Raw genomic sequence first — 103,441 nt, 5'->3', positions numbered from 1 at the left:
TTGTGCTTAACCACACAATGTAGCACTTAGTTCACCCAATCTCATGAATTCTCGCTCTCCTCTGCACTATATCCACAACGCCAGGAATGGACAGGCTGGGAAATACAGCAAATCTCGGTGATGTCAAATAACCCCATCACATGGGATCTCAGTATTTATAGTTACACTGGGGCGGTCACCAGCTGGTTTCTCATGATCATTCACATTGCATATGATGCAGAACCCCTGATATGATTCATGGTCATGCATGGAGTTGATTCTGCATAAATATTTATATGCTCCAACAGATCTCGTGGATTCACAATCATCATTAGTGTTCACTCTCAGCCGGCATTTCATAATGTTAAGAACCACTCCTAGATCATCTCAACATGTTAGTTTACAGATGTGCACTTCATTTATATAACCTAAAACTGCATTACATAATAAAAAACGAAATAATTGCATATTTATCAATAATAATAATAATAATAATAATAATAATAATAATATTATCTATTACATATTCATCCACAATAATTATATATTCATCCATAATATTATTATTATTACATATTCTTCCACAATAATGATATATTAATCCATAATTATTATTATTATTATTATGACATATTCATCCATAATAAGCTTGAAACAATGTATTTCTAAGTCACACAGAGACTGACAATGTTGCAGGTTGTTACTCACCCGTGGGCAGGTCATCTTTGGGAAACACAGAGTTTAAAAGGTAATTGTGGATTTTCTGATGATAAATAACTTGAACTGATGACATTGCGCCGGGTGTTTGTTTCTCAGCAGGGACAGGTACTGGATATATTGGGTTGAAGTTCTGTATCAGTTCCTTCAGCTGCAGGATCTCTTTCCCCCACCCCCTTGCAACTCAATGCTGGCAAAATCCAAGAAGCGATCTGTCGCCGCAGCTTCAAAGATGGAAATGTTCACATTGACTTGTGCTCAAGGACTCAGCCACATGACACCGGGGAGGAGCTGGGACTCACACCCACAACCACACGCCCACCCACCAATCAGTGACTAAGTATGGAGCTGCAGGCTTTATACAACCAAAGCATTGAACTTAATAACAAACCTCTGGCTGTTTCAGGGAGTCTGCAGTAACACTGAGAGCAAGCACTTTCCCTGAATGCACTCGGACACAGCTGCCCTTATTTCTCTGTGTGTCTCCCATCCTGCCATTTAGATTGCAAGCTCTTCAGGCAAGGAAATCCTCCTTCCACACTTTTGGCCTGATAAATTGGTTCCGCTGCGGCCCCTCTACTTGTGTAGGATGGGGGGATACTGGCCAGCAAATCATAGGGAAGTCCCACGCTGCTTACCGCACACTAAAAACGTTCTGGGTGCAGGACCCCACAATGTGTAGGGTACCTGATATATAGGGGCGGTTGGGGTTGGGGGGGGAGGGGATGTATATGCTCCGCAGGAGTGGTTTTTATTTATATCCGCTGTCTTTATCCGAGATACAAGTAATTGTCATTCTGCGTCGCTCTGTAGAAGTATATATTCATTGGTCAAAGTGATGGTACTGTATTATTAACCCATTTTCTGCCAGAGGGGGCTGCAAAGAAGAAAGACTTCTCTGGCAACGGCGACAGCAAAGAGTTAACAACCCTACCTTTTTTTTTGTCACAGACTCAGTTGGACATTTTTTTTTTTTAGTATTTAAAGACGAATCCATTTAATTTAACAAAAAAAATAAAAATCTCCCCCGTCTGTTTTTAAAGCTTAAAAGTTGTATAAACCTTTTTTCCAAAACATGCCCCCCCCCCAGCCCCCCGAGAGAACTTTGTTCCATTTGGTTTGGGAAACCAGACGCAGACCCGCTCAGTTTTAAAGGATTCGAGACACTGTAAATGTGACATATACAAACGTAAGCCGCTGTATAAACAACTTATCTTCTTGACCAGACTGACCTCGCATCATGAGTGATGCAGGCCCGAGAGGTCAGTGAGGACAATGGAGATGTAACTCTTCGTGTAAAGGCTCCGGAATAGATATTCCGCGTATTCAGTAGGACTTCAGCTTCCTGGTCGCCTGGCGCTTTATTTGTTTGTCTCTGCTGTGAGTCCATTAGTAAGTTCCAAGCTGAGAGTTTCCATGTCTGTCTCATGTTCTAGATTGTAAGCTGGTGCCTCAGGGCAACCCGACATCTTTTCTGGGGGGCCCAGGACTAGAATTTATACCGCCCCCACCCTCGTGTTGGCGGCCTTGCGAGACCTCCCCTCTTTCTCTTCCACTCCTCCTCTCTCACCACCCTCTATTTCTCCCCCCTTCTCACACTCCCCCCCCATTTATCCTCTCTCTCCCACTATGTATATCTCTTGCATCCTCTGTCTCTCACCGCCCCTCTCACCCCCCCCTCTACACCCCCTACCTCTCCCCCTCCCCCCTCTACACCCCCTACCTCTCCCCCTCCCTCTCTTACACCCCATCTCCCCCTCCCTCTTACACCTCCACCACTCTCCTTCCCCTTCTTACACCTTCACCACTCCCCCTCCCTCCCTTACACCCCTACCTCTCCCCCTCCCTCTCTTACACGCCATCTCCCCCTCTCTCTTACAACCCCCCCTCTTACACCTCCACCACTCCCCCTCCCTCTCTTACACCCCATCTCCCCCTCTCTCTTACAACCCCCACTCTTACACCTCCACCACTCCCCCTCCCTCTCTTACACGCCATCTCCCCCTCTCTCTTACAACCCCCCCTCACACCTCCACCACTCCCCCTCCCTCTTACACCCTCTCCCCCTCTCCCTCTCTTGCTCACTCACTCACTCACTCACTCACTCACTCCCCCTTCCTCCTCACCCTTTCCTCTCACTCTCTTACACCCCTCTCGCTCACTAAATGTCCCCTCCTCACTCACTCATTCACTCACTCCCACTTCCTCTCAAATTCCACCCTCCCCTCACACTCAATTCCCCCCTTCCCCCCTCCACACACTCTATAACCCCCCCCTCACACTGTAACCTCTCCCCATCACACTAAGTAACCCCTCCTCCCGCACTGAATAAACACCCCTCAATAAGACACTCAATAACCCTCTCTCCCCACACTCACTAACTCTGCACCTCCTCACATTCAATACCCCTCCCCCCCTCAGTAACAAACACATACTACTTTGGGGAGAGGGCTCCGGTGCTGCGCACGGATGCAGAAGTTAGGCCTAACTTCCAGGCGGGGCTGGGCCTTCCAGTGAAGGCCGGGCCGCAGCTAGGGGAGAGCTGGGCCCTCAGCCTCTGGGCCTTGGACAGTTGGCAGCCTTGAGGGCCCTCATTACCTTGTAGATCTGTGCATGTTTGTCCTATTTGTATGTAACTCTGTTTATGTAATTATCAAATCTCTGTACCCCATTATACCGTGCTGCGGAATAGGATGACGCCTCACAAATACACAATAATAAGAGTGACAGAAAGTCCAACATTTGGGATATTAATAGGTACACTTTATTTGCTACATCAGTGCGGGATACAGGAGATCTGTAACACATGCTATTTACTATATGCTAATATTATCTTATTAACAAAATGTGTATTTTTATTTATTTGTATATACATATATACATAAACAAGAGAAGTGGCATTAAATCCCTCCTAACCAGCTAATCATCAGATCAGTCGTTAATCTCCCAGTGGCTTTAATTAGCAGAAGGTTCAGCGCTTCACAGAATAGTGACAGAAATAGATACAGAAGGTAGTGCTAAATGTAATAGTTACAGGACATACAAAACAGGTACAGTATCTGCTAAATAGTTACAGGTGGAGGGTGTGGAATGATCTGCTAATTAGAGCAGTTTTAGGTCTAATGACAGTGTATGTATCGGGACATTTTTATACATGACGAGAGATGGAAGACAGGGCACACGGATTTGAAAAAATGAAAATATTTATATAAGCTAATGTTATTGACATTTTTTATACGTACCTAGATGAATGTTATTAGTAGAAGTAATTAATCATCAACAATATAAAATATATAAAGCCGGTGCAAGGGTATTCGGCGCCCAAGGTGCACCCGCCCCTCCCTCAATTACATTTTTTGGGGAAAAATTCTATCTGCCACGATTTCACGCCAACTGAAAAATGTCAATGTTATACCTAATCATTTTTTTTCTTACTTTCTGCGTATGAAACGTCATATATGTACGAGTGACGTATATATCGTGCGTTGTTACACATAATCAGGTTCCCCCAATTTATAGAACCGAGGCAAAACAATCCTGTCAATTGTACCTGTATTTGGGAATATTTTGTATGTTGGTGGGACTTTTCTCCCGGCCCCGAGATAATCCTCTCTCCCTCACACACACTCCCTTCTCTCCCTCACACACACTCCCTTCCCTTGCCCTCACACACACTCCCTTCTCTCCCTCACACACACACACTCCCTCCTCACACACACACTCCCCTCTCTCCCTCATACACACTCCCCACTCACACACCCCACCCTCACATACAGCCCCTTCTCCCCCTCATATACACCACCCCTCCTCATACTCCCCCCTCTCCCTCACATTCACCCCCCCTCTCTCCCTCAGACACTACCCCCTCTCCCCCGTTTTTCTCTCTCCCCATCATCTCTCTCCATCCCCATTCTCTATTTCCCAACCTTCCCCTCATTATCTTTCTCATCCCTTCCCTTTCATTCTCTCTCCCTCAATCCCCCTCTCATTCTATCTTTCTAAACTACCCCTTTCATTCTATCTCTTCCCCCTCTATCTCTTCCCCCTCTAATTCTCTCTGCCACCCTCTCCCATTCTCTCCCCCTCCTCCTCCACCTCCTCCTCCTCCTCACTCCCACCCTTCCTTTCTCCCAGTCCTCATCCTCTCTCTCCCCATCTTCTCCCCCCTTCCCCTCCTCAATTCCTCCCTTCCCCACTCCCCCTCCCTCTCAACCCTCTCCCCTTCCACCATCAACTCTTCCCTTTCCCCCTTTCCCTCCCCCTGTCCCCCCCTCCACCTCTCTACCCCCTCTCCTCTCTACCCCCTCCTACCCCCTCTCCTCTCTACCCCCTCTCCTCATCTCATCTCTCTCTCCGCCCCCTCTTTATATTGTGCCGCATACATGTTTGGAGCAAGGATACAATACATTAACGTAAGTAAGGTTACAAAAAACACACCAATAATAATAATAATAATAAAAATAATAATTGAAGTCACTGAGCATTTTAGAAATTGAGCAGAGCCCTCACAGACCACACAATCAGGACTCTGCTGGAAAGGTTTGTATATCTGTTGCCAAAAGTTAGGGTGCAAACCTTGCTTTTATTTGCAGGGGTATTGCACTGCCCTAGACCCGCAGTCAGTGAGGGGGCTGGGCTTTCAGCACATCCCCCCTGCGATTGGCAGAACTGCCAGTGATATTGCACATAAAATAAACTCGGAAATGTAACACGTTTTCAAACTGTTAGTACAGTGGGCTGTAAAAGTGAGATTATGGTAATGAGTGAATAAGAAACACTACATCGCACCTAATCTGAGAACAACCTCTTCTCCTCAATGCATATTTTCTTCACTTAACTTTTAGCGCTGGAAAAGCCTGCATGAAGAATTTAATACATTTGCTGCCAGCGGCGCCAGATAACCCAAACATTTTATATATAGTAAAAAATACATCGCCAAAATCAAATGACCAGGGGAGGAGACACAGGTAGATGCACCCTCCTGATGAAGGGGCCCTGAAATGGCTCCAAGACATTTGATACCTGTGGATATGGATTAAATACTGTTCTTTTTATCTTCCTGTAGCGCTGAGTCTCCTTCCCTGTTCATTTGATTTTGATGAAGTATCCTTCTAATATACTATTTATGATGCACGCACATGCCAATTGTGAGCTATTTTATTTGTTTATATGGTGTACTTTCTCCTTCCCCTCTCTCTCCCCCTACTCTCTCTCTCCTCTCTCCTCTCTCTCCCATACATCAACCCACCAGAAGTTCTGGATAAGAGAGAGACAGCACACTGGATATCGTGGAAGAATGATTAAATCGTGGTCCAAATATGACATCCAACGTTTTGGTCAACTATGGGACCTTCATCAGGGGTGCAATGGTCGGCAGCAAGCACTCACATGCCATTGGATACATTAAAAAAGGATTCATTCTAAAGTAGAGTGCTTGCTCCCAACCTTTATTTTACATTAAGGATACAATGCACCTGGGTAACCCTCCCTGCCCGGCTTCTAGGGAGGTTATATCGGTGTGTTATATATGGCTACCCGCATGGGTTACCTTGACTCAGGGGCTGGATTCAGGCGGCTGGGCGATGAGGTAGCAAGGTTGTGGAATAATGGACGCCAGGAACTTTTGTCATACAACTGTCTTTTATTCGGGTCCACAGCACGGGGACCGCACACCATATTTTAAACAACAGTAGAAGAACAGAGTTCATCAATAGTGCTCTAAATGACTATGGATAATGGAAATGACAATGTCAATTCAAATATTCTTGATAGAAGATGTCTTGATGCAGGCTATTGATATACAGGTGAGTATTGGGTATATAGGTGAGCGCTGTGTAGAGGACATATATATTGAAGTCCTAGAGGTGTTGTGAATGAAGAGTGTTAAGCTCCATCACATCACTCCTAATGAGGACAATGTCACACACGCTTGGAACCACCCTAGTGTATACCTCCAAAATAGAATAAAGGATAAACTCACATGAAAAGAGCCTGTTTTCTTCTTGTTGGTGGCGTGCATCCGGAAAAGTGGTAGATGGGTGGGTATTCTGCTGGAGGCAGTGTGTCAGAGCACAGCCATAAAAGATCAGGAAAGCAGCTTGTGGTTAAAAGATATTCTTTATTCGGACATCATGGTGCAGTCAGGGAAATGGAGGGAGCTCTTACGCGTTTCACGCCTCGTTGGCGCTTCGTCAGAGAGTGAAAAAGTAATGCTGGGACCCCCTTGATATAGTGCCTCTCATTGCGTTTCAAATTGCTCACAGTCGCGGCTCGATTGGCCGGAAGTGATGATACCGGAAGTCAGGAACCGGATGTGACGCGACGGGCTCCATGCATAGATGGTTTGTTTACTGCTACGGAGTGATGACGCTGCGATCTCCATGACTACAAGCATAGCTTGTAAACAAACCATCTATGCATGGAGCCCGTCGCGTCACATCCGGTTCCTGATTTCCGGTATCATCACTTCCGGCCAATCGAGCCGCGGCTGTGAGCAATTTGAAACGCAATGAGAGGCACTATATCAAGGGGGTCCCAGCATTACTTTTTCACTCTCTGACGAAGCGCCAACGAGGCGTGAAACGCGTAAGAGCTCCCTCCATTTCCCTGACTGCACCATGATGTCCGAATAAAGAATATCTTTTAACCACAAGCTGCTTTCCTGATCTTTTATGGCTGTGCTCTGACACACTGCCTCCAGCAGAATACCCACCCATATTTTAAACAACGTTGTGCTGTTTCTTTATTTTTTAGCAGACCCGGCAGTTGTGTCCCCTTGACCATTTCGCTGCTGGAGAGACCTCAATTGCAATGAAAGAACTATGGCCCATATTCACTAAACGCTGTAAAGCTTTAGCACGTCTAGGGCATGCTAAAGCGTAACACCCGTTAATGTACAGTAGGGCCCCGCGTCTCGGCGATCCGCCAATACGGCGGTACCGAGAAGGGGGCTGACATGTCTGCGCACGCGCAGAAGGGGGACATCCAAGTTAGCGCATGCGCAGAAGGGGGAGCGGCCGAGTTTGCGAATGCGCAGAAGGGTAGGAGATGCCGAAAATCGGCGGATCCGCTTTTTAGCGCTTTGCCGACGGCTCCATAGAACGCAACCCACCGTATGTTTACGGGCTTATGTTTCTCTATGGAGCATGTGACCATAGATTGCTGATTCTCAGGTCTCTGTTCCCTCATCGATGGATCATGTAAAGAATCAGAACTGTATAATATGCAGCATCACCCTATACTGCAACATGCTTATTTTCAGTGAGGGATCCCAATAAACTGTTACTGTAGGTTACCAGTCACAAAGTTCCCCTTCCTTCCGCTCTGTTCATTGCGGGAGAAATACAATGTGGTATCATTGCAGAATAAATGGTGCCTCTTATTCTTCATTCCCCTGGGAAGGTCACTATTCTGTTCCAAAACCGTGTCCTACTTTCTATGAACTGACGGATTGGATCCTGTGGTTCTACTGTTCTACTAACCTCACAAGCTCACTGGTGTTATAGAGAGAACCGTCTTCTCTCATACAGTCCTGTAAATGTGTCACCTCAGTGGGGTGATATCTTAAGCCCTCTGCGTCGCTGGCGCTGCCGGCAGTGAATGGGTTCATATTACCAATATGGTGATTGGAAGATATCTCTTCCGCTGAGAGTGTTGCATCCGTCTGAATGTAAGCTCTTCGGGGCAGGACTCCTCCCTGCCACTATTACATTGGTGACTTGATGCTCTTATGCTACGGGTATGATTATATACCCTGTATTGAATCTGCATTGGATTGGCCAGTTCCTTTGAACCACAGGTTTCCGCAGATTTGGCTGAAAAAGGCAGATCCCTATTTTTTTCCCCTATTACTGAAAATCCGCCTTACGGATTTGGAATCCGAACCAGCAAACTGAATCCGAATCCGGCAGACGGAATTCTAACAGCGGGAGGTGAGTATTAGAAATCCGGGAATCCAAGCCCCATGGGCACATGTGAAAGAATTCGGACGGGGTAAGGTGGAGGAAATCCTACTTCGGATTTCCGCGTGCGAATCGGATTCTGACAGCTTTGCCCACCTGTAATCAAGAGAACGTATTTATTTGCTGAAAGGAGAGTGGATGCACGGAAGTGACCCCCAGGGGGGACTGCTTTGGTCAACGCAGAACAATCATTGAGAAATGTTTAAGTCTCCCAGGTCAGGGCCGGCCCGTCCATTAGTCGAACCTAGGCGGTCGCCTAGGGCACAAAGGTCCTAGGGGCGCATTAATAATAATAATTTTTTCCTCTTATTATTTTTTATTTATCTTTTTTTTTTTTTTTATTATTTTTCTTTTTTTTTTGTCCGGTATTTTGGCGCCCTATTATTTTTATTTTGCGTCACGCTGGGGTGCGGTCGCAGACCCGATAGCTACGCCACTGTTTATTTTATTTTTGGGGCGCAAATTTAAAGTTTCGCCTAGGGCGACCCCCTGCTTCAAACCTGTAATAATGACTTTTTTTTTTTTTAACACAATGCAACCTGTTCTGCTGCTTTAAGCATGTACATAGAACACACGAAACTGATGTTTTTGCATGCATGAAAACACCTTTCATGTTGTTTAATCCCCTAGCTGCCACAAGCCTTCTTTCACACCATTATTTTCTTATAGGAGATGCCTGGCAGCAAAAGTGTTAATATCAGAAACCTGTACATGGAATGATTATTCCGTTAAAACAAAAAAAGATTTACCAGGAAGAGAGCAAAACAAGGCCTGGAAAACATGGCTTTCCGATGTTTACATTTGACGTGAGATAGATGTTCCATTGAGTGCAGTGTCGGAAAGAATTCTCAATGACAATTCCAACAAAGACTAATTGTCACATTCCAGGCATTGTCTCTCGGCTCCGAAAAGCTAATGACGCTTTGGAGAAAGGCACCGTGTATCTCATGCCAGATATATCAGAGCACTTGAGATATCTCCAGGCCCCTCACACTCACATTCCTTCCTAATAAAGCAAAAAGCACTACCTACTGTAATCCCCAATCTTATTTTCTTTAGTAAGAACTGGAATAGTATTTTAGTCTTTTCTCAAGACAGTGGTATAGAATCGCCATTTCACTATCTCAGCGGTGCGCAAACTGGGGGGCGCGTCCCTCCCAAGGGGGGCGGGAGAATTTCTAGGGGGGGCGCTGGCGGTTATAGAAGCCCCGCGCTCTTCCCCACGGCATTTAAATTAAATGCCGGGGGGGGCGTGAGGCCTCTTTAACTCACCTGCTGCAGCCGGGTCTTTGGCGACGCGTCGCCATGGCAACGCGGCATCAAATGACGCTGCGGGGTCATGTGACTTCACGAGTCGACATGGCAACGCGCGTCAAATGACGCGGTGGGGTCACGTGACGTCACATGACCCGCGATGTCATTTGACACAGACATTGGGAGAGAGGGGGGGGGGGGCGCGAACGCTGCGGCTCCCAGGAAGGTGGCCGCAGCTCAAAAAGTTTGCGCACCATTGCACTAACAAATGGTCTATTACATCTTTCTAAAATTGTCCCTAATCGCTGCGTCGTTAGAATGGCGGAAGATTTTTTTTTTCTTCGTTGTCTGGTGAGATTTCGGACTAAAATGGCCTGGGGTGGCCGCGCTTTCTGCCAATGATAATGGGTTTAAATGAATGATTGTAACTTCCATTTTTATTTCGGATATCCCTGCTTCAGCACAGGTGGCTCAGTCAAGCCACCTGTGCTGAAGCAGGGATATCCTGGAAACCTGAACGGTTGGTGGCCCTTAAGGACTGAAGTTGCCCACCCCTGCTCTCAACTAAAGTGCAAAACGGGAGGTCCAATGTAATAGTACATTATGCTACGAAATAGAAGATAAAGATATACACTCATATAACGTAAAAACTGCACTAGGGGAATAGCAGAAGTCAAACTGAAATGCTGGGGAGGGGAGCCTCCGTTTTAAGCCACTTCCCCCAATAACGTCACCCCTCATCTTTTCCAAAACCGCGTTTACCCTTGAAAAATGTCTGTCCCTATCAGACGCGTTTCGCGGCAATACAGGCTGCTTCATCAGGGGCATGGAACGGTGGTGTATAGCCCTTTTATAAAGGCTCTAATATGCAAATATGTTCATGTCCATATTATAGAGGGGTAAAATAATAGAAAAAAAGACGATTCTGCATCCACATGGAAGACCGCGAAATGTCATGTGACCTGGACAGGGGGCACTAAGTCTGGCATCTTAGTCCAACTAATTGTCCTAAAAAAAATAATCACGCAACATATAGATTGCATTGAATTTACAGTACATCACATACTTCTTTCATTTGCCCCTACTGTAAGGGGTCATGCATAAGTGAGGTATCAATAAAATGCTGAACCCCCTCTTCCCCCTTCCCGATAAACTTACGGGAGTAGCGAGTGGGGTTTAAACCTCCCTCCAGGGGAAACAAAATGGCTGCCAAACATCTGGCCAATAAAAAGCTGCACCGGTCAGTGAAATCCCATTTAAAAAGCAGAAAGTAATGCCGCGTTCCCATCCTGTAAATAAAAGGGGGTTATTGAGGGGCGATTGCTGCTTTTAGTGTTCCCCACTAAATATATATATTTTTTTTACTTCCTTTTTTTCCTGTATCGTAAACGGCTTGATGCTTGCGCAGAGGAGCATATAACACCACTCTTAAGAGATAGCCTTAAATATTTATGAACCGTTTTAGTGAGGGGGTGTAATGTCCCTCCCACGGCACCTGAGTATTGTGTTGGCTGACGTAAAACCCTGTCTCTTGTTTACCTGTCTGCGTGTTTTCCCCGTGCTCGGAAGGCTAACAATATCTCCTGTAAACCTGTTTACTTGGACAGCACACAGATAACTGCCTAGCGCCGGCTCCACCAAAACAAAGTGGGAATAAATAATCCCCCGGTGTACAAGTGCTGAGATGGCCTCATACCAAAGCTCTTTCAAAGCAAAAACAAAGCTGTGTTATTGCAGTCGGGAGATTTCCTAAGACCTGCTTTTCCAGTGTTTGCGCAAGCAGAGAGCCCATGGATAGTGGTCATTTGTTTTGTTTTTTTTTATCTCTGTTATCGTAAACCCTGTGTTCCTGCTACAAACGAAATACGCGGGGAGGTGTATCTGTTATGTCTTTCACTCGTTTTAACCCTCTGGCAGCAAAAGGGTTGGTGCGGGAGTGGCCTCCAGTCCTCGAGGGCCTGGTCAGGTTTTACGGATACCCTTGCTTCAGCACAGGTGGCTCAATGGGTGGCTTCTCCACAAATACTGGACACAATGGTGAAAGATGCGACGCGCTCAAGACACACACACATACACAGGCTCGGACGAGACACACACACCACTCTCTCCGCTCCATGCTGTTTCCTCCTCTCCGTGGCCCCACCCTCAGAATCCTGACACCACTTCCTGATTGGCTGCTGCTGGGTAATGCAACCAATCAGGATGGAGGTAGCTGCCCAGCCCCCTAGCAACAGCCCTGCTCTCTTCCTGCTCGGGGAAATCCAGTCCCTCCCCCCTTCCTCCTCCCTCCCAAGCTGGTCAGGTCACTATGTCCAGAGAGGTAACACCGGTGGTATACACGTGCATGTCCAGTATTACCTCTAATTCTGTTAGCTCTGTCTCTCTCCCCTGGGGACCCTCTCTTTATAACCTCTCACCCCCCTCCCCCTGTATGGGAGGGGACAAGCAGCCTTCCCCACTCCGAGGGGGAAGGGGGGGGGGGTTAGCCGACCCCCCCAGCTCACGCCAATCAAGACGTCGCAGCCCTTAAGGAGCCTACGAGCCCATGCTGGGGCCTCTGCCTCTTCAGCTCCGTGTTATTGGCAGGAGTTGGCATTGGGGATGGGAAGAAGTACTGTAAGTGGGATGGATTCCTATCCTCATAATGACATACCCTCCTACCTAGTTAGCAGGTACACTACATCAGGGGTTCTCAACTCCAGTCCTCAAGACCCCCCCCCAACAGGTCAGGTTTTCAGGATATCCCTGCTTCAGCACAGGTGGCTCAATCAGTGGCTCAGTCAGATTGAGCCACCTGTGCTGAAGCAGGGATATCCTGAAAACCTGACCTGTCTTGAGGTCTGGAGTTTAGCCCCCCTGTTCTACATGGCTCCTGGAACACCAGGTGTACCTCTTACACAAAACGTTTGTGTGTGTGTGGTAAGCTGCATGGGTTATGGGACGTCCAAAGAGAATGCTGAGAAGAACCTCCATCCAGCATGAGTTGAGGAACGACAGTGGGATCTACTTTATACCCACAAAATATTAGAGGGTCGGGGACACTGACTTGTTTGCTCTTTGAAGATCATGTGACCAGGCAGGCACTACATTCAATTGGTTCACTGCTAGAGAGGGCAGGGCACAAAAATGGTGATGCTGTTTCAGAAGGGAAAGGGGATGTGACTTTGTATATGGTTGCTATAGGAACAAAAATGCTTGTTACATTAAAATAAATTAAAAATGTCTTTACATTTTTTTTTTTTTGTTTTGTAAAATTTTAAACGCTACAAGTATTTTCTCATAGTACAGAACTGATTTATTAATAAAACGCACACGTGTAGGATATTGCTTGAACTGCAGCTTTAAATCCACTTTTAAAACCAGGAAGTAATGCCGGTATCGTCACCAGTAAGTATCTCGGGAAACGATGGTTCCCTTCTGCAAGCAAATTAAAGAAGGGTTATGAATTCTGAGACGATTGAGCTGTCTGTGTCACGGACAGCCAGGCAGAAAATGTGTGAACAACTCTTCCTGGTAAAACAGTCAAAGCAAGATGCATACGGGATTTCTCATTCTGCACAGCTGTATGCATTCAACGTCCTAATATCTGCTCTCCCAATGCATTACAGATACATTGTCAGAATGAGAATTGTTCCGCAAGGGAGAGAGTGAGAAACATGCATATTTTAAGAATACTTGTTAGCGGGACCGGTGCAACTGGTGTAGCGAGGGCGGCAGTTTCTAGGGGGCGGCAAAAATGAAGCAAGTAGGAGGCCGATCCGTTGGGCGGGTGTTTGGGCCAGGAGGGAGGGTGGACAGAACTTTACTTGGGCCAGAAACGTGGGACTTTGATTGGGCCATAATGTTGAGGGGGCTGGGAAGGAGTTTGGGCCGGATGGGACATTTTTGGGGGGGACGGCAGCAGTTGTCGTGGTCGGCTTCCCTGTCTCATAAGGAGAGGGAGGGGCTCAGTGAGTCAGTGCTCACTGACAGGCACTGAGTGTGAAGCAGGGGAACCTGGTTCAATTCCCGGTGTCGGCTCCTTGTGACCTTGGGCAAGTCACTTTATCTCCCTGTGCCTCAGGCACCAACAAACATAGATTGTAAGCTCCACGGGGCAGGGAATGTGCCTGCAAAATGTCTCTGTAAAGCGCTAGGTAAAACTAGCAGCGCTATACAAGAACATGCTATTATTATTATTATAATGTTTACTTTCAGATTTGGTCTGCTAGACCTTTATTCATGACATCAGTAATCCTATTTGCGTATCGGTGAGGTTAGATTGTAAAGCACTGTATACACCAGTGGTAGGCTACATGAAATACTTCAAGGGCCGCACATTAGTGCAAGGACAGAAGGGATGTTGTTCTCCCCCCCCCCCCCCCCCGCTCCCTGTAGTCAGCAGATGAATAGGGTCCCACTCCTCTCCTTACCCTGGGAACTAGTTATTAGCACAGTCATTGGGCAGCTCAGGGAGTGGGATCAAGCTACCAGCAACATCTCCCCTCCCTCTGCACTGGGAGGGAGGGAGAGTGGATCACAGTGGGGGGGACAGGAGGGGGTAAGTGGTTACGGGCGGGCCACTAGGGTAGCCCCCCAGGCTGCCTGCTGATCACCAATGGTATACACAGTGTAGGTAATACATTAGAGATGGAATAAGAAAACTAGAGGTGATTGAAATGTTGATAAGGGCTTCAATTCCCAACTTTGCTCATTGGTGAATTGTAGCAATTCTGCACAAACATGTTTCACCAATCAGCCCTGCATTTCTGTGGCTTGTGCAGATGAATCATCCTCAGCGAGGAATCAGGCAGATCACGACGCTTGCAACGTGTCCCGGTGATTCTGGGTCTGATAAAAAAAATAAGGCAGCAGAGAAGGAAAACATCTTTTGCAATCTCAGTGTTGAAGAGCCTGATAATACAAAACAAATGAAAAGTATCTCTGAGCCCAGACCTCACTCTGTGCCTGATATCAAACCGTTAGCTATAGTTTGGCAAATCTACCATCTAAACATCTGTCAGATTCCAATGGGTCTATGTATCAACGTAGAGAGAAGGGGGTTTAGACGCATTGTTCCACGTTTAGACGCATTGTTCCGTGATGTAGACGCACAGCGCTGTGCTTTGATGAAGAGCTGCGGTATATATAAGAACAGTTTCTTATGTCTGAATATAGATTTACAGCACTTCACATTTGGAGGATTTTAGAAGGAAAATAAAAGGCAGAAAAAATGGGACGCAGAGACGCAGAATGTGATGCATCTCATTATAATCTGTGCACCATGTAACTCCCCCCCAACTCCTCCTACTGACTCTCCCCAAGGTGCAAGCTGGGAGACAGAGACGCAGAATGTGATGCATCTCATTATAATATGTACACCATGTAACTCCCCCCCAACTCCTCCTACTGACTCTCCCCAAGGTGCAAGCTGGGAGACAGAGACGCAGAATGTGATGCATCTCATTATAATCTGTGCACCATGTAACTCCCCCCCAACTCCTCCTACTGACTCTCCCCAAGGTGCAAGCTGGGAGACCGAGACGCAGAATGTGATGCATCTCATTATAATATGTACACCATGTAACTCCCCCCCAACTCCTCCTACTGACTCTCCCCAAGGTGCAAGCTGGGAGACAGAGACGCAGAATGTGATGCATCTCATTATAATCTGTGCACCATGTAACTCCCCCCCAACTCCTCCTACTGACTCTCCCCAAGGTGCAAGCTGGGAGACAGAGACGCAGAATGTGATGCATCTCATTATAATATGTACACCATGTAACTCCCCCCCCAACTCCTCCTACTGACTCCCCCCAAGGTGCAAGCTGGGGCAGAGACGCAGAATGTGATGCATCTCATTATAATATGTACACCATGTAACTCCCCCCCCAACTCCTCCTACTGACTCCCCCCAAGGTGCAAGCTGGGGCAGAGGCGCAGAATGTGATGCATCTCATTATAATCTGTGCACCATGTAACTCCCCCCCAACTCCTCCTACTGACTCTCCCCAAGGTGCAAGCTGGGGCAGAGACGCAGAATGTGATACATCTCATTATAATCTGTGCACCATGTAACTCCCCCCAACTCCTCCTACTGACTCCCCCCAAGGTGCAAGCTGGGGCAGAGACGCAGAATGTGATGCATCTCATTATAATCTGTGCACCATGTAACTCCCTCCAACTCCTCCTACTGACACCCCACAAGGTGCATGCTGGGGCAGAGACGCAGAATGTGATACATCTCATTATAATCTGTGCACCATGTAACTCCCCCAACTCCTCCTACTGACTCCCCCCAAGGTGCAAGCTGGGGCAGAGACGCAGAATGTGATACATCTCATTATAATCTGTGCACCATGTAACTCCCCCCAACTCCTCCTACTGACTCCCCCCAAGGTGCAAGCTGGGGCAGAGACGCAGAATGTGATGCATCTCATTATAATCTGTGCACCATGTAACTCCCCCCAACTCCTCCTACTGACTCCCCCCAAGGTGCAAGCTGGGGCAGAGACGCAGAATGCGATGCATCTCATTATAATCTGTGCACCATGTAACTCCTCCCCAACTCCTCTTACTGACTCTCTCAAAGTCCTAAACTGGGACAGATGGGGCAAAATTGGAGCGAAATGCTTTGATACATTGGGGGCAGGATGAAAATGCCCTGGTTTTGCTCCAAAATTGGCTGGATGAATAGATCTCCATGTTTTAACACATTGCGTGGTTTGTGAAAGGGTTAATATTCTATAACAAGGTTTCCAACAGACTAGTAATGGAAATACAAAACCAGAACTGGATCAGTATCACACAGGTGCCACAGAGCCGGGTATCCGTTATCAGCAGCAGTATTTAAATGTAATAATTATGGGTGCCATTATAAAACTAACGGTAGTGTGTTTGATTGCAAAATGACATAAAAGGCAGCACAATCCTTTCTTTTTTTTTTTTTAATGCTGCTATATTTAAGCTTTAGGATCCTGAAAATTTTCTGGATGTTTCGGTTTGTACATAAAATGTTAGTGGTACTCAACACCACTCAACAACCACTGCATTTCCGCCAATGTTTGCCTATACAAGCGCACTGCCCCAGGGGGGGGGGGGGGGGGGGGGGGGAGCACACATCACAAACAGGACCTTTTCCCCTTCTCCCGGACCCTGCACCAGAGAAACACACACTTGAAGTGTTTGCTTTTCATTACTAAAACATGACTCACAAACATGATTATGCAGACAAAGGTTGCAGTGAAGGGAGAAGTGGAGTGTGGATTCCCAGCGTACACACTCATTTCTCTTTGTAATTCCTTCAATGCTGGAGGGCCCTATGATGCACGGCAGAGTAACTGCGGGTAACTGACGGCGTTAATTATACCCGTGTGAGAGCACTAGGACTAATTCACGTGCGTACTGAAAAAATGAATTAAAAATGCCCTTTCTGGAGCATGCATCACGTGGCTGCTTGGATCCAAGGACCTGTGAGGTATCTGGACTGAAAATTGGACATTTTAATTATGATAATGTTTCTTAGGCAATCGCTGACAGTGTACGCAGAGCTGTACATGCTGTACATTTCTGTAGGCAGAATGAATCGCTGTTCGGAGGAGCTTACATCCTGCTTGTGGCCCCCAGGGAGATAACGTGAGTTGCCCGCTGGGCACCGGCTTCACCCACTTCAAAGGCATTATCTGGAAGTTATTCCGTTAGCTCTTTTTAACCCCTCTGCTGCCAGCTGGCCATGAGACTTGGAGATGAGCCCATTCCGCCTATATGTAATAAGAAACAGGTGTGGGGGGGAACAGAGACACTGACCGAGAAAAAGGAGGCAGTCGCGGTGATAAGGACCATAGGGAACACAGGGACAGAGAAGAAATGGTAATAAAGGGGATGTAGTGTATTACTAAGCTGATCTTTGGTAAGTCTCCAGCTTCAAAGGACATTAACTCTTAGCTTGTTCCATTGGGACTATGGGGTTCATTTTTTTCAGGTAAGGCAATTTAAGGTTGCAAGGTGTCCAGTATTGAACCGGACTGTCCTGTGTTTGGACACTCTGTCCAGTAAAAAAGGAGTTAATACTGGACATGTCTGTGTATACCGGTATTACCTCTCTGGACATAGTGACCTGACCGGCTTTGGGGGGTGCAGGATTTCCCCGAGCAGGGCTGTTGGTAGGGGGCTGGGAAGCTTCCTCCAGCCTGATTGGCTGCTGCTGGGTAATGCAGCCAATCAGGAGGAGGTGTCAGGAGCCTGAGGGTGGGGCCAAGGAGAGGAGGAAACAGCCTGGAATGGAGAGCAGAGAGAGGTGTGTGTCTTTCGAGCGTGTGTGTCTCGAGCACATCGCACCTTTCACCATTGTGTCCAGTGTTTTTGGAGAAGCCACCTGGCAACCCTATCTTTTCTCCATTGTCTACATACTGTACCAAACTATTAACCCCACTAGTACGCAATGGGAGGAGTCTTGTCGGGATTACATTTTAGATGCCGAACATGTATAAAACCACGGCCTTCTAACCGCATGCTTTACCATGTACATGGGCAGAAGATTATCTTCGTGAGTATAGCCATGGGTTAAATCCCAGTGACCGCGCCTTGTAGTGTTCGGCGCGTCTCGCCATCTCCCCGTAACTCAGGGACCATCATTATATTGCAAGCTCAGCGGGGAAGTAACTCACTACGCAGAGCAAACAACACAAATATTACACATAGATGAATTATTATTTTATTCAGTAGAGTTGAGCTTGGCATTTATTTATTGGCGCTATACCGTGGAAGGGTGGGTGTACTTGGCATTCTTGCGGGCACGGATAGGACATTGGTATCCCCAGTACGCAGTGACTGTACACTCATTAAAGGAACTCCGTGTTCTCATTCATTTGATCGTGAAGAGCCAGCCAGGACACACTGAGCCAGAAACCTTCCTATACTTCAGTAAACATTGAAGCAGGCGTTTGTGTTCAGCAAGAAAAGTATCACGTCTCCCCCACTCCGCCGGGATCAACAAAACGCAGCCATCAGGACTGGGCCACCAAGCCATTTTTTGGGGAAAATTCACATGGGTCATTTTACCAGCCCCTGAAGTATTATTATTCAATATCAATATTTCTCAATAATCGAAAGCTGACAAATGGGCGGCTAGGATGCGAGCCTGGGTTAAAGAAACGCATGGTCAGCGAGATACTAAATTAAATGTCCGGCATGGTCAAACCTGCATTAAGGAAGTACAGACTCAACAACCCATGCCAGCACCATGTTTTTTATCCTGATCTCGAGCTCAGTTTGCTGGCAGAGCTCCATATCACACACCATTACATTATTTGGGGTTAAAAAAAAAAGGTGCTTTTCCCGGTATAGACTAAAAACACTCGGGATAGACTGGCGGGTATCATTAGGTAATCCTTGCAGCCTGACGTACGCCTCCATTACTATTCTGGGCCATTACAAAAAGATACTGTGCATGATGTGTGTTGGGAGGCGGGGAGGAAAGGTCACATTATGAAGGGATTTCACGAGCAGAGTCAGGCTGAGCCTGTGTAATTTTTCCCTCTCGGTTGGGGAGAGGAGTGACGTAGAGAGCTGACCCCGTGGATCGCGTGCCGTTTGTTCCTTGTCTTTGCTGCACCTCTCATTTGCCCCGTCAGCCACACAAGACTGTATCTGTGCGTGCGTGCGTCAGCCCTCTCTGTGATGTCAGCGCAGGGGGCCCTCCACGTTGATGGTTACCGTGGAAACAGTCTGAGAGTCGGAGGATGGGAAAAGGCAGTGATTAATGGTAGTAGCTATGGGCAAAGAAAAACAAACACACACATACACGCACAAACCAAACCTTCACTTGACCAAGCATTGAAAGTGACACATTTTCCAAACCTTCAGAAATGGACCTGGTGACATTCTCAATGTTGTCAAACGCAACGCCAATTAAACAAGGTTGTTAGGGAGCGTGTGTATCACCTCAATAAGTTGGGTACCAACATTGATCCTGTCACAGAGAGGTCCATGATAATCAAACATTTATTATGATGGAGAATTAGGGACTACAGTGCTGAAAGCCCAAACACCACCAAATAATCCAGTAAAACCTGGATCATTATACTGTATAAAAGCGGCTGCACTGGGAATTTACATGCATACATTGTATTTAACTCCGTGAGGGAAAAATGTATTATTATAATAGTTTATTGTTACATTGGTGGAGCTATACTGTATATATAAACATACATACAGTACTGTACTTAACAATTTCTCTTGAAAATCTCAGTTTCCCCATCTCATCCCCAAGTATTTTAATGTCACACACATCTTATATTTGTATGCTATGGCCGCGCGTATAGTGGCCGTGACGGCGCCGCGTGATGTCATCCGTCGCTGCTAGCAAACGTTGTATTTCTCTTTGCGGCGGCGTCGCGGGCGACAAGGCCATTGATTGGTTCAGGGGCTGTCACATGAGGCGACAGCCCCATAAAAATCAAATATTCCCGGCTTCAAAAAATCACGTCGCCACGTCGCTTTGTCGCGCTTACTATAAGCGCACGCGGCGGCGACAATGCATTTGTTTTCGGGCGATGTCGCGTCGTCGGAACTATAAGCGCGGCCTAAGACTGCCAAATTCCTGGAAGGCTCCAACAGGGACAGGTTTACACGAACCAGAGAAATATTAGAGAGTAGTGGGCTTCTCTAACAAGGGAATCTGTGATACATTGGAAAGGAAGTGGGGTCGGGTTGGTTTGTCCCAAGAGATCTATCACGTCTACAATTATTCTTGACCTATTTGTGCCTCTCTAGAAGCCTGTGTGCAAACCAGGGCTGTCCTGGGTAAACCAGGAGGATATCAGGAAGCTTTATTTTATGGTGAAAAATAACATTGTTTTTCATTTTTGTGAAAGCAGAGAAAATCCAAAGATTAAACTGACCAACATTACAGGTCCCAAAGCAGTTAACCAGTTAACCAGGGTCAGCATAAAGTCTGCATGGTCTTCAGTCTCTGGGTCACTGGATTAAGGGGACAGTTCCAAGTGAATTCTGCAACTGGTACTTTTATGAACTATCAACATTTATTATGGAGGTACATTTTGGGGGGTTATCTGTGACTACCCATTTTTAAAGCGGTGTATCCCAAGAAACAAATACTCCTGAGAACTGATGTGGTGCGGGGGAGGTTGAACACAGAGGAATGAATGGGATTCCTTTGCAAATAATCCCAAACTTTCTGCAGGGTCTCCCCCGGGGAATCTGTCATTAGTTTTGCCTCTAGGTTGAAGATGCTATTGTTACAACTACTAAGGACATGAAGGGGATTCCACTGAAGGCAGAGGATGTGGGGATGCGGGTGAATGGTTTCTAAAGAAAATGTCACCAGTGCACTGGAGTTGAGTTGACAGGCCCTCTCTGCACGAAGTGTATCTCCCCATTGGAGCTTGCTTCTGATCCTGACCTCCTGGCCTGGGCCACAGTGATTGTTTCCTCTGTTTAATGTTTTCACTGCTCAGGTTCCACCTAGAAAGAGCCAGAATGAAGGGAGATAGATCTGCATTCCAAGCAAAAAAGGTCAAAGCAGTTAAGACATGTAAACAGCTTTTAAGAGACTGAACCAATGGTGTTGAATTCCTTCATGTCTAGGATCATCCGTGCAACCACAGGGAGGCTTGGGTGGGATTTTACCCGATTTATAGACATTTGAAGTAACAATAATTGTATTTTTGTCTGCATACAGCTGCAACGCTGTGGATTTTCTCAGACACAAGTCTCTGTTCCGTAGAGCTTACAATCTAATTTGTGGGTGCTTGGGAGATAGTGACTCACTAGGGGACACTGAGGACACAAGGAGCTGACACTGGGATTTGAACAAAGTTCAACAGTATAAAAAGCAGTGACATTACCAGTGTCCGAGTCCTTTATTTACACACTGAGATTGTAAACTCTTGTTCACGCATCTTCTTAATAATAATACAAAATGTTATCTCATGTAAATATACAGCTCCTTCCATATTCAGAGAACTTTACATTGCAAGTACATTGGAATTAGTATTCATGCAGCCTCCTCTGGGGTGGAATCCCTGCTGCACATTTCTGTTGCTCTGTTTAATATGGCAAACTCCAATGAGATGCAGAGAGGAAAGACCAGTGAGATGGCGATTTTCTACTTACAGGCGAGTTAGTCGAGTCAGGGGGTGGGAGGTAAAGTGATTTACCCAAAAGCAAACGTAACCGGTGCCAAAGCTGAAGTCAGACCTTGAAGTCTATATACAAAGCTGCTGCCCTCTGAAGTGGTTGGGGGGTGGAGGGCTTTAGTTATGAAGACGGCTCTGTGTGCAATATGTCCCCTCTTCTTCAACTAATACACATTACAATGAAAGCTCTTCTGGGTAAAGACTTGTTACTGTAGTCTCTTAGTACCCTGCATAAAAATGATTCATTCAAAACATAAGGGGCGACATCCAATTAAAACGCCTTAAAAATGGTCTTGTGAATGGGAAGAGCGGCCTCAGATGAACCTGTACGAGTTCATATCAATGTCACTTTAAAATGAAAAAGCTGCTGGCTGTCTGGTTCATTGCAGCCTTTTGATGACTGACCCACATGTTTCTGCATTTCAAACACTACAACTTCAGAGAAATGTGGATGCAAAACAACTCTGGCATTGCCCCCCCCCCCCTTTTGTTGCAGGAAATTGCTGAGCACCTGAGGCCAAAAGCAACACAGCAGGTTGTGCAGGGCGCTGCTTGCCGGTTCTGATCCGGGTTTGAATCCTGGTGTTAGGCAGATCTCCTGGTGACATTGGGCCACTCACATTATTGCTATGCGCTCTGGGGCATTCCAATTAGATTGTCAGCTCTTTGTACCGGCAAAATTCATCAGAGAGACCGGAGGAATACCGGACACAGACCACGAGAAGTGGTGTGGCAACGTGGTCAAAGGAAGACAGGAAATCTGAGGTACCTCCAACTGTAGCACCCATATATACCTGGAGAACCTAATACCTGGAGCTCTAGGCAACCATTTGATCCAAATTGAGGGAGACTAATACAGGCGGTCCTCGGTTATCCAACGGAATCCGTTCTGGAAGTAGCGTTGAATAGTGACACCGTTGTAAAGCGAGTCCCATGTTAATCAGTGGCGGTGAGCGTCGGATAACGCATTCAGGCGTTGGATAACATTCCGGCGTCTAAAAACAGCTCATAGAGTTGCATTGTAAAGCGTTGGATATGCCAGTCGTTGTAAAGTGAAACGTTGGATAACGAGGACTACCTGTAACCAGGTTCTGGTACCTACATAACTATAAGTTCCCAATGATATAGATTGGATCACATAGCGATTAAATCCAGGGAAATTGCTCTATAAAGCCATATTGCTTGTGAAGGAGGACGGAAACATTCTCCACCAACTATTACAAAGTCTCCATATAAACCAATTGATCTGGGGAGGAACAATACACCTTTACGGGCTCCTTCCACCTCCGAAATACAAACGTGCACGTTGTTATTTATATATTTTGTTTTTTATTTTTTCTATGTATGTACGTGTTTATAATGGGCTCCTGTAGAACATTATTACAGTTTTACTGGTTTTAATTAATTTGTAAATGTTTGCTTAAACAACTCATTTGTTATCTGAGAACCTATCTTGATTCTGATCACGTTTAAAATTTGGATACAGCGAATTCCGGGCGCCAGTTATTCTCTTTTCACATATTGTCCATCCTGCCTGATCTACAACAGCTTTTCCCAGTTTCGAGGAGGACAAGGACGACATTGATGGGTTCCTGCGAGCCTTCGTGCACCAGTGCTGCCGGCAGCAATTACCAGAGGCCGACTGGGAAAAGTACCTCACTCCACAACTCAGAGGCAAGGCGTCGGCGGCCCACCGATCCAACTGCCCTGTGGCGAGACCCTGCTCGGCTGTGATCTTGGCAAGTACACTTGCGGGTTTCAGAAGCCCACAGCAGCCCCCATTGCAGCTGTAAACCCCCCACTCCATCCCTGTAGAGATTGTCTCTGCTTTGTCTGAGTTCAAGCCCAGACCCAGGATCCCATCCCCAGCCGTACAAGCTGATCCCTAGAGCCTCTCTTCCCGGGTCAGGCTGGGGCTCACCCAGGCCCGCCAGCGATGCCAACAGATCATGGGTGCCATCTGGACCGCCCCTTACCCCAACCCCAGAGGACTTGGACTTTCTGCGGTATTACCACGTATCCTGGGCAAAGGAAGACTCTGGAGCCCCAGTTGGCCTCGATCTTGGGGCTCAATCCTGGATGAGTATTGCCCCAGAGCTCTTGCCTTAGAGGTGGATGTGAGACAGGAAGGGGCCCAGAACCAGTATAATAAAGGTTAAGACCAGTCCCTGGCCCCTGTCCATCCTTCTCTGGAGCTCATTTGGCCACCAGACCCCGGGGCTACTTGGTTTAAATGTACTATGCGGCCCCCTGCATACCCTGTACCGTGATTCTTTTATTCCTGTTGTGTACGTGTAATATAGTATAACAAGGTGTGTGGTGTAACTTTAAAGCAGAGTCAGAGTCTCTGGACATGTAGGGCTGAGAAAACCCTTTGTGCAGCCCGCATGTCCAGAGAAAATGGCTGCTGCTGGGTGTGGAGGGGGAGGAGAGGGACAGGGACAAAGGAAATGGTGTAAATGGGCGGAGATCAGGTCGGGGGAGCATCCTCCCGAAGTCCGGAGCCATTTGCTGCTTCCCCAGCCAGAGCGGCGCTGGCCCAGCGGGAGATATCCTGTCTGCAGGGGGAAGTGGTTGCCGAGTCCCCCATTGGTAGGCGCTGCTCCCATTGGCCCATTTGAATTTCCCTCCACAAACCCCTTTAACTCTGAAAACCAGCCCCCCAGCCCTGATTGGTCCATGGAGATAAGCCTACGCTTCCTGAATCCGCGCTCTGATTGGTCGCCAGCCCCTCTACCATGCTTTCCTTTGGCAGTGGACAATATAGAAAAAGGGGACCCAATCAGCGCTCCACAGCTCACTTGAATCCTGCGTGCGGGAAATCTAAGCAGTGTGCTATGATCCTGTGCCAGTGACCCCAAAGGAGGATCGGAGAACCCTAGGAAGTGGGAAATTTGAACGTGCTTTGTGCTATGGGACTCTAACTTTGCTGGAGAAGCAGAGAGCAGGACTTTCAGCGGGAGATTTAAAAGTGCACTGCCTGCGAATTGCACCAGAGAGGTTTGGACGGTCCCGATCTCATTGGAGACTGGAGGCAAACCTTGGGTAATCCTTGGAAGTGGCGCTTGGCACCCAGGTAGCTAGGATCCCCCTGTATTCCCTGTATTGGCGAGTGTAAGATCTGTTTGTGATTTTGGGCTGTGCTTGCTGGCTCCGGCTAGAATAAATACTGTTTATTGAACTGCTTTGTCCTTTCTGGTGCTTGATCTCTGGCACTAAGAAGGGTTAACCTTTTGGATGCCAGAGGCTTGTATTGCAGAGCAATTCGTTGCAGGCCACTGGAGGAATTTGAAGATGCACCAAGAATAAGGTCAATAGGAGAAAATGAGGACAGCGCAGCTATATAAAGAGACGCCTTTAATTGGCAGAGAATGGGAAAGGGAGTCAGTTATATTAATCCTTATCACAAGTTAGCTGTAATCCTGCGGAGATTGCAGCCTGTCGTGTAAGCAGGTAGGGCTGCAATGCAGAGAAACACACAGGGAAAATTAACCAAGGATGACACCAGTTCTGTGTGGTTAGCACAAGCTGAGATCTGCCTATGGCTAAGAGAGTCACGGGAAGGTGACTAAGCACCTTTTACAGGGTATCACCTCTGAGGCTTCATCCAAGTCTAACCCTCCTTGACCGGTTCCTAACAAGTTTACACTATTTACATGGCTGTGCTCAGTGTCTCGTACCTTTGCAGGGTGCTGGGTCCGGGCAGGCTGGGTGTAGATATGCAGATGGTAGAATGAAGAAGAGCGGCAGGAACTTTTATAGTACAAGCAACGAGCTTTATTCACATCCGTTGGTAATGCTCCACATACAAGGGCAGGCTACACATAGACATTAATAGATGTCAAACAATATACCGTATTTCCTCGATTGTAAGACGCACCATCGATTTGGCCCTTAAAAATCAAGGAAAATTACTTTTTCACTTACCATGTTTCAGGAGATGTCCCATGTCAGCGGAGGATGAAGCAGACGTGGCGGAAGGAGAGTTCCCACGCCTGCAGATGGTTGAAGATGGACAGTGTGCAGCGGGAATGCGGTGGCGGCAGGACAGGTGCCAAGTCTGCAGGTGAATGAAGATAAGACAGCGGGCGTGCGGTGGCGGTAGGATATCATAATAGCAGAAGAGCTGATCAGGAGCAGAGCGGCATGGGGGACCGCCTGGGGAAGAGCGCACTGTAACCGGAAGTCAGACACCGGTCAACTTCCGGTGTTACAGTGTGCACCTCCCCAGCCATTCCCCTATGCCGCTCTGCTTAGCTCTCCTGCTATTATGATCTCCTGCCGCCACTGCCACGCACGCCCGCTGCCTTCTCTTCATTCACCTGCAGACTTGGCACCAGTTCTGCCGCCGCCGCACTCCTGTCGCATAACCGCCAGCTGTCCATCTTCAACCATCTGCAGACGTGGGACCGCTTCAGCCGCCACCGCCTGCTTCATCCTCCGCCAACATGGGACCTCTCCTGAAACATGGTAAGTGAAAGAGGGGGTTAGTGCTGTGGACACTTTTTATTTTGTATTTTCATTTTTTTAATACATCGATTCTAAGACGCACCCCGATTTCAGACATGTGAAAATTGGAAAAAAGGTGCGTCTTAGAATCGAGGAAATAGGGTAGTTACTCTGTGCTTCTTCCCTCTGCAGCTCTCACTCCTACACTAGGGAGGTACTTAGGACAGCGGTGCGCAAACTGGGGGGTGGGAGTTTTGTCTGGGGGGGCGCGGGCCGTTGCAGAGGGCCCGCGCTCTTCCCCCAGGCATTAAATGCTGGGGGATCGCGCGAGGCCTCTGCAACAAGGAAACTTACCTTGTTTCAGATGCATCTCCATGTCAACGCGGCGCCAAATGACGCCACGGGGTCACGTGACTCCGGAGCGTCATTTGATGCATGTGAAAGGTAGGAGAGGGGGCGCGAGACCGGGGGAGGCTTGGCAGGGGGGCGCAGTTTAAAAAGTTTGCGCTCCCCTGACTTAGGATATCATCCCTTGGTAGCTCTCACTCACATGCTGGGAAGGTACTTGCACTTGTGTCCTTTAGTAATGTTATATTGGCAATGTCTTGTATAGCTTCCTCAATGCCCATGTATCTGGTGGACCTAGGTTGGGGGACACACTGTATTATCGGGGATCAGTATCCCTGTACTGTGGTCGGCATTCTTCCTTTATACTTAACAGATCGGGAGGACCTGTCGGTGGGAGTTACTGGGGACCTGTCGGTGGGAGTACTCTATCTTCTGGGGTCAGTATCCCGTCTCTGTGCACCGTCTACCTCGTCCATACCGATTGGATCGGGGCTTCACTAGGGACTCTTTGGTGGACTCAATTCAACTGTGCTCCAGAGTTTCTACTCGGAGAACTCCCTTGCTGAGCACTCGCCTGCTCCTCTTCTGGTCAGAGAACCCTCTCTGTTCATTACTATGGGCTCTATCTATATAGGGCACGTTCCTTAACTGAAAACAATAAAAGGTGACAGGACATCCTAACTACACATAACTATACACTCAAATATATATACATAACTTACAGTGAGGCCCTCTCCCACTGCTACTCATGAAGAACCTGATTCTAGAACACTGGGCGGAGGGGCTTATATATATCCTCCCATCTCCCTATGTTGATCATTAGACCTACTGGGGAGTGGCTATCCTTTCTATAAGTCACCCTGTATCACATGATGGGGGGGGTAAGTAACTGCATGACCCCACACAGTTAACCTTCTAGGGTTGTTAATCCCTTAACTACAAGTAGTCCCTAGCAGAGGTGCTACACAAGGAAAAAATTATCAGAGCACAACGCTTTGGGGTATAGATTAGCCCTTCTTCAGGTCAAATATCATCGCCGAGGCGTCACCCCAAATGCAGAAAGGACACCACAGGTGAATGGGTGATACTTGTAGCTGAAAGAGAGAAAATAAATAAAAATACACTGCGATTCGGAAGGAGAAGGAGGGCGGCAGCAATGAGGAGGCCGCCACATGTAAGTGCCTTCCCAACAAGCCCGGTAGGCCCAAGAGCGCAGCACATGTATATTGGGGGCGGGCATTTTTTGCCACCCCCAAATGTTGCCACCCTAGGCTCGGGCCTAACAGGCCTAATGGGAAATTCGTTACACCTACACCTCCCATGACCCTCTCCCCCCCTGCACCTCATATCACCCTCTCCCCCCTGCACCTCACATCACCCTCTCCCCCCTTGCACCCCCCCTCTCCCCCTGCCCCCTGCACCTCACCCTCACCCTGCACCTCACATCACCCTCTGCCCCCTGCACCTCACATCACCCTCTGCCCCCTCCCCCTCCCCTTCACATCACCCTCCCCCCCTGCATCTCACATCACCTCCCTGCACCTCACATCACCCTCTGCCCCCTGCACCTCACATCACCCTCTACCCCCTGCACCTCACATCACCCTCTGCCCCCTTCCCCTCCCCCCCTGCACCTCACCCTCTCCCTGCCCTTCACATCACCCTCCCCCCCTGCATCTCACATTACCTCCCGCATCTGGCAGATACAATAGATTTGTTCAAAAAAAGGCTGGACATCTTTTTAGATGGGAAAGGTATACAGGGATATACCAAATAAGTATACATGGGAAGGATGTTGATCCAGGGATTAATCCGATTGCCAATTCTTGGAGTCAGGAAGGAATGAATTTTTCCCCTTAATGGGGTTTTTTGTTTGCCTTCCTCTGGATCAATAAGTAAGTATAGATATAGGATAAAGTATCTGTTGTCTAAATTTAGCATAGGTTGAACTTGATGGACGGAAGTCTTTTTTCAACCTCATCTACTATGTAACTACTATGTAACTATGTAACATCTCACATCACCCCCCCCTGCACCTCACATCACCCTCCCACCTGCATCTCACATCACTCCCCCCCTGCCTCTCACATCACCTCCCGCATCTCACATCACTCCCCCCCTGCATCTCACATCACCTCCCGCATCTCACATCACTCCCCCCCCTGCATCTCACACCACCTCCCGCATCTCACATCACTCCCCCCCTGCATCTCACATCACCCTCCCCCCCTGCATCTCACATCACCCTCCCCCCCTGCATCTCACATCACCCTCCCCCCTGCATCTCACATCACCCCCCTGCATCTCACATCACCCCCCCAATTGCTTCTCGCATCACCCCCCTGCATCTCACATCACCCTCCCCACGGTACTGTGCTCCAGAGGGGAGGGGGGGGGATAAGGTGTGTGTGTGAGCAATTCTGCTGCACATGCGCAGAATACAATTCTGTGCATGCGCAGCCAGTCACTTCCGTTATTTTTTTCGTGACAATTTTCAGTTTTTTTTTACCTATCACATTTTTATGGACGGCACTGCCATGAAAGAAGTTTCAATTAAAATATAACTATATATATATATACTGTATATATATACTGTATATATATAGGAAAGATTTTGATGTCTGCCGTGTTTGAGGTAGGCATTCCAAGGCGTGGGGTGCCTCCGTCGCGTCGGCTGTTGGCGGGTAAGTTTGCGTTAAACTTGCCAGCAGGTAATCTATGGTGCAGTAAACCCCTGCGGTGGCTGGGGGTGGTGAGTGGGCAGGGCTCATTTGTGCGTGATTCCCTTGGGCCCAGCTTCGCCGGCGGGCACCCGGCTTGGTGGGTCTTGCAGGGCCATGGTTGGGGATGCCATCGGCCTTTACCCGGGAGGGGAGCACGCTGGCAGGGGCTGGCACTTACCAGGGTTTATTATTGGTGTAAATAAAGCCGTGGCCGTCGCACCTCCAGACCTTCAGTGCGTGTTTATTTATATGTGGGTGGCAGAGAGGGAAGGGGGAGCTTCCTCGCAGGCTCCGAGGTCAAGTATACACAATACCAACGTATTTACATTCCGGTGTTCCAGGGAAGAAATAGGGTTACCCCTCCGGTATCAATCTTAAGGTCTCATGTCCATGGGTGATTCACAAAGCTACACTTAGTAACTTAATGTAACATTTACCTAAGTTGCCGTGTACTGTATCTTCAAAGGCCAATAACATAACGTCAGCCATGTTTTCTTCTGGGAAACAGCACTGCATTCATTATAACGGCCCTAAGTGATAATGAGATGTAATAGAGGCGTCCCCTCTAACAGCGCATGTTCAGTGAACCCCATTAATGTTAAGGCGGTGACTTAACGCTCCGGTAGTTAGGCCATGCAGAAACTTGGCGTAACTCACAACCAGACCCTGAAAAAAGGCTTTTGCAGGGTGTGGGTGGGCGCCACGCTGCACTTAGGTATGATTGAAGGAATATAGCATTATTTCTGGCATTCTTTCCCTCTACTTTACTCTCTTTTTAAGCTTTAGTAAAGAACTGCACCTGGATCAGAGTAACGCCAAGATACACGTAACATTACGTTAGTGGAAATTAACGCCATGTTATTCTGCAACAACTTGGCATTAAGCCTATGCTAGTGGGATGTAGAATGGCCATTGTTTTTGCACATGCTTTGGGGGACTACTAGTTCTGTAAAGGGTTTAATGTCTTAAGGAGTTAACTGGGTGGGATCACTCAGGTTTCGCACCTCCCCTTTCTTCACGGTGACCAGTGATGTCATGATAGAAAGTGCAAAGGGTATATATAGCCACACGCTTTGTTCTAGGAGGCTCTTCAGAGTTCTGACAGGGGTCCTCACTGTGACTACAGGTTTCTGTAGGAGCTCAAATGCTTGGTCCCTTAATGTCCATTTATGTATTCAGAGGTATCCTTGATAGAGTGCCTCACAGCACGAAACGCGTAGGAGTGTTGTACTCTCTACCGCTTTTTAATGCAGCTTGAATAAATATTTTTTTATTGCCACATGACCTGCTTCTTGCCGCTGTGCACCACACACTACATTTTTGGTCCTCACTGTGAGCCCTGTAAATAGGTTTGTGTGTATAGTTATGTGTACTAAGATGTGCCCTGTTACCGTTTGTTGTTTTAGTTAGTAACGTGCCCTTTAACATAGCGCCTGTTCGAGGAATGAGGACCTAAGTTGTGGGAGAGGGCTGCCACTTGTCCTGGTCTAGAAGGGTTGCCCCTACCGCAGCCTGACCGCCACGGTCCTCACCAAGTTGCTGACACTGCAGCCTGTAGTTATATAGGACCCGCCCGACCATCGGGTTCTCACCACATTATCATCACCTCCCTGCTAGCGGTCCCGGCGATATCCTTTACAGTAGGCCCTCAAGTTAAGTATCTCCCCAACGTAGGAGTGAGAGCTACAAGGGGATGAAGGCCAGAATATTATTGTTGACCACGAGTTCTGTCCAGATGCACCATATGTCAATAAAGCACTTTTGTATTTATAAAAGTTCCTGGCGCCCATCTTTTTCCTGTCTGCTTATTCACACCCAACATGCACCCACCCAGGACCCTGCAATTGCCTGATATATTGAGCATTGGCCATTGTATATAACCTATTTGATGTGACCTCTTTTAGAGCCGGGTCAGGAGGGTCACACATACAATTAGCTTTGTGGATACGTGTTAACTTCAAGGGAAATAATGGCCATTTCTGATCTGGCCTTTAGTATCTTATTCAGGGAAGTCAGATAGGGCAAATGCTGTAACCCCTTCCCTGCCAGAGGAGCAATCCACTCATTGCAGTGTCATTTATAACTGCTGACCAATAATGCCAGTACCTGAACAAATTCAGTGACACACAGTGATATACATACGGTACACACACATTAACACTCTGATATACACCGGCACTGATGCAAACCTTGTAAACACAGACGCACTCATATACATAATGGTGTACACGACCTTGGAGACTGTGAAGAAGCTCCCCCTTCTATTCTTGGTGACTCAAACCCCACCATAACTAAATAGATAATCACACAACAAGGTCTGGAGGTACAAGGCCACGGCTTTCTATTAAAACATCAATTAACCTGATAAGTGCCAACCCCCTGACAGAGTGCTCGCTCATTGGGTAAAGGAGAAAGGTACTCAAACCAATAGCCCGTAACACCGCTCCAAGCCGGGCACCGTTTGGCGAGAATGGGCCCCAGGAACGCACGTTTAAATGAGCCACTCCCACTCACCACTCCCAGCCAACAGGCTTTTCCGACCATGGAGTCCCGTCTGGCAAGGTTAACTGCACTTACACCCCCCCTCCCCCAACGTCCGCCAACTACGGGCTATTTAACCCCACTTAAACTAGCCCCATACCGTCAGGACCCTTTCGAGCCAATCCTGAATTGTATAATTAAATACATCAGATCCAAAGTCCGACGGATGCGCCCCATCAGCCGTAAATAACCCACAAGTATCTGAATCGAACTCAGGGTGGTTCAACCCCCAACACTCGAACTGTAACACAAACCTCTCCACCGCCCTATTTATCTTTTTGCGTGCGCTCTACCGTCTGTGCTACTCAGGCCCCTCTCCACACCTCCCTGTGAATGATGTCAGACCAAGCGACCTGCACCTCTCACCACCCTGCACGGATCTGTGCCAGGTCCCTCGTCATAGCCCGAACTGACTCCACAGATCGCTTCCAAGCCATTGCCCCCAACGTGGAGAATCAGGACCTGCCTGGGGGCTTCCTGTCCCTTGTCAAAATCAGCAACTAAGGTCAAAGTTGCACCCGCCACAGAGCCCTGCCGCTCCACGAAAAATCCTCTACATGATCCTTACGAAATCCCAGGTATTTTTCCCTATGGGCGCACGGTCGCTCACTTTTCCGCCCAGTGAATGAGAGAATCCCAGACGACCCATACGTCCCCAGCCACAAAACCTAAAATGGCATCATAAGGATCAGGTCCCGCCCTTTAAACTAGTGCCAGCCAAACGTAGGACCCGATCCTCCGTATTACCTCCGCACCTAGCCCAGCCTGAGCTGCCTCCGTCGCAGCCCCTATGCAGAAGGAATGGACGCCAAACTGAATGCTATCTAAATCGAAATGCCTTAGGCATAACTGAAATACACGCTGGTATTGGAACCTCAATAAAGCTCACTCCCAAGCATGGACCAGGGACAGGGGGCCTAATGTCCAAATACACTCCCAAAGACCCCAACGGGCAAGTTGTACTACCCGCTAAGCCTACAAGCGAGACCCACGACCAATGGCCCAGCTGGTCAGTTTTTGACCGGCGTATGAGCAACCTAATAGATCCCGGCCCCTGTACCACATTCTCAAATCGCAGTCCTCCCATTGCCCGCCGGGTCACCCAGGCCGGCCCCCCCACCCGCAGTGCCACGAAAAAGGCCAAGGTGAACGCAGAGTTAAAAAGTTTGACCTCAAACAGCAAAAAGCACACCTTCCCTGTCACCTAAACCAGCCTGTCGAGTACTAGTGGTGTAACTGACTTCCTGATATCCTGCACCGCCGATCCCCTCTTCAATCCTGCTACTACCTGACAAACCACAAATACTTTCGTAAGATCTTCCCTCCTCAACAGCCTCATGAAAACAGACACTCCCCCTAACTTCCTCTCAAGGGACTTGCGCGCCAAACCCTTTTCCTTCCGGGTAAGCACGTGTGTTAATAGAGCTCCCTACGTCTAGGCCCAGCTCGCCTGCTAGCTCCTGATATTCGCGCTAAGCAGCCGCGTAGGCGCCCCAAGTACCCAGAGCTACCGAAGTTTGTACTAACTCCATCGCGCGACCGTTGCTATGTCCCATATCTCTACTGGGCATCGCGGGCTGATCAGCTGCACATCCGGTGCCGGCCTCCGGAATGCCGCCAGTTGTAAGCGGGAAAAACCATCAGCGATACTGTTAGCAACACCTGGTACAGCCAAATAATGCATGACTCCTGCTGCCTGCACCCACATACGCACTACCCGGTGCTGAATGCTTCGAAATAATAGCATGACAACGAGCAGCCCGTAGGCAGACATAGATTGACAAAGTGGAAGCAATGCGGGTGCACAGGCAACAACCTAAATACAGACTTCTGCCAGCATTGCACCTCGCCCCATTGACTGCACTACCACCCCTGCTGCCAACCTCTGACTGCATGTCTCCACCACCCCCAGCAAAGAAGCCAGTATGGCCGTAGTGGTGACTGCAGCCTTCTCCCTTGCAATAGGGATCTACCTTGCGCCTCAAGGGCTTGCAGCAAACCCCTTAAGATTGCGGCCAGGATCGATGCCCCTACCGCGTTTCCCTCTGCAGGACGCACCCGTTGCTGGGCCTGTGCTGACCCTGTAAGGTCCACCACCTCAGGGGCCACTAGCAGCTGTGACACCACAGCCTGCCCGACCCCTCGACTGTCCTTCTAATCCCCCCCAGGCCCTGATCTGGCCCCTCCACTCCCGATGAGCCCACCTCTTGCAAACCAACCACAGGAGAAGTGGGAAACCTTAAGAAGGCTGGGGGAGACATGGAGGACGAAGCCCTCCTCTTACCCCCAGCCATTCTGAGCTGCTGCACTCCTCCTTAGGTCGTCTGCGATCTTCTGCACATGCCGGCACCCACAAGCAGCTCCCCTCTCTGCTACCCACTACTGCTCCGTGACCCGCACCTCGGACGGCTTCATGTGAGGCCCACCATACCTCCCCTCGTATGCAACATCCAACAGCCACGTTGGTGGCCTCGCTAGCCTGCCCAACCGCCTCACCATCCTCCGCCTGTACCCAGCTGCACAGGTGGTAGCCACTTACAGCTAGTTTCACCGGTGATCTGGTGCTATCGCGATTAAGTGACTCCCCTCCAGCATCAGACTCTGCTGCCCCCCCAGCAGGCCTGAGAGCTGGTGCTGAAGCCACCCCTCTTCATGGGCCAACGCCTCGGCCTGCAGGCAATCCACAAGCTCCTCAACAGACATATTCATTACTGGCAGGGCGCGAACTGCCCCTGGCTAAATATAACTTCCTTGTCCCTCCACACCCCAACCGTATCACCTCCGATGCCAGAGGGGCGGAGAGGGCGTGGGAGAGACCAGGGAGGACCCTGCCCACGCAGCAAGGTAAGGGGAGCTTAGCCCCATTGGTCATGACATCCTGACACTGAGGGCTCAAGGCTGCTCACAGGCCCACACATACTAATACATAGCTATATACTTCCCATGGTAACCTCAGACTGCACTTGTATCTGGGGAAAGCTCCCGGACACTTACTGTCATTTGTCAACTGCTCAAAACTGCTGAACGAAGCATCAGATTTTAAACATAAAAACACCCCCTGAAAGGGCACCAAGATATACTTTAAAATTAAAGAAAGGGGCAAAAAAACGGTGATCAGCGAGGACAGAAAAAAAAGACATTTGGGATAAACGGCTGCTTTACACCAATAGCAACATTTCCGTGATACATAGGCCTGTATTTTCAAAGCTCTGAGTTTGGTGATCCGTGTGATCTGACACAGACAGCCTCAGAGACTCCCTGCCATTTTGTTACCCATACAATGTTTATGGGGCTATTTATCAATGCAAAGCCAAGAAGGAACTGAATACATGGAATAGAGCTGGGGGTCTCTTCCCCTGCGTTAGCCATTGGACTTGGGATGGGTTAAGAAGGTAGGATGGAAACAAAGTTGCGGATCCGGAGCTGGGGGAAGGCTTTAAAGGTTAAGGGGTACCTATGGTCCAGCTTGGTGAGTTTGGAAGAAAGGCCCATCCGCCCTCCCCACCTTTTTCTGTTTTGTTCATTCAATGTTATTGACTGTTACATACGCCCATAACATATATTATCTTTAACTGTTCATGAAATGTCTTTAATATAATGTATAACCCTGACTATTTCATGTAACCATGTATTGTTATCTGAACTGTGCCCAGGGCATACTTGAAAATGAGAGAAAACTCTCAATACATTACCTCCTAGTAAAGCATTTTATAATTAAAATAAACTAGCTGTTCCCGGCGTAACATACGCCAATAAAGGAGATCTGAAAGGTTATTAAACATTACTCTTTGTTTTCAGCCCTCCCTGTAATTTCTTGCTGTTTCTTGACCCCTCTTCCCCACCTTACTCTCTCCCCCATTGCACTCTCCTCCCGTCTTTGAACTCCCTGCCATACTATCTGCTCCTCTCTGTGCACACTACACTCCCTCCTTTCCTACTCACCTCATCTATCTCCTCCTCTCCGTGCTGTCGCTGTTTCCTCCTCCTACTGACCATGCTGTCTTTCCTCCCCTCTCTTTGCACTCTGTGCACACTGCTCACCATTCCCTCCTCGTCATCCTTCTGTCTCCTCTCCTTGCTGTCTCTCTCTGTCTCCTCTCCTTGCGTCTCTCCTTCCTTCCCTCCTCCATCATGCCTTGGTCCTCTGTGCACTCTCTCCTCCCCTCTTTGCACTCTGTACACACTACACTCCATTTTCTCCTACTCACCTGTCTCCTCTCTTTGCTGTCTCTCTATTTCCTCCTCATACTCACCTTGCTGTCTGTCCTCCCCCATGTGCACACTGCTCTCCGCTGTCTCTCTGTCTCCTCCTCCATTATGCCCTGCTCCTTTTTGCACTCTCCTCCCGTCTTTGCACTCCCTGCCTTACTTTGTCTGCACCTCTCTGTGCATACTACACTCCCTCCTCTCCTACTCTCCATGCTGTCTGTACTGCCATTAAAATCCCCTCCCTCAATATTTCCTGGGTGAGCGAGAGGCCGCTCAGCCTATCACAGAGGAGTATGTATGTATATCCTTATTTATATAGCGCTAACAGTGTACTCGGTGCATTACAAAGATAACACAGTACAGGAAATTATAATAATACAGTAAGCACAGCAAAGTTAGACAATAGGAAAGGAAATCCCTGCCCTAGAGAGCTTACAATCTAAGTGGTATGTTGGGAGACTAAGTGTAGTAGATGGCAGTGCTTGGTCACAATGGTTAGTAGGAGTGACTGTGGGTGTGGGACAGTAGCCATGAGTCCAGGCTATTGGGATGCTTCTTTTGAGAGGTGAGTTTTCAGGTTGGGCGGCAGGGAAAGAGGTGGCAGGGATGTGTGGGTGAGAGCAGGTGTGTATATGGCTGAGTCTAGGATTAGGAGAAATATCCCCATTAGCAAGAAGGAGGAGTAGAGAGAGAGAGGGGGAGAGAAGAGGATTTGTGGGGGTGCTTTTTGTTGAGGAAGTTGTTGGGAAAGAGGTGTGTAAATAGTGGTGCAGTATCTGGGCATACAGTAGGTGGAGGGAAGGAGAGAGGAATAGATGTAGGAAGTTGGAGAGAATTGAAAAGTTTACAAAGGAGTGAGGAAACAGCATGGGGTGTAGGAGGTGAAAGAACAGGTGTATAAATCCAGCCTGGGTGGGCAGTGTAGCATTGAAGGTTACACAGCAGTTTTAGAAAGTTAGACTTTACATGTGGATAAAAAAATTCAGAGCATTTAGAAAGCCAAGTTCTCACAGTTGCAAGGTTGATGTTGAAGTGCAGAGTCCAAGTCTTCTTGTATTCTTCACCTCCAATTTGAACTCCAGACACTTCATATGTGACAATTAAGATGTTACACAGCCAATGTGCAGACTCAGTGGCTGTCCATGGGTGAGTGACAGGCCGATTAGTCTATAACAGAGGGGCTGGGATGTGCAACCTCACTGGCTGTCACTGGGTGAGTGACAGGCCGCTCGGCCTATCACAGAGCGGGAGGGATGTGCATCCTCACTGGCTGTGTCTGGGTGGGTTACAGAACGTTCAGCCTATCACAGAGGGATGTGCAGAGATCCTTAGAGAAATATATATATATATATATATATATATATATATATATACTGTATATAGATTCATTTGTTCTTTTGTCACATCTGGTCTTGCTGGATGGATTCGTTCTCGTCGGGGCAGGTTTTTGCCGGTGGAGATATACAATGACACTGGGTTTCCAAGATAGTCTCTGAGACGAATTGTTGAGACGTCTTCCTGGGGGTTTGGGTCCATCCTGGTTGTACAGTCAGGTGACGTCGGCTGAGTTAGAATTATCCTGCAAGGCCGTTCACTTGTATGGTTATCATTATGTTAATAAAGCGGGGTGCTGTTTTCTCCACTTCAGGCGTCAGTGTAGTTTATGGGCTTTGGTAACCGGGGGCGAAGGTTTCCCGCGTCAAGTGAGACCTGACGCACTGACTCATTTCTTGCTTCCATTTATCTCAAAGGTTAGAAACTCGTGAGGCTTATAAAGCGGAAGATTTTTTTCATGCAAAAAAAGGTAAAAAGGGTGTACGAAGACGCAGAATTCGATACATCCCCTTTATAACACGTGTCATGTGACTTCTCCCCTTAACGTTCCTAAAATCGCAAGCTGGACTAGATAAGTCGAAATTGGAGCACAGGACCTTGATACATTGATGTTAAGAGAGACTCGTGCTAAATATATTTGTCTTTGTGTAGTGTTTGCTCCAAAACTGACCTGACCTCTTGTTGTGCTCACAGCCAAACTCTCGCTAAGAAACTCACACACTATTCCATGTGTCTCCACTCCTCTCCTTCTAGACTGTCATTTTCTTGTGCCAGGGATCTCCTTCCTGTCTCAGTTTGCCTTGGGCCGGCTTCGTGGCACTGCCATCGGTGTGCCTAACTGACAGAGGACCCGCGTTCTTCCCCACAACATTTAAACTGTGATTGCCGGGGGGGTGGAGCGGGGCCTTTGTATCCGGAGCCGGCATCACCAGACAACACGACGTCACATGGCGACGCGTCACACTCCCACCGCGCTGGGCCCCACCAAACGCCCAGCCAGCCTTGCATGACACACACATGCTCTTTTGTCATACAATGTTATTATCCTCCCGCCCACATTGTACTGCGCTGCTGATTATGTTGGCACTGTACAAACAAAAGATAATAATAACAGAGAGGTATTATGAATCTGCGTCCTCAGTGAAGGGTTAAACGTTTCTCCGGAGTCTGACGGTGGGGTCCCTGTGTGTAGGCCCGTGTAAATTCTGCCACATTGTTTTGCAACAATTACAATTTATTGTAGAAGTGCCAGAGGAGCCAGAGATGAGTTTCGCTTATGGAATTTAAGGAATGTGATTTACACACAGATCAGCCGGGGAATGAAAGCAAAACATTTCCTGAAAGAGAGGAATAAAATCAACAAGTTTTTTTTCTCTCAGGCCCACACACACTCAGCAACAAAGAATTTGGTGCCAGGGGGAAAAGAACCCCATCCATTTCTTTTAATAAAGCACTTTTACTTCTCTATTTTCATCATATTTTGCATTTGCATCAACCTTTTCACTGGCAGAACAGTTTGGCTTTTTTTTACGGAGGTGCGCGTGCAGGCAACCCTGGGGTGGAATCCTGGCACAGTATCTCCGGTGCTCAGTTCTACGTGGAGACAGGAACCCGGTTAATGCAAGCTCGCGGTAACAATTTCACTGGGTTACTATAACATGGCGCGCCAAGTCCCAGAGCTCTGCAGCTCACCGCTGCAAAACGTGGTAAAAAAAGGTACTCTCAATGCGTCTAAAAAGGGATAAGAGATTGGGATGGTTCCTCAACAGATTTTAGAGCAGTGCATTGTGAGGGGCCCCCCTCCCAACGCTTATGGGGTTAAGCCACAAGACAATAAGTGCAGCCGCCTGAGACAGAAGGGTTTATATTTAAGGTGAGGGGTTAGGCTGGTCACCCCTACACCATGTGATTGTGTTTGACGTCCCAAATGAGGATGTTGCTATAGTTACCGCTGGGGTGACGTACATAGGGTTCTGTCCATTTATCTTACTCCTGTAGGACACAGAGTTATTGAGAGAGACTGTGTGTTTGTGTGTAAGAGAGAATACACAGGCAGCAAGAGGCCTGCAGCCAGCAGTTACCTTTAACTTCTTCATTGCCAGAGAAACCTGCAAAGCATTTCAATGACATGTGCACTGCAGCAGCTATAGGAAATACTCCAAACATCCGGATTTACACGCTACGCCGGTCTGTAGAAAAGCACAAACAGGTCCAGAAGCACTGCAGAAAGCATGTAGGGCTAAACTTCTCCCTCCTCCCCAAAAACATCCCCCCAAAATGGCGGAACCTTGTGTATGTTGGCTGGACTTGCCTCCTGCTCGACACAATCCTCCCTCTCTCTCATCTACACATTTTTATTCCCTCACCCCATTTTTATCCTCACCCTCATTAATCCTCTTTCACCCTCTTCATCACCTCTTTCCCAAAACATCTTCCTGTGCCTGAAGTGACCAGAATAATAAAGGTTAAGCCTGACTCCTGTCCTTCCTTCCCTGGGACTCATCTGGCCACCAGACCCCGGGGCTACTTGGTTTGAATGTACTATGTAGTAAAATGTGAATTGTGCAACAATAAAGCACAGCCGGAGTCTCTGGGCATGTAGGGCTGACAAACCCTTTGTGCAGCCCTAGCTGCTGCTAGGTCTGAAGGGAAAGGGGAGGACTGCAGGGGGGCAAAGGAAATGGTACTCAGGTGTGGAGATCAAGCTGGGGGAGCATCCTCCCCGAAAACCGGAGCCATTTGCGGCCTCCCCAAACAGAGCAGCACCGGCCCAGCGGGAGATCTCCTGTCGGCTGAACCGGAGAAGCAGAGACGTTCAGCAGGAGATGTGAAAGTGATCTGCCGCAAATAGCACCAGAGAGGTCAGGAATAGTCTCTATCCCCACCGGAGTGGGACCCGGGTCGGCCTAGGAAGTGGGGCCTGGCATCTTGGTAGCTAGGATTTCTCCTGCATTCCCTGTGTTGGTGAGTGTAAGCTCTGTGATTTTGTGCTGTGCTTGCTGGCTCCGGCTAGAATAAATACTCTTTATTGAATTGCTTTGTTCTGTCTGCTGCCTTGATCCCGGTGATAAGTTCTGGTCTTCTGTTTCTGGGCCTAAATTTGAACATCTAAATTTGTTAAAAATGGCAACAAACATAAACAGCAGGACTCTTCCACCGGTGAGCCGCATAGGGACTTGACTCCTTCAATACCCTTCGAACAGGCCGTCCAACCCAAATCCCAATAAACGGTCACAGTGTTTATTAACATTTGAAACAGATACGTTCCTTGCCAGCCAATTCACATATTTACAATTTTTAACATATTTCTAACCATGTGCAAACCACTGACAATGCCAAGTGGGCACGTACCCCGTAATACACCAAAGGTTAGAGCAACCCACACCATACAGCTAATGTGGGGCTACTCTCTTCCCAGGCCCCAAGCCAAGCCAAGCCAAGCAAACATGTTCATTGCTTCCATTTTCTAAACAGCTGCCAAGGAATCCCGCCGCTGTGACAATATAATACTGAATACAATACACCATTTCTTTTTTTATAACGGGGATGGGATGAGGAAGGCTTGTCTCTTCAAAGTTTAATACAAAATGGTTGCCCTAACAGCTTCTCACTAGCCCAAATGCCATATAGGCCGCACCCTTATGTTTTAGCTTGACCAATCAGAACATTTTAATAACAAACATTCTATTTCCCCCCTATAACGTGTCAGGAACGCGTAACTAGGGTTGCCAGGTGTCCAGTATTGAACAGGACTGTCCTGTATTTGGACACTGTCCTGTAAAAAAATGAGAGGTAATACTGGACGTGTATGTGTCCGGTATTAGCTCTCTGGACATAGTGACCTGACCGATGTGTGGGGCACACGGAAGAGCAGGGCTGTTGCTAGGGGGCTGAGCAGCGTCCTCCATCCTGATTGACTGCATTACCCAGAAGCAGCTAAGCAGGAGGAGATGTGGGGGTGAGGCCAAGGAGAGGAGGAAACAGCATGGAGTCGCAGGTGCATCGCACCTTTCATCATTGTGTCCAGTATTTTTGGATAAGCGACCTGGCAAGCCTACGCCTAACCTTTGTCATGATGCCCATTCCCAAGAAGTTCATGGGTGTCCTCTTGATGCTGGTGAAAGACCTTACTGATTTCATACGAGTCGCTTAGGCAGCTGAGTGCATTGCACTGAGGCTCACTGCTAAGTTAAAGTAATATCATATATGGTTATGTGGTACACTTGTTATAAATGCTGGCACAATGTTGAAATATAGTATTTTTTAAGTCTTGAAACTTATAAACAATGACATGGCAATAAGTTTGTGGCCCTTCTACTCCTAAATGTTTTCCCATCGGGCCTCTGGAAAACTGGTGGTAGAGACCTGATATAGATCTTCTAAAGAGCGCAGTGCTGTATATTTAGGGTTCAAGTATAGCTGCAAATAGCTCAGCGCTGGGACCTTCGCAGTGACGTAAAGTGGAGTCTAAGTGTTGACAGCTACCCCTTGCCAGCTTTGTCAGGTCTGATCTGCCATGGATCTCCCCTTACCCTGTTCCCATCTCCGTTACATCATCGGCGTCCCAGGAATGTGCAGACAGAGTGAGGGGGGGGGGGGGGGAGGTAGGGCCGGTAAGGGGGTCTGTGTGTATAACTGAAAATGGACAGATAAGAAGAGGGAGGAAGACTCAGCAGATATCCCAGTGCTCAGGCCGGGGCGCACACAAATAGACCATAGCACGCCGCACCTGCCCTGCTCATGCAAACCAACCGTGACCCATTACATAATGGTTATTATTGTCATTTATTGAAATGTCGTGGTCCAAGTGCCTTAAAGCAGCAATCCTGGTTGCATTGCTTGTTTTATTTTATTTATATAAATGTTTTACCAGGAGTAATACATCGAGAGTTACCTCTCGTTTTCAAGTATGTCCTGGGCCAGCGGTGCGCAAACTGGGGGGCGGGAGAATTTGCAGGGGGAGGGGGGGTTGGGGCGCAGGCTGTTACAGAGACCCCGCGCTCTTTCCCCCAGGCATTTAATTTAATGCCGGGGGAGTCGTGAGGCCTCTGTAACCTCACTTACCTACTGGCAGCCGGGTCTTCGGCGACGCGTCGCCTTGGCAACGCGCATCAAATGACGCGGTGGGGTGACGTGACCCGCAACGTCATTTGAAGCCGTACCTTCGGGGGAGGGAGGGGCGCGAACGCTGCGGCTCCCAGGAAGGGGGCCGCAGCTGAAAAAGTTTGCGCAGCGCTGTCCTGGGCACAGAGTTATAACAGTACATGGTTACATTAAAAGAACAGAGGTTATACAGTCAATTCACGGGCATTTCATGCACAGATAGAGTTGGAACATTGGGTACAGGGGATAAAAGGGCTGGTGAGTTTCAGATTGAAATAGAGAAGCTTTAACATCATCAAACATCAGCGACAGGCAGTAAACGGCTCACACCATTGAGCTGCGCCAAAGGCTGTCTGCCTTTGGGGCAACGCAGATGTACACTGGGGTGGTTGAGATTCAATGCAGCTGTGAAATCAAAGTTCTTTGTGTCCTCTTGGCTCATTAACATTCCAGTGGGTGGGGTTGACATTCCACAAAGTACAAGCAAATGTTAACCCTTAGCACGCTGATCCTGTGCAGAGGAGAGCAGCTCTTGGGGTGCCTCATCAGGTTGTTCGCCTTTGGGGCAACGCAGATGCACATATAGGATTGAAGCAGGGAGTCTCTGGAGCTGAACCCCCTTAATTTCAGCTCCAGGGACCCCCTGCTTCCAGAGATACTTACCTCCGTAGGGGGTGCCGGTATTTCTGCAGCCAGGGAACTTGTGTGCCTGACATAATGGCGGCTTTTAAATGTCCAATAGGAAGCTATGTTTCCTATTGGCCAGTGTGATCTGGAGATTTAAACTTCACAGAGATACCAGCGCCCCCTATGGAGGTAAGTATTTCTGGAAGCAGGGGGTCCCCGGAGCTGAATTTAACAGGGTTCAGCGCCAGAGACCCCCTGCTTCAACCCTATAATATAAAAAAAGGAAGGAAGAAATTCAACCAGGGGGGCTGCTTTCTCAAAAGTAGTGGTTCTGTCCCTGATATTCTAAGCCAGTACAACAATAAGGCAGGGTGTCTTGAGTTTCACTTTAGAAAGATGTAGGCAAATGAAGAAGAAAGAAGAACCATATGTTAGTACCACGTCACATCAACTACAGTTTCAAGGACATAGACAATATTGTCCAAATCTCCCTTTTATCTGGAGAGAGGAAGGGGGCAAACCTGATTATTAGCTCCCCAAAAATATTGTTTTACTACTTCTTCCTGATCTACACAGCCCCCGGGGTTGTGGGTCTTTCACAAGCATCAGGGCTGAGCATCTTGTTTTTTTATTTGTGAAATGTGAGACAGTTCTCTGTACTCCATGTGAACACATTTCTCTCTTTCATCTCCCCAGTTGGACACAAAAGCCACAAGCCTGAGAGCTGCAATAAATACTTGTGAGGGTTCCCTGCCTAAAGGCACCCTGCTCGTCTTTATAAGGTATGTTTAGGACAGCAGGGCGGGGCGGGCTGCCTTTATCTTTGCATTTTTGTGGTACTTGTGGAAACCTGAAACTCTCTTTCTCCCCTTTGCAAAGAGCTGGGCAACCCTCCCTCCGAATCCTGGTGTGATTACGTGGGCCCTCTAAAATGTGACTGTGAATGCGTGGTCCCTGTGATGGAGGATGGAGAAGTCAGCCCCGATCAGCTGTATGGAGTTTAACGCACTTACCAGAACTCCCTCCTACTGTCTCTGTACGTTCTCCCTACCTACCAATTAGACTGTAAGCTCCTCGGGGCAGGGACTCCTCTTCCTTAATGTTATGTTTATGTCTAAAGCACTTATTCCCATGATCTGTTATTTATATTATCTGTTATTTATTCGATTACCACATGTATTACTACTGTGAAGCGCTATGTACATTAATGGCGCTATATAAATAAAGACATACAATACAATACAATACAACTCTTTCCCAGTATGGGGAAGACGCCTTTGGGGCATATTTAGTAGGGGATTTCGGGGGTCCCCCGGCTGCAAAACCAATGCAAAAACACGGCACCAGATTTGTCCATCAAGAAATTGGTTTGACTAGGAATGTGTTTCCCTAAGAAATCTGTTTTTCGGCCCATATTTTGCAGCCAGGAGACTTTGATAAATGACAGTCCTTTATTTATCGGAGAGGTTTATACTGTTCTTTGCTCATGGAAGAAGGGTGTTTGTCCTGTTTAGAGATAAGATAGGCTCTCAGGACAATCTGACCCACTGCAGTAATCTAACACTTTTTGTTGCCAGAAAGGTCTCACTGTCCAGCCAGAGATCATATCCACGGGGAACCCGAAAGAACACATTTATCTTTTATTTGTATGGCCCCAACACGTGCTGCAGCGCAGTACAATGCGGAAGAGAGGACAATAACATCGTATGACAAGAGTACATGTAGGTTAAGACAAAGAAAGGAGATCCCTGCCCCAAGCAGCTTGCAATCTAGAACTACTGTGTCTGTGTGTTCTCCCTACTTACCACTAAGGCCGTGTCCATAGATGGACAGGCCGTGCTGAGGCGTGCGGACGCTCCGCGCTGAGCCCCTGCATCCTCAATGAGGATGCCTTGAGAGGGGGCTCACGCGAGCGTCCGCAGGCGTGCGGAGGAGTTGGAGGTTTCCGCCGAGCGCCAAGCTGTTTTTCAGCGCGCTGTCGGCTGAAACCCTCCAATGAGAGTGGTGGCTGCGTCAACGTCACGGCGCCGATTGGCCCAGCGACGTCACTGCCCCGCCTTCCTACAGTCTCCCCCCACCTCCGATCGCGGACGCTGGCTCGCCTGTATGGGCATGAAATCGCCCAGCTTCTGCAGGCGAGCCTCAGCGTCCGCTCGCCTCAGCACGGCTCCCCCCCTCTATGGCCCGGGCCTTAGATTGGACGACAGAGAAGCCCAATGCTACATCCAACATGACAGAAATACACAGTAAAATACTTATATATTCTCTTGAAATAGGGTCATTTAGTTTAACCCTTTGGCCAAAGCGTTGTAAGCTTGCGAGCCACGACAAGGCAGACACCTGTTCGCAAGTCCTAACACTACCAGATAAAATTCTCATTTACCTCTATTAGGAGGGAGAAATATTTTGACACATATACATATATATATATTTTGGGGGGGCTCAGGGGTTTCCAAAAAGAGCTTGCTGGGGTTCTGTGTTTTGTTTACCACTTAGATTGTAAGTTCTTCGGGGCAGGGACAACTTTTCTTAATGTTACTTTCAGATCTAAAGCGCTTATTCCCATTATGTATTATATTATTATGTCCTGTGTGTTAGGCCAGGTCCCCGCGACAGTTTCTCCTGCTCTCAAGAGAATTGAGATCAGGACTAGTGACGGAGCGCTAGGCCACGCCCCCGGCGGTTCAGCCAATAATGGCGAACCTGTCGGGTGACGTCATGGCCACGACCCCGTCACGCCCCCCCCTGTCTTTCCCCCTGCAGCTCACGGCAGACCGGGGGACTTGGCTGCACGCGCCGCCGGCCTCGCAGACGCGCGAGCAGCGCAGGCAGCGGGGCCGTAACCTTACTGCTGTGAAGTGCTATGTACCTGGATGGTGCTATATAAATAAAGATATCCCAGAATCCCTTGCTGCAGTGGAAGCACTGCATGCTAGGTGATAATGGCGAAAAGCAGGGTTGCAGACCTGCCTAAGACATGTGACTGTGCTCACAAGTGCTATTTTTATTTACTAAAGATATACACACATATAATTAATGCGGTAAGTGTTCTTGACGTATAAGGCCCGGGCCATAGAGGGGTGGGGAGAGTGGAGGCGCGCTAACGCTGAGGCTCGCCTGCTTCAGTCAGAGCGATTGCAAGGACTTGCAGGCGAGCCAGCGTGCGCGAAGGGAGCCGGGGGGAGGTGGTTGGAGGCGGGGCAGTGACGTCGCTTTGCCAATCGCCCGCGATGCACTGACGTCAATGTCACGGCGCCGACGTCACGGCGCCGTAACGTTGACGCTGCTGTGCTGTGATTGGAGGTTTTCAGCCGACAGCGCGCTGAAAAACAGCTTGGCGCTCGGCTGAAACCTCCATCTCGTCAGCACGCCTGCGGACGCTCACGTGAGCCCCCTCTCAAGGCATCCTCATTGAGGATGCAGGGGCTCAGCGCGGAGCGTCCGCACGCCTCAGCACGGATTGTCCGTCTATGGACTCGGCCTAAGCCTTGAACATCAGCATAAGTATCTTTAAATAACTGATGTTAACCATCTAATGATCATTTATTTAACCCTGCCAGTGTCCAGCCCTGAGAAAAATGTGTTGCTGGTTCGACTAGGACTTAAGGGGATAACACATATCCCAGCTATGAGTACAATTTGGTTCCACATAGGACTGCACATTTAAAGAACCAACTTGTTGCGAGGGAAGGGGGGGGGGGAACGGGGCCTTGATGTGCATAGAGATACTCAGGATCACTGTGTGGCGGAGTATGTATATTTTTGTAGGGGAATGTAAATAATTGGTGCTCTCCTCACTTTGCTGAGGAGCTCCTGTAGCGGGCCTGTAGAATGGGGGCTCTCTGTGCTAATGGGGACACAGGAGGCTGCATGAGAATGGCTGTAATTTGAGAGCGAGGAATGCATGGAATTCCATTGAAGTGATCCCAAAATGGCCTGCCCTAACCTCACATCCCAGCAGAAGGTAGGAAGGGGGCAGATACACTCCTTGAATATATAACAAGTGCAGAAACTTCTCAACTGGAGCCGTGGTGCAAGAGCAGTAATTATCTATCTAATTATCTCTCACCGTTCTATATCTAATTATCTATCATGTATCAAATTATCTATCATCTATCTATCTCTATATCTATCTATATAATGATCTATATAATCGGGGAAAGCGCGGGCCGCATTATCGTGATCTTGTGGCGTCGTGTGATGTCGTGTTGTCATGGCAATGCGGCGCCGTGTGATGTCATGGCGTCATTTGTCACCGCATTGTCATGGCGACACGTCGTCACAAGGAGAAGATGCTGGAGAGGAGGAGCAGGAAGAGAAGCTAAGGCTAAGGCCCCGATATCTCCGCTGCAACGCGCGCCCGCGAGATTGGCGGCGCGTGCAGCCGATTACCTGGTCTGCAGCTCACTGCAGGAAGAGAGAACGGGGGGAGGGGGGGGCGTGGCGGGGGAGTGACGGGGGCGCGGCCAGGACGTCACCCGGCAGGTTCGCCCTCTTTGGCTGAACCGCCGGGGGGCGTGCTGTATCGCTCGACGCGAGTCCTGCTCTCAATTCTATTGAAAGCAGGAGCAGCTCTCGCCCCAGCACTGCGGCCCCCCCTCGCAGCGGGCCCGGCGCCATTGAGGGGAGGGCTCTCGTCCGTGCAGCGTCCGCCACAGCGGACGCTGTAGTAGGCAGCGGGGTCAAGGCCTAAGAGGCACTTTTCCATCGCATAAAAAGCCCAGTATCTCTCTATCACGTATCTACGTATCTACTTATCTACTTACCTGTCTATCATCTAGCTATGTAATTATCAGTGCTCTGTGCCCCCTAGTACCATCACATACTGAGAACTGTTACCAGGGTGCCCCCCTCCAGAGCAAAAGACTTGCACATTTACCTTGAGACTGGCTGGAAGACTTTTTGTAGCATCAACCTAATGCCAAAAGTAGGAAGCCGATTAATAAACGTGTGATAGCCATTATTAGCAAATTAACCACGTCAGTGCCAGACACTTTGCACAGTCTAGCAAGTCCCTCTAGCACTGAAGGGGTTAGATCTCCTTAGTTCCAAATCTTTGCCGGCAGCCATGTTTTTCTATCCCTGTCACCGGAGAGGTTAACGTGCTGGGGCAGGGTCCATGTTTCTGGTTTGAAACAGGATACCGCCGGGTTATTCTTAGCCACTGTCAGCACAGGTCTGGCGTCGCAGGCTGCCCTCTCACGGGGACACATGTGCTGTTGGTCACAGCTGAAAGCCTAACGCGGGATGGACAGGTGGGAGGGGACACCTGTTCAACCAATTCTGCGCCTCAGGCAAAGGGGAGTGGGAAATTGGCCATGGTGAAGAGGCAGATGGGGGAGAGGGACAGAAATAGGCCTTTTATCTGCAGTAAATTGCAATGTTATTTATACCCAGAATGACCTCATAGGAGTCTGTATAGTAAGGCAATTTTGGAGCAAAGGGGTTAAATCGATGTCCTTTTATCCTGTGTCCCTCTGCATCAATGTGTCAAGTTGCTTTTCACCTGTTGTGTGTATTGCTGGCGTCCGCTGGTGCTTTGGGCTGAGTCAACAGCAGGTGTTAGGGTGGGGTTAGGTGACCCACATATTACAATGAAATGTATAAAATTCTGCATCTGTCTTGCACCCCCGCCCCGCCACACTTTTCTGAGTGTAGCCCCCATCTTTAGGGACTACTATTTCAGTTAAGGGGTTAATGGCCTTAATGGGTTAACCCAGTGGTTTCCAACCTTCTTTTGGTTAAGGAACCCCAGAATTAGATTGTGAAATTCTAGGGCACTCCAACATTCTCATCCCGTCTCTCTTGTCTCCCCCCGTCCCTCGTGTCTCTCCCTGTCTGTCTTTTCTCCCCCATCTTCACACTCCCCCTCTCACTTTTCCCCTTACGCTCACTCTCCCCCTCTTATGCTCACTCTCCCCCACTCTAATATACAAACACACTCCCCCTCTCTCTTCAACACACACACTCTCCCCCTCTCTCTTTGTCTGCAGCTAACTTCAGAGAGAGCGCGCGCTCTTACCTTTGAGCCGGCGGTGCTGCACCGATCCGAAGCTCCCACCTGTCAGCCGGTAGTTGAACGCGGCTTCCGGCAGTGACACGAGCAGAGAGAGGAAAGATCACAGTGACCGGGACGGTGGTGGCCGCTGCTGAGCTGTGGAGCCATCAGGTCACTGCTGCATGGGGCGCGCTGGTCCGTGAACAGCTGGGAGAGTTGTCCTACTTCTCCCCCCTGGAGGCCGCGGGAACCCCTGAGAAGCACTTGTGTAACCCCCGAGTTTCACGGAACCCCAGTTGAAAATAACTGGGTTAACCGATATGACTGGTATATATAGCTCCACCGAATGTTCTAGTGGTAGGTTCTTCAGAGTTCAGATGGGGATCCTCACTGTGAGTCCTGTAAATACGTTTGTGTGTATATAGTCATGTGTATTAAGATGTGTCCTGTCACCGTTTGTTGTTTTCAGTGAGGAAACGTGCCCTGACCCAAGTAAGCGCCAGTAGTAAGGCCCCTCAATAGTTCTCGCAGCATGCTTTTGATAAGAATTCTCAGCATAGGAACTCTGGATTATGTTTGGACCGTCTTAACCGGAAGGTCCCTAGTGCAATCCTGATCATATAGGTATGGAGAAAATATGCAATACATAATAGCCTTAATGCAGGGATGCTCAACTCCAGTCCTCAAGCCCCCCTCCAAACAGGTAAGATTTTCAGGATATCCCAGCTCCACACAGGTGGATCAATCAGTCACTGCTTCAGAACAGGTGGGTCAATCAGAGGCTCAATCAAAGTCTGAGCCTCTGATTGAGCCACCTGTGCTGAAGCAGGGACGGATTGAGCCACCTGTGCTGAAGCTGGGATATTCTGAAAACCTGACCTGTTGGGGGGCTTGAGGACCAGTGTTGGGCACCCCTGCCTTAACGGCCAACTGGAAAAGTGGTGGAGCATTATTAACCCCATGCAAAAGACTGCCACTTTATCCTTGACTAGGGGCAACAAGTATAACCACCTCCCCAGCATAGGAGTGAGAGCTACCCCAGGATGAAGCCTAGAGTAAGGCTGAGTCCATGGAGACTGCAGCCGTGGGAGGCGCGCGGAGGCTGAGGGAAAGCGGATGCCGTCTGGGGGCGGGCCGGTGATGTCACGGAGCTGGTTCGCCCTCATTGGGCGAACCGTTCACGTGACCGGCCCTCCGCGCCGAAACTTAAATTGATCTGTCTCCTCCGCCTCTGCACGCCTGCGGAAGCGTGCGGAAGCGCCCCCTAAAGCCGCCCTCATAAAGGGTGCCGGGAGTAAGTCCGGTGCCTCAGCACTTACCCAAAAAGTTGCCGGACACCCGAACGCTCATGCTTGGAGAGTTGGTGACGTCACCACTCTCAAGCATGAGCGCGGTCAGCAGCACAGGGGTGCAGCCTAAGGTTAGTCCATAGACACCTCGCCGGTGTGGAGGCGCGCTGAGGCTCAGGGAAAGGGGTGCTTTCCCTGGCCTTAGAGCGCGCGCCATCCGTGGGCGTGTCTGGGGGCGGGCCAGTGACGTCACGGAGCTGGTTCGCCCTCATTGGGCGAAACGCTCACGTGACCGGCCCTGCGCTCCGGCGAGCTCTGAAACGTAACATTTGTTAAGACACACGCTTCCGCAGGCGTGCGGAAGCGTGCGCGAGCCCCTGCTAAAGCCGCTCTCATTGCGGCTGCAGGGGCTCAGTGCCGAGCAGCAGCGCGCCTCAGCACGGGTCAGCGCCTAAGCGCTGACCATGCCCGAGGCCTTAGCCTCACAGTCTCAGAATCGCTGTCAAAAGTCTGAAACCTGATTAGCAGGTTCCGCAGAGAGGGAGAGATGCATTGTGGGGAGAGGGGTCACATGTATTCGAGTCCCTTGACTGCAACATTAGGGCAAATAATACCACCAGATTTACCAAAGCAAATGAATGCACCCAACATGCAAAAAAAATCTAATTTATTTTGTGAATCTGGTGCTGTTTCTTTTCTCCATTTCTTCCCCGGTTTAGCAGCCTGGAGATAATAAAACACTCCCCCTAAACATTCTATTGACTTCAACGTGCCACATTCTTTGAAGTCAAAATCAGGCCATTAAAATGTTAATTTATTGGAATAAATTAGAAGCCACAAATCTCCACTTAGGTTCTCTGTCCCTTCTCAGCTGTCTGTATGTTGCTTCAAAGCATATAGAATAAAGGAATTAGTGGTAGAAGAACCAGTCCCTTTTTTCCCAATAAGAAAATAATAATAGCTTTTCCCCCTTGTGTAGCACTATATATATATACACATCTTTGTGCAGACACTGTCCCTGCCAAGCAGGGCTTACAAGCTTCTTTTTTTTTGGCACCTGAGGCACAGGGAAATAAAATAACTTGCCCAAGGAGATGACACCAGGTATTGAACCAGGGTCCCCTGCTTCTAACTCAGTTGCTCGGTGCAAAGTCATCACCTTTACTTAGTGAGCCACTCCTTCCCATTGAAACATGGCTGAGATTAATGTTGTAAATGCAAAAGTGCCTGTAGCCTAATCGTTCCCCTTTGAGTATCTCTCAGACCCAGCCTAAGGCCGGTTCTATAGTGTGCGCGCGCCAGTTTTAATTGGCTCAGGTTAGTCAGCCATTCTATGATGGTGCCGCGCGTGCGCACGGCAGGGAGCGTGGAACCGGCCGACAGGGGGGAAGATGAGAAAAAGAAAGAATTAGCGCCGCTACCACCGCTGAAAATGTGTGTGTGTGTGTATATGTGTGTGTATGTATGTGTGTGTGTATGTTTGTGTATGTATGTGTGTGTATGTGTGTGTGTGTGTATGTACAATGTTATTAAAACAATTATTAAAGGATTTATTTATTTGAAACCGTATTTAAATACACACACACACATATACACACACACACATATACATACACAGTACCTCACTCGCGCACTGTATACACACAAAACGTGTGTGGCACGTGCACGCGCCTTCGCACAGGCACGCACGCGCGCACGAGCACACACAGTTTATATCAGCCCTAACACTATGACCCCATCTATGCCATATCATTGTAAATACGCCAGCCTCCCCACCCAAGGTGTTATATTCAGCTTGCGAGCACCCAGTATATCACACCGCCCGGGGGCCCGTGTGTTCCACATATTCATGACGTGAGAAAGATAAATGTTTCGTACATACTGTCCTCTCATTCTCTGCATTTCATTGTGGTTCAAATGTCAGGGAATAAACACAATGTCACATAATATGCGACTGTTTATCTAATTACGGTGTGATCCAATACACAACCAAATATATCTAAACGTTATCAAAGCATATACTACATTATGCTACAAAAAAACATCCACCTCCACACTGGACAGCATGTCAATGTTTTATAACCTGGGCTAATATCAGTGATATGGGTTAACACAGGGGGGGCTCAACTCCAGTCCTCAAGGCCCCCCAACAGGTCAGGTTTTCAGGATATCCCTACTTCAGCACAGGTGGCTCACTCACAGGCTCAGTCTGTGACTGAGTCTCTGATTGAGCCACCTGTACTGAAGCTGGGATATCCTGAAAACCTGACCTGTTGGGTTGACCTTGATGACTGGAGTTGAGGACCCCTGGTTTAACATGTCAGAATTTGATACATTGATATATGTGTGTAAAGATCAGGCTAAAATAGTACGTGTTAAGCCAGGGGTGCACAAACTTTTGTTGCTGCCCCCCCGCCCCCCTCCTTGTCTCCCCCGGTGCACTCGCCCCCCCCCCTTACCTTAGTATGGTGTCAAATGATGCCGTGGGGCAATGGGACGTCACATCACATGACCCCGTGGTGTCATTTGACGCCACGTTGCCATGGAGAAGCCGGCTGAATCTCGGTCAGTTGAGGTTGCAGAGGCCTCGCGCGGTCCCCCGGCATTTAATTTAAATGCCTCGGGGAAGAGCGCGGGAGCCTCTACAACCGCTGCGCCCCCCCCCCCCAAAAAAAAATTCAGGGGTGGCGCCCCCCCTCCCAGTTCGCACACCCCTGTGTTGAGCAGTGTTGGAAGTCTAATGATAAGTCAGATTTACAGATGTTCATTTCCATTGACACTCATGGGGTTTTCTTGATTGCTAAATCTGGCGCAGTGTCTGTGTGTCAGTTTGGCCCTTGGCCACACCAAGGTCAGTAACATCCATCCCCAAACTCCAGCTTACAATATTTCTTAACATTTACAGGTTAAACCAAACACGATTTAAAACGACTTCTCTGAATTGATTTGGGCATCAGTTACCTATTTATTTATTTGACCTAATTGAGGTTTTGTTAGGCACAAAGGTAAGGGTGCGGAAAGGAAAAGAAGGAAGTGTGAGGAGAGGACATTATTATTGTCAGATCAGCATATGAGTACTAAGTATCCATTTTACAGAGACAACAGGATAACATTTACCAAATAATACAGTGGCCCTGGGACGAAAGATACAGAAAAACAATAAACAAAACATTGACTTGGGGGGTTTGGGGAGTTGTATAATCTTTGTACCAAATCATCTGTGTCCTGAGTGTTGTGCAATAAACTAGCTATTTTTTTTTTCATAACACTAGTCTCTGACATGTTATTATGGTTTGCGAGATAGTGGGAAGGCTTCCAGGAGTTGTGCATTTTTGTGGCGTTTAGAAAATGCATTATTAATGTATCTGTATGCCTGTCCAGGTTGGAGGAAACTGTTATTAAGTAAGGAAAACAATAGGAGAGTGAAACTGGTAACCGGTTTAATAAGGAAGGTACTTGGTTCCACCGAGGTTAAATATTGGGGCAAACCTGCCATAAATGGCACATGGGGCCCTGTATAACAAGGGGGCTCAACTCCAGTGCTCAAGCCCCCTCCCCCCCCCCCCCCAACAGGTCAAGTTTTCAGGATATCCCAGCTTCAGCACAGGGCTCTGATCGAGCCACCTGTGCTGAAGCTGGGAGATTCTGCAAACCTGACCTGTTGGGGGGGTGGGGGGGGGGGGGGGGCTTGAGGACAGGAATTGAGCACGCCTGCCCTACAACATAAGGGTGAATGGGCAGCTGTTACAATGGACAATATTTCTGGGGATAGAGGATAGCTGTGCAGTAGTTTCACCTATTTTTAATCTGTTACACATGCCATAGTTCAGTTTGTGGGACGAACGTTTTAAGAGGAATCACAGTCTACAACACAAAGTGAGGGAATGAGACCAGGGATTATGCAGGATTTATGTTGTGACATAATGTCCGATAATGTAGCCAGACTAGGTGACTCAAGTGGTCCTTATTTGGAATCCACTTCTGTGTATCTATAGAATATTCATCTTGTGGGTTATCCTGGATGGCAAATCCCACATTATTTGGAAATAGCAGAGTGAAAGGGGAATAATGCCGCCTAACTATATGACTGACGCCCATTTTCTTTGCAGGGTGGGAACCTGCCTGTTCCCGAGACACTTACCGGTTTTAAATCGTCCATATCGCGCGAGCAAATAGGAAGTCAGAAAGGATGATGTTGCAGCTTCCTATTGGCCCGCATGAAGCGGTAGATTGAAACTGCCATTTTGTTTCCCCTGAAGGGAATGCAAAGTGGATATATTTACTGGATATATTTACTGGTGAAACCTATTTACTGCTGAAACCAGGGGGTCTCCTGAGCTGAAATTAGTGCATTTCAGATCCAGGGACCCTCAGGTTTTCATCCTGCAAAAAAGGAGGGGTGTTAAAAAAAAACAAGTAAGAGGGATTGCTGCTTTAAAGACATGTTCTATCGTTTATGTACTGTACCCTAAACTCTAAATCTAAAAGACAGAAAGCCAGTATCTGTGTAACATTTCCTACCAACACTTAGGAATTTGCCCACAGGGATAGCTGTAATATAAAGTCCTACAGCAGGGGTGGGTAACTCCAGTCCTCAAGGGCCATCAACAGGTAAGGTTTTCAGCATATCCCTGCTTCAGCACAGGTGGCTCCATGAGAGGCTCAATCTTCGACTGAGCCTCTGTTGGAGCCACCTGTGCTAAATCAGGAATATCCTTAAAACCTGACCTGTTGGTGACCCTTGAGGACTGGAGTTGCCCACCCCTGAACCTAGATGGAAACTAGATTACATTACCTGGGCATGTTTATATAACACATATTATACTTTGCTCCAATTGTTTCATTAACCAGAAAAACAAACACATTCCATTACGTTTACATTTGGCATGTTTGTGAATGGTACATTTCTTGGGTTTCCACTAGACATGACACAGTCATTGAGATCTGAGTAAGATGTCGTCAATATAACGTTCACACCAGAAAATGGTATGTGTGTCTGACCTTTGAACACATTCCTCCTTTCACATTCCAAAACCTAGCACAATAAAATGCCAGGGATCTCCTCGGGGCCCTTCTAAAGAAGCACCAAAACGATGTTACATAGTTACACAGTTACATAGTAGATGAGGTTGAAAAAAGACGTAGGTCCATCAAGTTCAACCAATGCTAAATTTAGACAAAAGATACTTTATCCTATATCTATACTTACTTATTGATCCAGAGGAAGGCAAACAAAAAAAACCATTAAGGGGAAAAATTAATTCCTTCCTGACTCCAAGAATTGGCAATCGGATTAATCCCTGGATCAGCATCCTTCCCATGTATACTTATTTGGTATATCCCTATATACCTTTCCCATATAAAAAGATGTCCAACCTTTTTTTGAACAAATCTATTGTATCTGCCATCACAGTCTCCATGGGTAATGAATCCCACATTTTAACTGACCTTACTGTAAAGAACCCTTTCCTTTGTTGCTGGTGAAATTTCCTTTCCTTCAACCTTAAGGAATGTCCCCGAGTCCTTTGTACTGCCCGTGGGATGAATAGTTCTTTTGAAAGTTCTTTGTATTGTCCCTGAATATATTTGTATATAGTTATCATATCCCCTCTTAGACGCCTCTTTTCTAATGTAAATAAATCTAATTTAGCTAGCCTCTCCTCATAAGTTAGAATGTCCATCCCCTTTATTAATTTTGTGGCTCTTCTCTGCACTCTCTCTAGTTCCATAATGTCTTTTCTTAGGATTGGTGCCCAAAATTGTACTCCATATAGATGTGATAAATGCATGGCTCGGTGCTCCTTAAAAAGAGTCTATCTGACATGAAGAAAAACTTCACTTTATGCAACAGGCTCTAAAAGTAGAAAGAGTCTTTAAAAAAAACAACAAACACTGTTACTGTTGTGCATCCGACCATTGGTTATATCCGATTGGAGAAGGATTGGTCTTCTGGTAACCATGGCTGAAAAACAAGTTTCACTTTTTTAAACAAAAAAAAAAAATCATGTTATCTCCTTATCCCTTGGCCAGTCCCCTAATAAATTGTGAGGTCCCCAAGCACTGATTCGTTAACTTTTTAGCACTGCAAACACGTTATTTAAAGGAGTAAACCAAGCAATATTCTACATGTTTTTTTCTTCAATAATTCAATTTTGTAGTATTGGATAATACTTAAAAAAACTTCAACTCTTAATTCCATTTTTTTTAAATTGGTTTTAATATAACGAGCACCATTTAATTTATTTAGCAGACCCTAGCACACCTTCCAAGATCTTTGCAACACTTTCGTCTTTGTGATAATTTGTTGCAAATGTTCCCAGCAGTTTGAGCTGTAGACTTTAACAATAGTCAACGTTACCTTAGTAATATTAGTATACATTGTAGCTGCTGAGTTACACTGAAGGATTGATTGAATCAGGAAAGCAAGATATTTGCCGATCACAGGAGAACAAATCATCAGCTTAGGTAATTTGTTTTCAATAAAGCTTATCAAAGGCTGTATATATTAATATATATAATTTTAAAGTACCCACTGGACTGCCTCCTTAAATCAGTCTTTTTTTTTTGTTACCGATAAAATATTTGGCATTCCACCTGCACCCCCGGGGTAGCTGGCAATTATAGTGCTAATGTTGGTTTATGTAGCAATGTATTTATGATTGTGATATATTTTATTTGATATTATTAGTAGAGGTTATTATACAGTGTACTGGGTTGGCACACAGATGCTGTAGAAATAATGATGTATAATTCAGTCAATCACAAAGAAGTATTGGGTTCCTTGCAATATTGCCTTATTGAGATATAGTCCCTTAACCACTTTGCTGACAGGCGACAAGAGAAGCTACCCTGTAGAGCAGGCGTGGGCAACTCCAGTCCTCAAGGGCCACCAACAGGTCAGGTTTTAAGGATATCCCTGCTTCAGCACAGGTGGCTCAATCTTCAATTTTTTATTATGATTATTTGTTTCTACACCTATGCTAAGACTACACGTTTGTATGTATATCTTTATTTCTATAGTGCCCACTGTGTGCTCAGCGCTTTACAAAGACAATACAGTACAGGAAATTATAATAATGCAATAAGCACAGCAAAGTCACATAATAGGAAAGGAAATCCCTGCCCCGGAGAGCTTACAATCTTACAAAGTTTAAAGCAGGTAGCCAGATTTTAACATCTACAATTTTGCACTACTTTTAAAATTAGGTTAATGGGCACAATTTGAAAAAAAGCTGTTTAACACATTTTTTTTTCCCGGCACAACGACCAACTCCCAAAGATCTTGGGATCTAAGCTTTTTGCTTGAGGCGCAGGGAGGTGATAACGTTACAGGGCTGAGTGCTTTCTCTTCATTTCAGATCCAATCTGGGGTGTTAAGTGGCACCAGGGTTTAAAAAAAAAAAAAAAAAGCAGTGTGTCAGACTCCCGAATCCCAGAGAGTAATTACAGATACACTGCATGAGGTTTCTTCTAACCACATTCCGCAGTTCTTTCACTACCTGTTCCCATCCTCTCTCTGGCTCACTCCCCCTCTGATAGGTCAGCCTCCTGGGAAAGGTCATCTCTGTGTCAGCTTTGCATTTACCTCCTGGAAAAAAACAACAGGGGATGGGGAGGGTTCTGTAATACAGCTGTTGTCAGCGGATGGATCCATAGTTAGCCACTGTTTCTAAATTTCAGGCAGACGTGACAATGTGTCTCAATAGGGTCACCAGTCCTCCGACAAGGGACAGTTCGTGATTTCCAATATGGAACCACATCTAAATCAGAGGATGATACGGTGATGGCTAATTGTTAGCGCCCCCAAATCCAGGACTTCCCAACTATCGTCATCAGGGCCATGGGTCATTTGGTGTACATTTGGTACCGTTGGTAACGCTATCTCCCACTATCTAAGGCAGTTTTTTTTCAACAGGGGTTCCTAGGAGCCCTTGGGGTCCCCTGATATCCCTAAAGGGTTCCTGTAATTTTCAGGTCATTTGAAAATTGTACCAAATACAGAAGAATTTACAATGCATCTGATCTCAGGCACGCTATTAGAGAGGGTTGGGGTTCCTTACAATGCATCTGATCTCAGACGCGCTATTAGAGAGGGTTGGGGTTCCTTACAATGCATCTGATCTCAGGCACGCTATTAGAGAGGGTTGGGGTTCCTTACAATGCATCTGATCTCAGACTCGCTATTAGAGAGGGTTGGGGTTCCTTACAATGCATCTGATCTCAGACGCGCTATTAGAGAGGGTTGGGGTTCCTTACAATGCATCTGATCTCAGACGCACTATTAGAGAGGGTTGGGGTTCCTTACAATGCATCTGATCTCAGACGCGCTATTAGAGAGGGTTGGGGTTCCTTACAATGCATCTGATCTCAGACGCGCTATTAGAGAGGGTTGGGGTTCCGTACAATACATCTGATCACAGACGCGCTATTTTAGAGGGTTGGGGTTCCTCAGAATTTCACAATATAATTATAGTGTTCCTTAATCAAAAAAAGTTTACAAACACTGATCTAAAGCAAAACTATTCTTATCTAGAAAATATTCTGTCCCTATTAATCCCTGGGGCCCCCCTTTTAGGAAATCCAAACCTTCCACGAAATTCATTTTTAAAACCACGGTCTTACTTAAATTACCCGAAAAAATTTGTCAAACTGCTTTTTCTTTACATATATCACTAAAATCCCCTTGTACGTTCCTGTTTAAAATACAATTTGATATAACATTTATTTTGCTGGTCATCTTTGGTTGTGATATAATATGAATACTGCAGATTAGGAAGGGGTTCTCCATTCATTCTCCAGTCAGCTGCACACTCCTATATGTACCCCAAGGAGAACAGTCTGTATTGCACATTCTGTGACATTTTTATTGTGTTTTGCAAGGCTATACTTTAAGATCTCATTTTAGAAAGCTGTGAAACACGTTTTAAATTACAAAAGACCTGTCATAAATAGTACAGAAGGTGTCACGTGGCTGAGTGCTTTCATTTCATTGCAAGCCTAATATACTGTATGTTGCTGAGTAAGACTGGGATTAAATGCTTGCACTGACAGAGGGTCAGTAGCACATTGCTTCACGTGTCAAAGGGGTAACATTGGCAGGCAGGATACAGAACAGTATTTGGGTGACATTTAAATATCTCTAGATTGAAAACTATCTGGATCTTGGAGACCCTTCCACAGTTTCATATTGCATCTGTAGCAGTTACCCTTGAATTGACCTTGAAATGTCCTTGCACACAGCTTGTTGCGGTTCATTTTGTAAAGCTGTGAATAGTGTCCATGCTATATACCAGTAAATAATAGAAATAATAATACAGTGGCATTCTGATATCATTTATTTGTCTTATAATATAAATTGTGAGTCCAGATAAAAAAAATAAAAAGGATTACCTAATAGTGAAGTATTAATTTACTCTGCACGATAGAATTTATTGAAATATTTATCTTGGTAAATATTGCATTATTTAATGCTATAAGTGACAAAACAGCCACTTGGGTCATTTTCTGCTGAAAATCCCTACAATAATAAGACTTTATTTCATATAGCGCCTTTCTCCCAATGGGACACAAAGTGCGTCACAATCACAGTATATCGCGCGGTACCCAGCACATAGGATTGTTACACACACAGTCCCTGCCCCGTGGAGCTTACAATCTATGATTTTGGAGTCTGAGGCACAGGGAGATAAAGTGACTTCCCCAAGTTCACAAGGAGCCGACGCTGGGAAATTGAACCAGGTTCCCCTGAGTCACACTCAGTGTCATCGCTCACAGAGTCAGTGTCTTCACTCACCGAGCCGCTTCTCATCCAATTACTGCAATGATGAGTTTGGTCCCCAAAAAAAAGGACCGAACAGCTGCCTCAGAGTATTAAGAATTTACCCCCAAGTATGAAGTATGAGGGCTGAAGGAGGAGCTCAGTACTAATGTCACTGCCTTTGAAGTAGGTGAATCCATTTATAATCCCAGTGTCAGCTCACCTTCTGACCTTGGTCAAATCACTTATCTCACTGTGCCTCAAGCATCAACATTAGATTGTAAGCTCTACGGGGCAGGAGTTAATTGCGCTTGCAAAATTCTATGTACGGCGCTGCGTACACTGTCAGCGCTATATCTGGAAATAAATAAATAAAGATAATATCATGTGCTGCAGTAGTCATAGGGTATGTGCCACTGCTTAGGTTACGACATCGCGGTGCCTGGCATGGCAGCATCCCAGGCTCACATTAAAGGGAATGCCCTGTAATTAAATAGTCACACGTCGTGCCCCTTTGTTATTCTGCGTCACCGCTTATTGTTCACAGAAACGGAACGTCTCTGTGCCACGGGGCATCTGAATACCAAATGAAGGATTGGCCCTTTGCTGTAGACCAGTGTGTCCCAACGCCAGTCCACAAGCACCCGCCACAGGCCAGGTTTTAAAGATATCCCGGCTTCAGCACAGGTGGCTCCGTCATTTTGACTCAACCACCTTTGCTGAAGCTGGGGTATCCTTTAATCCGGACCTGTTGAGGGTTTTTGAGGAGTGGAGTTGGGAATTCCTGTCTTACATGAACCCCTTTCATAGCATGGGGGCCAGCGATCCATTGGCAGCAAAGGTTCAACCACTTGAGAGCCATAGAAACTGTGTTGCTGGTTATTCAGGCACCCAAGGGGCTAAAGGGGTAGAGCTATCCTGTGCTGATGTAACCTTCCTTGCCCGGCACCTAAGGGATTTACATCAGATTTATATTGACATGGCTGTAACCAGTCATCGTTACCGTGCCTGCCTGCGGGTTCCGTGCCTGCCTGCGGGTTCCGTGCCTGCCTGCGGGTTCCGTGCCTGGCTGCGGGTTCCGTGCCTGGCTGTGGGTTCCGTGCCTGGCTGCGGGTTCCGTGCAGGCTAGCATTGGAAATGCCATGTTGGGTAACCAGGAACTTTATTCATACAAATAGCTTTATTATCCACCGTGATGAGAAAGGTTCAGTCACAATATAACACTTCACAATATGCACAGTCTTTGATCTCTCCAGTATTTGTTTCTTTTCTCTTCCCCAGCGGCTCCTGATCTCGGCCCGCTAGGCAGGTGCTGGGGCTTCATTGAATCTGTGTTACATAACTTTCCTGTATAGTGCCGGCTCCTGTGGGCCCCTTCTGAGCCTTTCTCTCTTCTCGTATTGTTCTCCGTATCCCCGTCTCGGGTACTGGATTCCACCTTGTGGCCTTCTGGGTTAGAGTTAACTATGAACCCTTCGGTTGGGCTGACCCTCCTATGCCCTTGGGGTTACAGTTCGGGGAACCCCCCCCCTGGTCATAGGCTTCCTCCATGTGATCCGGGAGAGTAGGGATGAGTCATTTCTATGGACACAACATGGCAAGGGTACTGATCCTAACTACAAAACAATTTAAGGGCATACCTGCCCTATTATAGGATTATCTATTTACTAACCTATATACACTATACACAGTTAGGTCCCTCCACAGTGAACTCATCCAGGGACCCAAGCTCTAGAACATTCTCCCCCACTCTATGTACCCTACTGTGATGTCACTGTCACCAAGCAAAACTGAGCGGGCTTACTCTGCGTCAACCCCACACAGTAACCCTTTAAGGCCATAGTAATCCCAAGGGGGTGTTACACTGCTTTTTAAATTGAGGTGGAGAACCAGTTGTAATGAGATGCAGGTCAAATGGGCTAAAATAACTCTATTTTCTAAGGCTTTCTTTAGAGCTACATTTGCAAGCGCATGTAACAACTAGCAGTGCCTTAGGACATCCTTCTACATTTCAACCGTACGCCTGATCTTATGAACTCTCCTCATCTCTAGTGCACTCGGTGATCTGCAGAACTCTGCTGTGTTACTGTGCAAAGGGTATTGAGTAATTGTCAGAGTGGCACTGCTGCTAAGGGTCCATTTTCTGTGGGATTCATCATTAATCAGTTTCTGTGCATAGTAATGGCACCATGTGTGATCTTGAGCTCTTTGAAGAAGGTGCAAACCTTTGAGCCTGAAGACTTGGCAGCAGTTTCACACGGTTACATAGTAACAGGGTCTCGGAGGACGGAATGCTCAGGTGGCTGCAATTCCTCCATTTACTGTGTAATCATTCCCCTAGAATGGAACATTCCCCAGGGAGGACGTCAGGGCACGGAATGGGGAGAAAGATATAATGGCCCATCAATAAATGGAGCCAAATTGGGATGGGGGAGGGGGGAAGTAACACGTTGAACTCCCCCATTATAGAGGCCAAGGCAGCATAGTGGAATTTGAGGAATTTGAGTATTCCCGGAACATCATATGGTTTTATGGATGTGTTCTTTGCTGCTCACAATAGCACTCGCATGAGCCCCTCTGGTCACAGACATTGCGGCAGTGAAGGGGTTAATGAATAAATATCATATAGACTTTTTCAAAAAGGCGGGGAAGGGAGGCTTGCACCTGATTTTTTCTACCCCCCAACTTTTTCTATATTTTGTTTTCCAAGGTTTATATCAAAAGGGTTTGGGGGGTTTGGAAGGGGGAGGGGGGGGGGGGGTCTATCTTCTTTAGTTACAATGGATGAAAGGGATAGTGAGAATGGACAACATGTAGGACCACACGTCCACTGCTGATACTTAGTCCTACTGTACGTACGCTCCCCATTCCTCATATCTCTTTCATCCACGTATTGCCCTGTCTGTTTATTTCCCATCCCCATGCCATTCCTTCTCTACCTCATCTGCCTTAGGCTAAGGACCCGCTGCGGTCGGCGGCGAGCGCGGGCCACCAGCCCCTTTCCTCCAGTCTGGAGGACCCCGCTGGCTCCTTCCGACGTGGCCGACTGCTTGCTGTGACGCGTCAGCCGGCCGGAGCTGCAAGCTCCTGGTGATCACAAGCGCCGACGCGTCACGTGGTACACGAGTGAGCCAATGAGGAGGGGAGCTACGGGAGGGAAGTGTGCCTGTGTGTGCAATCTATCCCTCTCCTCCCTGACCCACAGCCTCCCGGACCCACAACCCCCCCTCCTGCGGACCCACAACCTCTGCATCTTTACCCTTAACCGCCTCCACCCCTCCCCGGGTTCAATGGCCGCGCCCCCCTCCCCCAACCCGTTTTGGCCATGCCACCCCGCGCCGAAAAAAGTCCACTGCAGACCGCAGATCGCGGTGCAGTGACTTGAACGCGCTGGCGGCCGTGCGGTGCAGATCGCGGTGCAGTGACTTGAAGCAAGGCGGCCGTGCGGATGCGTTCAGCGGGTCCTCAGCCTTTTAGGTTGTTCTCTTGGTTTTAACATCTGCATTAAACTCCTGGAATCTCTGTAAATCAGCATCGCCAACCTGAGTACGAGTGAGGACTCTCGAAATCCTGTCTTATAATAATATCTATTGTTAGTCCAAATAAAGATAAAAGGTATCGCCTAATACTGCGGTCCTCATTTACCCGGCACTATCGTCTTTCGAGAACTCAGCAGGGATCTGAGGTTTTTACAGCGTTCGTTATGTGCGTTTCCCGCGTCGTGAGGGCGATGGGGGAAAAAAAAACGAATCCATGAAATTAACACCAGCAGGCAAGGAGGCTGTTAGCTTCGCTTCACCAGTGAAGGAAGAAGGAAGTAAAAAAAAAAAAAAAAAGAGAGAGAATAGAGATCAAAGGTTGGACTGTGAGGGTCAAGAGACACACAGAAAGAACACAGGAGCCTACAGTACATTACTCAATTATCGAGTTTCTTAACTGCCTTTTGCTTGTGGAGTTTGAAATATGCTTTCATCACTTTCCTGCCGGAGGGCTTAGAACACACTGTTACACCAAGCTTTGGAGGGCTCTCCGGCACTGCATGGGTTAATCACAGACAAAAGTATCATTGCCTCCTTTGTACTAATCATATGTTTATTAGAGGGAATCCGCAGTGTTTCTCTTATTTGAAATTTTATTTGGTGTTAAATAGTATTTTGCTGAAGCCTTTCGCATTCTAAACGCATTAACCCGTGACGGTTCGGATCCACGGTTCTGGTAACTCGGTGCTAATAACGGCCGCTGTCAAAATCATTACCGGACATTATTTTCTCTGAGGTTAACGGATACCCGCAAATAATATAATGACAGGTAAAAACATCGGCCGTTCGCGATCTCATTAGCATAGGCGTAAGACCTGTCTTACCTAAGGGGGGCGTTACTCCCATCCAGACCCTGAATAAGTGTTTAACTAAAGTTACAAAAGAGAAAAGAGGGAAATAACCCTGTAAATAACGATATGTTCGTTAGATCAGGGGTGCCACAAAGTGGGGGGCGTGAGATTTTCTAGGGGGGGGGGGGGGGCGCGGTGCTAAAAGAGGCCCCGCGCGTTTCCCGAAGGCATTTTAATCAAATGCCGGGGGAGCGGCGAAGGTCTCTGTAAGGTCCCTTACCTTGGCTCAGAGCTTCTGCCGACGTGTCGTCATGGCAACGTGGCGTCAGATGACGCCGCAGGGTCACTTGATGCCGCGTTGCCATGGCAACATGACGTCACATAACGTCGTGATGTAAGAACCCCGGAGCCAAGGTGAGAGGAGGGCGGGGGGACGCGAGCAGGGGGGGAGAGCCGGCAGGGGGGCGCAGGGGAGAAAGGTTGCGCACCCCGGCGTTGGATCATACCTAACTGTGGTGTTACACTCATTTAGACCCTGTACAAGCCCTATTTCAGGGTCTGGATGTGAGTAACGCCAAGTTTAGCTCTGACCTCACGGTCTCATTAAATCCCTGTGTTAACTGTACCGGAGCTCTGTGGATATGAGTTGTTAGGGGACACACTTCTTTCCCATATCGTTAGCACTAACGGCCGTTATACTAACGCAATCTGTGTTATTGAGCTTTAAAGAAACCTGTTAATGCTTAATGAGCCGAGCGGCTGCTCTGGACTACATTGAAGAAGCCTCTTATGGTAGCTCTTTCATGGTGCACATAACGTGATGCTTGTTATTACAAGAGGACGTTTCGAGGTCCTGGACCCTTTGTCCGACTTAAAGCTGCAGTTAAGTCTTTTTTTTTTTAATAAATTTTTTTACTTCAATAGTTTCATGTGGGCAATCTCTAATTACCTAAAGAACTGCATAGCTGCCGGTCAATTCGTTCTCCATGTATTGATCGGCAAAATTTGGCAAGATCTTTAGAGATGGCATATGTTTTTCTTCTGCTTCTGTCACTCAGTGGAAGCTCATGAATATTCATGAGCACTCCTGCACTGACATGTGCTAGAGGGAGGGCAGGGCTCACAAAGGGGTGTGCCAGGGCTTATGACAGGACATGAAGGGGCAGCGCCTTAGCAAATGGCTGTTAAAATAGAATACAAGAAAATCGGTCTTTCAAAGTTGTTGTTTTTTAAAACAGAAAATGCTAAAAGTATTTTTTCTTACTACAGAACTGATTTATTTAAAAAAAAACACACATGCAGGATATTGACTGAACTGCAGCTTTAAAGGTGGGAACCGTTTAATGACAGACCCTCAGAGATCCCATTGGTGGCAGCCCTTAGGTTAGAAGAACCCTTCCACCAGTGCACGGGAAGGTCACTACACCTGGTTGGGTTCCAGCCAGTGGTTTGGCCCATGAGTCGGCAGAGAGAAATGCTGTAAACATTCCAGCCAAAGGTAACGAACTCTCTTCAAAGGGAATCACTTTTTCTGTTTGTCTGATGTTTTCGCTACTGTCAAGCGTGCCTGTGGCATTAACGCTTTCCTGACTGGCAGGTGTCTTCAGCGATTAAAGCAGCAGTGGGTGTGCAATTGCAAACTATACTACTTGCTACAAATCAGCATGCTGCTCTATATGATGGTACTAGGTATGCCTATGTACTTCCTGCTTCTTAAAGTCTTCTTTTCTATCTCAGATTTTGGAAAACACGTAATTAAGTGTTAGGCCAGGTCCCCGCTGGCTACTGCAGCGCTCGCTATGGCGGGCGCTGCGGGGAAAAGAGCCGCCCCTCAATTGGGCCGGGCCCGCTGTGAGGGGGGGGGGGGGGCGGCCACGCGGGGCGTTTTTCAGACTCACATTAGAATTGTGATTAGACCTAGCGACGGAGCGCTAGGCCACGCCCCCGGCGATTCAGCCAATGAGGGCGAACCTGCCGGGGTGATGTCACGGCCGTGCCCCCGTCACTCCCCCCCCCCTGTCTTTCCCCCTGCAGTTCTTTGCAGACGGGGAATTCGGCTGCACGCGCCGCCAGCCTCGCAGGCAGCGGGGCCGTAGCCTAAGAGCTGAAATACTACAGGGAATGGTCAGCCGGGCCCTAACCCGTGCTCTCCCTGAGTCCCCAACAACGCTTCTCAGCCCCCCCGCCACCATCCGCAGACCCTCCCCCCCCCAGTCCCCAGGCCCCTACTGGCATCCCCTCGGCTCCCCCAGCCAGGCCCTTCCGCCCGGCATCCTTTCCCACCCCTCAGTCCCTACTGGGACCTTTCCCCTCCTCTTCCCCTCCCCCTCTCTACCGGCTTCCACTATCCTCCGCGGCCCGCGGCTCCAGTTCCGGGCAGGCCCACGTGACCTGGGCCTGCGCCCAGCCCCCACCCCAGCCATGCGGCTCCTCAGACCCCCCCACCGGCCGCTGGACCCCGCAGCCACCGGTCCCGACCATCAATTAGACTGTAAGCTCCTCGGGGCAGGGACTCCTCTTCCTTAATGTTACTTTTATGTCTGAAGCACTTATTCCCATGACCTGTTATTTATATTATCTGTTATTTATATGATTACCACGTGTATTACTACTGTGAAGCGCTATGTACATTAATGGCGCTATATAAATAAAGACATACAATACAATACAATCCCCAAGGTATGTCTACTTTTTATATATGTATTGGGGGGGGGGGGGGGGGAAAGGGGGTCTTTTCATATGTATGGGGGGGTCTTTTTATATATATTGGGGGGGGAGTGGGGGTCTTTTATATGTATTTGGGGGAGTGTGGGTCTTGTTATATGTATTGGGGGGAGTGGGGGTCTTGTTATATGTATTGGGGGAGTGGGGGTCTTGTTATATGTATTGGGGGGTCTTTTATATGTATTGGGAGGGAGAGGTGTGCTATGGGTGGGGGCGGGGGTGCGCTATGGGGGGGGGGGGGGCTGCTCCTTGCATTTGTTCTGGGCTTCAAGATTTCTGTTGGCGGCCCTGAGCAGGGCTATACATTATATTCAAGACATTGCATGCACAGATAATATATGTTATAGGCGTATCTTACAGACCAGATAAAAATGTGGCGCAGCTGTAGTTTTGAAAGAACTGAGACTTGTGGCGGCTGTGAGAGTCTCCGGGAGATTGTTCCAGTTGTGGGGTGCTCATTGTTCCTGAGTTTCGAGTTCAGTGGAATAGAAACAGGAACCACTTTGGGTTCCTTTTTTTTTTCTTTGTTATTGGCACCTGTTGCTTTTTTTGGGCGGGGAGTGGGGGGGGTGGGGAGGGTGCATTATATTGCTACATGTGTAATAAACCAGATTGTTCCTTTTCTTGGTAAATGAAACTGCTGGATGAAGGACCAAGAAGCACAGGGCTATATTTTCTAAGCGGTGCTAGGCGGGTCACGAGGTCGGCTTAACACCGCTTAGAAAGAAAAAAAAGGCACCTAGTGTTTGTTAATCCCGTGTCCAGAGCGATTAGTCGGCTTGCACAGCACCACAAACACATCGCAGGCCGCTTACGGGTGAACTGCGCATTCCAACGGATGACTTCATTCCACCATGAACCCAAGGCCATATTTTAAAAGAACTGGAATTCCTGTCTGGGGGTTCCAGTAAAGAAAGACTTGAATAGACATGAAGTGCCGCGTTGCTATCTGCCCTGACGTACGCAAACGGTTTCCGAAGAAGCAAACCACAAGCGGGGAGATAAGGTGGAAAGGCAGAACTGCCTCAGCACGAATTCCAAGCAACACAAATGAGGAAGAATATAAATAAAGTGTAGAAACAGTTTCTCAGAAATGAGGGTTTCGGAGAAGTGTAACGTGCAATCCACAGATCTGCTCCCCCGCCTAATTATGTTCACTGACTTTAATAATAACTTTATTTCATATAGCGCTTTTCTCCCAATGGGACACAAAGCGCGTCACGATTACAATATAGCGCGCGGTACGCAGCACATAGGATTGTTACAGACACAGTCCCTGGCCATTTGAGCTTACAGTCTATGTTTTTGGTGCCTGAGATAAAGTGACTTCCCCAAGGTCACAAGGAGCTGACGCCGGGAATTGAACCTGGTTCTTGATGATTCAAACTCGGCGTCATTGCAGAGTCGCTGTCTTTATTCACTGAGCCGCTCCGTCTCCGACAAGGAAACCTGTCACGCACATAATAAATACTTGTGGCAAGGTGTAATGCAGCGGTGATGTCACTTCCTCAGCCACCAGCATTAAATTGTAAGCTCTGCAGGCCAGGAACCCATTGGGCCTGAAAGCTCTACGTGCTGCGCTGTGTGCAATGTCGGCGCAATAGCGGAGATAATAGTTACTAATGTGTTTAGAATGGGTCAGGGCAGGCGGTCACTTGCGGTGGGGTCCCACTTGGAACCATTTGCCGTAGCTGCAGTGAAGTTAAAGCGCTCGGGCATGCGGCACCTTTTCCGTAAGGCTAAGCAGCGGCCGATATTAACCCATTCCCTGCCAACGTGTTGCTCCGCGCTTTTAAAGATGCTTTCAACGTGCCTCAAATGAATGAATCCCGAATCTGTTATCAAATAAGGCAAAAGATGTTCTAAACTCATTGAGAGGTTTCTATATATTTTTTTGGGATGCTTTAAAAGCAGAAAGGAGGGGGTGGCATTAAAAATGTTTTTTTTACAACTTTTCTCTAAAAATCAAAGTAAAACCCTCAACGTGTAATTAAAAAAAAAAACCCAGCAGTACTGTGGGTTAGTAAATATAAAAACAGTGTTTTTCTATATACTCCTGTACCATAACACTTCACTGCTGTGTGTGAGGCCCAGTTAACAAATGCATTCAATTCCATTCACGGGTTACCCCGCGTCTCGCCATGCTCAGATTCATTACTTTTCCAAACTGTCCAGTTTGGATTTTTTTGTAGTTGAAAGATTAAAAGACATTAAAGCTCCTAATAAAACATAGAACTCCGGGGGGAAGAGATAAATTGAGACATGATGGAGAAATATGGGATTACATAGTGACCTGACGCACCTTTCACCGTTGAGTCCAGTATTTTTTGAGAAGCCACCTGGCAACCCTACCCAGGATCGAGTAGGACGGAGAAAAGGGAGACCCCAGAGGAGGAATAGAAAACAGCTACTGATTAGCGATCATAGAACTGTAAACTCTGGATATAATGGCACCCTCTGGAAATTGTGGGTGCCGTTATATCAAACACAGCTCAACCCCGTTATAACGCGATCCGTTACAGCGCGAATCCGCTTATAACGCGATGTAAGCGTGGCTCCCAATTTACGTATTTATGAATACTTTACAACACGATTATTGGTATCTTAAATACTTTATTGTACAATGCATACAATTGTACATTATTTCTAACGCGATCCGCTTATAGCGCGATGTGATTCTTTGGACCCCAAGCACAGCGTTATAAGACGTTTGAGCTGTACTCTGTTATACAGAGAGTTCATTTTATAAGGGGGGTATAAATAAATATAATATGTAATAAAAAAAATGAACATGTTAGTGCTGCCAGTATAATCAAAATATTGAAAAATAAAGAATAACTTACATACGGAACATAAATAACCCACATTGCACTTACGCACCAAAACATTCCTGCTTACACCTTTTTCTAACTTCTTAACTATTTCAATGTCATCGGCAACGCTTTGTGCAGTTCTCCGGTTCTCTCCAGTCTCCATTTTGTCAATCTCAGGCCTCGGACATAGTAGGCGCGGGCACATGGGACTGAGCGCATGGCGTCGGACACGCCTGTAGCTTGAGCGATCCGTGGCCATTAAGATTTCTATGACGCGTGCGTGGTGGAAGTGGGGTCGTGACGTCACAAGTCTGGTTCGCCCTCATTGACTGAACCGCACCACGTGACCCGTGACCCGTAGCAACAGCGCTGCTCTCTCCCTGCTCAGGGAAATCCCGCGGCCCCCCAAGCCGGTCAGGTCACTATGTCCAGAGAGGTAATAATGATCTACACATACATGTCCAGTATTACCTCTCATTTTTTACTGGACAGAATGTCCAAATACAGTACAGTTCGATTCAATACCGGACACCTGGCAACCCTACATGCAAATGAGTACACAGTGTCACCTTTTGCTTCTATTCCATTTTAACATGGAGCCCTATAATGTTATAGGCCTTCAATAAACATAGGTGGAAAAAAATCAAAATAAAAGCAATGCGTGGAAGGTATATTTGCCTTTTCTTGTCTCTTATTTGATGAGATTGGGTTACAAGGAAGTATGGCCACTGGTCTCCTGCATCCAAAACACATAACCACTAGCTTTTGTCAACGTGCCAGGGAGAACTATGAAAGTGGAGAAGTTGAGTCAAAGCTTCAGTGGGAGAGAGTGATCTGATTCTTTTTTTATTGCAGTGTTTACAATAGATAGTATGCAGGGAGGGGAGGGAGGGGGAGGCTTATGACATTTAAGACGTTTCCACTGAATTAAACACGGAAGGCGTAAGCTCACAATGAAAACACAATGTTCCACCCAGCATTTGCTATTGACCAAGACCTAATTACGCAAAGAGAGGAAGCAAACTCTCTAGCTGATCGGAAACTCCAATTCCCAGTTAGCGGCCTTACTCGTTGGGCAACTCTCACTCTTAAGTCGATCTAAGTTCACGCAGAGTTGCTGATACACACGGAGACATTCTTCCTCAAGGGGCCAGCGTTTACTGGCAGAGATCTTTGTTTAGATAAGCTGTTTCTGGAATCCCCCATAAACACATAACTTTCGTTATCTACATTATTGGAACCGGGTGAAAATGTTAGCGACAGAAGACAATGAAAGTCCGCCCGCTTCCCAGTAAATGTAGACGTGTGTGTATTTTTAGATCGCCCAGCAGGATTGCAGGCGCTTTGCAATGTTTTTTTTTCTTCTTTCTTTACAAACATTACAATAGAGGGAATATAATATAAGTGTGTCAAGACATAAATAAATACACGCAGCATTGGGAGAAAACCATCCCTGCGCTGAAGAGCTTGCAATCTAATTGGCATGGGGTGGAGACTCGCAGAAACAATAGGAGCATATTTTAGTGCACACTGCACTGTGGTTAAGTGAGCAGTGGTCATTCAGGGCTACTTAGGCCCGTTATATAGTTGGCTGTGGTTAGCCAGCCATTGTACGCTAGGGCCGTGCGGGCGCACGGCAGGGAGCGTGGAGCCGGGCGATAGCGGGGAATACTCTGAAAAGTAAGTATTCGCTCCGCTACCGCAATGAATATGTATGTATGTGTGTGTATGTGTGTGTATGTGTGTGTATGTGTGTGTATGTGTGCATAATAATAATAAATAATTTATTCTCACAGCATGTCTTTTTTTAAATTTTTAATACACACACACACACACACACACCTTCCCCAGTGACACACAAACACACAGTGACACACACACACACACACACACACACACACACACACACACACACAGTACTTTCCAAGCCTGTCGCTCACAGCAGCACGGACCGTACACACAGAAAGTGTGCGTCACGTGCACGAGCGTTCGCGCACCCACTATATTACAGGCCTTAAACGCTACTAGGTGTGAGAGAGCTGTAGTGACACTGGGGGTAGAGAGAAGACAGGCCTGAGCAGAGCGGAAATTTGGTCACCGTCGCCGAGGGACCCTACGCTGCAGCCACTCCGTTGTTGGACTCTATTATAATAAAAATAATTGTTTGTTCTTGTATAGCACTGCTAGTTTTATGTAGCACTTTACAGAAGCATTTTGCAGACACAGTCCCTGCCCCGAAGAGCTTACAATCTATGTTTTTGGTGCCTGGGGCACAGGGAGGTAAAGTGACTTGCCCAAGGTCACAAGGAGCTGACACTGGGAATTGAACTAGGCTCCCCTGCTTCAAACTCTCAGTGCCAGTGTCAATGTCTTTACTCTAAGCTAATAAGGTAAGTTAATTTAAGGTTTTTTTAGCGGTTAGGTTGGGGGTTAACGATGGGGGTTTTAGGGTAAGGAGTTTAGATTTTTAGGGTAAGATATTACGGTAAGAGGTTTAGTTTTTTAGGGTAAGGGGTTTCAGGGTAAGGGGTTTCAGGGTAGGGGGATCAGGGTATGGGGTTTAGGATAAAGGGATTAGGGTAAGGGATTTTAGGGTAAGGGGTTCCAGGGTAGAGGATCAAGGTATGGGGCTTAGGATAAAGGGATTAGGGTATGGGATTTTAGGGCAAGGGGTTTATAGGTAAATTGTTAAGGTTTTAGGGTAGTGGGTAGCGTTAGTATTAGGGGGTTTTAGGGTAAGGTTAGGGCTTACCTGAGCGGCTAAGCGGCCGGTGGAGAGATGTCCCAGCGAAGAGGTAAGTTGCGACTAAACGCAAAAAGGCCGCGACTACATGTCCCAGACTGTGAGCTGAGCATAGGGAGTGAGTAGGGATATAACGAGACATTACATCTGAGATATAAGGAGGTCTCAAAACTTAGTTCCTCCGCAAAATAAACCTGAGAGTGCCGGTAACAATCATTTCTATCGTCTATTGATTGTTTTCCTGTGCACCCGGGGGTGTAATCTACCTGGAATCGTGAGTGTACTTTCTACCTGAACTTTCAGGAGATAAGAATGTCAGTTAGAAATAGGAGAGAGCCAACGAACGCGAGAGATGTTCCCGTACTTCTCACTGCAAAGCCATCTTAAATCATTTGCTCCTTGGAAAAGGTAATGGAAGATCTTTCTCCGATTCAAGCGAATGGTCATTATGGCGATGGCTAACGTTTATCACCCTTTAGTGGGTGAGGGCCTGAGAGGCAAAGGAGATCGGAGAACCATGTAAAATTCTATCTGTAACAAAAGTCATCATTCTGGGCCGGATTTCAGAATCAATCAGTGAGTTTTTAATTGGATGAATTCCAAAATAAACTTCATTTTTTTCAGCATCTAATGGTGATTACTATTGTTAAACGGTCTGGGTGGCAGTGCTTGGAAAAGGCACAGACGCTCAGTGGCTTATACCCATTGTCCTGACACCTTTGATGTTCCATTGTTATCTTGTGATGCCAGCGATGCACGTACCAACACTGGTCCTTGGTCACGTTCCTCTGTACACAGGAAAGAGCCTGAGAGTTATGAAAGGGGAATGTGCTCTTTTATAAACTACAGGGAGAGGTACCAGTTTCTGGTCAGTGGTCAGTATCCTGCCCATAAAGTTATATCATGGTGTAGAGGGGGAGTATGGAGTGGTGATTAAGGTGATGGTCTTGAAAACGTCTTCTTGTTGGGTCTTTTCCAACCTCTTCCACTCCCATTCTGGGTACCTTAATTAAATATAAATCAGTAAATAGCAGGTGGTCCACCAAGGAGGCACCTTCATGAATGTCTCTGGAACATAATGTGACATGTTTTAAGGTGGATAGGTGAATACATGGATGGATGGATGGATGGATGGATGGGTGGACATAGTATTTTATTAAATATCATTACAAAGCCCCAAAAGATGTACAACATATCTCCCTCATTTTCATTGGTTCTCCATTCCATCCATGCCTTTTTATTGACCTTTTTACTACTTCTTTTGGCCTTATATATCGCCTAACTCAACGGATATACCTGAATAGTGTTTCACCATTCCGATCCCAAACTGTATTTTTAGACACTGGATAAATATTTAAATTGGCATTTCAATTGTTGAGAGGGAGGTGAAAGATGCACCCCCAGTGTAAGTGATCACAGTGCGCCGTGCAAGGGTTTCACCGGAGAGACCTGTCAGCTGGGGCTGGCGCCGTAAGCTCAGGGTGCAGGAGGGAAGGCGCCTGGTGGATCCCCCAGCTGTGCTGGAGCCGGCCAGATGTGTTGTCATTGTTGCCGTTTCCTAAAGCGTCCATCTTGTCCCGCAGATGAAAAACAGGAAACCCCTCGGCTTCCTGTTGGCGGGAGATGACCTTCTGAAACGCTTCCTCTTGGACACCCGCCATGTGAGATACTGGCCCCCTTACTGGAAATGCACAGTGTTGAGCCACAAGCAAGATGTGTGGAAACTGGCTGACACTTCCATTTAAAGAGAAAAAATAAAGAAGTACGTCTAACCAAAACCACACATTGACGCTTCCACTTCTGCGAAACTCACTGGCGGGAATGAGGCTGCTATGTATAAATAACTGTTTTTAAAAAAAAACTGAAGGGGCATTGTGTAAAAATAATACATTTCTCACTTTAAATCCTTAGCCGCATATGCTAGTATGTTGTTTTCCTGTTTACATTTGATGCACATTTTCTTATTCTTTGTCCACGGTGCGTCCCGTCCTAACATGAATGCCCTCATAATTGTTGGCGTCTATTTGTCTTTGACGCCAAGAAAAAGGCGAGTGATCATTTTGACGCATTTCCTAGCACACAAAAATGGTGCACATTTGCATTTTTCGCGCATGTGCGCCACGGATAGCCTCCAAACTCCGCCTCTAACTCCACCCCTATTATAGATTTTTTTCTTGAAGTTAAAAAAACAAGTTGACACACCGCACATACGGACGCATACATTTGTAACTGTAACGCGTAGCTCACCACAAACTAGGCGCGATCGCGGGGCTGAGGTAGGGAATTATATATAACGCCAACCACAACTGCGAGGGCACGTCTTGAGTGTAGGATAGTCGTGCAGGCCGGATCAGGATTATAGAAGGTAGGGTTAACGTGATACTTGCCAGGTCCAGGAATGTAGAGGAGTGGATCGTTGGGGTACATAGCCAGAGTCGGGGTTGGAGAAGGTAGAGTAGTCGTTATGCCAAAGCCAGGGTCAGGATAGGAGAGAGCAGCGTAGTCGTATTCCAGAGCCAAGGTCAGTATAGGAGAAGGCAGCGTAGTCGCCCAATCCAGGGTCAGCGTTGGAGAAGTCACAAGTAGAGTTCAGGCAGGGTCAGGCAACAAGGAGAGCAGACAGGCACAGAGAGATGAGGTTCAGCGTCACACAAACTGGAGTTATGCTCGGCCATTACTGAGAGCTCTGAAAACATATTTATGTGACCTCCCACCAATGGGAGACAACCAGGAAGTGAAGGTGGGAGTCTGGATTGGCTGCTGGCACACACAGGTGTGTCCAATGACACAGCCCACGGAGACTGCACCTGCGTGCGCGCCCTCCGCGTATAGTGCTGGCGACACGGTCGCACGTCATCACCGCGTGTCACGGCGCCATTGGCAGAGCGGGGGCGGAGACCATAGGCGGGACCGAGTGGCATGGAGGCGGGACCGAGCGGCAGGGAGGCGGGACGTCGCACACGGCTGTGCGAGACACTCCTGACGTCAGAGTGGGGGCGGGACTTCGAGGCGGAGGCTGCAGAGCGGCGGAAGGGTCGCGCACCACGCATGCGTCGTGCATCAAAGGAACGGGAGCGCGCCACGAGCACAGAAGCCACCGGAGAAGGGGGAACCCGCGCGCCGCACGTAAGTGCCCCTGCTTAGTCGCCCCTCCTGGGTACCATGGGGGATCAGGGGTTGTGGAAGGGTTAAGGGGAGAGAAGCCTAAGAATGGCGAATCCTCACAGTAACTCTTCAGTCACGTTTACGACAAAATTACTTATAGTGACTGCATATGGACTTTATAGGAAGCTTCAACACTGACCATATTGGTGTGAAACTTACGCATTGTGCAATTAGACATACGCAATCTTAGCACGCTCAAAACCCGGACCCACAATATTATATATTTATATAGTTGCTTGTGTCAATTGGAATGCCAATGGGAAAGTGACCACAAGTATACCACAATAAACAGAGAAGCCCCGATGATACATCCAATAGTACTCATTATTTAGTACATGACTACAGTATGTATCGGTTATTTAACTCAATCCTTTGGCCAAAACAGTTCCAGCCTGCAACCACTTCCCGGTGAACCCCTTGCAGCAGGCCGCACAGAACCCGCGTTATATTATCAAACTCACTTTGGTTTATTAAAAGGATTCGCAAGCTATGATGAAGCTGAGCGGCTTTGTTAATTTCTGCTACGGGGACGGGTTATGGGTAGAGACGGGCATATTTGTTTTTGTAGATTGGGATCAGCGGGATCACACTGCTAGAGCTGCAGCTTAGAAAAAGGCTGTGGTTGTGGGTTCTAGGCCTGCTTATCAACTCTATATAGTTGGGATGGAAATCCTTTTAGAAAGTGTTGGATGGGACTCATGTAAATATACTTTGCATAGTCATTAGCATATCTCTCAGACAGGTACCTCAGGCATTCTTCTTCTCTCTCTTTCTCTCCCCCCTCTTTCTCCTATCTCCCTCCCTTCTCTATCCCCTTTCTCCCCGCTCTCTCCCCGGTCTCAGCGACGTTCGGAAAGGGTGAGATAAAGGAAAAAAAATAAAGATGCTTATATGCTAAACTGTTTGTCAAAAGTTTCCTCTTAAGAATAATCCACATTTTTCTGTTCCAGTTTCCGTGTTAACCTCTTTGTCGCTGGTGTGCCTGCAACAAATTGCAAAACAAGCGGGTTAGCCCCCCTCGATGCGCGGCTCGGCAGTGAGGGGGTTACAGGTGCTCAAACACCCTCTCTCACTCTGCTGGACTTTGACTGCTCAACACTCCGCATGAAATCATAGAGGAAAACAAGCTGATAATCACCCAGCTCACATGCTGCGGGATTTCTCCTGCTAAGGCTGGTCCTTTCAACCGACATGAGTCATAGCACCTTGATAACACCCTGTTCCCCCCCATCACTTAGCACATCTCCGACGTGTGCATGAAAGGCAGAGGGCTGCTCTTAATTACAACTCTCTCATCGCTCAGGGATGCTGAAAAATATTTGCTTAAGTTCAGAATCTGCTGTGTTGGGGGGTTTTTTTTTCTCCCCTTTCTTCTTTTTTTTTTTTCCACGATGAAAACCGATGTTGTTTGAATCCAACAACGCTATTTTTTTTACAGTTTTAGGCAGGATCGAGGGTGGCGGGGAGGAAGAAAAATAAAATAAAGGTGCGGGGATGTTCCTTATTTGATATATAGAAGGCGGGGGTCCCGTTAAACCCTTTCACGGCAGGGGAGGCCCGCGGCGTCTTTACCGCGCAAGTTCCGCTGCCAGCGAAAGAGACGAGAGAGGATTGTCCCAACACGAGTTCTGTAGAGGCAAAGGAAGTCCGTAAGGATATGTTAATGGAGCGATATTGCCAATTCGCCATCATTGTTTTTCTTATATATTGATCCCAATGGTGTTCTACACGCAGAGCTGTGCTCACTGTTGGCGACACATAATAACACATTATTACCACCTGAGCCAGTTATCGGGCGGTCACTGTGAAACCTTAGATCCTGCCTGGCCTTTACAGGTGCAGTATCTCGGACTATATTTTATACATAGACACAAGAATACGTAGCACTAGAATATATATAGCGTCCCAGGGGGGCTGGAATAAGGGATGCCAGTGCTGCTGCGGACCTCCTGGATCTCAGCATAGTGTTGCTGAGCACCCCTTCTTCTTTGTTGCTTTTCCAAATGGCAAAGTTGTCCGTAGACTTGCAATGGTTTTCCACAGCTGCAGAACACAAATGAGTTTTCCTGTTCATGCCACGTGTGTGAGTGAGTCCTGCAAGGGTCGAAGCCACGGTCCCAAAACGCCACCCTTTTACTATGAAAACCCCAATACTGGTTGTGGTTCCAAAGTACATTCCCCCAGCGCACAATATGGTTCCTGCAGTGTCCTATTTGAAGTTTTATTTTATTTATGTTTTTATCTTAAAACTCCTCTATAAACACTGAATCCCAACTAAACTTGCAAGAAATAATGAACGTTAAAAGGAGAAATCCAACCAATATCCTACGCGTGTGTGTTTTTAAATAAATAAATCAGTTCTGTAGTATTAGATAATACTTACTACATTTAAGTTTTAATATACTGAGCATCCTTTAATTTCTAAAGCAGGTCTTTGCCCACCTTCCCAGCAGTGCAAGAGTGCTGCAACACTTTCCTGTTTGTAATAATTTGTTTGCAATATCTCCAGCAGTTTGAGCTGCAAACTGTAACAATAGATAATGTTACATTAGTAATTTACGAATACATTGTACCTGCTGAGTTACACTGACGGACGGATTGATCGAAACTGAAAGGCCGCCATTTAGTGAACCCTGGGTAGCAGGATTTTGCTGATCGATCACAGGTGAACGAATCGATTGTCAGCTCAGGTAATCCATTTTCAATAAAGGTAATCAAAGGCTGCATATATTAAAACAATGTATATTTTAAAGTGCCGCTTCAACTTTGGTGTCTTCAAAATTATTTGTAAGTGTTTTGAAAGTTCTAATATAAGTTATATAATGCATGGGTAATGTTACCAGGTCAAAGGGCACACATACAGGGCAAGGTTAGAAAATCTTCACACTGAGAACACAAATGAGTTCCTCTTTCCTGTGGCGTGGGGAGATTGTCTTGTGATCGGATTTATACATATACCTGTCAGTCAACAGACACAATCATACACATACATACACTGATACACACACATTATTACAACACATACACTGATACACACATATTATTAACAAACATACACTGATACACACATAATTAAAACACATACACTGATACACACATTATTAACAAACATATACGGATACACACATTATTAACAAACATACACTGATACACACATTATTAACACCCATACACTGATACACACATATTATTAACACACATATAGACACTGATACACATACATTAACACAGACACATCATATGCACATACATTAAGACAATGACACACATACAGACGCATTGATACACACAGATAATCTTAACGCATACAGCAACACTGATACATACACATACAGACACACTGACACATACAGATATACAGAAGCACTGATACACACAGACTCAGCAATACACACATACAGACACAGACACTGATGCACACACAGATACACTGACACACAAACATACATTATTATCACACATACAGACACACTGATTCACACACAGACAAACTGACACACACACACACACACACACACACACACACAGTGACACACATCCATACAGACACACAAAAACATACATTATCAGCACACACAGTACACCCACATCAACACAATAGTACTGATTTAGAGCATAAACACAGACACACCAATATGAACAATGATACACACAAATTTGCACATGCACACAGATACTCACAGCCAACACATGCTGATATTCTGTACGCAAAGTCTAGGCCTTTGCATTTTGCTTATATAGCTTTAAAAGCTTGAACCTGACACACACATACTGTAGCGCTGCTTTTAGTTCACTACGTGCGTCTGAACCTCTAGCAAACTCAGCACGTGCTACAATTACAGAGCGGCAGCTTTCGGATCTGCCTTTGTCCTCAGCTGGCCCAGGCTGAGGAGGGGAACACCACTTATTGTTTCTATTCTCTCTGCTACAATACAGAGCAGAGGAAAAGTGCACAGGATGCTGCTATCAGAGCGCTGCACTGCACACTCCCCTGCAGATAAAGGGCCTCTAATTACAAGCGGAAGCCGCTGGTTTAACCTCAGATTCCCTGGCCCTAAACTCACAACAAACAGCCCACGCTTTCACAGAAACATTGCCAAGTTCCTAGACTAGGGGTGGCCAACTAGTCGAAGACGGAGCCACTGATTGAGCCACCTGTGCTGAAGCAGGGATATCCCGAAAACCTGACCTGTTGGTGGCACTTGAGGACTGGAGTTGGCCTCCCCTGGTCTAATACCTAATACACACTAAGCTTGTCCCCAGAGAGGAGAAGGACTGTCCCTCCCTGACTCCCCATGCTGCGTTGTGTCCCGTCTCAGACGTGAGTCACTAAGCGACCATGCAAGCTAATCGCCCCCCCAAACGGTATTCAGCACAGTTGGCTCAGTCAGTGACTGAGCCACTGATTGAGCCACCTGTGCTGAAGCAGAGATATCAGTAAACCCTTATTTATCTGTTGGTGCCCTTGAGGACTGGAGTTGGCCAGTCGAAGACTGAGCCACCTGTGCTGAAGCAGGGATATCCAGAAAAGCTGACCTGTTGGTGGCCCTTGAGGACTGGAGTCGGCCGCCCACATTCTAGACTGTTACTATGTTATTAAAGCAGCAATTCTCCCCAGAATCATGTATAATATTAGTATCTTGTCCCCGGAGCACGCCTTGCTCCTTTCTTTAAATAAACAGCATTATTTTCTTATCCTCTCTAGCATCTGAGGTTACCATGGTAACATTTGCCCTGCACCGGGCTCTGGGGAGAGCTTCATTTTAAACTCCCGGTACATAATGCCGATATCTGCTGAACGGAGCATCCGATGTAAAAAAAATAAAAACGGCGCCGGGAATGACAAGAAGAGATCTCTGCAGGTATGTACAAAAAGGTGACCACACTCTCAGGCGTCTCTTTATTATAAATATGGCAAAAATTCGGTTGAAAAAGATTCAAGACTTTGAATACCAGTTTTTGCAGCAGCTTTGAATCCAGGAGACTTTATTAATGAAAACCCCGGCTCCTGATGCATGCAAACAAATGCGAGTCCCCCTTGGGCCATCATCATACACATGAAAGGAGGAGGAACAAGGACTGTTTGCTTATCACTGTGTCACAGATAGTAAACATAGAGGAGCCCAGCCTGTGCCTTGCCCCAGGGCCGCTGACAGAAGGCTGGTCTTTGATGTGGTCTGTCGTGCTTTCACTCACGTCTCCTGCTCCCCAGCTCCCGACGCCCCACCTGCAGATTGTTCTGCATCGGGGAGGCAATCGTCCAAAGACGTTTCACCTCCGCCGGCGATCCAATGCCAACACGAACGCTTCATGGCATCGTGTACACTTTCTTCCTTGCTGTAGGAAGCCTGACGTCTCACCATTGTGTGTCAGGCAGTATCGCTCATTTCCAGCACCCACGGCTGCATAGCAACTGTATGAAACCTGTACGTACTTCCTACCTACCAATTAGATTGTAAGCTCTTCGGAGCAGGGACTCCTCTTCCGAAATGTCACTTTTATGTCTGAAGCGCTTATTCCCATAATCTGTTCTTATTTTGTATTATTTGTTATTTATAATTCAGGGGTGAGCAAACTTTTTATGCCGAGCCCCCCTTTTTATCCATGAAATTTCTCGGGCCCCCCCTGCCTGATGTAATCAAAATCACATGAAAAAAAAAAAACCTTTATTAAACGGTATGCAATGTAAATACAAATGTCTAAGGCCGCGCATATCGTGCCCGTGATGGCTAGCGAAAGTTGTATTTCGCTTTGCGACGGCGGCGTGGGCGACCAGGCCATTGATTGGTTCAGGGGCTGTCACATGAGGCGACAGCCCCTGAAAAATCAAATATTGCTGGCTTCAAAAAATCGCGTCGCCACGTCACGCTTACTATAAGCACACGCGGCGGCGGCGGCGACAATGCATTTGATTTCGGGCGACGTCGCGTCGCCGGCACTATAAGCGCAGCCTAAATACTTACATACTTCAACAGCTCGCTCTTGCAAAATTAGGCGGAGTCCATAGCAGGGGAGGCCATGCTGAGCCGTGCGGACACTCCGCGCTGAGCCCCTGCATCCTCCATGAGGATGTCTTTAGAGGGGGCTCACGCGAGCGTCCGCAGGCGTGCTGAGGCGCTGGATTTTTCAGCCGACAGCCAAACTGTTTTTCAGAGCGCTGTCGGCTGAAAACATCCAATCAGCGCGGAGCAGCGTCAACGTCACGGCGCCGTGACGTCGGTGCGTCGCGGGCGATTGGCCCAGCGACGTCACTGCCCCGCCTCCCTCAGTCTCCCGATCGCACCCGCTGGCTCGCCTGCATGGGCATGAAATCGCGCAGATTTCAGCAGGCGAGCCTCAGCCCTGCTACCCCCCCTATGGCCCCAGCCTTAGGCTGCGTCCACGCTGCCGCTGATAGCATGTATGATGTCACATCACCAACTCTCCAAGCATGAGCGCAGGGTGTCCTGCATAATTTTGCAAGCACGAGCGGGGAAGTGTTTACACTTTTATTTTAATTATTTCTGCACATTCATAGAATGAGTGATATAGTGGCAGCCTACCCTTTCACTTGCACAGGATCACAGCGAAGCAGGTTGCCAGCGGAGGAGAGCAGGAACACAGCGCTATTGCAGGGCAGTCACTGGAATGAGGGGCGTTTGACATCACAGCGCTGGGGCGTGCTCCTCCCCGTACCTCCGAATCACGTGGCCGCCACCTGCACTATTCTGTTTGGCCGCCCGTGCGCACACATCTTTTTTGCCTGCGCACCCAGGTTTTGCCGCAAGCTCTCCGCCTAAATAATCTTGCGTCTGGGGCGCCCCCTCCCCCCCCCCCCCCCCCCATTTGTGCACCGCTGCATTCAATCACAACACCCACACAATCACAACCAACACACACACACAGACAACCAACAGGCACAGCACAGACACACAACATCCACTCAATCACAACCAACACAGCACACACAATCACAACACACACACACAGTCACAACACACACACACATAATCACAACCAACACTCAATCACAACACCCACACACACTCAATCACAACACACAGACAGACAGACAACCAACATGCACAGCACACACACACAATCACAACCAACACACACTGCAGTCCCTATATACACACACACACACACACACACACACACACACACACACATATACACACACACACACATATATACACACACACACACACACATATATATATTATATATATATATATACAAACACACATATATACACACACACACACACACACACACACACACACACACACACACACACACACACACACACACACACACGGTGGGTGGGGGGAGTTACTAAGCCTGATCAGGTCCCCCCATGTGCTGCAGAAAACGGGCGGGTAACAGACAGGAGGAGGAGGGCTTGTCTGTGTGCAGGGAAGGCCACTCTGCAAGGCCCCGCCCCCTCGGCAGGCAGACACAGCAGGGAACTGGAAGCAGCCTCAGCACGGAGCTTCTGGCCCCGCCCCCTCGGCAGGCAGACACAGCAGGGAACTGGAAGCAGCCTCAGCACGGAGCTTCTGGCCCCGCCCCCTCTGCAAGGCCCCGCCCCCTCTGCAGGCAGACACAGCAGGGAACTGGAAGCAGCCTCAGCACGGAGCTTCTGGCCCCGCCCCCTCTGCAAGGCCCCGCCCCCTCGGCAGGCAGACACAGCAGGGAACTGGAAGCAGCCTCAGCACGGAGCTTCTGGCCGCCCGTGCACAGCTCTGCCCGCCCCCAGGTTTCCCCGCACGCAGCCCGCGCCCCCCTACATAATCTTGCGCGCCCCCCAGTTTGCGCACCGCTGATTTATATGATTGTCACGTGTATTACTGCGGTGAAACGCTGTGTACATTAATGGCGCTATATAAATAAAGCCATACACACAAACCTGACGCGTGTTCCTGGTGCACCCCTCCGACTTTATGTGTGTTAAAGAAAGGTCTCCAGTGGCAGATGTTCCATTAGGCCTGGGCCTAGGGTGGTAAAATTTGGGGGCGGCAAAAATGTCCGCCCCCCATATGCTTTTGCCACGCTCTCTGGCCTATCGGGCCTGTTGGGAAGGCACTCGCCTGTGTCGGGCCGCCTCCTTGCTGCCGCCCTCCACCTCCTTTGGAATCCCAGCGTCAAATGACGCCGCGCGACGTCACCAGCCCTGGCGTCACGCGGCGTCTCGTGACGTCGCAACTTCAAATGATGTCATGACATCGCGTTTCGATGGCAAGGCGCCGCCATGCGCCGTCACGTTGGTGACGTCGCAGGCGTCCTTCGATGCTGGGAGTCCAAAGGAGGTGGAGGGCAGCAGGAAGGAGGCGGCCTGACACAGGCGAGTGCCTTCCCAACAGGCCCGATAGGCAGAGAGCGCCTCAAAAGCATATGGGGGCGGACATTTTTGCAGCCCCAAATTTTGCCACCCTTGACCCAACACATAACATTGGGCAGGGACTACCTCTTATTGTTTCTATTTATGTTAGTAGCTCTGACCCTCATATTAACCTTGTATGGTTTTGTGCATCTCATTTTGTACAGCGCTGCGCACACATTCAGCGCTATATGGGAGTAGAGAATAAACCCTTTGTGTGGCCTAATGTCCGAGGCACCCACGGATATCCTGGCTCTCAGACCATGTGATCTCTAGCGCAAATCTACATGAGACTATCTCACATTCCAACCAGGACGTGTCTTCATCTCAACAACTCATCCCAGAACTGACCCCCTCCTGGGTTTATGGCTCACGCCTCCACACATGATGTTTAAATGTACCTTACCCTGTACTCACTGCATGGACCTTGAACTCTGAAGCACTCTGTTCCAGTAAACTCCTTCTGCGGGAAAACATCCCTTGAAACGCGGCCTTGTAGGTAGTCACTGATACACTGCTGGCCAGGTCCAGCGAGAGTCGGGCACTGAACGGGTTAACAGTGGTCAGGGTGGGACCTCGTTGAACAACTAATAATGGTAATTTGTGCCATAGATGAACACTATGTAATTAACTAATGTTTTGTTGTTGTTGTTTGTTTAAGTATTAAATAATTTTTTAATAATAATGTAATAATAACTAGAATTTAACAACTATTTGTAATTAATTTTAAATGCTGCAAAATTTCCCTGTAGCAATGTGGACTGAATGGGAGTATCAATTTGGTTTAATCCACCCAGTGAAATTCATTTGAGCAAAGAGCGCAAGATCAACGCACATCCAAATTCACAAAAACCCACCATATCCTCATTACTAACCCTGTCTTATTCCAGAGATACGTGCCGTGAACGCTGACGCCGGTAATTCCTGGTTATTTAAATCGCCCGTGTCAGGCGGGCCAATGGGAAGCGGCAACAGATGACATTGCGACTTCTTATTAGCTCTCGTGATGCGGGAGATTGAAACTGCCATTTTGTTTCCCCTGGACCAGCGTTCACATTGACAGGTATGTATCGCGGGAACCAGGGGATCCCCCGGGGGTGCAAGTAACGCGGTTCAGCTGCAGAGACCCCCCTGCTTTCCCCCAAAAGAGGGGGGGGGGTTAAAGGAAAGATGTTGGGGAACTTCTGCTTTATACTTGTTATTTGGCCACCCCACTTGCCCACCCCACCAAGGGAGCCCAAGATTAGGGAACCCCTAACTTCTAATGTAATTATTTTTGTCGTTGTCCTCTGCAATGAATTGCTCCTGCTTCTCTCTTCAGTTTTCATGGAGGAAGACTCTCTGACTAATTAATATATTTTATACCTCGCGCTTAGCAGACCCTCTGGAACTCTTAGTGAACTTAAAGCAGCAATACTACACCCCCTCCCTTTTCCCCCTTTTATTATTTGTATATATAAAGCATGTAACAATGTATAATTCTACATTCTTACCTAAGCTGGCAATCGTTTGGTGCTCTTGTTATAAATCTGTCAAAATCCTGATTGTGTGCCTAACATAATGGCTGCTTCAGTCAGTGTAACTCAGCAACTACAATGTATCCTTATATTACTAAGGTAACATCTATTGTTACAGTTTACATCTCAAACTGCTGGGAATATTGGCAACAATTTATCACAAACAGGAAAGTATTGCAAAAATCTTGCACTGCTTGGGAGGGGGTTAAAGCCTGCTATAGAAATCAAAGGACGCTTAAAGCTGCAGACCAAGCAATATCCTACATGAGTTTTTTTTAAAATAATTTAGTTCTGTACTATGAGAAAATACTTGTAGCATTTATAAAACAAACAAAAAAACAACTCTGAATGACATTTTTAATGTATTATAATGTAACAAGCCTTTTATTGTTTCTATAGCAACCATTTACAAAGTCACATCCCCTTCCTCTTCTGAAACAGGCTCTGGCACACCACTTTTCGAGCCCTGCCCCCTCTCTAGCAGTGCACCAATTGTATCTAGTGACTGCCTGATCACATGATCTTCCCCACAGAACTTGTATCTTTGGTCCTCTTCTGCTGCACTAACAGCCATTTAGTGAACCCCCGAGCCGAATCTTCGCCAATCGATCACACGATCACAGGAGAATGGATCTTAGCTAATTGCTTATCGTTGTGGGGATTGTATTAATGCACATATTAAATAGTAGAAAAAAAATAAAATTAAAAAAAAAAATTAAATTAAAAAAAAAAATTAAATTAAAAAAAAAAATACGCAGCTTGGACTGCTGCTTTAAAACTAGAGCTGAATAATAATAATTACAATAAAAATACAGTAAGTAGTATCTAAAAATACAGAACTGATTTATTTAAAAAAAAAACCCATATAACATTTAAAGTTTTGTTGCTTTAAATGTGTTCCTCGTGTGTTTTTCTCTCTCTGAATGAGAAACATATAAGGGAGTTAGAATAACAGAGAGATAAATTAGAGGCAATCACCGGGGACCCCCTGCTTCGGAGATACTTACCTCCGCAGGGGGAGGGGGGGGGCAGTAGCTGCCCTCTTCAGCTAGCAGGTATCACATAAGGCTAAGGCCCCGGTAACGCCGCTGTAACGCGCCCGCGATATTGGTGGCGCGTTCAGCCGATTCCCCGGTCTGCAGCTCACTGCAGGAAGAGAGACCGGGGGGGATTCTATTGAGAGCAGGAGCAACTCTCGCCCGAGCGCTGCGGCCCCCCCTCGCAGCAGGCCCGGCGCCATTGAGGGGAGGGCTCTCGTCCGTGCAGCGTCCGCCACAGCGGGCGCTGTAGTAGGCAGCGGGGGCAAGGCCTAATGCGGGCCAATAGGAAGCCGTGATGTCATCGGGGAGGCTTCCTCTTGGCCCATGTGACACGGGAGCTTTAAACCTTGTTGTGGTATGTATCTCTGGAAGAAGGGGTTCCCCAAAGTTGAAATGGCTTTTAGCTCCAGAGACCTCTTGCTTCAAACCCATGTTAAATATATAATAAATATAAAAAGGGCATGAATTACTCCTTTAAGGGATAATGGCAGTAAAAAAACACACTAAACTTACAAACATTTTGGGAAAAGGTTTAAAAGTCAGCAGCCATGTAGCACCGACCCCTTAGGCTGCGGTTCCAGTGTGCACTGTAGTACGCACGCCCGGCGGGGGGGGGGGGCGGCGCGTGCACAGCGCTTCACCGCGATCTGCGTTCTTGGGAGAGAGAGATTGCGATGGGAGGGGGCGTGTTGGCGGGTTTTGCAGGGGCGTGGCCATGACCTCACATGGCTGATTCGCCCTCATTGGCTGAACCGCCGGCGGGGGCGTGGCCACGCCTCCGTCGCGAGTTCCACATACAATTTTTTTTGTATTTGGAAAAACCTATCATACAGCGCGGCTGCTAAATGCGCGCCGAGGTAGGTACTGGGCCTGGTCTGATTGCGGGGCGGTGCTTGTAGAACGCAGTGGGACGGCAGCCTTATCCAGAACGGTAATGACACTCTTATCCAATTACAAGTTTGTAAACGGAGGTACGGGGGGGGGGGGGGGAGTTTGCCCAATAATAGCGTTGAAACCCCCTTTTCTCCCAAAGGCTTATTATAGGGAAAAGATGAGGTCAGATTCTGGGACTCAGGTAAGGCTGTTTTCCATTTATATTCTTCTAGACATGAATAGAACCAGCTGTTTTTCTCTTTAGTCTCCCACAGAGTGTCTTCTTCATTGCCAGTAAAGGGAATGACATCAGCCCCAGACAGACCTTGTCCATTCATGTTACTGAATGTGGGTAACATCTGGACCAATGTATAAACCACAGAAAGAAGAGCTACATTTAAATGAAAGCGCTCACACTGTATATTAACCTGTGCAGTGCTCAGATAGGCAGAGTAACGTAGCAGATCAGGAATAATACACAAGTCCATCATGTTCAACCTTTGTTAAATTCTACGTGGGTGACACGCTCACCCTATATTTATACTTTAATATATATATATATATTGTGATCCAGAGGAAATGAAAGCTTCTGAGGAAACGTGTGTCAATTATGTCTCATAGGCATACTTTCTGGGCAAGCTATCCGTCTACCTGAACAAGCTCCTCACCCCTACCACACGCAGCACTTATCATCTGAGATCAGACTCCAAAAGACTGTCCATGGTCCAAAGGTTCAGCAAAGTATCCTGCCGCTCCTCCTCTTACCGTGTACCCCAAAACTGGAACAACCTACCGGAGACTCTCACAGCCGCCACCAGTCTAAGTTTTTTCAAAATTAAAGCTGTCTCACATTTTAATCTGGTCTGTAATTGTTACATACGCCTATAATATATATTATCTCTAACTGTGCCTGCAATGTCTTGTATATAATGTATAACCCTGTTCACTTAATGTAACGATGTATTTGTAACCATGTATTATTTGTCATCATAACTCTGTGCCCAGGACATACCTGAAAAACGAGAGGTAACTCTCAATGTATTACTTCCTGGTAAAACATGTTATAAATAAATAAATAAAAGCAAATCCTCCCAGTAATTTCAGATCTCCCCCTGGATCAATGCTTATTTGTAATTATTTTTTAAAAAACTTATTTGGTATATCCCTGTATACCTTTCCTTTCTAAAAAGATGTCCAACCTTTTCTTAAACATAACTGCTGTATCTGCCATCACAATCTGGTTGTTATTTTTGGTGCAGGGGAAGTTCTTTTCAAATTACGCTTGTGAGCGCCTCTGCACTAACATGAAATGTGCGCTAGGGGCGTCAGAAATATAAAAATATGCTGTCTTTTGTTTGCACACAGAATTTCCCAGCGTTGAACATATGGATGGTAATGGGATGTACTAAACAGAATTTGTGAGCTCCAAAAAAAACAGAGAAAGTGCATTAAAATCATCTGCCAAGTTCAACTTGATATAAATCTTAAATAGACAGTTTATAGCATTAGCGCAGAATGAAGTTGCTATGTATGAGCCTGGAACTGTAATTGACACAAAGAGGATGTGTCATTATATAGGTTAACAACATGTATTTAATTCACAGTATGGTTATTGCAAATAAAACGACCCTAATAATGGTTATTTACGAAGACTAGTTACAAATAAATAGAAAAATACACGGAATTCTGTTTTAATTTATATTGTGCCACTCAGGTAATTTAAAACAACAAACTACGCATCCTATGTTTGATGTTTTCACACATATAACAAACATTGTATGAAGGTTTGTATGACTTTTTATCGCTGCCATTTTGACGCACAAAACAAAATGGAGTACAGGGAGTGTCGGGGCTGAAGCAGCGGCTCGGTGAGTAAAGACACTGACTCTGTTAACAATGACACTGAGTGTGAAGCAGGGGAGTCTGGTTCAATTCCTGGTATCGGCTCCTTGTGACCTTGGGCAAGTCACTTTATCTCCCTGTGCCCCAGGCGCCAAAAACATAGATTGTAAGCTCATCTGGGCAGGGACTGTGTATGTAACAATCTTATGTGCTGCGAACCGCACGCTATACTGTGATTGTGACGCGCTTTGAATAAGGTGCTATATGAAATAAAGTTATTATTATTAATACATAGGCCTCAGTGAGTAAATTCATGCAAGTGTGCAGGCCATTAACAATTATTAAGGGCTGTGAATCTTCCCCTATATTGTAGCAGCACTGAACTGGCAGGATTAAAAAAAAACATAACTCTAGTTACAGTAGCACACGGTGTGTGGGCACACAGCAGACGTATCATTCCCCTGGCGAGTTTTCGTTACTACCAAGCAATGCTGACTTCTCTCCCCCCCCCTACCCCCCGAGGATTCTCTGTATACTTAGTGCTCCCCAACCTTCTCCCTTCAAACGAGAAATACCCGGGGGGCAGCATCAGGGGACACTTGTCCTTTCATATCTCGCCCAGCTGCTTTTCCCACTAAGCAGACATGAATGATGTGGTCCACAGAAAAAGCAGGTGGGAACCTTAAAAATGTGCATTGTCTGTACAATGCGGTGTCACTGGTGGGGGTGGGGGGGGGGCTTTTAAAACTTCTCCGTCGTCACACGGACTCGCAACGGGGTAATGATCGTAGGCAACAGCATCAGGTTTCTTATACCAACAGTCCCGAATTATTGGGGACAGATTCACCGCATTCAATTTCACATCGCAACAGATTTGCAGAGGGGGGGAGCCTGTCCCTCATAAATCGGGAGCAGGTGGTCACCCCATCTGACTCCGGGTATCAAAGTCTTCCAGGGTACTTGTCTTCCCCGTGGCTCCAGGGTTGGGTTAAGGGTCTAAAAGGCAGCTGCCCCCCCCCCCCCCCTCTGGCTGCTTTAACTCTTTCAGTGTCAGAAGGGAGCACTGAAAGAGCGGCAGTGTTTATAACGATAGTTATCTTTGATGTGTATAGCACCAACATATGCCGCAGCGCAGTACAATGTGGGATAGCACTGTAAGACAAAAGAGTACAAATATGTCAAGACAATAGGAAGGAAGTTCCTGCCCCAAGGAGCTTACAATCTAGAAGGAGGGGAGTGCAGACGCAAGGAGCAGTGAGTGTGAGTACCTTAGCGAGGGTTTGGCTACCAACACAGCAGTCTGCGCTGTTCCCTGTGATTTTTCATGGTATTACTTTACCAGATCTCTTCTGGCCTGCTGTTTTTAATTTGTTTACTTCTGATGCTCTGTTCAGGAGATACAGTATAAGCATCTGAAACATTAAGTGACCGAGAGGTTAAAATGAAGCTCCACCCCCAGCGCAGGCTAAAGGTTACCATGCTAACCCCAGACGCTAGAGCTAAAAAGCAAGAGCAGGACATGCGCAGGTGGCAGGTAGTACCAGTATATGAGTTAAACTCATTTAGGTTTCGGGGGGGAGGGCAGGGAGAGGGTGTCTGCAGCGTTATAATACAAAAGGGGCATCATTATAGTGAAGCAACCGGAGGCCCCTTTACTGTATATGTGTGTGAAGCTGGAGCATGGGCGATAAGAGGAGAACGCTTCCCTTCCCAATAATCTCAATTCCTTCTAATAATATTTTCTTATGTATCCCTGACAGCGTATGCAGCACTGCACAATGAATTTTTGTAGGCACAGTGACTTCCTGCCCGGTGAGCTTCCGATCTAATTTTGATGCCCGAGGCTCAGGGAGAAGCGGTTTGAACCAGACTCTCCTGTTCCAAAGTAAGAGTTACGGAACCTTCAACCCCATCATATATTGATATTGCTGTGTCTATCTGGTTGTGTTTTGCTTTCTCCAAAGCGGATCTAACTCTCTCAGTGTCAGACTCCTCTGGCACTGATTTGCAGGCTCTCTAGCACTGAAAGGGGAGGGGGGGGGCGTTAAAGGTACGGATGAACACAACATTTGCACACCTGGGCCAAACTGGCGGAAGGCAGCGAAAAGGGCTGTCTGCCAATAGTCACTCAGTGCCACTATATAACTCGGCGAAACAAAGTTACCTGCAGCGTTTTCATGCGCACACTCATTTTCTCATGCCGATTTTCTGGAAAACCTGCAAAACCTGGAAATCAGCTTTGCACATCGTTAGTTACAGCCTCTCCGGGAAGAAAAAAAGAGTGCCCACCTTCCCCTAAAGATCTGGTAACCCCTACAAAGCAGTTGGTTTGCCTCTAGGACACCCATTACGTGTACAAAGCAAAATTACCAAGGTTTAAATCCCACCCCCCCCCCCCCCCCCCCATTAAAAGAATGATTACATACCTGAAAACGAGAGGTAATTCTCAATGTATGACTTCCTGGTAAAACATTTTATAAATACATTTAGTGAAATATATTTGAAGGGTTATTGATGCAGGGAAACTGCCTTCTTTCTCTGGGACTCTCTGACCCACTTTGGACCTCTTTTTAACCCTCTACAACAGGGGTGGGCAACTCCAGTCCTCATGGGCCACCAACAAGTCAGGTTCTCAGGATATCCCTGCTTCAGCACAGGTGGCTCAATCAGACTCAAAGACTGAGCCACTGATTGAGCCAGCTGTGCTGAAGCAGTGATATCCATAAACCCTGATCTGTTGGTTGCCCTTGAGGCCTAGAGTTGGCCAGTCAAAGACTGAGCCACTGATTGACCCACCTGTGCTGAAGCAGGGATATCCAGAAAACCGGAAACCTGACTTGTTGGTAGCCCTTGAGGACTGGAGTTGCCCACCCCTGCTCTACGCCCACCCTCGTCTTTGCCCCGTTCAGTATTTGCCATCATGTTTGTCCCTCCTATCTCTCACATCTAAGCCTCTTGGGCTCCACAGGCTGGGAAACACTGGCCTAGCTAGAGGTGTACCCATCACCCCTCTCTAGCAGGCCTCGATGTGCCACTACCCCACTGTGCAAGGCGTATTTCCCAACCCATGAACCAGCCATGCAAAGTCCCACAATGCAATAGTTTCATCATTATTTGCATGTCACGGCTCCGGGAGCGGTTGCATCATTTTGTTTTGTATTGCGGATGAGGGCAGCCACGTGCCGAGCCAGATCAGCGTTCATTTCTTCTTCTTTCTTCAGTTTGTATCATAACCGGGGATTATTCATCAAGCATCTCCCAGGGAATCCGGTCCAGCTGTGCGCAGACGTGAAGCTTCACTGTGACGCACCTCACAGGCTGTCTGATGTTACAAGATGTTACAAGATGTATGCAAGATAAGATAACAAAGGGCGTTGCTAAAATAGGGGAGATTATTATATAAACACATCTGCTTCTTCATGTTAGCTGCTCGGGATCGATTTCAGACGAGCGGAAAAACATCGCGTTTTCATCATCAGATAGATCAGCCCCCTCAACTCTCTCGGAGAGGCTGTGCTTGATAATGTCGCCTCTGATTGTCTCTCTATCACGGCCCAACTCAATATGCCGCGAGGCTGCTTTTCCCGCGCTGGGGTAGAGTTTAGACCCATTAATCCAAATGGAACTCATCTCTCACCAATGATCTATAAAGGGGCATCATTGAGGACTGGAGTTGAGCCCCCCTGAGATAGCAGGGTGATTTCTCATCGTGGTACGGCCTGGGATTCATTGCACAGCTGATGTGTCTGCGGCCCTGGAAATGTCCTGCACGCAAGTTTATTCACCGGATTATACTGCAGGGCCCCTTTACTGCACATTCTGCGGGGACAGGAATCAGCAGGGGATTTGTCTTATACTGCAGGGCCAACTCCAGTCCCCAAGGGCCACCAACAAGTCAGGTTTCTAAGGATATCCCTGCGTCACCACAGGTGGCTCAGTCATTGTGCTGAAGCAGGGATATCCTTAAAACCTGACCTGTTGGTGGCCCTTGAGGACTGGAGTTGGCCTCCCCTGGTCTAATACCTAATACACACTAAGCTTGTCCCCAGAGAGGAGGACTGTTCGTCCCAGAGTCCCCATGCTGCGTTGCGTCCCGTCTTAGACGTGTGTCGCCAAGCGACCACGCAAGGTTAACCTCGCCCCCCCCCAAGGTATTAACTGTCATTCAAGTCAATGGGCGTTAACGATGGATTGGGGGTGATACTCCACAGCAGAGCCCAGGAAATCCCACGCGAAGTATGTTCGTCTCCATGTTGTGTTCGGGAAAGGGGGCTTTCTTTTCTTTGAGTGACTGAGCCACCTGTGCTGAAGCAGGGTAATCCTGAAACCCGGACCTGTGGGTAGCCCTCGAGGACTGGAGTTGGCCTCCCCTGATATATTAGATTGTAGACTGCAAGCTCTCTGGGATCGGGACTCCTTTTCCTAATGCTCGTAGCACTTATTCCAATGATGCGTCCTATTATGATATCCCGTGTATTACTGCTGCGAAGCGCTATACAAATAGATATACACATCCACACATGATATGATAATAATGTGTGTCCCCAAAAGCAAGAAACATTCAGTGTCATCGGCCCCCTCCCCCTTCTCGACCATTCAGAATAGTCGAGGTTTCTTCGTGACAGCTTTGTCTTAACTGTTCCCTGTTATGACATTAATAAATCTGAGTGTTGGTGGTAAGGAAACACTTCTCCTTCCAAATCCGTGCACCTGGCACAGAGCAGGAACACAGAGAACCTTTGGCTTTCAGCGCTCCGTTTCGCACGGGAGCAACGCGAACTGGTGACAGCGATATGTTCTCTCGGTTTAATCTCGGAGACAGAGGGACGCTAAGAAGAATGGAACAAATACGCATAAATCATTTCTGAAAGGCGCCTCTGTAAACTATTTAAATTGAGGAAATTTTGAGTCACTTAGATTGTAAGCTCCCTGGGGCAGGGGTTCCTTTTCCCAATGTTACTTTAATGTCTGAAGCGCTTATTACCATTATGTGTTATATTATTATTATTCACTTTTTTTAAAAAAAAATCGTTTTCAGGTTTTCAACAGATATACAATACACCAAAATACAATGTACACTATTTCCAATGCCGGGTGTTATATTATTATGTCACGTGTATTACGGCTGTGACGCGCTATGTACATGCAGGGACGCAAACAACTTTCCTGGGACCCCGGACTAGCGTGTCTACTGCCCCCTCCCAGTGCTGGCGGCCTTGCGAGATCCTCCCCCCCACTCTCGCCCCCACCTCTCTCTCCCTCTTGCCCTCACCTCTCTCTATCCTCTCAATCCCCCCTCCTCCAACACAATACCCCTACAACGGAGGGCAGGCTTGGCGCAGAGAAGGAGAGAGAGTGGCTCGCTGCGGCCCCCCCCCCGGTGCCACCGGGCCTGGGACAGCTGTCCCGGCTCTCCCCCCCTGTCTGCGCTCTGTGTACATAGATGGTGCTATATAAATAAAGATATACATCATACATACATTTACGTTTCCCAACCTTCTAGTATCTATTAACTTGCTGCGGGCTAAGTACCCTGTCCTCATCTTCCCCTTTTCTGGTTGGTTTCAACACAAACCGTAAATCAACATAAACCTGATTTTGTAGATGAACAATAACATTCTCTCCCCCCCCCCCTTTCCCCGCCTCCGCCAGAGTCACAAGCATAGACGGAAACATTGCAACAAACCCCCCTACTCACTTCTTGTTGTTACAGAATCCGAATCAGGGGACCCTGAACTGCCTGAACCCCCTGAACCCAAGATACTTACCTTTCTGTTTTATTTTCTCCCCCATTTGGGAATTCAAAATGGCCGCCAAATCCAAAAGTATGAAGCTGCAATGTCACTCCTCCCCCTCCCGATGACTATCGGGAGAACCATCTTTGAATGTCATGGAAGAAAACTGACAACTAAAATGGTTCGTATTTGGGGAACTGATTCAGTAAGAAGATAAATGTTACTAATTGGGGTGGGGGGGTTCTGCTTTAAATATGGATTATTATTTACTATTATACCGCACTAAACATCTACAATATAGGTTTAACCAAAATCTACCAGTTAAAAAAACACCCCGGCAAAGGTAAGCGTAGATAGTTGGTAAGCACAGAGATAGTAGGTAAGCACAGAGATAGTAGGTAAGCACAGAGATAATAGGTAAGCACAGAGATAGTAGATAAGCACAGAGATAGTAGGTAAGCACAGAGATAGTAGGTAAGCACAGAGATAGTAGGTAAGCACAGAGATAGTAGGTAAGCACAGAGTTAGTAGGTAAGCACAGAGATAGCAGGTAAGCACAGAGATAGCAGGTAAGCACAGAGATAGCAGGTAAGCACAGAGATAGCAGGTAAGCACAGAGATAGCAGGTAAGCACAGAGATAGCAGGTAAGCACAGAGATAGCAGGTAAGCACAGAGATAGCAGGTAAGCACAGAGATAGCAGGTAAGCACAGAGATAGCAGGTAAGCACAGAGATAGCAGGTAAGCACAGAGATAGCAGGTAAGCACAGAGATAGCAGGTAAGCACAGAGATAGCAGGTAAGCACAGAGATAGCAGGTAAGCACAGAGATAGCAGGTAAGCACAGAGATAGCAGGTAAGCACAGAGATACTAGGTAAGCACAGGGATAGTAGGTAAGCACAGAGATAGGTAAGCACAGAGATAGGCAAGCACAGAGATAGGCAAGCACAGAGATAGTAGGTAAGCACAGAGATAGTAGGTAAGCACAGAGATAGTAGGTAAGCACAGAGATAGTAGGTAAGCACAGAGATAGCATGTAAGCACAGAGATAGTAGGTAAGCACAGAGAATGGAAATAATGTGAGAAGGAGCCTGAATTATTTAAAAAGGCATCTCTCACCAAGGTGTCAATTGTTCGACCCATCACCGCCATACGTTTTTTTGGTCTTAAGTGGGACTTCACCTTTAACCCCTTCAGTGTCACAGAGCAATATGTACAGGCTTACCATGCAATGGGTCCAGAGCATGTATGTAAAGGGAAAATGTACTTAAAGTGAAGCACTACCTTTTTCCCACTTATCGATGCTTCGGTACAGGTAGGGAGCCGGTATTGCTGTTCAGGACATGCTGACAGGCGCATGCGCGAGCTGCCGTTTGCCTATTGGGCGAGGGGAATCAGCGCGTCACTAAGTCAGACAATAGGACAGGAAATCCCTGCCCCGGAGAGCTTACAATCTAAGTTTTCAGTGTTGATCTCATCAGGTGAGGGGCAGAAACATTGTCTCCTTTTGTTTTGGTCACTATAGTTGAATAACTTTGATAATTGAATAACTTGGCACTGCGCTCTCCTGCTTCCTTTTAAGCTGCAGTTACATGTTGTTGGTGTAATACCATCTTGCAACTTTGGATCAACGTCACCATTCATATGGGTGAATTACAAATATAGGCCGTTATTGCTTATATTATAGAGCCTCTTCCCCAGTGTTGGAGGAGATTTCAGTCCCAATCAGTTGAGTGGAGCTGATCTCTTCCCCAGCTTGACTACACAACATATTAAGTATTGGTCTTACTTCAGCTCTTTTTTTTAATGTTTGTAGTCTTTTTCACGCACCAAACCGATTATTCCCAGTTCCGTCTGAATGAAGGAAGTGGTCTCTTTATTCCCCATTTCTCGCCTATCCCTTCAGATAAACTGGATGCTCAGATAAGAAGTTCTATTTATAATGTGTTTCACCCACGTCAGTAACATCATTATAACAAACCCCTGAAGTAAACTGTCCCAAATGAGTGGTAATTGTAGCAAAACCCCGTTACATTGTAATGGAGTAATTGAGGGCTTACAATGGCATACCATAAGTCAAAGTCTCTCAATAGATAGGGCTCCCCTAAACTTGCAGGGACACTAAAAAGCTGCATAGGTTGCTTATGTCTTAGGGCTGGGACCCGCTGCGCCCGGCGGCGCGGGCGGCCGCGTGAGCGTTCCTCACCAGCAGCGGAATCCTTCTGAGCCGGTCCCAGTCCCCCCTCGCTGCTGGCTCACTACGCGCTGTGACGCGTCAGCCGCTAGGGGGTGCAAGAAAATTGTTATCCCGAGCGGTGACGCGTCACGTGGTGCACTGATGAGCCAATCAGCGGCAGGAGCTGTCAGACAGCTTCCTACACAAGGTTGGGGGTGGTGTGTGTGTGTGTGTCAGCGTGTGTGAGGAGGGGGAAGTGGGAGGGAGCGGGAGCTGCTTACCTTACAGCAGCCCGCAGCAGCTCCCTCCTGCAGCCCGGGAGACCGAGCCCGTGGAGGGAGGGGGGGGGGGGTAGCGGGTCCCTCTGCTCAAACCACGCCCCCCCTCCCACTCCCACCTCCTAAGCTCCCCCCCTCCCGCTCCGCCTCCCTGCAGACCGCATATCGCGGTCTGTGTCTGTCAGCGCGCCGCCTGTCTGCAGTGCGGGCGCGCTGACTGAGGGAGCGGGGCCTTAGGCTGCGGTCCAAGTGACTGCCACAGCGCACGCCTCGGTGTGCACTGTGCGAACAAGCACCGGCCCCCCAGTGACTCAGGGCCGAGTACATCTTCGGATGTCTCACAGGAGTTCCCCTTTGGCAGCAGTAGAACTCGTTACATGACAGATTATAAAGCTGTGTGTCTAGTGCCTGCGACGGGCGACCAAAAACAAATGCTTTGCCGCCGCCGCGTGCGCTTATAGTAAGCGCGACGGCGACAATGCGACGGAGCAACATTGCGTCGCCAACTTTGGAAGCTGGAAATATTAGATTTTTCAAGGTCTGTCGTCTCATGTGACAGCCCCTGAACAAATCAAATGCCCGGAAGCCCGCGCCGCCGCCGCAAAGCGAAATATAACTTTTGCTAGTGGCGATGGCGACGGGTGACGTCACCCGTCCCGTCGCCGGTTGCGGGCACTATACGCACGGTCTAATGAGGGAGGAGTTACATAACACACATTATAATGAGGGAGGAGTTACATAACACACATTATAATGAGGGAGGCGTTACATAACACACATTATAATGAGGGAGGAGTTACATGATACAGATTATAATGAGGGAGGAGTTACATAACACACATTATAATGAGGGAGGAGTTACATAACACACATTATAATGAGGGAGGAGTTACATGATACAGAGATTATAATGAGGGAGGATTTAATGACAAATTATAATGAGGGAGGAGTTACATAACACAGATTATAATGAGGGAGGAGTTACATGACCCAGATTATAATGAGGGAGGAGTTACATGATACACAGATTATAATGAGGGAGGATTTAATGACAGATTATAATGAGGGAGGAGTTACATAACACAGATTATAATGAGGGAGGAGTTACACGACAGATTATAATGAGGGAGGAGTTACATGACCCAGATTATAATGAGGGAGGAGTTACATGACAGATTATAATGAGAGAGGAGTTACATAACACACATTATAATGAGAGAGGAGTTACATAACACACATTATAATGAGGAGGAGTTACATAACACACATTATAATGAGGGAGGAGTTACATGATACACAGATTATAATGAGGGAGGATTTAATGACAGATTATAATGAGGGAGGAGTTACATAACACAGATTATAATGAGGGAGGAGTTACATGACAGATTATAATGAGGGAGGAGTTACATGACAGATTATAATGAGAGAGGAGTTACATAACACACATTATAATGAGGGAGGAGTTACATGATACACAGATTATAATGAGGGAGGAGTTACATAACACACATTATAATGAGGGAGGAGTTACATGATACACAGTTTATAATGAGGGAGGAGTTACATGACAGATTATAATGAGGGAGGAGTTACATGACAGATTATAATGAGGGAGGAGTTACATGACAGATTATAATGAGGGATGAATTACATGACCCAGATTATAATGAGGGAGGAGTTACATGACAGATTATAATGAGGGATGAATTACATGACCCAGATTATAATGAGGGAGGAGTTACATAACACACATTATAATGAGGGAGGAGTTACATGATACACAGATTATAATGAGGGAGGAGTTACATAACACACATTATAATGAGGGAGGAGTTACATGATACACAGATTATAATGAGGGAGGATTTACATAACACACATTATAATGAGGAAGGAGTTACATGACAGATTATAATGAGGGAGGAGTTACATGACAGATTATAATGAGGAGGAGTTACATGACACAGATTATAATGAGGGAGGAGTTACATGACACAGATTATAATGAGATATATCAAACTCTGCATCTCTGTAACTCAATTTTATTCCTGGTATTTGTGTCAAAAAAAATACTTCTCGTCTGGAGTGGCGGAAACTTTTCTGGCCAACAATCTCCATCAATTTTTACAATTTGACTCAAAAGCGGGCGCAAAATGGAGCAATGCGTAAAAAAAAAAAACCCATAGTTATCTCTCTACAAAAAATGATACAATATCCTCTGCTTCTATATGTCTGTCACACCTGATGAAGAACCCTGAGAGGTTCGAAAGATTGTAATACATGAACTATTGTTTGATCCAATACAAGGTATCACACAACCTACCTTCCTCCTCCTCCCCCCTCTGTTATTTTATCACATAAAAGAAACGTCACGATTTCTAGGTCGATATACGGCTCCTCCAGAATTTGGCATATTAGAGCTCCACCTTACGGTCACTGCTGGTATTATTTACCCTAGTGTATGAGCTGAAGTACTTTGTTTATTGATCTTCCCTGAACTGGTCTCTCAGAGGAGGACGTCTAAGCCACCAGGTCTATTCCCACCAGATCCCACCATCTGAAGAGATATTCTCGCCCGCTACTCTATATGGAAGATGACTAAAGTGACGTCATCAAAACAGGGAGAGGTGTTTGTTCGATGCACTGCTTCACTTTCGGGGCACGTGAAACACAGGCCCTTCAACATTTTGCCCATAGAAACAGGTATCACTGTAGTTCCTCTACTACTGGGACTGGATGAAGGTACTTCCAAGCTATTCCCATGGAAGTCCTTTAACCTCTGCATCATTCTGTGTAATAGGACCAGCAGTGCTCGCCACTGGACCTGAAGTCAAGACAGAACTATACACTGTGGTCCTGAATATTGAGCAGTGGGGTGGATGGGGGAGAGGTTGTTGAACGAGGGGGGGGGGGGTGGAGAGGAGGGTTCTGAGACTATGCCCAGGACAGTCGGAAGCCAGCTAGCCCCCTTTCCTCGGCGCTCCTCCCCTTCATGGTGGCCCTGCATAAATCTGGTTTTACAGGACGCCAAAACATGTAGTGTACCTGCCTTACCCTTCCCTATAGATTGTAAGTTCCTTTGGGCAGGGCCTCTTCTAACACAGCACATTGCAGGTCTATCCTACCTCTTCTAACACAGCACATTGCAGGCCTGTCCTACCTCTTCTAACACAGCACATTGCAGGTCTGTCCTACCTCTTCTAACATAGCACATTGCAGGACTATCCTACCTCTTCTAACACAGCACATTGCAGGCCTATCCTACCTCTCCTAACACAACACATTGCAGGCCTGTCCTACCTCTTCTAACACAACACATTGCAGGTCTATCCTACCTCTTCTAACACAGCACATTGCAGGCCTATCCTACCTCTTCTAACATAGCACATTTCAGGCCTGTCCTACCTCTTCTAACATAGCACATTGCAGGACTATCCTACCTCTTCTAACACAGCACATTGCAGGGCTGTCCTACCTCTTCTAACACAGCACATTGCAGGACTATCCTACCTCTTCTAACACAACACATTGCAGGACTATCCTACCTCTTCTAACGCAACACATTGCAGGCCTATCCTACCTCTCCTAACACAGCACATTGCAGGCCTATCCTACCTCTCCTAACACAGCACATTGCAGGCCTATCCTACCTCTTCTAACGCAACACATTGCAGGCCTATCCTACCTCTCCTAACGCAACACATTGCAGGCATATCCCACCTCTTCTAACACAGCACATTGCAGGCCTATCCTACCTCTTCTAACACAGCACATTGCAGGCCTATCCTACCTCTTCTAACACAACACATTGCAGGCCTATCCTACCTCTCCTAACGCAACACATTGCAGGCCTATCCTACCTCTTCTAACAGAGCACATTGCAGGCATATCCTACCTCTTCTAACACAGCACATTGCAGGCCTATCCTACCTCTCCTAACACAACACATTGCAGGCCTATCCTACCTCTCCTAACACAGCACATTGCAGGCCTATCCTACCTCTCCTAACACAGCACATTGCAGGCCTATCCTACCTCTCCAACGCAACACATTGCAGGCCTATCCTACCTCTCCTAACACAGCACATTGCAGGCCTATCCTACCTCTCCAAACACAGCACATTGCAGGCCTATCCTACCTCTCCTAACGCAACACATTGCAGGCCTATCCTACCTCTCCTAACACAGCACATTGCAGGCCTATCCTACCTCTCCAAACACAGCACATTGCAGGCCTACCCTATAGGGGTTCTCCCTTGTTACTAAAATAAATGAAAATCAATTGAAAAGACTGTAAGTAGAAGTCTTGCTCAAACACTGTTGGAACAGATGCTGCCTTTGCTGATTTTATGACCGTGGTGTTGGTTTCACATGCAGGTTTTCTTCTGTGAGGGCCCCCCCTCCCCCATTTTTTTCTGTTATTTTATAGGGGAAAATATAATGTATGGGACAGCATCTGATTACCTCTCACACTATACTGTCCCAAACACCGCTCACATATGGGTCTCATCTATTAGCTAAAGCTGACATTATTAGACAGCAAAACATGTAGCACCGGGTAATTTAACATTTTTGTTATTACAGGATTGAAGCAGGGGGTCTGCAGAGCTGAACTGCGTTAATTTCCACCCCGGGGTCCCCCTGCTTCCGGAGATACAGACCTCTGTATTGGGCGCCGGTATCTCTGTGGCGTTTAAGTGTCCAGGTCACACAGGCCAATAGGAAACCGCAAGGGATGATGTCACGGCTTCCTATTGGCCTGCGGGATGGGAGACATTTAAACGCCGCCATTTTCTTAGGCACACAAGTTCTCCGGCAGCCGCTTCGGAGATAAATATCACTGGGAGTAGGGAGTCCTGTTAAATCGTGCAGTGCTGCATGTTCTGCTGCTTTAATCACTAATATTCTATGGCAGAGAACGGCATCCTGAGGGTCCCTGCTTAGTGATTGTATTGTGTGTCTTTATTTGTGATTAATCACCAGCTCCTGCAAACCCCAGTGGCAGAGGCGTAGGGCTGACATTTTACCAGGAATCCACATGCAGCGACACCCCCCCCCTGACTGTCTACCACATAAGGAGAGCAAGCTGGTCCCTTGGAGACAATTCCATGGAAAGGGCAAGGAGCCAGGTGGATATTAGGATGAAGATGCTGACAATCTCAAGAGCTTTCTGATTCCTAGGAATTAGGAACAGTGACGCATGGTTACGGAGTTCAGCACCAGTCCGGGAAGAGATCTCATAGACTTGCAGTGGATGCAGTGTGATGGGACTGAGAATCGCTCATCTGTTTACAAAGCTATATAGTTACATAGTAGATGAGGTTGAAAAAATAACAACTTTATTTCACACTTCTCTCCCAACGGGACTCAGAGCGCGTCGCAATGTCACACGCGGCTCCCCAAGGTCACAAAGA

General features: G+C 47.4%; 1 protein-coding gene and 2 long non-coding RNA genes across 3 annotated transcripts in view; 1 reads left to right on the top strand and 2 right to left on the bottom strand.

Annotated features, from left to right (window-relative positions):
• Positions 1–952, bottom strand: part of LOC142468202 (serine/threonine-protein kinase pim-3-like) — a 10,644-nt gene extending 9,692 nt beyond the window's left edge. The window contains exon 1 of the mRNA XM_075574463.1: positions 688–952. Within this exon, the coding sequence (XP_075430578.1) occupies positions 688–772 (85 nt within the window). The 5' untranslated portion in view covers positions 773–952. The remainder of the gene's footprint in view (positions 1–687) is intronic.
• Positions 953–18,621: 17,669 nt separating this feature from the next.
• On the bottom strand, positions 18,622–82,983 carry LOC142468492 (uncharacterized). The gene is made up of 3 exons (XR_012788668.1): positions 82,745–82,983; positions 21,235–21,374; positions 18,622–19,616 (listed from the first exon to the last, which is right to left on the bottom strand). It is a non-coding gene; the product is annotated as an uncharacterized LOC142468492 (long non-coding RNA).
• On the top strand, positions 40,272–44,807 carry LOC142468491 (uncharacterized). Its single transcript, XR_012788667.1, has 3 exons — positions 40,272–40,617; positions 44,080–44,165; positions 44,263–44,807. It is a non-coding gene; the product is annotated as an uncharacterized LOC142468491 (long non-coding RNA).
• Positions 82,984–103,441: the final 20,458 nt, after the last annotated feature.

The sequence above is a fragment of the Ascaphus truei genome, chromosome 17 (genome assembly GCF_040206685.1).
Source record: "Ascaphus truei isolate aAscTru1 chromosome 17, aAscTru1.hap1, whole genome shotgun sequence".
NCBI lineage: Eukaryota > Metazoa > Chordata > Amphibia > Anura > Ascaphidae > Ascaphus > Ascaphus truei.
This window is presented reverse-complemented; position numbering and strand designations above follow the sequence as displayed.